Source organism: Oncorhynchus mykiss, chromosome 12 (genome assembly GCF_057628025.1).
Source record: "Oncorhynchus mykiss isolate SJ-2025 chromosome 12, ASM5762802v1, whole genome shotgun sequence".
In the NCBI taxonomy this organism is placed as follows: Eukaryota; Metazoa; Chordata; class Actinopteri; order Salmoniformes; family Salmonidae; genus Oncorhynchus; species Oncorhynchus mykiss.
Genome location: NC_143033.1, coordinates 25,869,425 through 26,012,389, shown reverse-complemented (window position 1 = coordinate 26,012,389; position 142,965 = coordinate 25,869,425). Strand labels below are relative to the sequence as shown.

General features: G+C 44.0%; 7 protein-coding genes and 1 long non-coding RNA gene across 26 annotated transcripts in view; 3 read left to right on the top strand and 5 right to left on the bottom strand.

The window, feature by feature from the left end:
* Positions 1-62,463, bottom strand: part of LOC110537252 (neurofibromin) — a 67,657-nt gene extending 5,194 nt beyond the window's left edge. Inside the window, exons 1-58 of one of the 6 annotated variants that reach the window (XM_021623148.3) lie at positions 62,180-62,463; positions 53,977-54,120; positions 53,795-53,878; positions 52,307-52,497; positions 51,226-51,332; positions 50,997-51,064; positions 50,193-50,268; positions 46,718-46,875; positions 46,464-46,637; positions 46,198-46,326; positions 43,750-43,824; positions 42,809-42,940; positions 36,302-36,436; positions 35,725-35,838; positions 35,543-35,622; positions 35,271-35,394; positions 34,807-35,053; positions 34,552-34,625; positions 34,346-34,429; positions 33,885-34,226; positions 33,639-33,778; positions 33,401-33,523; positions 33,073-33,156; positions 30,697-30,813; positions 30,391-30,572; positions 29,915-30,126; positions 29,505-29,666; positions 27,679-27,782; positions 27,331-27,466; positions 26,970-27,032; positions 25,070-25,228; positions 24,854-24,951; positions 24,582-24,728; positions 24,246-24,392; positions 23,254-23,364; positions 13,440-13,872; positions 12,859-13,199; positions 12,516-12,718; positions 12,249-12,442; positions 11,450-11,590; positions 10,107-10,386; positions 9,680-9,894; positions 7,791-7,852; positions 7,435-7,576; positions 6,924-7,025; positions 6,306-6,446; positions 6,014-6,140; positions 5,791-5,922; positions 5,487-5,622; positions 5,148-5,305; positions 4,791-4,916; positions 3,864-3,985; positions 3,682-3,782; positions 3,438-3,580; positions 3,288-3,334; positions 2,987-3,203; positions 1,473-1,590; positions 1-1,099 (exon numbers count right to left, since the gene is read on the bottom strand). The exon at positions 1-1,099 is cut by the window's left edge and continues 5,194 nt beyond it. In XM_021623148.3, coding sequence (XP_021478823.2) covers positions 940-1,099; positions 1,473-1,590; positions 2,987-3,203; positions 3,288-3,334; positions 3,438-3,580; positions 3,682-3,782; positions 3,864-3,985; positions 4,791-4,916; positions 5,148-5,305; positions 5,487-5,622; positions 5,791-5,922; positions 6,014-6,140; positions 6,306-6,446; positions 6,924-7,025; positions 7,435-7,576; positions 7,791-7,852; positions 9,680-9,894; positions 10,107-10,386; positions 11,450-11,590; positions 12,249-12,442; positions 12,516-12,718; positions 12,859-13,199; positions 13,440-13,872; positions 23,254-23,364; positions 24,246-24,392; positions 24,582-24,728; positions 24,854-24,951; positions 25,070-25,228; positions 26,970-27,032; positions 27,331-27,466; positions 27,679-27,782; positions 29,505-29,666; positions 29,915-30,126; positions 30,391-30,572; positions 30,697-30,813; positions 33,073-33,156; positions 33,401-33,523; positions 33,639-33,778; positions 33,885-34,226; positions 34,346-34,429; positions 34,552-34,625; positions 34,807-35,053; positions 35,271-35,394; positions 35,543-35,622; positions 35,725-35,838; positions 36,302-36,436; positions 42,809-42,940; positions 43,750-43,824; positions 46,198-46,326; positions 46,464-46,637; positions 46,718-46,875; positions 50,193-50,268; positions 50,997-51,064; positions 51,226-51,332; positions 52,307-52,497; positions 53,795-53,878; positions 53,977-54,120; positions 62,180-62,239 — 8,424 coding nt within the window. In that variant the 5' untranslated portion in view covers positions 62,240-62,463 and the 3' untranslated portion in view covers positions 1-939. Of the gene's footprint in view, positions 1,100-1,472; positions 1,591-2,843; positions 3,204-3,287; positions 3,335-3,437; positions 3,581-3,681; positions 3,783-3,863; positions 3,986-4,790; positions 4,917-5,147; positions 5,306-5,486; positions 5,623-5,790; positions 5,923-6,013; positions 6,141-6,305; positions 6,447-6,923; positions 7,026-7,434; positions 7,577-7,790; positions 7,853-9,679; positions 9,895-10,106; positions 10,387-11,449; positions 11,591-12,248; positions 12,443-12,515; positions 12,719-12,858; positions 13,200-13,439; positions 13,873-23,253; positions 23,365-24,245; positions 24,393-24,581; positions 24,729-24,853; positions 24,952-25,069; positions 25,229-26,969; positions 27,033-27,330; positions 27,467-27,678; positions 27,783-29,504; positions 29,667-29,914; positions 30,127-30,390; positions 30,573-30,696; positions 30,814-33,072; positions 33,157-33,400; positions 33,524-33,638; positions 33,779-33,884; positions 34,227-34,345; positions 34,430-34,551; positions 34,626-34,806; positions 35,054-35,270; positions 35,395-35,542; positions 35,623-35,724; positions 35,839-36,301; positions 36,437-42,808; positions 42,941-43,749; positions 43,825-46,197; positions 46,327-46,463; positions 46,638-46,717; positions 46,876-50,192; positions 50,269-50,996; positions 51,065-51,225; positions 51,333-52,306; positions 52,498-53,794; positions 53,879-53,976; positions 54,121-62,179 lie in introns of those variants that run through there. The other 5 variants (XM_021623150.3, XM_021623152.3, XM_021623149.3 and 2 more) reach the window with 5 other exon arrangements.
* Positions 15,017-17,627, top strand: LOC110537254 (uncharacterized). The gene is made up of 2 exons (XM_021623155.3): positions 15,017-15,307; positions 16,060-17,627. The coding sequence occupies exon 2, from the start codon at positions 16,064-16,066 to the stop codon at positions 16,922-16,924; it is 861 nt and encodes a 286-aa protein (XP_021478830.3). The 5' UTR covers positions 15,017-15,307; positions 16,060-16,063; the 3' UTR covers positions 16,925-17,627.
* LOC110537253 (oligodendrocyte-myelin glycoprotein-like) lies at positions 17,771-21,799 on the top strand. The gene is made up of 2 exons (XM_021623154.3): positions 17,771-18,725; positions 19,649-21,799. Exons 1-2 carry the CDS (start codon positions 18,715-18,717, stop codon positions 20,982-20,984), a joined length of 1,347 nt encoding a protein of 448 aa, XP_021478829.3. The 5' UTR covers positions 17,771-18,714; the 3' UTR covers positions 20,985-21,799.
* Positions 22,366-23,203, top strand: LOC110537255 (uncharacterized). Its single transcript, XR_002475593.3, has 2 exons — positions 22,366-22,503; positions 22,770-23,203. It is a non-coding gene; the product is annotated as an uncharacterized LOC110537255 (long non-coding RNA).
* A 3,879-nt stretch (positions 62,464-66,342) lies between the features above and the next one.
* Positions 66,343-75,892, bottom strand: lgals9 (VHSV-induced protein-9). 3 transcript variants are annotated; one of them, NM_001124608.1, is given in 11 exon segments: positions 66,347-66,789; positions 66,975-67,131; positions 67,894-67,982; positions 68,094-68,144; positions 68,334-68,360; positions 68,545-68,622; positions 68,814-68,855; positions 69,487-69,612; positions 74,462-74,669; positions 74,977-75,065; positions 75,785-75,835. In NM_001124608.1, coding segments are annotated over 11 exon segments (1,044 nt in total). In that variant the 5' UTR covers positions 75,815-75,835; the 3' UTR covers positions 66,347-66,642.
* Positions 75,893-76,868: 976 nt separating this feature from the next.
* On the bottom strand, positions 76,869-118,267 carry LOC110537250 (kinase suppressor of Ras 1). 8 transcript variants are annotated; one of them, XM_090192066.1, is made up of 21 exons: positions 117,714-118,267; positions 101,668-101,808; positions 91,604-91,751; positions 90,838-91,333; positions 86,974-87,161; positions 86,023-86,092; positions 85,805-85,888; positions 85,592-85,653; positions 85,382-85,491; positions 85,102-85,264; positions 84,425-84,466; positions 83,982-84,030; positions 83,825-83,882; positions 83,463-83,750; positions 83,157-83,353; positions 82,946-83,042; positions 80,705-80,838; positions 80,482-80,613; positions 80,213-80,348; positions 79,832-79,965; positions 76,869-79,397 (listed from the first exon to the last, which is right to left on the bottom strand). In XM_090192066.1, exons 1-21 carry the CDS (start codon positions 117,921-117,923, stop codon positions 79,391-79,393), a joined length of 2,946 nt encoding a protein of 981 aa, XP_090048192.1. In that variant the 5' UTR covers positions 117,924-118,267; the 3' UTR covers positions 76,869-79,390. The 8 variants fall into 8 exon arrangements, with proteins under 8 accessions (XP_090048192.1, XP_090048190.1, XP_090048193.1 ...); XM_090192064.1 differs by having other exon boundaries at positions 76,869-77,683; XM_090192067.1 differs by lacking the exon at positions 84,425-84,466.
* A 2,908-nt stretch (positions 118,268-121,175) lies between these two features.
* LOC110537249 (CUE domain-containing protein 1) lies at positions 121,176-141,649 on the bottom strand. 4 transcript variants are annotated; one of them, XM_090192062.1, is made up of 12 exons: positions 141,336-141,513; positions 141,022-141,088; positions 129,049-129,761; positions 127,882-128,018; positions 127,137-127,299; positions 126,566-126,812; positions 126,199-126,270; positions 125,710-125,799; positions 125,126-125,219; positions 124,679-124,740; positions 124,444-124,513; positions 121,176-124,339 (listed from the first exon to the last, which is right to left on the bottom strand). In XM_090192062.1, coding segments are annotated over exons 3-12 (1,260 nt in total). In that variant the 5' UTR covers positions 129,373-129,761; positions 141,022-141,088; positions 141,336-141,513; the 3' UTR covers positions 121,176-124,338. The 4 variants fall into 4 exon arrangements, with proteins under 4 accessions (XP_090048188.1, XP_021478816.1, XP_090048189.1 ...); XM_021623141.3 differs by lacking the exon at positions 141,022-141,088 and having other exon boundaries at positions 141,336-141,649; XM_090192063.1 differs by lacking the exon at positions 141,022-141,088 and having other exon boundaries at positions 141,428-141,643.
* A 1,166-nt stretch (positions 141,650-142,815) lies between these two features.
* Positions 142,816-142,965, bottom strand: part of LOC110537248 (vascular endothelial zinc finger 1) — a 16,854-nt gene continuing 16,704 nt past the window's right edge. For both annotated transcript variants that reach the window (XM_021623139.3, XM_021623140.3), the window contains one exon: positions 142,816-142,965. This exon is cut by the window's right edge and continues 2,345 nt beyond it. The gene's annotated coding sequence lies outside the window, so the exon portion shown is untranslated.

Here is a 142,965-nt window from a genome sequence, read left to right as displayed (position 1 = left end):
TCTTGGACAATCAATAACCAATGAAGACACATGGCTTGGGCATCATTGGATTGTGCCTGACAAAGCTCAAAAAGGGCAAATTGATCATCCAGCCCCCACCTCCACAGCACAGTAAACCACTAATGTCTGTTGTTGGCCATGCTTTTCACAGATGTTGCAAATACAGGATGGTTTTAGTGCTTTCAGTGATTTCCTCCAGAACGGTGTGTGTGTGTTTCAGGGTAGTGCTCTCCCTCTGCAGTGATGGTGGGTGAGAGGGATCCCTTTCCTCAACACTGGGTCCCAAGGTCCAATCTCTATTGTCATGTCCATGTCTCAATGAGAGGCATTTGCAGCTCATATTTTGATCTAGTTCAGCCCCATTGTCAAAGCTCTCTCAGCTTCAAGAAACATGTCCTTCTACTAACAACACTTAAAGGCAAAAAACAAACACATGTACATGCATGTTGAATTACAGAATGTTGTGCAAATCACAGAAATGGTTCTCATTATACTTTGTCATTATGATAGAAAATTCAACCAAGAAAAAAGAAGCAAGACAACAAAGTGGCTTCAGATACTATGATCCCTACTGTTTCTGCAGTGTTGTCAATGTCAGTGCTTTCTTTCAACTGATGCTGTTTTAAAAAAAGGATTCCAATGTAGCTCATTATGTGACACAAAAAGACCAAATGAAACAACGGCAGACTCAGACACTGACTGCTTCACAAACAAAACAACGCATCATATTCAGACAGTTCTTCAATATATGTTGATCGTCAAGCAAATATGGCTGACTGGACGGGTTAGGGTCAAAGAAACACGCAAAAAACAACAGAAAGAAACTGAGGAAAATCAAGGCTGAGAGAGAGAGAGAGAGAGAGATATCGATAAGACAGGAGAGTTGGAGTAGAAGTGCAGCATGATGACTGGCATGGGCGGCCCTGGTAGTGGGGGGTCCTAGTGGTGGGCATCTCTCATACGATCTTCTTGATGCTGGGCCGTTTGAAGCTGCCTGCGCTGCGCTGCTTCTGCACCTGGCTGGCAGAACCATGGCGTGTGCGTCCGCTGTTGCTGTGACCCGTGGTCGGAGAGAGCTCCACGTTCTCCTTGTCGATGCCTGCCGGAGGACGGATGGACACACGCCATCAGGTATAATATGTCACACTAATAATTGAGAAACTATTCTATTATATAATTCTACAGAAATTCTATTATATAATTCTACAGAAACGCTTTTGAGACATCCACCTGAAGAGTGTATATAACTACAGAGGTTATCTGTTGTTATATACAAATCCAACAATAGGCGGAGTAGTCAACCCATGGACTGATGTAAGTGCTCCAACTTATCGCAACAGGGTTGCTCTGTGTTTTGAACAAACAGGACATATGGTGTACGGGCATTGAAACATTATGTACAAAGACTTCATCACAAACGCTCCAGTAGTGTTGTTTGGCTTTGTGATGGGCCTCTGCTTCCCCCCACACACCTCTGAGAGGCTGTGCCGTGTGCCTGGGAGTGAGGAGCAGCATGGGGACGAGGGGCTGTAATACCTGGCCGGACGAGGTGTGGGGTGAAAACGGTGGACTTAGAGCAAGGCAGAGAAGCTTCTCAGACACAGAGTGGGAAAGAAACAGGAGGGAGTGACCATGGCAACCCAAAAAGAGGAATGACAGGAAACAAAAGAGCAACATGATTAACAAAAACAAAACATAACAAAGAGTGACAGAAATCAATCATGAGGGGGAAAAAATGATTCATTCAGCATTCTCAGGTGTATCAGACAATATGGTTTAGATTATAAGTATACATACCAAGTCTATCTATCTAATCAAGTCTCTTTAGTTCCAAATAAAATATAGAGCAAGAGGCTCATTCCTTCTTCCAAATAGTGGCATATCATGAATTACTCAAATGTTCTTCAGGACTAAAACAAATGAAACATTTCCAAAAGTATATAGACATCCAGAATAGAATATGTTCTGAACACAAATGTGGATGCTACCATGATTACGGAAAATCAAGAATGAATCGTGAATAATAATGAGGGAGAAAGTTAGAGGCATAGATATCATAACCCACAAAATGCTAACCTCCCCTGTTACTGGTACTGCATCAATTACTTTCTCACATATCATTATCACCATTCATTCATAATTATCTGTAATTCATTCATGATTATCACGATTCAGTCATGGTAGCATCCATAAACTATAAGTGAATTTTTCCAGATACTAATGACACCTTCAAATGGCAGACTAGATGCATGAAGTGCTTTCATTTCTAAACAGTAAAACAGACAGAAAATACCCTCACAGAAAAGGTGACATTCTGTACTGTCGCCTCACAGCAAACATCTGATGGAGTATAGGGCCAAATTAAAAGTTTTAGCTTCTGTCCAAATAAATACATAGGGGAGTGTATATAGTTTCTAGTTGTACCCGTCATTTCGGGGGGGGGGGGGGGGGCACACCACCTTGGTGGTGCTCTAATGAGACTTGTTGGAGATGGTCTATAAAATACACTGCATCAAGCATAACAAATGAGGAAAAGGGGCCACAAACATGAAATGAAATGTGTATGAACACTAAATGATCCATTTTGAGACCATGCATTAATTAAAGAAAGAGAGAATAAGCCTCACACATGGACCAGGTTGGGGAACCACTATGTAATGCTACATATAGTGGATGGAACTTTTCAGATGATGTTGGATTCAGTTGGAAATGGATGGATGGGTAATTTATATTTCTCTCTAATTATGTGTTTGTTAGCGCAAGTTTATTCTTCTGATTGGTAAAATGGAAAGACTAAACAGGCCAGACTATATTAAGATGAAGATAAAATGCAGACAGGTCAATGGATCAAATATTTATTTTGTTTGAGATAAAGGTGACTCTAAAGTATCACAGCTATTCCTAAGAATCAAATCTGCCAAGAGACAGAAGGGCTGGATTTGACTGCATGTGTTCGTGTGTGTGCGTACACTGTATCTGATCAGACCTGGGGAGTGCTGGGAGGTGGCCAGTGAGGTCATGGAGTTGGAGAGGTTGAGGTTGGCTGTGATGCTGAGCTGGCTCTGGCCCGGCGGGGGGTAGGGCGACGTGGGCGTACGCAGACACTCCTCGCTCGTCTCCTCGTCGATCCCTGGCAGATACGTGTCAATCAAAGCATCCAGGAACTTCACTATCAGCTCAGCGTAGTCTGGGAACTGGGTTTGCTGTTGGCACAAGGAATGTAATTTCCTAACACTGACAATAAACCTTCCATACGCTAAAGAGTTAAATGAGTTGTGTCTGCTCACCTTTGAGAAGGGCCCAGCGAATCTCCACAGACCATTAAACCCAAAGCCTGAGAGAGAAACCGAAGAAACATTGATGAGTATTAAATTGGCATTTTCACTCCAGAACCCATGGTTGTAACTGTATGGCGGGAGGAGTGGGTGGAGTCTCACTCTGCAGGTAGGAGGGCTGGTACAGGGGGGGTGACTCCTCGTGGTAAACCATACTCTGCACGATGCCATGGATGGGGTTTAGGAGGTTAGGGTCCTGGCACAGTGATAGGAGGGTGTTGATCTTTGAGTCCAGCAGGTTATGACTGGAGAGAAAACCACAAGATGATATTATTTACGCATGCGTACACATTAAAAGGGGATTGGAAAAAATACAGACTTTATTGGGTTGAAATGAAACACTTACACAACTGGAAAGACTTTAGGGAAGACAACACTAGCTTCAGCTAAAAACTCGTAGAGGATTCTCTGGTCAAACTCATCTGTTGTATTCTTCACCAACGTAGCCTGAAGTAGAGGCAAGCATGTTAGAAATAGGCACAAACTAATACAGAGGAAGTGGGAGAGAAGCGGAGTGAGTGGTCTCACCAGGACAGTGAGCAGCAGAGCCTGGATCTTGGGGTCTGTGAGGACCTCCTCATCCAGCAGCACGTTGGACTCTGACACAGACACCTTCCTCAGGGTATGGTGGGAGATTCTTTGGGTCGATTCTGTGGCATGGAAGGGAGGGGAGGAGAGAGCGAGGGTGTGTGAAAGAGAGCGAGGGTGTGAGAGCGAGCGAGGGTGTGAGAGCGAGCGATAGGGACCTGTGCCAGTTTCAAAGAATCTGCAGTTCCCACAATCATTTTGGACTTAAATGAATTATATGTCCCAAAGATTCTTGAAGAAAGAAAAAAAAGAAAAAAAATATATATACATATATATATATATATATATTTTTTTTTTGTGTGTTTTTTTTTAACCTTTATTTAACTAGGCAAGTCAGTTAAGAACAAATGACGGCCTACCCCCCCAGCCAAACCCTCCACTAACCCGGACGACGCTGGGCCAACTGTGCACCGACCTAGTGGGACTCCCGATGACGGTCGGTTTTGACACAGCCTGGGAACTAACCAGGGTCTGTAGTGAAGCCTCTAGCACAGCAATACAGTGCCTTAGACCGTAGCGCCATTCTGGAGGCCCAATATAACTTAGAAAATGGCTCATGAGCTTAGTTCAATTGTTTGACCCCATCAGGACCCCAAATAAGGTTGTTTTACTCCAAAGTAAATGTAAACAAACGCTTTATAGCCTCAGAACATGGTTAAAATTATAAATTTGATATCATGGATTGTCAGTGGCGGTCTATGAATTTGAGATTGGTTACATTTCTCCAGCCCCATGCCTCAGCTTTTTACCGAAACAGTGGCGGGGAAAACACTTTATTATTGTTTCAACTACAGGTTGCCCCTTTAAAATCAGTGTCAAAAGCCACAAACATTGTGTAAGTGTCTGGTATACAGGAGACAAACTGACCTGGACACTCATAATCGTTCTCCGCCACCCTCCTCATCTTTGGAGGCGTGGTGATTCCAGACTCCATCTCTGGCCTCTTTGGTGCTTTAGTGTCTGATATCAAGTGATCAAAACTCTTCCTAGTGCCTGATGAGCCAGCGTTGAAAAACTCATGTTAAACAATGGGGCATACATACACAGGTCAACTCCCCATACCTAAACTAGTACATACATGCATGGATATTCTATGGATATCCAAGTCATCATGTATGAATGTATATAGTCTAAATACCTCCGATCAGTTGTCGCATGTTAAAACTCCTCTGTTTGGTCAGAGCCCTGGATCTAGCAGCAGAGAATGACTGACAGGTGTCTTACCCAGCAGTTTCTTAGTGTTTGCTTGGGAAGGCTGGCCCATGTCCAGGCTCATGGACTTCCGTGTGCGCGGGCTGATCTGCCCCCCTGTGGGGTAGTGGACCACTAAGTAGCGCTCCGACACCTTGGGGGACGTCCACGGCTGACTCTCCCTAAGAGTTCTGACACAGAGGGAGGGGAGGGAAGAACAAAACATTCTGAAAGGTGAACACATACGGTCCATAAAATTCCTCTTTGACATTGTTCGATACAGCGAGAGACAAATTCTGCTTAGTCAGCTGGTGCTGCAGCTACTCTATCAGCCTCTACATCAACTCAGCAGTCAGCCCTGTAGTCATTCACCGGCAGCTGGGGTCGCTGTGGTGCACAGAGTACGTGTCCATGGGAACATTCTCCATGGTAACGTCTGAGAGGAGCAGGGACTTCCTGTGCTTGAGGCTACAGCGGCTCCGGACCTCCTCCGAGACAGTGAGGAGAGCTACACAGACATTTCACAGGTCAATTCAATACTATATCAGTTTATTTTCTACACAGAAACAGTTGCCATGCGAATAAAGAATATCATTGTTTAAAGACAATATGAACAATCCTACTATGGCTGAAAAATAAAAGTATGTCTTCATTGTGGAGTGCTCCGTTAACTCACCTGCCAGGTAGGCCACACTCTGGGTGTTCACCTCAAACTTGTCACAGTTGAGGTGTTTTCCCACCAGGGCCAGTAGAGTGTGGAGGATCCGGATGGTCCGCGCCACTGTGTTGGGGGAGGGGTGTCTGTACCCTAGACAGAGAGGTGGGTGGTTAGACAAAGAGCAGTCCCCATGAATGCAGTCCCCGGCCGACCCGAGGCTTAGACACCTCCACCTACTTACCTTTCAACAGATGACCCACTAGTGCAAAGTTGAAGTTGGAGTTGAAGTTGAGGCCCACGAAGTGGTCCATCTGTTTACAGTGCCACTCCAGAGGCTTCCTGATCTCCATAAACACCTCTTCTGGACTCTGGACAGGGAGAAACGGGAAGAACACACACAATTCAAGTTAGGGAAAGATAATGAAATCAAAGTGAAACTGTAAAAAGATCTGGCCGAAAATGTGAGCCGAATGTTTGTGGAAGACGAACCTTCTGAATGGGTGTGTGTCTGGTACCGTGTGTATGTTAAGTACCTTGTCATTGAAGACCCTGAGGCTGTCCAGTGTGTGGAGGTTCTGCTCCAGCAGAGCGGTGCCGGCAGAGTAGAGGTTGACCTCGTCCAGCTGGAGCACAGCCACGGCCACCCAGAACAGAGCCTTGTGCATGGGGGAGTCCTGAAGGAAAAACACAGGCTGTTATTTACTCTCACCACCACTACTGTCCAACACACACACAATCACCACACGCGCACACACACACACAATCACCACACGCGCACACACACACAATCACCACACGCGCACACACACACAATCACCACACGCGCACACACACACGGCCTTGTGCATAGGCGAGCCGTGGAGGGCCAACAAACACACTTGCAGTCAGAGCGAGTCTCACATGACCATTTACTGCCAACATCCATTGTCGCTCAGCAGCCAATTCACCACATACAGGCCAGGGCCAAAATAACTTCCCTCCTCTCAGTCAGCCTGCTTCAAACATGTGGGTTATACTCAATAGAATGTGGTTTGCAGGCGGGCACACATACATACACACACGCGCACACAAGAGGAAGTTAGCTCACCAGAACATTTAGCACATCTCTTAAATTAGCCTTTGAGAGTTGCCATCTGTGTGTTTGTGTGTACCTTGTTGAGGAGCGGCTGTAGCTTGGTGAGAGCAATGACTGTGGCTTCTATTAACACCTGGCTGTTGTAGTTATCAGGTCCCTTTAGACAGCTCTCCAGACCCTATGGGACCCAAGACAGCAGGTCAGTTCAGTCTGGGCAGCACAGGTTATACAAACACAGACCCTTTCAACAGACAGGATCAGACACCGTACAACTACTCCCAATACTTGTAGCAGAATCTATTGGAAAGCGTGCGAAGTTACCACTAGGAGTAGTGATGTTCATATGGACTTAGAATGTCACTTAGCAGGTTAAAAAAAAAAGTACAAAAGATGCAAGCGCAGTTACTTGAAGTGATAGAATCTATTTTTTTGTGTGTTTTTACACTGACAAAGACACAGTACAAGATACACTACATATACATTTGACAAGATAGTACAGTATTTCAGGACGTGGTTTCCATGACATGTCCTAATTCTGGGTATAATATGACGTAGCGAGCAGCAGGGCAGAGTGATGGGACACAGACCCGGTCTATGCTGAGCAGGGGGCTGGCCTTGCTGAGGATCCTGATGATCTGTTTGATCTGGCCGTGGGTCACCCTCTTACTGATGCACCCAAACACCACCAGAGCTCTGGGCTGCAGGGACGGGTTGTACTGGAACGCAAACCTGATGGAGGGAAGGGAAGGGAGCGAGGAAGAGATGGAGGGAGAGAAGAGGGAATGATGAATACAATCCATTCACACGCATGCCTTATAAAAGCCAATCAAGTGGTCATCATCAGAAAATATGTAAGCTAAGCATTTAGAGTAGACAGTGTGGTTGGCTCCACTGAGTCAGTGTTAGTTAGAAGAGGGTAAACGGTGGTGTGAGTTTACCATACCTCTGAGCCAGCTCTGTCCACTGGTCCAGCCACTTACAGCTAGGAATGTCCCTCATACAGGCCTTGTGGAGGAGGGGAAACACAATTATGAGCATATACAGTACCAGTTAAAAGTTTGGACACACTCGCTCACTCACGGGTTCTTTATTTGGACTATTTTCTACATTGTCGAATAATAGTGAAGACATCAAAACTATGAAATAGCACATAATGAATTATGTAGTAACCAAAAAAGTGTTAAACAAATCAAAATGTATTTTAGATTCTTCAAAGGAGCCACCCTTTGCCTTGATGACAGCTTTACACACTCTTGACATTCTAACAACCAGCTTCATGAGGAACGCTTTTCCAACAGTCTTGAAGGAGGTCCCACATTTGCTGAGCACTTGTTGGCTACTTATTTTTTTTACCATTATTTAACTAGGCAAGTCAGTTAAGAACAAATTCTTATTTACAATGACAGCCAATTTTCGCAGCCCTATGGGCGGTCCTTCACTCTGCGGTCCAACTCATCCCAAACCATTTTGTGGAGACAATGTCATCTGATGCAGCACTCCATCACTCTCCTTCTTGGTCAAATATACCTTACACAGCCTGGAGGTGTGTTGGGTCATTATCCTGTTGAAAAACAAATGATGGTCCCACTAAGCGCAAACCAGATGGGAATGTGAATCGCTGCAGAATGCTGTTGAAGCCATGCTGGTTAAGTGTGCCTTGAATTCTAAATAAATCACCAAGTGTCACCAGAAAAGCACCCCCACACCTACTCCTCCATGCTTCACAGTGGGAACCACACATGCTGAGATCATCTGTTCACTCACTCTGCATCTCACAAAGACACGGTGGTTGGAACCAAAAATCTCAAATTTGGACTCATCAGACCAAAGGATAGATTTCCACCGGTCTAATGTCAATTGCTCGTGTTTTTGGCCCAAGCAAGTCTCTTCTTCTTATTGGTGTCCTTTAGTAGTGGTTTCTTTGCAGAAATTAAACCATTCACGCAGTCTCCTCTGAACAGTTGATGTTGAGATGGGTCTGTTACTTGAAATCTGAGAAGCATTTATTTGGGCTGCAATCTCAGGTGCAGTTAACTTTAATGAACTTAGCCTTTGCAGCAGAGGTAACTCTGTCTTCCTTTCCTGTGGCGGTCCTCATGAGAGCCAGTTTCATCGTAGCGCTTGATGGTTTTTGCAACTGCACTTGAAGAAACTTTCAAAGTTCTTGAAGTTTTACGGATCGACTGACCTTCATGTCTTAAAGTAATGATGGACTGTCATTTCTCTTTGCTTATTTGAGCTGCTTTTGCCATAACATGGACTTGGACTTTTACCAAATAGAGCCATCTTCTGTATACCACCCCTGCCTTGTCACAACATAACTGATTGGCTCAAACACATTAAGAAGGAAAGAAATTCCACAAATTAACTTTTAACAACACACACCAGTTAATTGAAATGCATTCCAGGTGACTACCTCACAAAGCTGGTTGAGAGAATGCAAAGAGTGTGCAGAGCTGTCATCAAGGCAAAGGGTGGCTACGTTGAAGAATCTCAAATATATTTTGATTTGTTTAACACTTTTTTGGTTACTACATGATTCCATATGTGTTATTTCATAGTTTTGATGTCTTCACTATTATTCTACAATGTAGAAAATAGTACAAATAAAGAAAAACCCTGGAATGAGTAGGTGTGTCCAAACCTTTGACTGGTACTGTATGAAAAACATTTTTTAAAATAACTTTTAAATTCTAGACTGGATTTGTGTGAAGGCAAGTAGAATATTGAATTTGGTTAGTGTTCACCGAACATCTAGACCGGTACAGACAGTAGTGTCATGCTATAGTGATGTAATGATAAGTAATTATGTCAGTGGGGTGATCTCCTGACCTCCATGATCTCCAGCAGGGCCTCAGTGACGGTCTCCAGGGAGGAGAGGGCGAAGGTCTCCCTCTCGTAGGACCCGGGGGAGAAGGAGCGGTCGCGGTAGCTGGAGCGGAAGGCGATGACCGCAGCAGACTTGACCTTACTGATGCCAAACAGCAGGTAGAACTTAGGCAGGGAGAACTCTGTCAGGCTCAGCCTCAGGACCTGCTTGGTCTCCTCTGGATGAGAGAAACACACATGGGAATAGTTATCACTGAGTCTCAGCAAGGCTATACATCAAGAAATACATCAAGAAAAAACTGCTTTCAAAACACTGAATCAACACGACACTGATCAACCCTCTGCCTTTTAGTCATGTTAACGCCTCCCTATTTATGTCTGTCTGTCCTCAGTCTACAGCCAGGGTGCCGTGTGTGTGTGGCTTCCTCACCGCTGAAGTTGAGCTGGGCGCAGGTACAGAGGGAGTGGATTATGTTGATGACCAGGCCGTGTGTGGAGGCTCGTAGGGACAGGGGACCGGTGGCCACCAGTAGTGTGACCACGTGGAACAGGTAGGGCAGGTGAGTGGCCACGTCCAGAGAGTTGTTGAAGGATAGCATGAGCATGTAACGGGCCAGGATGGCGATGTCATCCCACATCAGGTGCTGCTCCAGGGTGGGCGTGGGAGACAGACACGTCTTATCGATGATCTTACACATGCGGATGATCACCTGACAGATACACGGGTCGGGGTTAAGGTTACATCAAAGGGTACGTTACCACATTTTACATCCTATCTACTATCTCTCCCTTCCACCCAAGGGAAAGAACAGAATGACTCAGGACTCTCATGTCACCTAGCATCTCTGGGAAGATCCCTTATCCCTCCTGTTTTGAAAGGTTACAGGCAGAACTGGGAATGCATCGAGTAATGCTTTATATCCCAGTCTGGTGTTGATCCATTGTACAATCACAATATCTAAACGTGTGTTCAGATTTTTGCCTTGACATATGAGAATAGATGGAAGAGAAAAGAGACGTCACCCCGACACAGACTGGCCTGTGTGTTCAGAGGCTTCCTTCCTCTTCCTGGCACTAGATCACATGATCAGCATTGTACAGTTTTTTTTATTATTTCACCTTTATTTAACCAAGTAGGCCAGTTGAGAAGAAGTTCTCATTTCCAACTGCGACCTGGCAAGACTACTTCATTGGGCAATACATTAAACTCCCTCTTTCTTTCTGAGAAATCAGCTCAACAGTCAAAAGGAAATGATACATAATGCAGACCACCAAATGACAGAAATAGTTGTGACACAAACAGCACTGTTGTTGAGAGGTACGGTGGTCATGACAACTGGAAGAGTTGTCAGCGTGCCAGGGTAGGCACATGGAAATACGTCTGCCTGCCTGTGCAGTTTGTGAGATTTAATTCATTCATACTGTAGGAGTACAAATACTAATCGGTAACAATATGTAATGTCATCTATAACATTGGATACTGTATTAGCTACTATTAATTCAGTGACATTACAAGATCACAACTTGCCATAAAGAAGTATAAGGAATGCATAGAACAGACTTTTCATGGCATTTGATAGGAAAACAGACATCCGGAAATCATTTATTCATCTGTAGAGGATCTGTATTGCAGCAGATATTCTTGTAGCAGATATTCTTGTCTAGACTCAAGTCACAGAACCAACCTGTGAAGGGAATAGCCTGTGAAGGGTTCAACCTGTGAAGGGAATAGCCACAGTAGTAATTCCTGAGGTGTATGTGTGTGTTGCTCACCTTGCTGGACACCAACTTGACGTTCCCTGAGGCCAGAGCCACAGCCGTGTCGGCCATCACCTCAGCCTTGATGGATCCCAGGCCTCCTGTAGCGCTGGTCTTGATGAAGCTGTCCAACACCACGTCCAACAGGTCCGTTATCTACAGAACAAGGATAGAACAGGACCTCAGCTCAGAGACTAAATAAATCCCCCTCCATTACTAACTAGCGTATTTGTCTCAAGTCATTTCTATTTCAGAATGCCAGCATCTTTTTCAGTCAGACCACAACTTCCCGCTCTACACTAACACGCAAAGATACGTTTTTCATGATTTTCAGGTGGCTAGCATGATAACTGGTTGCGATCTGAAAAGTACAGGGACGCTGACAAAGATAGTTATTTGTAATACCTACATAAGGGGATAACACACTCTCATAATATCTGATAAGGCCTCTATAACATCCTGAACAGTGAGTCCACTGAATCCTTCAGCCATTTCACAGATCCTAAATCAGCAGTAAAATAAAGCCAACAGCAAACTGGCCTGATGGACGAGTACTGTACGGCCTCAATAACAGTAGACTGGGCTGATGGACGAGTACTGTACGGCCTCAATAACAGCAGACTGGGCTGATGGACGAGTACTGTACGGCCTCAATAACAGCAGACTGGCCTGATGGATGGAGTACTGTACGGCCTCAATAACAGCAGACTGGGCTGATGGATGAGTACTGTACGGCCTCAATAACATCCAATATACTGGTTGGCTGATACATGGGCCAACACCCACACTGAGAGCCGAGAAGAGAGATCCCCACCTGTCCCAGACTACCCCAGATCTTAGCCTGGATAGAGGGGTACATCTGCTTCTCGTTGATGGTCATGGTGATGAGCTTGTCCAGGATGGCAGTGACCCGCTGGCGCTTGGCGTCGTCGTTGTGCTTACAGAACCTCACCAGGTTGAGCAGCCAGGGGGTCATGTACTCCAGACACAGGTGCTTCAGCTCAATACCTACACACATCAGAGAGGATGTTACAACGTTTGCGTGCGTGTGTGTGTGGAGGGCAGGAACAAGGATACTGACTGGATTTGCTGAAGCCAGAAATGCACTCCTCCAGGAACTCCAGGGTGAGGTGGGGTTCGTTGGCGGCCAGCGTCTTGCTGATGGACACTATGAAAAGCGTGTTGTTGGCAGGGATACACAACCCTGAGGTCTCCAGCAACTGGCCTTCTATCTTCAGGTTGAAGGTGCAGGTTAAGGCACACAGCAGGTTGTAGGCTGCAGACCTGCACACAGCAGACAGAGAGAGAGAGGGAAGGAGAATAAAAAGGTATGTATAATTCAAATATCCCTAAGAAGACTGTCAGCTCTCATAGTCCCACCAAAATCTAAACATGTATGACTATTTTCCTCAGCTGTGTCTGACCTGAGGCTGGGGTCAGAGCTGCCCAGGTTGAGCAGGGCGATGTTGAGCAGGGTGCCTGGCACGTCTTTGGGCCTGATCTTGGTGTGCTGGGGGATGGAGTCTGGCTGGGACAGCTCCCAGCGCGTCCTGATGTGGATGATGGAGTGGACGATGGCCTCACACTCCTGGTGCATGAAGGTGAGCGGTGTGCCCTGGTTGGCAATGGTCAGGGTGAACTGGTTCTCGTCCACCAGGCAGATCTCCTCGATCTCCGAGGCGTAGTAGATGTCATTCAGGAAGACCGACTGGCCCAGGACCCGGGTCCGCTCTGCTGACGTCACCTGGACCGCTGTGGAACCCACCTGGGTACAGAAACGGAGACATTGAGAGAGAGTTACTATGCTAGCTGGCACACATTATTTAAAAACGTTGACGCTCCTGACTCCAGACCACATATGCCTCCTGGGGACAATGGTTCAATATGTCTCAGCCATTCCTGTCATTCTTGTCTGTGTCTGACTTACTTTCAATGATGTCCCACAGCCCAAAGAATATGTAGGAAACATTGCATTCTGAATCTACTGACTCCCTCATGTCCTAACCTTGATGGAGACCTTGGTATCCTTGTGAGCCAGTTTGAGGGCGTTGTGGAACACCTTGAGGTCCTCCTCCAGGGCTAGCGTGGCCGCCGGCAGCTTCTGCTGGTCTGGCTCCACGTGCTCCGCTAGCCGTGCTGGGGAGTCAATGAACAGCAGCTTCTTGCTCCCCTTCAGGCCTGTCAGCAACCTCTCATGATACTTGGTGTACTCCCTCACCCACGTGTTGCAGTTGTAGATGTAGATGGCCGCCACATTCTCGTAGGCGAAGCCCGGGAACACCACGAACCACTTGGACAGGAAGTCGGTCTTGAAGCGGTTGCTGGGTCCGGCGTGGGTCAGGTCCACAACGATCTCATAGGGCTTGGCGTAGTAGGGCTTCAGGGTCAGCAGCACGTGGTAGATGAGGAGATCACCGTTGATCTGGCCAGTCTTAAATCTGGGAGGGTGAGGAGGGAGAGGGGGAGGCAGAAAGGGACATCACAGAAGCATTTTTAAGTCCTGCAGGGGACAGGGGACAATAAATGTGTGTGAGTCATGCCAACCTTCCAACCACAATGCAACACTTGACTCGGTTGGAAAATTACACACTGACAGTGTGGGCTAATAAGCAGACAGCCAGCATGTGTTCACTTCCTCTCAACCCCCCACCTGCTGTAGTGTGTTAACCATTGTGCTAACCATAGTACTACTGTTGTAGTGTACCATAGTGCTAACCATAGTACTACTGTACCATAGCGCTAACCATAGTACTACTGTTGTAGTGTACCATAGTGCTAACCATAGTACTACTGTACCAGTGCTAACCATAGTACTACTGTACCATAGTGCTAACCATAGTACTACTGTTGTAGTGTACCATAGTGCTAACCATAGTACTACTGTACCATAGTGCTAACCATAGTACTACTGTACCATAGTGCTAACCATAGTACTACTGTTGTAGTGTACCATAGAGCTAACCATAGTACTACTGTACCATAGTGCTAACCATAGTACTACTGTACCATAGCGCTAACCATAGTACTACTGTTGTAGTGTACCATAGTGCTAACCATAGTACTACTGTACCAGTGCTAACCATAGTACTACTGTACCATAGTGCTAACCATAGTACTACTGTTGTAGTGTACCATAGTGCTAACCATAGTACTACTGTACCATAGTGCTAACCATAGTACTACTGTTGTAGTGTACCATAGAGCTAACCATAGTACTACTGTACCATAGTGCTAACCATAGTACTACTGTACCATAGTGCTAACCATAGTACTACTGTACCATAGTGCTAACCATAGTACTACTGTACCTTAGTGCTAACCATAGTACTACTGTACCATAGTGCTAACCATAGTACTACTGTACCATAGTGCTAACCATAGTACTACTGTACCATAGTGCTAACCATAGTACTACTGTACCATAGTGCTAACCATAGTACTACTGTACCATAGTGCTAACCTAACATAGTAGGCGTAAAAAAGACACTTGAGCGTAGTCCCCACATCTGTTTTTCAGGGGAAACAGAAATTTGGTTGAAAATATTGGATCCCTGAAAAATGGAAACATCCGCTTTCTTCCAAACCCGCGGAGAGTGCCATAGTGCTACCCCTCTGAGTGACCAAGCTAAACATCACACAGGAAATCAAGAAACTAGGAGAAGTGAAGTGAGAAGTGAGAGAAGTGAGAGAGGAAAAGGAAACTGGTCATTACTGAATGAGCATGCTGACGTTGAGGGCGTCTTTCACACCTCTCTTCTCATAGGCATTTCTCATTTCTGAAACTGGTCACACATACGGCTGGGCTTTTTGAATCTCTGCCTGGATTCCCTCGTGTTAGGAAGTACCACATACAGACTGGTCAACTCCATCAAGGTAAGTGATATCAACATATTCAAGAAGTTTGAAAATAGTCTACCTTCACAGGGTGGATGGTACGGTGTTGAACTGAAGGATAAGTATCCCTGAGGGAAGTGTTTTTTGTAGTGTATTATTTTGAGATCAAGGAGATTCAGTCTTGAGATTTTGTACATCATACACATAAATTATAAATTCCAGTTTATATTGACCAGAATCGCTTGATTTAAATTTCTGGGAGATCAAAATTGCACAATGAAATAAAATTGTATTACAACAGGATGTGTAGACCTTACCGAGTCAATGTGCGGTGTACAGGTTAGTCGAGGTCATTTGCACATGAAGGTACGGGTAAAGTGACTATGCATAGATAATAAACAGAAGTAGCAGCAGTGTAAAAACAAAGGGGTGGTCAATGCAAATAGTCCAGGTGGCCAGTTGATTAATTGTTCGGCAAAGGCAGTTAAAAAAAAACTGTACTGGCGCAAATTGGAAGTGAATATTGATCATCAACTCTCAAATGCATTCTGGGCAAAACAAATGAATAAATGGTTTAACAGGCTTTAAATCTCAGATTAATACCAATCATCATTGTCACTCAGATCTCAGACTGCTGATCAAATGACATCAGACAGTATTGAAACTGACACTCACATGAAACCACAAAGGAACTCAATGTGTAAGAAAAAGCAGAACTTGAGATGCTATAATACTTACTGATGGTCACCAGTAAACCTCACTATGATCTCTTTTTCCCCCTTTTCCCATAGAAATATGAATGGCTCCCAGGTCTGCCTCTTGCTGTACTGTGTGGTACTCATGGGAACATCAGTACTTGCTAATGACGGTAAAATAAAAAATGAAACTGAAAAGGGAGCTGGGGCTAACCCTAACGCAACCATGGGACCTCCTGGAACTACACATTTAACACAATTTAACAGTTCAACACATTTTCAGTCAGAATCAACAACACCAGCTACCCTCAACACCAGAGAAACATCTGGAACCAATAGCCCAGTGAACACCAACAACACACCATCCAGAGCGAACACCAAACCTAGTGCCTACCCTCCACTTAAGGCCCAAACCAGCCCCACGTTCAGCCCCTGCCGCAGCTCTGACTTTCTGTTGGATAAGAAGGAGGCCACCATCCTGCTGATTGTGACAGGTGCCCTGGTGGTCCTGTGTGCCATCCTGCTAGTCTCCACAGTTGTGCTGTCATGCCATGTGTGCTGCCTGAAGCGCCAGCCCCACATCAGCAGCCGCCCCACCCGCAGCAACATAGACCTGGTGAGTGGTACTGGGTACTGGGGCACTGGCCAGAGGACCAAGGAGAGGCCTGACTCTGAGCCCGGTGAGACCAGCCTGATGATGGCAGAGCTCAGACAGACCCAGGAGGGGGAGAACGGCAAGACAGACAAGGGGCAAGGGAAAAATAAGATGGTGAAAGATACACCCAAGAAGGAAGAGAAGAAGGAAGCCACGGAAAATGGGGTGGCAGCAGCTGCAAACCCTAGCCAGGGGAGCCCGGTCACTACCACCACCAAACAGCCTGCAGAGCCCTCTGACCCCACAGCCACAGCAGGCTCTCCCCAATCACAAGCCTCTAGCGATGTTGTTGTGGTGGTGGGGTGAGGGCTCTCACATGGTGACCTCCTCCTCTGACCTTGGACCAGAAACAAGCTCAAACCACTGGTCAAACTGTCCTCAGCTGCATACTGATGATGGGAACAGCACAGTTTTATACAACAGCTTCTATTGGCATGCTGTAAAGAGATTTGCTTTTGCACTGAGTGTTTGCTTAGAGTGATTGTGTGGTTTTGTATTTTATGCTCGCATTCTCATTCAAAACTTATGAAATAATTACCATTATGATCATGTCTATACAAATGAATGTACCACAAGAAGTTGAATATCGTGTGAATGTTTAATATTTGTATGAATTTGTATGTGTAACAAAAATAGTTATAAGTTAAAATGTATAGCCATCATCGGTGTCACCGATAAGAGGAAATGACTCCTGTTTGGTCTAGTGGTTGTCTCACAGCTTGCTTGTTACATTTCCCTCACTTCTCCATTTTTAGACATTCTAAATTCAGCAAAATGACAAAACAGAACCAACCAGCACTAAACTGTAGTATCGGCTTAAGTAGACAATTTAAAGGAACTGTTTAAGCCACAAACCTCTTCCAGAAACACTCTCACAATGTTTTCCTACAAGTCAACATCACTTCCTTGGTCTTTTGGATACAGTAAAGAAGAGTTCAAATGTTTCTGCTCTAGCTTTATCTGCCCTTCCGTTTCCAAGCCTTTGAAACAATAAAGAATTAGGACACTTCCTGAGTGTTTCTCTGCTACAGTGTGTCTGAGAGACAGCTAATTGCATGTGAGTGTACATGTGGATGAAATACAGAGAGAGGGAGAGAGAGGCTGGGCATTAGTAAGCAGTGTGTCTGTGAGGCAGTACCACTTGTTTTCACTGACCAGAGAGGGGAACTACAACAAAGCAGCATAATACCACATTCAAAACTGCTGCACCGCCACCGATCCGTTTTATGTTCCCATCCTCTTTCTCAGATATTTATTCATCTACTTATGGCTGACAACATGATGAACGTGTGGATGTATTGCATGTCAAGTCTAAAACGGGTTGTCCGTGAAGAGGGCATAATATTGACTACTAACAATTTCAAACCAAAATCAAATGTTATCCATTACTGCAATACGTACAGGGGAGGGGGTACATAACTATTATAGCAAAATATGAAGAACATCTTTGTGCCAGAAAATAAATTCCCTTCCGTGGTGCATTGAGTCAGTGGATTTTCATTGACAGTCCTAGCTAAATCCAGATACATGGAAAGAGGATGGTGTTGGGGGAGAGAGAGATTGAAGACATTTCTTTGAATGATACTGATTATGAAACATTAGAGTCAACAGCCCCCCCCCCCCCCCCCGCTCCTCGTCATCAGTAGCGAAGGGCCGCTCTGCACTGCATCCCTACTCCTCTCCTACACCCCTCCCACTTTCCCCTCTAACTCCCTCCCTCCCTAACACACACACACACACTCTCCCAGTGTTAATGCAGAGCCTGCAGTGGATGCTGAAGCAGTAGGAGCTTATTCCGTTTAATGCTACCTGCATCACTGGACCTAAAAGGGCAGACTAAGAGACATTTACTCTTAATGGTCCATCCTTCAGAGGAAAACAAAAGGGATCAAGGACAAAACCAGGGTGAACAGAACAGTCTCAGAAGCTAGGAAAGGAAAAGCAAGAGGGCGTTAAAAACAGTGAATGAGCAAAAAAACAACAGAAAATCCCTCTTCAGCAAAGCAGCTGCCACTCCAGTGTTTTAGGAGACAGAGGATAGAAAGCAGCCTTGGGCTGAGGACCATAGAGAGGCGAGAAGTGACTGGAATGCAAAGATGAGGAAAAGGTGAGTGTCTATTCTCTCACACACACACACACACACGACCCCCCCCCCCCCCCCCCCATGGAATCCAAGACAAAACAAAAAAGCAACAATGCACACACACACAAACATACATGACTATGGTGCTACAGTAATTGAATCTTTGCACTGCTCCCTGTGCATCATTTCTCTGACTCCGCTCGCTGCGGGACTGGCCGGTGTCCCAGTCCTCTCCTTAGTCATTAACAAAACCAATCTATTCACCACGTTCTAGTAGGAACAACTCCCTGCTCAATAGCTGACACTCACTGATTGGGATATATATTGAACAGGCTAATTAACATCAGTGAAATGGGACAGCAGGGAAAATCACACCTCTAGTGATGTACAAACATCTTCTAAAAGGTATCCTCTACAGACTAATAGCCCAAGCCAATCAGAACATCCTCTTCAAAACAGACTACAAGCCATTGTAGTCAAAGCATCACACTGTCCACTAGTCTGTTGCTAGGGAGGCTCCCTTCCTCAATAAATAGGACTGACTGTAGGGGTTAATGCCAAACGTTTAAACCCTACTCACATACTCTATTGTATGCATAATCATGCTGGAGAAGGCACATCTGCAGCACTGTGACGAGATGTTAGGGAGCCTCCATGGGGGGAGAAAGAGGGTGAGGGTGGAGCAGAACGGGAGAGAATGAGATCTTAACCGTTGTCTCCAGTGTGTTCAGCACAGCTCACTGCAGTAACACAGCCTCTCCTCCACTACTGGTGCAGAGAGGATAGTCTCAATCTGCATATCATTCACCGTGCTCTTTGTCTACTACCTATGTGGACTATAAGCTTTTACTAATACATGTTACTGCTTTGATATGTAGCCTAGCTAATAGTGGGCTTGCTATCATGTTTGTAACTAATTTATCCAGGCGTTTCCCCTGTGTTTCAAGGCGTGTGCTACTGATGCCCCCCAGCGTCCCTCCCCACTGTGTGGCCGTGCTATGGCTGTTGATGCTGCTGGGTCTCCAGGCCCTGGCTGTCTGCCCCCCAATGTGCACCTGTAACCACAGCCACAGGGAGGTGGACTGTTCCTGGAGGGGCCTGAGGACTCTGCCCCTGGGCCTGCAGCACAACCTGCACTCCCTCAACCTGTCTCACAACCGCATCCACGACCTAGACGGCCAGCTGAGTACCTTTGTCCACCTCCGCACCCTGGACCTGTCCCACAACAGGCTGGTCCGCCTGCCCACCGCTCTGCCCAGAGCCCTGTGGGAGCTCCACATTGCAGCCAACGGCATCAACCTGCTGGACAAGAACGACACAGCCTACCAGTGGAACCTGCGGGTCCTCGACCTGTCCAATAACAAGCTGGAACGGGCCGTGTTCATCAACAACACCCTGACCAGCCTGCGCCTGCTCAACCTCAGCCACAACCGCTTCTGGACCGTGCCTACCAACATGCCTGCCAGCCTGGAGACCGTGGACCTTTCCCACAACTCCCTGGTGCAGATGCTGCCTGGCACTCTGGCACGGCTGTTCAGGCTGACCACCTTCTACCTGCACTCCAACCGCTTCTCCTCTGTGGGTCCCAGGGCCTTCAGCCAGCTGGGCAGCCTGCGGCTCCTCTCCCTGGGGGACAACCCCTGGGCCTGTGAGCACCAGACCAACATCACCCACCTGCTGGCCTGGCTCAAGCACACCTCCACCCGCGTGCTGGGCTGCCCCTGCCACACTCACTCTGTCTGTGGAGAGCATCCCCTGGCCAGGACTGGGGGGTGGCACTTTGCCTCCTACACTCAGCCTCCCCTGGCTGCTGGTACTCAGGTGGAGTGGAGCCACCCTCCTCCTCCAGAGGCCCTCACCAGGTGGCCTTGGTACCTGTCTGAGTCTGCCCTGCTCAACACCCAGCTCCACAGCAGGAAAGCCCCAGGACGCCCCAGTGGATCAGAGAACCACGGCCTCTTCACAGACCAACACCCGTTCACCTCCACCCCTCTAGCCATTTCCACCCTGCCCACTGACAGGTCCCACACAGACAACAGCTTGACAAGCACAGACGACCCCTTCCTAACAGACACTGCATTTACTACTGACAGCTTCTATACCACTGACAACCCCTCTACCATCACAAGGAGAACAGCCACCCTCCGCACCAGGAGTGTCAAGAGGCCTAACCAGGGTGGCTCCCCGGTACGCAACACCAGCCCAGCTCCCAGCCCCAGGTCTACACTCCCACTCCTACTGAACCTGTGGTTCTTCCTGACTCACACCCGGTATGTCCTCTGAATATTGAAGGAAATGTCTGAAGTTGGAGTAATGTCCTTGTCAGACTTTGGACATACAACTGCACAAACACACAAATGAGTATCATTAAACCAACTTTGTTGTTTTCTTCCATTTTGAATACTGTAAGACACTTAAACTCTTCTGCATTACTTTAATCAATAACAATATACTGTATGACATGCACAGGCAGCATCCATGTACACTAACACTACTACCACTATATGGCCAGTATCATTATTGGGATACTGAACAAATACTTTAGTACTCACTATCTGCATAACTCTGTTTTCATCATCAACTTTGAATACTTAAAAGGTCCAAAGCAGCTGTTTTTATCTCAATATCAAATCATTTCTGGATAATAATTAAATACCTTAGAGTGATTGTTTTCAATTCAATTGTTCAAAAATGTCTTCTTAGCAAAGAGCAATTTCTCAAGCAAGAATTTATCTAGGACTGTCTGGGGGTGGTCTGAGTGAGGAGAGAAAAGCTGAAAACTAGCTGTTCTTTCCAGGGGAGAATGACTGCCCCCTCTCATTGAGCCTCGGGAGTTAGAGGCAGACCATGGTACTGCAGGTAATGACTGGAGCGGAATCGGTGGAATGGTATCAAATACATCAAACACATGGTTTCCAGGTGTTTGATGCCATTCCATTTGCTCCTTTCTGGACATTTTTATGAGCCGTCCTCCCCTCAGCAGCCTTCTGCGCTTCAGGCATTGTTAGCAGAAAACAGGATCCCCCATTATAGTGAACAGAAAAATTGTCATCTTCGTGGTCAATCTTTGTGTAAATAAAAAAAGTTTTGAAGACAAACATGGTTCCAGTAATTGCTTCTAATACACCAGATGTAGGTCTTTGAAGCAATTATTTTAAAATCGCACACAGAAGGATAATTTAGTTGCTAATGGCAGCTGGCAGCACCCTGGTGGTCCTTCAATTCAACTTGAGTTAATCAATGAGAGCGCTATTGAGTCTTCACATAGGAATGAATAGTGCCATGTGATCGATGGATTTGTCCATTCATTCATATATACACACACACACACACACACACACACACACACACACACACACACACACACACACACACACACACATTGATTCTTTCACAACAATTTAGAGGCTATGACTATAACTCAGCAGCAGGTGGCACCATACTGTACCTTTATGTTTCCTACTGGCACCACAGCAGGCTACATCACTCAATCACATCCACAAATACTTGTGTGGTGTGTGCGTGCGTGCGTGCGTGTGTGTGTTCACCCGCGTGTGAGAGAGAGTGAGAGAATGTTGATGGGCGGATCTCCGCTAGAGACTTGGAAACAAACGGTTTTGTGATTTTCCATGGGTACAGCTAAACAGAAACACCGGCCACCCCCGTTGTGGTGAGTTGCCAATGCCTACAGTCAACTATAATGATGTCATTAGCCAGGTGCCATAAAATACCTCCTCCCAAACGGTTGGCTCTTCACAAATCATCACCACTGAAGCTGAGAAGGTTTACGTCATAATATCCGGTAAGTGGCAGATCTTTGAATGGTGTTGGTGGTCCCGTTGTTGTTATAATTGGTCAGATGTTTATTGAGATCAATTTGCTGCCATTCATCGATCAAATCAGTTTACTAAGGTTAACTTATTTAGAATACTAGAATACAGCTTTAATATGGAAAACAGCTCATGAGAAATGTACTAGATTTACAAATGAAAGAGTGTAAAAAAATGCTGTTCTACCTGGCATGTTGGTGACTGTGGCATGTTGGTTGTCTTATGTCTACATTGGCAGTTTGACCACAGAAAGAGAATGCATGTTCGTAGTGGTGTGCTGCAAATGGTTGTGATGGCCATTGTCTTCCTGGCTCAACATGGGACTGTGATCGGAGCCAACAGCACCAATTCCACGGGCAGCAGCCCCAACTCCTCTCCCCAACTCTCCTCTCTGTGGGGGATTGGCCTCATGCTCCTGGCTCTGTCCCCCACTCTCCTGCAGCAGATAGCTACTCTCTGATGGCAGCAAGGCAGCTATATTCATCATGCACTCCCTCAATCTGGGATGTCCAACTATTCTTTAACTACATATATTCTCACCCTAAGGAAGACCACGATGACCTGTACTCCTTGGACACTTTCTAAAAAACCTTTTGTTATCTACTAAAATAAAATATAGCACACATGTTAAAACAACTATGTTTCTGAATAAATGCATCATGATAAAGTGAATACAGCGTTCTGTGACTTTCTGTTGAAATGTGACAGTCTGCAGGCCTCACCTGCGTGTGATGTAGTAGAAGACAGGGTTGCCGTTCTTGGAGGTGCCAGCCTGGTAGAAGATGTTGAGGGTCTTCAGGGCTTTGAACTCATCTTTCTCATGTACCTGGTGTCTGAGGGAGCAGGAGCAGGATCAAGACAGGGAAATACTTTAAGAGTACCACTAAAACAACCTCTGCCTCAGATGCTTTCATATCCTGTTTTATGAGACTGCTTTGTGAGATCTACAGGTAACTGCCGAAATAAAGGAAATGCTTGAGTAAATAAGGGATACAAATTACACTGAGTGTACAAAACATTATGAACACCTGTTCTTTCCATGACAGACTGACCAGGTGAATCCAGGTTAAACCTATGATCCCTTATTGATGTCACTTGTTAATTCCTTGTTAGTTCTGAGGGCAAAAGGAGGGGGGAGCAACTCAATATTAGGATGGTGTTATTAATGTTTGTACACTCAGTGTATATTGAAAGCAGGTGCTTCCACACAGGTGTGGATCCTGAGTAAATTAAGCAATTAACATCCAATGCTTAGGGTATAAAAACGCCTACCCATGTATAAAAACGCCCAGATGCCCATTATTTTGGCTACTGTGAGTAGAAGAGATCTCAGTGACTTGGAAAGAGGGGTCTCAAAGGAGCATAGGGAGGTTAAAGTGTGTGTGTGTGTGTGTGTGTGTTTTGGTCCCCACAAGGATAGTAAAACAAATGTGTGTGTCTCAAGTCACCAGATCTCAACCCAATCTTCTCCCAATTATGGGAAATTCTAGAGCGGCGCCTGAGACACATTTTACACCTCCATTAACAAAACAACAAATTAAGGAATTTCTCAAGGAAGAACGGTGCCACATCTCACCAATAGAGTTCCAGACACATGTAGAATCTATGTGCATTGAAGCTGTTCTGGCCCAATTCTCTATTAAGCCACTATGTTGGCGTTTCCTTTATTTGGGCAGTTACCTGTATGTAATTAATAGTAACTTCATGTATGTACCTTGTCATAAACTCCTCGAACTTGGAGCTGGTGAGGTTGAGGCTGGACCAGTGGGTGTCAGCCACAGGTTTGTGCTCTGGGGGCCCCAGGTAGGCCAGGAGGGTGGCCATCTTGTCAAAAGGCCGTCTTCCCACTGCTTTATGATCCCTGATGAAGAACGACAACGTTAGGGATAATCTACTCTTTGATACACATCAGCCACATGCAGAAAGTACAGAGGTCTACAGTAGTATCAAAGACAACCTCCTGTGAGATGGGCCGTTGTTTATTCTAGAGATCTGGGTTACTTATCTCTTATAACATCTAAGCCATACATGTTCCATTCTGCCCACTCACCTGTTGCTAGAGAGGTACTGTCCTATCTTTTCCTGGTTGTTCCACAGCAGCCGGTGCAGGGCCAGAACGTTGCCATCACTGATGAAGGACAGGCTGTGGTTGACTGAGTCACTGGCAGGGCAGTCTGATGCAATGTCCAGGAAAAACCTACAACACATAGGTCAAAGGAACAAGATTTATCTACACCTGTTAGGGTAATTAGTATCAGGTGAAAACATCCAATACATATCAATGTATTCTCAGAGAGGGAAGATATCATTCTGTTATCATACCTTCTAGCTGCATCAAAGTTGCTTTTGACAAAGTCATTAAAAGGCCTCATGTGCTCCTCTTTGGTGAATACAACATGGTTGGCAATGCTCTGCTGGATCTGTAAAAGAACATTAAAACCATATTAACAACAAGGCCAGGTCCTCAAATAGAATATAGCATATTATTAAGACATATCAGCTTTGTATATTTGTGGCCTGGGTGTCCTGTCCTCTTACCTTGGACATGAGCTTAAGGCCCCTCTCAATCCTGGGAGGAGGTTTCTTATCCAGGATGCCTGCCTCATAGGGAGACACTATGGCAGGGTTGATGAAACGGAGGAACATGGCACTGCCCACCGCCCCTATGCTGTTCTGGGGGAAACGCTGGCTGACCACCTGTGTGTAAGGGTGTTGGAGGGATGGTAACAACATTGTTAGAGAGAGGAGGCAAGGACATGGGTTGGAGAAGATAGAAGGGTAGAAAGAGTACAGTGAGGAGAGTGGGGAGGGAGACAAAGTATTCCACAGTCTAGAGGACAAGATGGCCACATCATCACCTCCAAACCACATTCACAACGCTAGGCCCGCTTCAAAACTGAGTTAAGAGATTAAAAGGAAAGCAAGGTACCTGGGAATCTTGAAAAGGGGGAGAGGAGAATCTTAGACCAGTCCTAACTACTAGGGTAGACGTGATACTGTACGCTTCTGAAAAAACACTGGGCGATGTTCAATTAAATCAATGTCCTAAATTGATCAAACGCTCTGCATGTCCGCATACGAAAATGGTATCACTTGTAACACACGTGTGTTTTAAAAGGGATATTGCAGCAGTGGAATTACTAGGCTGTAAGATAATGCAACCTCATGAAGTCTTATTTCATTGCTGCTGGAATAAGACAAGCTGTCATTAAATGGCCTGCAGTATTAGAGTGCTTTGAAAGGTCAGCCAATTACCAGGCCTCCACAGCTTACCCAGCGCCACCAACACAGGATATTTACCGCTAGCAATTTTGACCATCATGCCAATATGACATCATGGATGGATGCACAACAATAGGCTGCAGATTTCAGATACGGTAAATGCAGTATAGATAACTGAAGGCGGTATTTCTGCACTGCGAAACTTAGCTAGTAATGAATTTCAGAGAAAGCCTTAGGACTTCACAAGAGTTACACATTCCATGAGAGCTTTCAAAAAAGTGGAGTGGATCCCAGGATCCTGAGTCGCACAGCACAACTATGTGCCAAAGTGCTCCTTGACCATCTGCAACATGAGCCCGTTATCATCGACCCCCAAACTCCTTTCAACACCACGTTTAGTTCTTTGCCCTAGCACAATAGAGCAGATTCAAAATTATAAAAGCTTGATGATTAGTGGGTTATTTGAATCAGCTGTGTAATGCTAGGGCAAACAACAAAAAGTGTACCCCTTGGGGTTACCAGGACAGAGTTTGGGAAATCCTGGGTTCGGTTAAGGGTTCTGGAAAACAGGATTTTGAATAGGAATACATTTTTGGTTCCCACAAAGAGAGTAAAACAAATGTGTATGTGTCAAGTCACCAGATCTCAACCCAATTGAACACTTCTGGGAGATTCTGCAGCGGTGCCTGAGACATTGTTTTCCACCGACAACAACAAAACACCAAATTATGGAAATGATCATGGAAGAATGGTGTCGCTTCCCTCCAGTAGAGTTCCAGACAGTTGTAGAACCTATGCCAAGGTGCATTGATGCTATTCTGGTGGCTTGTGTTTGCCCAACACCCTTAGTTCCAAATTCCATGAGAGGTTTCAAAAAAGCGTTGTGGATCCCAGGATCCTGAGTCGCACAGCACAACTGACCAGTGCTCCTCGACCATCTGCAACATGAGCCCGTTGTCATCGACCTCCAAACTCCTTTCAACACCAACCAGTAACAGCAGTGCAGTTTCACCAGTGCCAAGAGTTTGTTTGTGGTGAGCGTACATTAAAATCCATTTGAACTTATTTGAAAGTAAAAGTATTAGTAGTGGGATTTCAGGTGAGGATTGTAAGGAGGGCAGGAGTATAAAGTAGTTTAAGGTGATAGAACAGCAAGAGGGTGAATGACCTTCCCTTTCTTTCAACAGTGGCCAGGGAGAACGTTCTCTGAACTTACTGCTTTTTTGCTTTCCTTTTTCTCTTTAACTGTGGCTTTATTCAGTAGAGAGTGGCAAGTTGCCTACAGAACAGAGATGGGCACAAAAAAGGTCACGGCAAACACACACACCACAAACACGCACTGCACAAATACTTCTACATTCATATACAGACACCGCACAAAAGTGCAAACCTTACCTTTTGATGTACATTTACCTAGTTCATAAAAACCACCCTGACATTATGTGAAAACATAATGGTGGCAATTGCAGAAAAAGTTAAAATCTTCAAATAAATGGAACCCTGTATGTTAAGATGGGGGTTTACAGACTGTGGAGTGGGTTGGAGTTGGCAGTTGAGGTGTGCAGTCTAATATGTACCTGGAACAGGCAGTGACAGACACTGCGCAGCTGAGGGGGGAACTCTGTGGAGGAGTTGATGATGGCCAGGAAGAAGCGGTTGGTGATCTGCAGCAGGTTCCTCTGGTTCTCCTCCAGGATCTCACTCTGCTCCAGCCTGCAGCCAGAGACATGGAACCAGCCAGTCAAAACCAGAGACAGCAAGAGAGCATCGGACAATGCAACAGGTCATGTACCGTACAATTCTTCTTCCATGTTGCAAAAATACACCTAAGATGGTAGGGAGGGGGCTGCCTTGGTTTAAATAGTACAGCTGGAAAACAAAGTGGGTGAATGAGTGAATGTGTTGTGTCTGAGGGGTCAGGATACCTGGTGGGGTCCACCTCGAAGCTGATGAGCTGCCACTCTGGGGCGGTGATGACCCCTCTGAGAAGAGGCTCTAGAAGCTTCTGCAGGTATGTGGCTCCATACACCTGAAAACAGCAGAGGGGTGGAAACACAAACTCAAAACTAACATTATAGAAAGCAGGCACCATGCGTATTTGAAAGCCAAAGACCACACACAGTTGAAGTCAGGAAGTTTAAATGAATTTGGCTAAGGTGTATGTAAACTCAGCTTTCCACATTTCCTGACATTTAACACTTGTAAAAATGCCCTGTCTTAGGTCAGTTAGGATCACCACTTTATTTTAAGAAGGTGAAATGTCAGAATAGTAGTAGAGAGAATGATTTCTTTCAGCTTTTATTTCTTTCCTCACATTCCCAGTGGGTCAGAAGTTTAAATACACTCAATTAGAATTTGGTAGCATTGCATTTAAATTGGTTATCTTGGGACAACCATTTTGGGTAGCCTTCCACAAGCTTCCCACAATAAGTTGGGTGAATTTTGGCCCATTCCTCCTGACAGAGCTGGTGTAACTGAGTCAGGTTTGTAGGCCTCCTTGCTCGCACACGCTTTTTCAATTCTGCCCAGAAATGTTCTATGGGATTGAGGTTAGGGCTTTGTGATGGCCACTCCAATACCGTGACTTTGTTGTCCTTAATAAGCCATTTTGCCACAACTTTGGAAGTATGCTTGGGGTCATTGTCCATTTGGAAGACCCATTTGCGACCAAGCTTTAACTGATGTCTTGAGATGTTGCTTCAGTATATCCACATTTTATGTCCTCATAATGTAATCTATTTTGTGAAGTGCACCAGTCCCTCCTGCAGCAAAGCACCCCCACAACATGATGCTGCCACCCCCGTGCTTCACGGTTGGGATGGTGTTCTTCGGCTTGCAAGCCTCCTCCTTTTTCATCCAAACATAAAGATGGTCATTATGGACAAACAGTTCTATTTTTGTTTCATCAGACCAGAGGATATTTCTTCAAAAACTACAATCTTTGTCCCCATGTGCAGTTGCAAACCGTAGTCTGGCTTTCTTATGGCGGTTTTGGAGCTTTTGTACCTGTTTCCTCCAGCATCTTCACAAGGTCCTTTGCTGTTGTTCTAGGATTAAGTTGCACTTTTCGCATCAAAGTACGTTCATCTCTAGGTGACAGAACGCATCTCCTTCCTGAGCGGTATGACGGCCGTGTGGTCCCATGGTGTTTATACTTGCGTACTATTGTTTGTACAGATGAAAGTGGTACCTTCAGGTGTTTGGAAATTACTCCCAAGGATGAACCAGACTTGTGGAGGTCTACAATTTATTTTCTGAGGTCTTGGCAGATTTCTTTAGATATTCCCATGATGTCAAGCAAAGAGGCACTGAGTTTGAAGGTAGGCCTTGAAATACATCCACAGGTACACCACCAATTCACTCAAATTATGTCAATTAGCCTATCAGAAGCTTCTAAAGCCATGACATAATTTTCTGGAATTTTCCAAGCTGTTTAAAGGCACAGTCAACTTTGTGCATGTAAACTTCTGACCCACTGGAATTGTAACGCAGTGAATTATAAGTGAAATAATCTGTCTGCAAACAATTTTTGGAAAAATTACTTGTGTCATTCACAAAGTAAATGTCCTAACCAACTTGCCAAAACTATTGTTTATGAACAAGACATTTGTGGAGAAAACAAGTTAATGACTCTAACCTAAATGTATGTAAACTTCTGAATTCAACTGTAGTGTGTCATATCCTTTGTCAGAGATAGGGGTATTTTGCATCTTAGAAAGGTTTGTCCACATTTTCATGTCATGTTGTGTACCTTAAAGCAAAAGGTCATGATTTTACTGGCCAGACTGTTTCCTCTGAAAAGTGTCTGCATGGAGTCAGCCAGCTCCACCTCCTTGGAGAACATGTTCCACAGCAGCTGGTAGAGGAGGTGGCGTGAGTCAAACAGAGTCACCAGCACCCGCGCCAGCTCATCCTGACAGGAGAAAATTATTGTTACTGACACAGCTCACACTCTGACACCTACAATCTACGCAACACTGGCGCATTCATTCATATTCATACCTCAACAATCTCAGTGTGGTACAGTGGTGTAATATAAGATAAAACAGTGTGAAAACTATTTGCTTTAAATGTTATTCCATTTTCACCCCCAGGTGTAATATAAATGTAAAGATCTCAGGTCCCAGAGAAAGGACAGTGGGCGGTGAATAGCCTACATACCCATTGGGAGCAGGGCACTACGTTGGCCAGAGCCATGGCAATAGGCAGCTCTCCCTGGTCTCCCATCATGGTGACCAGCTCCACCAGCCTCTCAAACCGGTCAGCAAGCACCGTCTCTGCCAGTGTGTCAAACTCTGTCCCCTGCTGCAGGATCTTAGTCAGCACCTCCATGAAGGTGGCCCGCGTCTGCAGGTCCTTATGGTAGCCCAGACCTACACACACAGAAAGAAAGAGACGTGTATTGTAATCTTATCTAAGTGTGAAGGAAAGGAAAGAACATTGACCATGGGCAAGTATTGTTTTAACGACTCTACACTAATGATGAATTAGATGTAATCAACAGAGATCCAATTAAAGCCACATTCACTATTACATCTCATTTCGCATGTTAAGCACTTTAAACATGAAGCAGCCAACCAAAGAGTGAGCCTAAGCCTCATTCCTGATAAGTTGATATGTTAGGTTTCCAGACTGACCAATTGAGTGCATGAGGCCACTGTCCACGTTGGCGTTGAGAAGGTTGGACATGGCCAGTACGGTGCAGTGTCTGAGGGAGGCCAGACGTCGAGACATACCCCTCTTCCTCCCTGCCACCTGCTGCCCATCATCCTCCACCTCGCTGCAGTCATTCAGCAGGTTCATGAACAGGGTAAAGTACCTGGGAGGAGAAGGAGAAAGATATTCTACTCATTATCTTTTAGAACATTTTATGACGTAAGACACATTGCATAAGTAATGAACTTCAATAGTAAGAGTGAGTAAAGAGAGGATAGCTGACGTACTTGAGGAAGAGCTGGGACTTGGCCTCCATCAGTTCCACTCCGTCTCCCTCCTCAGGCTGCAGGGGCAGGCCAGCTAGCAGAGACACCACCGCCTCCATACTGGCCTGGTCCAGGTCCCTGTATATCACACAGCACAAAGCATAGTTCAGGGGTTAGAGGTCAGATCAAATCACATTTTACATTTCAAAGTCTAAACCTGTTGTTTACGAAGTAACAGTGACATGCTTACTTCACAACGACGCAGAATACAATAAAAAATTACAAAGAAAGTAACATGAGGAATAAATACACAATGAGCAATGATAGCTTGGCTATATACATGGGGTAGCAGTACCGAGTCTATGTGCAGGGGTACTAGGAAATTGAGGTAGATATGTACATACTGTATAGGTAGGGGTAAAGTGACTAGGCAACAGGATAGATAATAGACAGTAGCAGCAGCGTGTGTGTGTGTGTGTGTATGCACACACTCTATGCACACACACTGGACACACTACCCACACACTTGCACACTCAATCAGAGATTGATATATATATATATTTGAGTGTGCAAGTGTGTGGGTAGTGTGTCCAGTGTGTGTGCATAGAGTCAAAGGGTCAATGCTGATAGTCCGGGTAGCCATTTGGTTAATTTAGTACAGGTAGCTATTTGGTTAATTTAGTACAGGCAGCTAGTCGGTTAACTTTTGGCTTGGAGTTCAACCACAGTTATGTACTGGGCCGTATGCACTACCCTCCATAGCATCTTGCGGTCAGATGCTCCTTTGTCTTGCCGACATTGAGGGTGAGGTTGTTATCCTGGCACCACACTGCCAGGTCTCTGACCTCCTCCCTATAGGTGGTCTCATCGTCGATCAAGTCCAACATCATCGTGTCATCGGCAAACTTGATGATGGTATTGGAGTCGTGGGCGGCCACGCAGTCATGGGTGAACAGGTGAGTACAGGAGGGGGCTAAGCACGCACCCCTGATGGGACCCAGTGTTGAGGTTCAGTGTAGCGAATGTATTGTTGCCTAACCTGACCACCTGGGGCGGCCCATCAGGAAGTACAGGATCCTGTTGCAGAGGGAGGTGTTCAGTCCCAGGGTCCTTAGCTTAGTGATGAGCTTGAGGGGCACTATGGTGTTGAACTTGAACTGAGTTGTAGTCAATTAACCGCATTCTCAAGTAGGTGTTCCTTTTGTCCAGGTGGGAAAGGGCAGTGTAGAGTGCAATAGAGATTGTGTCATATGTGGATCTGTTTGGGAGGTACGCAAATTGGAGTGGGTCCAGGGTTTCTGGGATGATTGTGTTGATGTGAGCCTTTCAAAGCATTTCATGGCTACAGATGTGAGTGCTACGGGGCGGTAGTAATTTAGACGGGTTACGTTGGCGTTCTTGGACACCGTGACTATGGTGTTCTGCTTGAGACATGTAGGTATTACAGACTGGGTCAGGGAGACGTTGAAAAAGTCAGTGAAGACACTTGCCAGACGGTCAGCCTATGCTCTGACTACGCATCCTGGTAATCTGAAGGAATGTTAATGTGTTTAAAGGTCTTACTCACATCGGTTACAGAGAGTGTGATCACACAGTCGTTCAGAACAGCCGGTGCTCTCATGCATGGTTCAGTGTTGCTTGCCTCGAAGCGAGTATAAAAAGGCATTTAGCTCGTCTGGTAGGCTTGCTTCACTGGACAGCTCTCTGCTGGGTTTCCCTTTGTAAATCCGTGATAGTTTGCAAGCCCTGCCACATCCTGACGAGCGTCAGCGCCGGTGTAGTAGGATTCGATCTTAGTCCTGCATTGACGCTTTGTCTGTTTGATGGTTTGTCGCAGGGCATCTGTAATTCATGGCTTCTTGTTGGGATATGTACGTATGGTCACTGTGAGGAATTAGTTAGGTAACATAGATAATTAAGATGTGTTATATGCATAATATGCTTATTATAAGAATGTATCCCTTCGGACTCTGGTGTTGGCAGTTGCACTTCCTCCCTCAGCTTGGGCTTAGTCACCTGGAGCCCAGAGAGGGGAGAAGTCAGGCTTGTCTTTCACATGTCCCTGGTGCTATGCAGCATATCAGAAAGAGAAGAGGACAGGAGAGAACATTGTCTTCATATGTGAATGTGTCTTTACCTATTCTAAACCATGTGAAGGGATGGCGGGATTAATGGGGAACCACGTACTTGTCTCCACAATGTCTGTGAGCCAGTCACTCCCTCCTTGGGGGAGATAAGGTATGAGAAAATATATGTGGTGTAGTGTCTGGAACCATTGTATGTCATATCTGATGTTGCACCTAACCTGGGGGAGTGTATGACTTAGAGGCTCACTCCCCTCAGTGAGCTTGTCCAGGCATGCAGTCAAGAGGGGGGAGGGGTTAGTAGTACAGTACCTGGTAAGACACTTGACATCATCATCAGCCGCCTGGTTTGAGGTGCCCATAACCCAGTCTGTTAAGTACTCCACCATCTTATTCCTGCCAGGGACAAATGGACATTAATTGACTGTATGTAAATGCAATGTCATGGTCTTTGTATTACTACGTATCAGTTGATATGTTGCAGTAAACTTGGACAGTACAGAACATGTTTGACTAACAGTCTAGACTCCAGGAGGACATTCTCACCTGAACTTTATCTCTTGGCAGAAGGCCAGGTCATCTCGATCTCTCACCTGAACTTTGTCTCTTGGCAGAAGGCCAGGTCGTGTCGATCGCTTACCTGAACTTCATCTCCTGGCAGAAGGACAGGTCGTCTCGTCTCTCCATCATCACCTCCACCAGCTGACACAGCTTGGTCTTCATCTGGATGGCATGGACCATGTTGCCCAGGATACGCACGTACCTGCCAACACAACACAGGGCATGGGGAGAATGAGAGTGGGCAGTGTGCTCACAGCACCAACGGTCTCATAGTCCAGGGTAAGCATGCCATGGAGGAGAGGAGCGAAGGCTTTTACCTGACCAGGTTGAGCATCATGGTCTCTATGCTGGCCTGTCCCAGGTGCTCTGAGCTGCCCTCAGTGTGGTTGTCCAGTAGGTTCTTCATGATGGCGATGGTCTGCTCCACAAACTGGGTGTTAGTGTCATTGATGGGAACCTACACAGATACAAAATAATTATACATTTTACCACACAGGTTAACAGTGTCTTTGGATTTACAGGTACAACCCTTTTCACTGTACATGTGTATGTGTTCCTCTCACCGGCCCCTGTGCGTCAAAAAAGCGGCTGATGCTGTTCTTCAGTTTGTTGAAGAGCATGGGGTAAAGAGCTGGGCTGAGCTCCAGGCCCACCAGATCCTTAACATTGGTCCGGATCTGAACACCCTTTTCATGGCTGCAAACCATGAGGGACAGCAGGCGGTCCAGGAAGCGGCCCAGGGGCGTCTCCGTGTTCCCCTCACAGGAGCCCATGGAGATCATGGAGCCCTTCCTCTCACTGAGAGGCCCCATGGGGGGGCTGTAGGTGGCCAGGCCTGGGGCGCTGCGCTGCTGCAGACACACACCTCCCAGAGCACACAGGAAGCCCGTCATGTTGATCCACTCCTGGACACAGATAGGAGCAACAGAGGGACAACATCAATCCACAACCAATTCATTTGTGAAGTGTATTTTGATGTGCGTAAGGAGAATGCATAAGAACAGGCTAATGGATGTCTGCTTGCCTGGCCATCCTCTAGCTTAGTTTTGGGATGGGTGAGGATTAATTTGGTCGCCTGCTCCCATTTTGCATGCGTGTCTTCCCATGCCTATGGGGAAGATTATAAAACAAAGCAAATGTTGAGTTGATGTGAATATCGTGTTTCACAAACATCACTCCATATTGAAGCATAAGGGTATGAACAGAAGCACAGCAGCAGGCCACTCTCACTTCTGTGTTTCCTGCAGTAGGATGTTCGATCCTCCTCAACAGAGCCATCACTCTCTTCTGCAGGGCTAACCGGCCTGAAAACACACAAACACACCATGACAGGAGCCTTGGCCTCTCAGACAGCCCCGACGTCATCACCTGCTGAGCTCTCATGCTGTGACTGCCCTCTAGAGGTGGTACTCTGTCTATACACCATAAGACATAGCACCGTCAACTCCAGGTTATAGGTCATTAGCGCGTTCATTCACTACTAACCTGTGGACATCATGTTGCTGACGGAGGCAAACTCGATGAAGGTGTTGTAGTTGGGCAGGATGGTCTGGACCGGGACCTCGTCCACTCCACAGCGGACCTCAGCCTCCTCACAGAGGTGTCTGAAGCAGGACATGGCCACCAGAACGGCCTCCATGTCAGGGCTCCACAGGAACATGTAGAGACACACCTCCAGTTTGGTCTGGGCCTGTCTGCAGATGGGGATGCCGCTGCCCACCGTGGCCCGCTCCTGGGGGAGGAAGACAGGACAGAACGGTTAGAACATTGGAGAATAGTGAAACAAAGGTCACATTCAGGAGGGGGTTCTGAATGCTAGAGCTACCTTTTTGCTTTACTCAAAAAGACAAAAATGCCTAAATATAATTCTGAACTTTCTATAACCTTGTGCCCTCCTGGATGAGACCCACAGGTATAAGGACTACAAAACCCACAACACTGTGGCTCACCTTGTTCCTTAGGAGGAACTTGTTCCTGCAGATGAGGATCTCCCTCAGCCACTTAAGGATCTCTGTACTGTTGATCATCTGGTGGCCAACCAGCTTCTTACAGATGAAGAAGAGTACCTGGGAACTGTAGGGTACAACAGTCAATCACAGTCAAACTGGTGACCTCCATCTGTGCTAACCAATCAGCATCAACGAACACTCAATTTTAACTGGCATCTAAGATAAGAGAACATCTATAAAACAATATAGATAAAAAGGAGGGCTGAGGCTACCTGATGTCCCAGAAGGTTTCAATGGGAGCATCTGGGTTCCACAGCTCTATGGCCTCAGGTTGATGCAGGACCAAGAGGGCCTATAAAAAGGAAGAGAACACAAGGAGTATGTTTTAGCTACTGTGGCAAAATGTAACCATAATGGAGAAAAGGAGCGTGAGAGAACGAGAGATGGGGCTCACCTCCATAGCCTCCTGTGAACACTCTCCCATGTTGGCCAGAGGCACCAGCTGCACCAAGCCGGTGATCAGCTCTGCTGTACTGCTCTGGATCTCCTGACCCTGCTTACCCGGGTTCTGACACACACACACACACAAATGTACAAACATGCCAAGAGTGGCTTTCCCGGTCTAGTCTGCCTAAAAGTCTTTGCAAATCCCAAACCAGTTTAAAAGGGTGGCACACATCACACCGAATGTGGATCTCCCGTTCGTCTACCGATTGTTGAGTGTGCTGTTGACGTCTGTCAATTTCGCACAATTCTACATGTAACATCGGTTTGCAAGTACTTTCGGCAGGCAAACGCTATTGGTGTGTTTGAGCCCTAAGACTTTTAACAAGTCTCTAACCTAACACTTGGCTAATTTGTCTAACTCTAACCCTGCAAGTGGAATTAACAACGATAAATCGCTTAATCCAACACAACAAATGTAGAATTAAAGGATAAGTACAACTACTGTGTTACACGGCCATCCTCAAACAGCAAAAGACACATTATTTCTGTCCAGGAGTCCTAAAGTAAACAGAGCAAACACTAACATGTAGCATGAGTTTGGGGTCAGCATGGATGAGCTTGACGAGAGCCAGCAGAAGGTACTTGTGGCTACGCGTGTCCAGGTCTGTGGTCTTCTCCTTGAACTTCAGACTGGTCATCTTCTCCTTGAAGGTCAGACTCTGAAGGAAACGAACAGTAGAGACTAGCCATTAGCAGGAGCATTCTTTTAAGATGAGAGTGATAGAAAAGAGAAAGGTAAACAAGGAAAAATTAAGTAGAGGAGAAGGAGAAACAGATGCAGAGTATCTCTACTGTAATCAGACAAACAAGTTCCCACCCTCCGAGCAACAGTGACCCAGCGCACAGGGATCAGGAGAGCCACCAGGAGAGAAGGAATCAGGGGTCAAACAGGGGGCGCGAGAGAGAGAGAGACACTGTTTCATAAGTGCCCTTCATTGGTGGGCCATGAAACAGGAGGTGGACAAACAGACAGGAGCCATGCCTAAACCATCATGGGCAGGCCCACACACAAACACCAGGACACTGCAAACAGGAATTATGGATGAGGAAATAGCATTCTAGTGGTGTTTGAAGGAAATATTCAACTATGCACCAAAATATTCTATAGGCCTCTCATCCGTTCACAGGTGATAAACACAACCAAGTAGCCATCCATAGAACCTAGTTTGAAGGCATATCAACACTGTGATTATATTAAAATCCTCCATTTAGGAGTTCAAATAAAGGTGATGAACAATCCAAAGTATTAGTGAGTGTGCAAGTAGGACTCAGCCTCAACAGGCTGTAGTGCTGAGCAATTAACCAACAAGTCCGTTGTTTTTCTTTTTAAAACAACTAATTGACCAACATTTGTTCAACTACTGTTCAATTACTTTAACTTCTTACTTTCTGTGAGCTCAATGTGCAGTTTCTCTAGAGATAAATCAGATCAAGCCCGAACTGGGCGATTTAGTAGAGTTTAGTTTCCAACAGGCCAATGTTCCACATGGTTTAGCATAGTAAGAGTGGTAATTAACTACAATGACCATAATCCATTGCGTGCCTATTTGTCCGGTCTGTGTGGGGCAGACACTGAGGGAGAGAAGAGAGAAGAACGTGCGAGACAGAGAGCAGTTGCTTTGTGAGTTATCTACCTGAAAATACATGATCTAAGTGATTGATAATTGGTATTCAGCAATAACAAAAGTATGCCTCATTTACTTTGAAGAACTACTAAAATAGTGATTTTGTGAGACCGTGTAGGCAGCAGATCTATAGAGATGAGATGACTTGGAACTAAATAATAAAGTAATCAAATAAAACAAACTGAAATATTTTATTAAAGTAATGTGAATAAACAATGGTTAATAAGCAGTAATGGTCACAAACATCATTGGCCTTTTATTAATTGTTCTGTTTAGTTACAGCATTCAATCCACATAATGCATAGTGCATTTAATATTGAATTACATCTTAACGAAAACAGTGGGTTTTTTTTAATAACCGAAACGACCTCAAAAAGCACTAAAAATCGCTCAGCACTAACAGACTGAGAAGCATGCTCCTAGCATACAGATGAGATGGAGTGGAGGGAGGAGTCGGACACAGGCTCACTTCAACCAGAGCACAGAGGAGGTGGAGGACGACAGGGGCTCTCTCTTATCTGTGGTAGCCTGAGGGTGGGGTCAGGGGTTAGAGGTCAGCTGCAGAGGAGGAAGGAGGAAGCGTGGGGAGTGGTAGGGGTGGCAGTTATACTTACAGCAACAGACGCCCACTGCCATGCAAAACAGTGACTGTGACAGGTTGGCATCTGAGTGAGTGAGCGGCAGCAGCCAGGTCAAAGAAAATGGAGGAGGAGAAGGAAAGAACGGGGCAATATGAAAAGAGAAAATAAGCAGAAGACAAAGAAGCACCACCGAGTCAATGATGTCAGAGAGTTCCCTCTGCCGTCCTTCACTTCCATGAGATGAGTAGACCAAACACACAGATATGAGCAAGATGACACACACACACACACGACAGGGAAGTGAGTGGTTATCAAAGATGGTTATCAAGAGAGTTATCAGATTTATATACAGTACCAGTGAAATGTTTGGACACACCTACTCATTCAAGGGTTTTTCTATTTTCTACATTGCAGAATAATAGTGATATCAAAACTATGAAATAGCTCATATGGAATCATGTAGTGACCAACATTTTTTTTTAAAGTGTTAAACAAATTAAATATATTTGAGATTTTTCAAAGTAGCCATCCGTTGCCATGATGACAGATTTGCATACTCTTGGCATCACCTGGAATGCTTTTCCAACAGTCTTGAAGGAGTTCCCACATATGCTGAGCACTTGTTGGCTGCTTTTCCTTCACTCTGCGGTCCAACTCATCCCAAACCATCTCAATTGGGTTGAGGTCGGGTGATTGTAGAGGTCAGGTCATCTGATGCAGCACTCCATCACTCTCCTTCTTGGTCAAATAGACTTTACGCAGCCTAAAGGTGTGTTGGGTCATTGTCCTGTTGAAAAACAAATGATAGTCCGACTAAGCGCAAACCAGATGGGATGGAGTATCGCTGAGGAATGCTGTGGTAGCCATGAATTCTAAATAAATCACAGGACGGTGTCACCAGCAAAGTACCATCACACCTTTTCCTCCATGCTTCACGGTGGGAACCACACATGCAGAGATCATCCGTTCACCTACTCTGCGTCTCACAAAGACACGGCGGTTGGAACCAAAAATCTCTAATTTGGACTCATCAGACCAAAGGACAGATTTCCACCGGTCTAATGTGCATTGCTCGTGATTCTTGGCCCAAGCAAGTCTCTTCTTATTGTTGTCCTTTAGTAGTGGTTTCTTTGCAGCAATTTGACCATGAAGGCCTGATTCACACAGTCTCCTCTGAACAGTTGATGTTGAGATGTGTCTGTTACTTGAACTCTGTGAAGCATTTAATTGGGCTGCAATCTGAGGTGCTGTTAACTCTAATGAACTAATCCTCTGCAGCAGAGGTAACTCTGGTTCTTTGTTTCCTGTGGCAGTCCTCATGAGAGCCAGTTTCATCATAGCGCTTGATGGTTTTTGAGACAGCACTTGAAGAAACGTTCAAAGTTCTTGAAATTTTCCAGATTGACTGACCTTCATGTCTTAAAGTAATGATGGACTGTCATTTCTCTTCGATTATTTGAGCTGTTCTTGCCATAATATGGATTTGGTATTTTACCAAATAAGGACTATCGTCTGTATACCACCCCTACCATGTCACAACACAACTGATTGGCTCAAACACACTAAGAAGGAAAGAAATTCCACAAATGGCTTTAACAAGGCACACCTGTTAATTGAAATGCATTCCATAAATAAGAATGGCATGGCTCAAAGGTCTTCTATTTATTTTCTGTAATACCACCTACCCCACCAAAGACATTCTTTAAAAAAGTATACTCAGTAATAAGACTTAACGTGGGCAAATAAAATTCATAGAATAAAAAGGAAAGTCCGAGGGTGGTTTTAACCTTCCAGACATGGTATTGTATGAACTCCCAACACAAGGCTTTTACTTGCGACATATACACTATATGGTCAAAAGTATGTGGACATCCTTTCAAATTAGTGGATTCGGCTATTTCAGCCACACCTGTTGCTGACAGGTGTATAAAATCGAGCACACAGCCATACAATCTCCATAGACAAACATTGGCAGTATAATGGCCCGTACTGAAAAGCTCAGTGACTTTCAACGTGGCACCGTCATACAATGGCACCTTTCCAACAAGTCAGTTCGTCAAATTTCTGGCCTGCTAGAGCTGCCCAAGTCAACTGTAAGTGCTGTTATTGTGAAGGGGAAACGTTTAGGAGCAACAACGGCTCAGCCGCGAAGTGGTAGGCCACACAAATTCAGAACGGGAACACCGAGTGTTGAAGCATGTAACGTTTATAAATCTGTCCTTGGTTGCAACACTCATTACCGAGTTCAAACTGCTTCTGGATGCAACGTCAGCACAATAACTGAAATGGGTTTCCATACCCAAGCAGCAGCACACAAGCCTAAGATCACCATGCGCAATGCCATTCGTCGACTGCAGTGATGAATCACACTTCACCATCTGGCAGTCTAACGGACAACTCTAGGTTTGGTGGATGCCAGGAGAACGCTACCTGCCCCAATGCATAAAGCCAACTGTAAAGTTTGATGGAGGAGGAATAATGGTCTGGGGCTGTTTTTCATGGTTCAGGCTAGGCCCCTTAGTTCTAGTGAAGGGGAATCTTAATGCTACAACATACAGTGACATTCTAGACCAGGAATTCCCAAACTGGGTATGCAGGTACGCGCAATGCTGTCAGGGGTACGCCAACTAAAAATGTATTGACATTTTCAAACAGTCCATTTATATTCAATATGTGGGACAAAATTGAGGCTGATTAAGAAGTTGGACAACACACAGGTTTTTCCATCATTGTATGATTTTTTTGTGTGCAAATGAACTCAAGCTTACGGACAATGTCAAATGTGATATAGCAAAGCACCGAGTGAGTTGGATGTGCAATTACGCAGGTACCTTCCCGAAACTGATGAAACAAACAACTGTATTCGTTATCCCATTCATTCCCTGCTTCCAGTCCACTTACCGCTATATGAACAAGAGAGCCTCATCGAAATTGCAACAAGCGGTTCTGTGAAAATGTAATTTAATCAGAAGCCACTGCCAGATTTCTGGATTGGGCTGCAATCAGAGTTTCTTGCCTTGGCAAATCGCGCTGTTAAGACACTGATGCCCTTTGCAACCACATACCTACAGTATGTGTGGATTCTCTGCCCTCACTAACATGAAAACTAAATACAGGCACAGACTGTGTGTGTAAAATGATTTAAGACTGAGACGCTCTCCAATACAACGCAACATTGCAGAGATATGTGCATCCTTTCAAGCACACCCTTCTCATTAACCTGTAGAGAGTTATTCACAATTAACAAATAAAGTTTTATATGTAAGATGCCTAAATAAAGAGCAAAATGATTGATTATTATATTATTTGTGCCCTGGTCCTATAAGAGCTCTTTGTCACTTCCCACGAGCCGGGTTGTGACAAAAACTCACACTCATTCTTATGTTTAATAAATGTATTGTGTGTGTGTGTGTGTGTGTGTGTGTGTGGGGGGGGCAGGCTTTCAATGATGACAAAAAACTACAATTGAGAGTGCGATGACCCTGGTGCTAGAGGGGGTACGCAGCTGGAGGTTGAATGTTTGAAGGGGTACAGGACTATAAAAAAATGTGGGAACCACTGTTCTAGACGATTCTATGCTTCCAACTTTGTGGCAACAGTTTATGGAAGGCGCTTTCCTGTTTCTGCATAACAATGCCCCCATGGACAAATCGAAGTCTGATCTAAACAAACCATTTCCGTATAATGTGGAAGAACTTGACTGGCCTGCACAGAGCCCTGTCCTCAACCCCATCGAACACCTTTGGGATGAATTGGAATCCCCGCAGCGATGTTCCAACATCTAGTGAGTGGAGGCTGTTATAGCAGCAAAGGGGGGACCAACTCCATATTAATTCCCAGGATTTTGGAATGAGATGTTTGACAAGCAGGTGTTTACATACTTTTGGTCATGTAGTGTATCAAAAAGTTTAGTATATAAATATTTTCGAAACATCAGAGCAACCTTGAATGAATCTTATTTGAGTTATAAAAAAGAAAAAAAACTATTGGAACCAAGATTGGAACCAAATGATGTTATCACAAGTGGAGGGAAAGTTGGCGCAAAAGTAACGAAATTACACTTAACGAAAATGTATGTTTAATCCAGTATAAACTAAATGTTTACAATTTATTATAAAAGAGAGAAAACTCAGTCTACAGCACAACAGCAGAGTCATGTCTTAAGTGTAAAACTACTAGCTTTCTGGGAATACTATGAGGTGCAAAATGTATGGACGGAGCAAGAAAGTTGGCTGTCAGAAGTATTGCAATGTAAACTTTCTTTTAATCTATCTATCCGCATATTTCATGACATTGCATATAGTGGTGTAGTGAGATACCCAATGAGCTGGACGATACATCACTCATCTTGAAAAAAACATATACTAAAAACTTGGAAATCAATCAATCCGCCATCATGTACATAATGGAAAAATTGAATGATATATTATTAAAATAGCATGGGCGACCACGAAAAACAAACTGGTACAATTTAAGGCCAAGTGGCAAACAATATTGCACTAAGGATGCGGGTCTGGGCAGAGGAGATGTAGTCGTTGTTTGAGTGCGTCTGTAACTTGCTGTTTGTATGTATAAGTTTGTATTTGGAGAAAAAAGAAAGAGTGTCTGTGGGGGGGGGGGGGGGGAGATTGCTGCTACCGTTGCTGTGAAGCTCCTGCTCTCCACAGTAAAACCACACACAGACGCTGCAGTCTGGCATTGAATAACATCTCATCCCAACATGGCCCATTAACTTAAAAAAGAATCATGCACACTGCTAATATTTGGGTTTGTTGAGTATGTTTTTGTTTCCAAGAGTGTGTGTTTTGTTGTGTGTGTGTCTTACCGGAGTCATGCGGAGGGGAGCGTGCGTACTGCAGCCCCTCATCACGTGGCCCAGCGTCTCAGAAACCATGATCCTCAGCTCTCCTGAGTAGCAGTACACCGCATCAATCTTAGGCCACCAGTCCAATGGAGACTGCAGCAAAGGAATGGACAGAGGGTTAAACTCAATCCTCTAAACAAATCTACTGTAGGCTTCATTATAAAACATTTGAAACAGAAACGTTATCCTGTAAAGAGACTTGGATAATACAAGGGCCTGTAGGTTAAATAGTAAGTGGGTGTTGAGTCTTATCCCAATCGAAACTCATTCAGAAAATGACATGGGGCCTTCAGCCCAGTAGGATTTGTTAGGGTGGAGAGATGGGACTTCTCCAGTTTGCCTGGAGGGGAGAAAGATGGCAGCTGTACTCTCCTACTCTCTGTTACCCACCCACAAACCCAGACAGACAGAGACACGCAGGAACAAAAGCAGCCTCTGACTTGTGCTCACAGACAGGAAGTGCTTTGCGTGAGGGGGGTGAGAGAGAGACCAGTTATACTCTCACTCCCTCACACACAGTCTCCTAGGCACATGGGGAGCTAATAAAAGGGTCTCTGTATGAAATCTTCCCTCAGGCACTTCCTATTGAAACACACAAACACACACACACACACACAAACCACATGAGTGTCTGCAGCACTTCCTCTCCCTGCATGGCTCATCCAGAGTGAGATGGTAGTCGATCTAATGGCTGGGTAATAGAGCCAGCCCAGTGTATACAGTAGTGACATCATCTACACAAAGTCACCACAGATAAGGTTACCACTGGACATTCTAGACATGCACTGTGAGCACACAGCATTGGTCACTTTATATACTTTGAATAGTGGAACTGGACATTGGCATGTGATGTGTTGATTGATCCCTTAACCCTATGTTGGGCCATGACAACACACACTTACATTGGTGATGATTCTGTGTAGGGAGTTGACCAGGACGAAGTGGAAGGTGGGAGGGGAGGATGACGCCAGGCAGACCTGAAATGGATGAGAAAAATAAAGAGAGAGATTAACCAAGGATCACAGAGTCCTTACTTCAACACCAGTATGTGGTTAAAAAATGTGCATCAACAACCCTTTCTATGAAAGTATACTCCAAAACTCAGCTCCATCATTCATTGAATCAGACGGCTCATTCATCACAAAACCAACTGATATTGCCAATTACTTTAATGATTTTCCATTGGCAAGATTAGCAAACTTAGGCATGGCATGCCAGCAACAAACACGACAACACACATCCAAGTAAAACTGATCAAATTATGAAAATCAAGCATTGTAATTTTGATTTCCGTAAAGTGAGTGTGGAAGAAGTGAAAAAACTATTATTGTCTTTCAACAATAAGCCACCGGGGTCTGACAACTTGGATGGAAAATTACTGAGGATAATAACGGACGATATTGGCCCTCCTCTATTTGCCATAGCTTCAATCTAAGCCTAGAGTGTGCCTGGAGGAAAGCAAAAGTAATTATGTTACCCAAGAATAGCAAAGCCCCCCTTTACTCGCTCAAATAGCCAACCAATCAGCTTGTTACCAACCCTTCGTGAACTTTTGGCCAGATACAATTCTATTTTACTGTAAGCACGCTTATAGGGAAGGACATTCAACAAGCACGGCACTTACACAAATTACTGATAATTGATTGGCTGAGAGAAATTGATGCTAAAAAGATTGTGGGAGCTGTTTTGTTAGACCTCAGTGCGGTTTTTGACATTATCGATCATAGTCTGCTGACGGAAAAACGTATGTGTTATGGCTTTACACCCCCTGTTATATTGTGGATAAAAAGTTACCTGTCCCAATATATATTTTTTTACCCCTTTTTCTCCCCAATTTCATGATATCCAATTGGTAGTTACAGTCTTGTCTCATCGCTGCAACTCCCATACGGACTTGGGCGAGGCGATGGTCGAGAGCCATGCGTCCTCTGAAACACGACCCAACCAAGCCACACTGCTTCTTGAAACAATGCCCGCTTAACCAGGAAGCCAGCCACACCAATGTGTCGGAGAAAACACCGTACAGCTGGCGACCGTGTCAGCGTGCATGCGCCAGGCCCGCCACAGGAGTCGCTAGAGCGTGATGGGACAAGGACATCTCTGCCGGCCAAACCCTCCCCTAACCCGGACAACGCTGGGCCAATTGTGCGCCGCCTCATGGGTCTCCCGGTTACGACAGAGCCTGGAAAGAGTTACCCATCTAACAGAACACAGAGGGTGTTCTTTAATGGAAGCCTCTCCAACATAATCCGGGTAAAATCAGGAATTCCCCTGGGCAGCTGTCTAGGCCCCTTACTTATTTCAATCTTTACTCATGACATGCCATTGAGTAAAGCTATGTATGCGGAGGACTCAACACTATACACATCATTTCTACAGCGAGTGAAATCACTGTTTAACAAAGAGCTGCAGTCAGTTTCAGAATGGGTGGCAAGGAATAAGCTAGTCCTAAATATTTCAAAAACTAAAAGCATTGTAATTTGTGACAAATCATTCACTAAACCCTAAACCTCAACTGAATATTGTAATGAATAATGTGGACATTGAGGTGACTAAATTGCTTGGAGTAACCCTGGATTGTAAACTGTCATGGTCAAAACATGTTGATACAACAGTAGCTAAGATGGGGGAGAAGTCCATCCATAATAAAGCACTGCTGTCTTTTTAACAACACTATCAACAAGGCAGGTCCTAAAGGCTCTCGTGTGGTCAGGTGCCACAAAGAGGAACCTTGGAAAATGTTAATTGGCTCAGAAAAGGGCAGCACGGCTGGCCCTTAAATGTACACGGAGAGCTAATATTAATAATATGCATGTCAATCTCTCATGGCTCAAAGTGGAGGAGAGATTGACATAATCACTACTTGTTTTTCAAAGAAGTTTTGACATGCTGAATGCATTGAGCTGTCTGTTCAAACTACTAGCACACAGCTTGGACACCCATGCATACCCCACAAGACATGCCACCAAAGGTCTCTTCACAGTCCCCAAGCCAAGAACAGACTATGGAAAGAGCACAGTATGACACAGAGCCATGACTACATGGAACTATATTTCACATCAGGTAACTGATGCAAGCAGATAAAAATACACCGCATGGAACAGCAGGGATTGTGAAGAAACACACACACAGGCACAGACACACATGATAAGACATGCACATACACATGGATGTTGTATTGTAAATATGTGATAGTGGAGTAGCGGCCTGAAGGAACACACTACATTTTTGGGTAAGTGTTATGAAATGTAATGTCATGCAATATTTTAAACTGTATATATAACTGACTTAATGTTGCTGGACCCCAGGAAGAGTAGCAGCAGGGATCCTTAATAAACACGAATAAATACCTTAAAATGCTGGTTGTTGTGGGGATTGATGCGGAAACAAGAGACAAAGCAGTCGATCATGAGGTCCACGTCTGCGTTCTGGCTTCCCGCCCCTCTGGAGAAAGGCTTGGTTGGGTTGAAGAGCAGGGCCTGACAGGAGAAGGGAGAAACAAAGTCCATAGCATCAGCTGTGACTGGTTACCACTGGTGACTAATACTGGATACTATGTTTATAATACCTTCCCATAACACTGATGATCAGAGGACCATCTGTGGCTGATGCTCACCTTAAGGTCCACTACGATGGACTGCACCAGGAGGAAGATGACAGAGTGGTCCTCCCAGTTGATGTAGGTGGAGGCCTTGCAGAGTTTGACACAGGCGATGGCAGCACTCTCAGTCAGCTGTTTACTGCCCCCGTGGCCGGCCAGGGCCTTCCTCAGGTTCTCCAGGAACAGTTTCTGTTAAGGACAGAGAAGAGTAGTGTACTGATTAGAACCATAGTGTGTGTGCCCTGCCCCGTGGGTGGGTTGTTTCTGACCTTGTTGACCTTGGTGTCCTCTACAGTCTCTCTGGAGATGTCCTGTGTGATGTCGGGACAGAGGATGAGGAGGATGATCTGCAGTGGCCACACGGCTGCCTTCCTCTTGGCACTCTCAGCAAAACTGTCCACCAGGTCAAACAACTTCTCTGCACAGTCTGGGAGAGACCCGGCCAGGCAACAACACAGTCAGGGAGAGACACAACCAAGCAACAAAACAGTCAATAACACACAGTCTGGTAGAGACACAACCAAGCAACAGCAGTCAATAACAGACATACAGTACCAGTCAAAAGTTTGGACACACTTACGGGTTTTAAGGGTTTTTCTTCATTTTCACTATTTTAAACATTGTAGAATAATAGTGAAGACATCAAAACTATGAAATAACACATTTGGAATCATGTATTAACCAAAAAGTGTTATGTCAAAATAGATTTTATATTTGAGATTCTTCAAAGTAGCCATCCTTTGCTTTGATGACAGCTTTGCACACTCTTTGCATTCTCTACAACCAGCTTCATGAGGTAGTCACCTGGAATGCATTATAATTAACAGTTATGCCTTGTTAAAAGTGAATTTGAGGAATTTCTTTCCTTCTTAATGCGTTTGAGACAATCAGTTGTGTTGTGACAAGGTAGGGGTGGTATACAAAAAATAGCCCTATTTGGTAAAATACCAAATCCATATTATGGATAGAACCATCAAGCGCTTTGATGAAACTGTCTCTCATGAGGACCACAACAGGAAGACCCCGAGTTACCTCTGCTGCAGAGGATAAGTTCATTAGAGTTAATCAGCCTCAGAAATTGCAGCCAAAAAAGAAATGTTTCACAGAGTTCAAGTAACAGACACATCTCAACATCAACTGTTTAGAGGAGACTGCGTCAATCAGGCATTCATGGTCGAATTTCTGCAAAGGAACCACTTACTAAAGGACACCAATAAGAAGACTAGCTTGGGCCAAGAAACACCAGCAAGGGACATTAGACTGGTGGAAATCTGTCCTTTGGTCTGATGAGTCCAAATTGGAGATTTTTGGTTCCAACCGCCGTGTCTTTTTGAGACGCAGAGTAGGTGAATGGATGATCTCCGCATGTGTGGTTCCCACCATGAAGCATGGAGGAAAAGGTGTGATGGTACTTTGCTGGTGACACTGTTGTGATTTACTTAGAATTCAATGCACACTTAACCAGCATGGCTACCACAGCATTCTGCAGCGATGCGCCATCCAATCTGGTTTGCGCTTAGTGGGACTATCATTTGTTTTTCAACAGGACATTGACCCAACACACCTCCAGGCTGTGTAAGGGCTATTTGACCAAGAAGGAGAGTGATGGAGTGCTGCATCAGATGACCTGGCCTCCACAATCACCCTACCTCAACCCATTTGAGATGGTTTGGGTCAAGTTGGACAGCAGAGTGAAGGAAAAGCAGTCAACAAGTGCTCAGCATATGTGGGAACTCCTTCAAGACTGTTGGAAAAGCATTCCAAGTGAAGTTGGTTGAGAGAATAAGAGTGTGCAAAGCGGTCAAAATATATTTAGATTTGTTTAACACTTTTTTTGATATTTCATAGTTTTGATCTCTTAACTATTATTCTACAATGTAGAAAATAGAGGTCGACCGATTAATCAGAATGGCCGATTAATTAGGGCCGATCTCAAGTTTTCATAACAATCGGAAATCAGTAATTTTGGACGACAATTTTGCCAATTTGTATTTGTATTTTTTTTAAACCTTTATTTAATCTTTATTTAACTAGTTAAGTCAGTTAAGAACACGTTCTTATTTTCAATGACGGCCTAGGAACGGTGGATTAACTGCCTTGTTCAGGGGCAGAACGACAGATTTTTACCTTGTCAGCTCAGGGATTCAATCTTGCAACCTTACGGTTAACTAGTCCAACGCTCTAACCACCTGCCTCACGAGGAGCACGCCTGTTACGCGAATGCAGTAAGAAGCCAAGGTAAGTTGCTAGCTAGCATTAAACTTAATCAATCATAATCACTAGTTATAACTTGGTAACACATGGTTGATGATATTACTAGTTTATCTAGCGTGTCCTGCGTTGCATATAATCGATGCAGTGCGCATTCGCGAAAAAGGATTGTCGTTGCTCCAACGTATACCTAACCATAAACACCAATGCCTTTCTTAAAATCAATACACAGAAGTATATATTTTTAAACCTGCATATTTAGCGAAAAGAAATCCAGGTTAGCAGGCAATATTAACCAGGTGAAATTGTGTCACTTCTCTTGCATTCACTGCACGCAGAGTCAGGGTATATGCAACAGTTTGGGCCGCCTGGCTCATTGCGAACTAATTTGCCAGAATTTTACGTAATTATGACATAACATTGAAGGTTGTGCAATGTAACAGGAATATTTAGACTGATGGATGCCACCCATTAGATAAAATACGGAACGGTTCCGTATTTCACTGAAAGAATAAACGTCTTGTTTTCGAGATGATAGTTTCCGGATTCGACCATATTAATGACCTAAGGCTCGCATTTCTGTGTGTTATGATGTTATAATTAAGTCTATGATTTGATAGAGTAGTCTGACTGAGCGATGGAAGGCACCAGCAGGCTCATAAACATTCATTCAAACAGCACTTTGTGCGTTTTGCCAGCAGCTCTGCTGTTTATGACTTCAAGCCTATCAACTCCCGAGATTAGGCTGGTGTAACGATGTGATGTGAAATGGCTAGCTAGTTAGCAGGGTGCGTGCTAATAGCGTTTCAAACGTCTCTTGCTCTGAGACTTGGAGTAGTTGTTCCCCTTGCTCTGCATGGGTAACACTGCTTCGGGGGTGGTTGTTGTCGTTGTGTTCCTGGTTCGAGCCCAGGGAGGAGCGAGGAGTGGGACGGAAGCTATACTGTTACACTGGCAATACTAAACTGCCTATAAGAACATCCAATAGTCAAAGGTATATGAAATACAAATGGTAGAGAGAAAAATAGTCCTATAATTCCTATAATAACTACAACCTAAACTTCTTACCTGGGAATATTGAAGACTCATGTTAAAAGGAACCACCAGCTTTCATATGTTCTCATGTTCTGAGCAAGGAACTTAAACGTTAGCTTTCTTACATGGCACATATTGCACTTTTACTTTCTTCTCCAACACTTTGTTTTTGCATTATTTAAACTAAATTGAACATGTTTCATTATTTATTTGAGGCTAAATTGATTTTATTGATGTATTAAATTAAGTTAAAATAAGTGTTCATTCAGCATTGTTGTAATTGTCATTATAACAAATACATTTTAAAAATCGGCCGATTAATCGGCATCGGCTTTTTTTGTCCTCCAATAATCGGTATCGATGTTGAAAAATCATAATCGGTCGACCTCTAGTAGAAAATAGGAAAAGAATAAAGAAAAACCCTTGAATAAGTAGGTGTCCAAACTTTTGACAGGTACTGTAAGATTCATCACATTAGAACTGCAACTGCATCCTCACCAGCCATGTCTGTCTGTGGTCTCTGGTACAGCATGGTGAACTCATCAGGGTAGTTCTCCACCCAGTTCCAGAAGGCCTGAGGGGGAGAAAAGGGGGTCACACCACCTGCCTGGGAAGCACTGTACCCATCTTCTACTCGCAAAGAAGACTATCAACAACACACCAACTTGCAACAATATTTCCCGTCCTGATTGTATTGTCAAGCTTCAAGACCGGGGCTTCTGGCGAGCCACAGACGGTTAGTGTAACTGAAGTGTATCCAGATGCCTGAGCAGCTCCACAGAAAGTCAACAGACACTGCACTAGAGCAGGAGGAGCAGGGCAACAGAAAGTCAAGACACTGCACTAGAGCAGGAGGAGCAGCTCCACAGAAAGTCAACAGACACTGCACTAGAGCAGGAGGAGCAGGGCAACAGAAAGTCAACAGACACTGCACTAGAGCAGGAGGAGCAGCTCCACAGAAAGTCAACAGACACTGCACTAGAGCAGGAGGAGCAACTCCACAGAAAGTCAACAGACACTGCACTAGAGCAGGAGGAGCAGGGCAACAGAAAGTCAACAGACACTGCACTAGAGCAGGAGGAGCAGCTCCACATAAAGTCAACAGACACTGCACTAGAGCAGGAGGAGCAGGGCAACAGAAAGTCAACAGACACTGCACTAGATCAGGAGGAGCAGGGCAACAGGAGATGAGGACCAGAGACCACTAGGTGGAGAAAGTGAGTCTGTAGATAGATGCGTGAGAGAGAAACAGAGAGAGAGGCAGAGTGGCAGACAGAGAGGCCAACAGAGAGAGATACTCACCTTCTCTAAGCTGTTGATGACACTTAGCTGGGCAGGCTTCTTGAGGGCTTTGAATTTAAACACCGTCTCTGCAGGAGATGACAACCAATAGTGAGTCCACACTGAACATCAACAACGGTGCACAACTCAAAAGAAACAGAACATCTTCGGCTCTATCAAACGGATAACTTCAAATGGGACGGCTGTAGGTCAAAATAAAGCAATGAGACTGATAAGAATATGCAAATACCTTGTAGCAGTTTCTTTAGCTTGGCACAGTCCACATTAATGTACTGGATGAGCTCGATGTCATGGACATCCACTGTGTCCTCCGAACACAAAGTGAGCTCCTGCAACCTGAGGGGAAACACCGCAAAGAGGGATATTTAATAAAGATGGTTATTTTAATCTCCTCGAATATTCATATTCAATAGAATCACATCATCATTACAAAATTGTAGAGAAGTAGCAGTAGAGCATCATAATAGATACAGTAATCAAATGGTAAGTCTAGGTCTCATTTGACTACCGGTAATAACAGGACATCAAATAGGCTAGTCTGGATGAATGGGCAATGCTTTCAAGGTAAAAGCTGAGGACAAAAAGAGAGAGCGAGAGGCGACACTGGGGAGTGGCTGAGGTCAACTCTCTCTCCCTGTTTTAACATCACATAACATAACCAACTCCTCAGTCCTCATGATTTAATAACCAGCCACTTCATCAGTCTGGGCCTGCCAGTCATGGACCAATAAAACCACAACACAGCTCGGTTAACAAGTGCAGACTGCAACTGACAGACGAGTGGAGCAGCACTCTTCTCTTCTGCCTCAGAACCAACTAGTACACCAGTGCAAGGAGAAGGAAGACAAAATATGTGCTTTCTGAGCTTCAACAAATAATTAATATACCCGAGTGGTTAATATTTACAGATGTTTTCTCCCCACTCCAAACCACTCAGCTCTGACACACACAGGTACACACACACACACACACACATGTGAGTATGCCTCCATGTCTTGTGCAGGTCCTTCTGGGGGTTGGTTTCACAGTGGAACATTACTCCACAAGACACAGACAAAGAGACTCTTTATGAAGGCTGCTGACAGACTCCCTTTCTCCCTCTATTTATTTCTTTATCTATCGGGGGTAGATGATAGCTCCAGCTTCTTTTTTCCTCCTTGCTCTCACTGAAGACCACAGGCCTGAACTGGTGTACACTTAAAGGTAACCCTTCCTCTACGTACAGCCTGAGGTCTACTACTGTGGCCTGTCGCTTCTCAGAGCAGCTTGGGCTGAGGGTTAGAGTTCTGGGTGTTTATGATCAATGTCACCTGGTGGAGATGCGGCTGAACACGGCATTGAAGTTGTTGCAGCTGAGGGAGAAGAGGACCCCGGAGGCGGAGCTACGTAGCTCGGCGGCATGCTGGTGGCCCTCACGGTACGTGTGGATGAAATGACAGATCTCTGGCAGCAGCTGTTTCACCAGCATAGTCTCATCCAGACGCATGCAGTCCTTCGGTTGCTGAGGGATGGAGGGAAGGAAGGAGAGACCAGGAAGGGAGGGATTAGAGGAAAGGTTAGAGGTCAAACATGAGAAAAACCTTTCAATGTCCTCACTGCCCGATTAGCCCAGAGAGGAGAATAGGCCAGAATAAAACCCTGCTACACAGAGAGAACGGTCAGTCAGGCTCCCGTCACAAGGCGTGCATCCCTGAAGACACACATTCCCTCTCATTCATCAAGATATAAAACATACTTGGTCTAAAACATCCTTACCAATAGGGAAGATATCACAATCGGTAGGCTACAACTTCACATCACATATTTTAGATACAGTGCATTCTGATGTCTCTCACAGCCTTGAAACAATGCTGTAAATCTAGCTGAGATAATGGCTCTGGACAGAGCTATCCAGACTAATGATTCTACCTGCTGGATTTGGACCTGCTGCACTGCAGGCCTGGGACCTGTCATTACTTCTGTTCACTGCGGAGGGACTGGGGACAGAGAGCGCTCTACTGCAGGCCTGGGACCTGTCATTACACCAGCACACTGTTGGGGGAGTTGGGAAAGAGAGGGCTCTACTTGGGGACAGTGGTGGATCATTAAGTGAAATATTTAATTGAGAAGGATTTTCTGATTACTAGTACGGGTGTAATATGTCAATTTTAAATGAACTTGCAGGGACATGGGCTACTGAAAGAGGACATCAACGAGAAAAAAATAGTTAGAAAAAATGATTCAGATGTCAAGAAAAAGGATGACTTGAAGAACCTAACAGCTGTCCTTCATCCGCAAGCTCGTAGTAAAAAAATGAATACAAATGTCCGGAAACTCGGGGCAATCCCATCGGAGGCTCAGAATGCAAAGTCAAGATGAGCAAGCACCTGGAAAAGCAATCTTCAGTGAGCACATCTTTACTAAGGAGAGGAGAAAAGGGAGCTAGGGGACTACTGGCTACTAACAGAGTTCCCCAAGACTGAAAGAAAGAGACAGGACTCAAACACACAGTTCATGTGTGGGGAGGGGAAAGGGCTCAGATCCAGTCCAGAGCAAAGGCCACTGTCCCCACTGAGACAAAACATCTTGACCACAGACAGCCCACCACATCCTATTGTGTTATGCTGATATCTAATGGAGATCTGCTGATAAAAACCAGAACGCTGCATTAGGAGAGCTTGCAGGGAGAAAAGGAAACAAACCAGGGAAAAAACAGAGGGAGGAAAGGAGAACGAAGGAGAGTGAGCGAGGAAGAGAGTCAAAGATATAAAAGCGACATGCATCCATCATTTCCGTTTTTGATGGGGAATGATCCTCACCCCAGCAAGGCACTTCTCCAGTGTGTCCAGGATGATGAGCTGAGAGAGATACAGGTTCTTCTCCGCAGCCTCCCCAAATATTCGCTAGGGGAGAGAGAGACATGGTTGAGACATCTCCAACACTGTACCGGGCTCCTTAGGCTTCAACTGACATTGTTTGCACATACAGCACACACACTCACCATGTTGTTCACATTCTTCAGGATGTTCGTGAGGCCACTGATGACCAGTGAGAACTTGTACTTGGAGATGTGTATCAGACAGTCCTTGTTGTGCTCTGTGCTGACTTTGGTGTGAGTGTTCTGTTGGCCCACTTTGACTGGAAGCTATAGAGGGGAAAAAGGGACAGAGTAAGGCTGTTGGTGTTGTTACATGAATCTAAGTTGGTAACTTGGCTTCGTGTCCAATACAAATAACCCTAACATACTGTCAGGAGCATTGAGTACAGGAATAGCCTTCTGTATACATTTCCTGTCAATAAGTCCATCACTATGTTTTCAAGGAGATAGCCTATTCTAGGTCTGCATGACTAAATAACAATACATTTGGTTAGCAGCGCTCCTTGAGCAGTGATCTCACAGTCTCTTTCTCTAGAGACCAACATGTCTGCCTCTAGTGAAGCCTCCTCTGCATCCTGAGCAGGGGATGTACTGTATAGTAGGCTACACTACATTCAGTGGATGTGTCTGAGAGAGCCTGGCTGGCTGGGCTCTCCTCTGCCTCCGACTCCAGCTCAGACAGGATGACAGTGCATCAGCTGGTCTGAGGCCCCAGGCTGACCCAGCCTTGCCTAGGCTCCGCTCCATCTAGCCTAATAACAGCAAATCACAGCTCCATGTGACACCCAAACACCATTAAAAAACACAAACACTCAAAGCAACCCGACTATCCCACTTCTTGGAAGAATTTTCCCATTTGGTGAGGGACAGCAGTACAGAGGCATGGGCTATTATAGAGCTAGCAGGACAAGACGCTCCCCTCCCTCATCAGACCGGACAGCAGAAGATTTGTTGGATAGAGAGGAGTGTAGAGCACTGGGGAAGCCTGGAGGGTGGCCCCTCCCTGAGAATATAGTCCTACACACACAGGGGGTGGATGTGCTGAGCTGGGCTCACAGACACACGCTATGGACTATACTCCATGCATTACTCTCCGTCTCTACCTTTTGGGCTACAGTTGTACGCACCTGCGCATGCACGACCAGACACACACACAGACACACAAGTTTACAAGTAGGACAACTAATTCAAACAAATTTACTTAGTCTGCAAAGTGCAGAGGAAGTCCAACTTGACAATTTTGTATAGCCTATGGCTTCTTATAAGCTAAACAAATAAAGGTTTGGCGATCTTTGAGGTTGACACACTCTCAGTCCCAACCATCCGACAGCAGGAAGATGACCTAACACCCTGACCCCCAACACAGGCCAGGGAGGGGCTGCTCCTCTCCTGGATTAGAGACATGCGTATGTGTGAGGGGACAAAAATGAGAGTCCTGAGACTTGAGCATCTTCCCTGCAAACACACACAGAGAAACCCGCATGCAGATACGCTGGTTGACATCCATATTCAGACCAGGCAAACAGACACAGGGCAACTTTGTTTCACTGGCACGGTCTTCAATTCCTCTAAGGTCAATCCCTTTCCTTAGGAGTGCTTTGGCACTAGCCAACAGGGCACTGCACATAAAGAGGGGAGAGAGGAGTACACTTTTCTTGTTGACGTACCGCCAGAAGACACACAAACGCCTAAGTAATTCAGTTTTTGCTGAGTGCCAACATAAAAACAACATTAAGGCGAGCACAGAAAAAAAAAAATGGAGGTTGGGATTGTTGTGAATCATGGAGATATTTATGACCTAACATCCAAGATTCCATCTAAAAGAAGCATGGCTCTTCTTCACGTGGCTGAGGTTCTCTCTCAGGGCTTGTAAGCAGCATCAGGGATCAACATCACATTATCAATGAAAAGGTAAAAGGTTTCACAAGCTCAAGCACAATACATTCAAGCACTAGTTTAAGACACTGTTAGAATAAATTATAGGGTTTAATGTTTACACAAATGGGGGAAATAAATGGAATCCTATTCAAGTCCTATTCAAAAACACACTACAATATCCTTGGATGTGGCACGGCGGAAGTTTCCACCTTTCATTGGATTTTGAAAAGGATAGTCTGAATGAACTCTAGTGAGGGTTAGATTATTTGTAGGGTAATAATCTCTAATGCTCTGCTTTGACTTCAATGGGTCAAGCTCGAGGAAAGGGGATATAGCCGAACCTATAATATCAGAGGTTGAGCTGCTAATCTCAAAGCTGATTCTGACTAAAAGCAGTCCCAATCACACCAGAAGCCAACATACACAATCCTTTTTAATGAGTAAGTTTCAGTGGCACTATCAATAGGCTTAACAGTCAAAAGTGGATTTAAATTAGGCCTAAATCTCCATGAAAACTTCATCAAAGTGCAATGAGCCACACCCAGCCACTTGGCCTGCCAAGCCAGAACAGATAGCTAACGGATAAGGGGGCACAACTTCACAATCTCTGCTACAAGGGACAGGCAGGCCTATCGGCTTGGAATAGTCTGAACCCTTGAAGATGGAGAAAGGTTACTGGGGAGCCGGGACATTTGACTATTAATCACTATGTTACCACTGAAACTTTCAAAACTATAATAGCGGATCACAGAAACTAAGTGTTGTGATACAGTCTCAGTAACCTAGACATCTGGCCTGTTGCATACGGTCTAGCCTCCTCATGTTATGTACTATATGAATACGTCCCTGATGTGGTTACCAACACCTTAGATGGAACTGATAAGATGAACCGGGTCCTGCCCCGCCCCCCTCTCCAAATACTACTGCTGCACCATCGAGAGATTGTCCTGACCGGTTGCATCACAGCCTGGTACGGGAATTGCTCCGTCCACAACCGCAAGGCCTTCTAGGTGGTGGTGAATACAGCCCAGTACATCACTGAGACCACACTCCCACCCATCCAGGAGATCTACTCAAAACAGTGCCTGAAGAAGGCACACAGCACCAAAGACCCCACACACAAGCTGTTCTCTCCCTTACGGTCGGGCAGGCGGTATCGGAGCATGAGGTCTGATACAGTTTCAAATCTACAAGCCATAAGATTAATGAACACATGAACCACCTGCTCTCATTCTCCTCACATCAGCAAACATGCAGTCCCTCACACACACACACTGAATCTACAAAACATTAAGAAACCCATCCCCTCTTTTGCCCTCAGAACAGCCTCAATTAGTCGGGGCTGGACTCTACAAGGTGTCAAAAGCATTCCACCTTTTACCTTTTGCTAAATTACTCAAATGTAAAATGTAAGTAGGGCCTAACCCAGGGCTCTCCAACCCTGTTCCTGGAGAGCTACTTTCCTGTAGGTTTTCACTCCAACCCTAATCTAATGCACCTGATTCTAATAATTAGCTGGTTGATAAGCTGAGGTTGGAGCGAAAACCGACATGAGAGTAGTTCCCCAGGAATAGGGTTGGTGAGCCCTGGCCTAACCGCCTACCCAAAACAAGCCACAATAGTCTAAACATCCACAATTACTAATCTCCACTGAGCTATTGAGGAAAAATGTTATTTTTTTTTTTAATGGGCTTGCTTAACACTTAAGAGATATTTGATAGAAAATGCACATGTAAACAAATGTTAACAGTGTATGGCAATATGCCCACAAGTCATCTTTCCTCTTGCAACAATGAACAGACCCCAAAGTGTATTAATTTGATAGGATTCATTAGCCTTTATTTATTTTTACATATAAAACATGGCATTTCCCATTCCATAGGTTGATCATGTAGGCATAACATCTAGGCCTATACTGCAACATACTACAAACGTTACCGATCATAATCATACAGACTGGGCCTGTAAATTTGATTACATCAATTGTATGAAAAAAGCAACACATGCAAGGGTGACACAATGACATCACTGCTTTGCATATAAGTAAGCCTACTACAGTACAACCATAGCCCATACTGATACTGCATCAGGTAGGCTAGGGGCAATTCCAAGGTAACAGAATTACACTTGACTCCGCTTTTTCACTTCAAAATGTATGCCAAACAAAAAACATTTATTTCAAAGTTTAACAAAACATACAAATCTATGCAAAAGGACTACTTTGAACAATTTATACTGAAAAATGTACAAAAACAAATTAAAGTGGAAGATCTGTGCAGATGCACATTTTGGTAATGGAATTGTGGTAAAATCTCCCTCAGGTTTTTATGCGACCACGTTTACCAAAAATTCTTAAATGTCTACTCCGAATTAAGATTCAAAAGGTGTCTGCAGAAAGAATGGGGTGTCAAGCTATGAGATGGCACCTTGAGTTTGGAAATAAATCTGTTTTGGTTATTGAACTAGTCCACATTAAGTGGACAAGTAACGGTGCAGTAGAGTTCAGTACAGTAAAGTAGAGTATAGTTCAGCACAATTTACTGTAATACACTTTTCTTTACTGTAATGTGCTATCCAAACTTGTGGAAGATAGGTTCAGATTTGGTGCAGTCCATTATGTCTGTGAACATTAAAGGAATATAAACAAAATGTCTACTTCATGTTCATCGTCTCCAGCACCACCTCAACACGTGAAAATGGTGCGTTTCTATGTTTCCTAGTAAAACGATGGAGGAAGATAAGTGTATCCAATGATATCGGTGAGCATTGTGTGATTTTAAACAATTATGAGTAGGCATTGTTTACTAATTGGTTGCTGATGTCATTGGATGATGTCATCATCCCTTCAATATCAAGGCCAGGGTGGACTGACCAAACTACTTTTCAACGTCGCTGGATGTCCGGTGTCAGTGGGTTCTCAGTGGGTGAGGATGCTGGTTACAGAAAATGAAAAGACAGGGAGGGGGCTCATGGTGTAGGTGTTAGTGGGTTCTCAGTGGGTGAGGATGCTGGTTACAGAAAATGAAAAGACAGGGGGCTCATGGTGTAGGTGTCAGTGGGTGCTCAGCCAGTGAGGATGCTGGTTACAGAAAATGAAAAGACAGGGGGCTCATGGTGTAGGTGTCAGTGGGTGAGGATGCTGGTTACAGAAAATGAAAAGACAGGGGGCTCATGGTGTAGGTGTCAGTGGGTGAGGATGCTGGTTACAGAAAATGAAAAGACAGGTGGCTCATGGTGTAGGTGTCAGTGGGTGAGGATGCTGGTTACAGAAAATGAAAAGACAGGGGGCTCATGGTGTAGGTGTCAGTGGGTGAGGATGCTGGTTACAGAAAATGAAAAGACAGGTGGCTCATGGTGTAGGTGTCAGTGGGTGAGGATGCTGGTTACAGAAAATGAAAAGACAGGGGGCTCATGGTGTAGGTGTCAGTGGGTGAGGATGCTGGTTACAGAAAATGAAAAGACAGGGGGCTCATGGTGTAGGTGTCAGTGGGTGAGGATGCTGGTTACAGAAAATGAAAAGACAGGGGGCTCATGGTGTAGGTGTCAGTGGGTGCTCAGCCGGTGAGGATGCTGGTTACAGAAAATGAAAAGACAGGGGGCTCATGGTGTAGGTGTCAGTGGGTGAGGATGCTGGTTACAGAAAATGAAAAGACAGGGGGCTCATGGTGTAGGTGTCAGTGGGTGAGGATGCTGGTTACAGAAAATGAAAAGACAGGGGGCTCATGGTGTAGGTGTCAGTGGGTGAGGATGCTGGTTACAGAAAATGAAAAGACAGGGGGCTCATGGTGTAGGTGTCAGTGGGTGAGGATGCTGGTTACAGAAAATGAAAAGACAGGTGGCTCATGGTGTAGGTGTCAGTGGGTGAGGATGCTGGTTACAGAAAATGAAAAGACAGGGGGCTCATGGTGTAGGTGTCAGTGGGTGAGGATGCTGGTTACAGAAAATGAAAAGACAGGTGGCTCATGGTGTAGGTGTCAGTGGGTGAGGATGCTGGTTACAGAAAATGAAAAGACAGGTGGCTCATGGTGTAGGTGTCAGTGGGTGAGGATGCTGGTTACAGAAAATGAAAAGACAGGGGGCTCATGGTGTAGGTGTCAGTAACAGCTGGGAGAGGTGACATTAACTGGAGAGAGACAGACAGAGGGAGGGGTCATCCAAACTGTTTGAACACTCTTAACACTCTTGGTTTGACCAACAGAAAGACAAAGAAAACAGTTATGAGCTCAACATAACAGTATGGCAGTGGAAGGGAGGACAGTAGCAGGTGACCCAACTGTGGGTTGAGACTATTATGATTTCCCATTGTAGCCAATTCGGTTGCAGTAATTCCGTTACTGATTTTTTTTTTTTACATTTCTAATAACTTAATTCATAAACAAAATTGATATCAGTAAAAATCACTATAACTAATTGCTAGGTCTACCATTACTTGTTACTTCTGTGGACTTTCATTATCCTCCCTCCTTATAAGGGAGAGACATTATAACATATCATAAAGATGTGGGGTTTTGGTAATGGAATTACAAGGCACAGGGCAATATTTATTAAACTTCCAGAAGGTAAACAATTTCTCCAAAGCTATATAAAGCTTAAGTGTTGATATTGGTTGGCAGGGGTCTTTATGTCAACATTGTGTTTTGATGCATTTCTGATGCCTTTTAAGACTTTTTTCTGGTCAATATTTTCTAAGCCTTTAATAATGCCTAATTATGGGAAATGGTTGATGGTATCTATGCCTTCATTTCCCAAAAATACAAACTCGTAGCTTTCATTTGACACCCAATGTTATATGCTCCTACGAACTTCACATGCTGGTGCTCATGATGGGTCCTTTTCAATGGAAATGCCCCTAGCCCTGCTTTGAGGTACAACAAGGATGAAGACATTTGTGAAATTGTGCTTGTCAATGACATCAGTGAGGGGATTACAGCAGGTCTATAAAATATTCTATCTCCCATGTTTTCCAATGCAACGAATGGATGGGACCTGATTGTCAATCTGCATAGATAAATCCACACATACTGTAAACAAACTGGACGCAGCTCAAATAACACCGTATATGACTAGCTACACTGAACAAAAATATAAACGTAACATGTGAAGTTTTGGTCCCATGTTTCATGATCTGAAAAAAAAACTGAAATGTTCCATACACAAAAAGTGTATTTCTCTCAAATGTTCTCCACAAATGTTCACGTCTCTGTTAGTGCGCATTCCTCCAATACCGAGGTAATCCATCCACCTGGCAGGTGTGGCATATCAACAAACTGGTTAAACAGCATGATCATTACACAGGTGCACCTTGCGCTGGGGACAATAAAAGGCCACTTTAAAATATGCTGTATTGTCACACAACACCACTGAGGTCTCAAATTCTGAGGAAGCTCGTAATTGACATGCTGACTGCAGAAATGTCCACCAGAGCTGTTACCAGAGAATTGAATGTTCATTTCTCTACCATACACTGCCTCCAATGTCATTTTAGAGAATTTGGCAGTATGTCCATCCAGCTTCACAACCGCAGACCATGTGTAACCACGCCAGCCCAGGACATCCACATCCGGCTTCCTCACCTGTGGGATTGTCTGAGGGGGTTGCTGATTATTATTTGTGTCTGTAATAAAGCCCTTTTGTAGGAAGAAACTAATTCTGATTGGCTGGGCTTAGCTTCCCAGTGGGTGGGCCTGGTTGTCAAGTAGGTGGGCCCACCCATGGCTGCACCCCTGCTTAGTCATGCGAAATCCATAGATTAGGGCCTAATACAGTTCTCAATTGACTGATATCCTTATACGAACTGAAACTCAGTAAAATCTTTGAAATTGTTGCGTCTATATTTTTGTTTAGTAATAGTTAGCAGCTAGCTACTGTAGTGGCTAAGTGGCTATAAAGAAACAGTGCTTTGTAGTTCAAGGTGAGGCTACTAGTTAATGGAAATGACATGAACACACTAATTACTGGACACTTGCTTCGAGTTGACAAGCTGGCTAGCGACAAGGCTCGCAGTGGCGAGCTAGGTAGCACAGTGTTATTGGCAGAAGCTGAATGCATTACAGTAATAACCACGCAAGCTAGCAGCTCGCTGCCCAATTCAACATTTAGTTAGTTCCTCCTTCTTGACAGTAAGAGGCGTGTTCTGTCGATTCCTTTGTTTATATATTGAGGCTACATCCTCGTGGTTTCATTCAAAGGGATTTTAAATGCTATTTCAAATGTTAGGGACAGAATTGGTCCATGTGTTATTTCGTCCTCTCTCTCTCTGTCGCTGTCACTTGCTCCTGTGTGATGATGCGGCTCTGCAGGAGAACTATAAATTCTAGATCGGCTCAAAACATACCACTCATGACAGTGCAGCTTTCTTTAAATGATCTCGTCGCTAAACCCACGACCTCTATGATGTTACTGGGGAAAAAGCAGAGGCACAATTTCTGATACGATGTGTTATTCTTACCTGCTCGTCGAATCTACTAATTACGGCCTGAACCCATTCCACGGGTTTATGCGCCGCCATGGCCGGCCGGGTGCGAGCCGCGATGGGCCACTTGAATTATCCGTATAAATAATGATTCCTTTGCTATTTTCAACCAGTTAATCCTCAAATTCCGATGTTGATGGGGTTATTTTTTCTTTCTTTTATCAGACACACCACAATATCCCCATGACAGAACCGGAAGTTTGAATCCTCCTTCTCAATGAACAGTCGTCATTAGTTACCACAGTCACAAGGTCATAATTATGGATAAACCCCGCCTATTTCTACAATTTATTTTCTTTAAATCTGTTTTTTTAACGTAAGCCTAACCTTAACCATACTGATAACCGTATGCTGAACCGTAACCTTACTTTAAGACCAAAAAGCGAATTTTTGTTTTCATGAATTGTTACGATAGAGCCACTTTGAATTTGTAGCTGTGGTAACTAGGGACAACCTCAATGAAGCAGGCACTGATGCTGTTTTGAGGAGCAGCTACTGCGCGTGCGTTGCAAGAATCTTTACAGCGTCCAGTGTGAATACAAAAAACGGGACATTGGACCAATGCCGTGTGTTTTCATCAATGACAGGTTTTAGATAACAAACTGGTGAGGTCACACTGCCTTAGGATTTTAGATACAGAAGAAACAGAGACATAAATATTTTGCAGTTAAAACAAAATGCATAATAACAGTAGCTAAACTCTGTAGCTAACCTTTTTCAGGACCCTGTCTTTCAAAGATAATTTGTAAAAATCCAAATAACTAAAGGGTTTAAACACTGTTTCCCATGCTTGTTCAATGAACCATAAACAATTAATGAACATGCACCTGTGGAGCGGTCGTTAAGACTACTAACAGCTTACAGACAGACGGTAGGCAATTAAGGTCACAGTTATATAAACTTAGGACACTGAAGAGGCCTTTTTACTGACTCTGAAAAATACCAAAAGGAAGATGCCCAGGTTCCCTGCTCATCTGCGTGAATGTGCCTTAGGCATGCTGCAAGGAGGCATGAGGACTGCAGATGTGGCCAGGGCAATAAATGGCAATGTCTGTACTGTGAGACGCCTAAAACAGAGCTACAGGGAGACAGGACAGATCATCCTCGCAGTGGCAGACTACGTGTAACATCACCTGCACAGGATCGGTACATCCGAACATCACACCTGCGGGACAGGTACAGGATGGCAACAACAACTGCCCGAGTTACACCAGGAACGCACAATCCCTCCATCAGTGCTCAGACTGTCCGCAAAGATTGAGAGAGTCTGGACTGAGGGCTTGTAGGCCTGTTGTAAGGCAGGTCCTCACCAGACATCACTGGCAACAGCGTCGCCTATGGGCACAAACCCACCGTCGCTGGACCAGACAGGACTGGCAAAAAGTGCTTTTCACTGATGAGTCACAGTTTTGTCTCACCAGGGGTGATGGTCGGATTTGCGTTTATCGTCAAATGAATGAACATTACACCGAGGCCTATACTCTGGAGCGGCATCGATTTGGGTCCGTCATGGTCTGGGGCGGTGTGTCAAAGCATCATCAGACTGCGCTTGTTGTCACTGCAGGCAATCTCAACACTGTGCGTTACAGAGAACACATCCTCCTCTCTCATGTGGTATCCTTCCTGCAGGCTCATCCTGACATGACACTCCAGCATGACAATGCCACCAGCCATATTGCTCGTTCTGTGCGTGATTTCCTGCAAGACAGGAATGTCAGTGTTGGCCAGCGAAAGAGCCCGGATCTCAATCTCATTGAGCACATCTGGGACCTGTTGGATCAGAGGGTGAGGGCTAGGGCCATTCCCCCCCAGAAATGTCTGAGAACTTGCAGGTGCCTTGGTGAAGAGTGGGGTAACATCTCACAGCAAGAACTGGCCAACCTGGTTCAGTCCTTGAGGAGGAGATGCACTGCAGTACTTAATGCAACTGGTGGCCACACCAGATACTGATTGTTACTTTTGACTTAACCCCCCCCCCCCCTTTGTTCAGGGACACATTATTCAATTTATGTTAGTCACATGTCTGTGGAACCTGTTCAGTTTATGTCTCAGTTGTAGAATCTTGTTATGTTCATACAAATATTGACACGTTAAGTTTGCTGAAAATTAACACAGTTGACAGTGAGAGGACGTTTCTTTTTTTTGCTGAGTTTAGATAAGTTAGCAATCCCTTATAGTGTAGGCCTACATCAGTTGAAACTTGTACAATATGATAGGACTCCAGTCCTTCATCTGGCAATATGTGCTGGTATTCTAAACTGTTATGTAACAATTTATTATTGTCCTTCCCTTCCCTTTTCTCTCAGGCAAGAATTCAGTGTTAATAGTTAAGTAAGCCTATATAAACGGCTTACCTATAAATTATCTCTTAGCAGATAGTCCCTTTGAAAAATATTTTTCTGGAGGGCCAAATAAAATCCTGGTGGAACCCTGGTGTATAAGATATCAGTCCTAATGTACTTAAATTTGCCATTCAAATGTGTTGACATGTCAAGTTGCCCTGCTTTGACTCTGTGCCACCTCAGAAAGAATTGCTGCAAAATGAACTAATTTCAATTACTAAAGAATGTTGAACAGTTATCTTTTTTTTGCATAGAAAGAAAGTCGAGCTTGTGCAGCACTGGTCTACATCATTTTGGTACAATCATGTAGTCATGGACGGCACCAGGGAGAGGCAAAACGGTGCTGTAGCCCCCTCAAGAATAGGCCTAACACTCCCATTAGCACCAATAAATACGTTTTGCGTATATGCAATCATGTACACTGTAGATTGCAAGCACCCCTACACAACGACCAAGCTACCCCAGTGAAAAATGCTTGGTGCTGCCACTGCAGGCAGTGAAGATGGCAAGGACAGTAAGTGGAGGCCTACATGTGAAAGCGGTTGCCAAGAGGCAGTCTTAGTGAGAAAAAATATATATCCAAAAGCCTAACTGATGGCTTCAGATTGCTTGTAGCAGTAAGTGAGGTGAATCTGTACTGCTTGCTTGTAGCACCAAGTGAGGTGAATATGTACAGCCTTCTTGTAGCAGCAAGTGAGGTGAATCTGTACTGCCTTCTTGTAGCAGCAAGTGAGGTTAATCTGTACCGCTTGCTTGTAGCATCAAGTGAGGTGAATCTGTACCGCTTGCTTGTAGCAGCAAGTGAGGTGAATCTGTACCGCTTGCTTGTAGCATCAAGTGAGGTGAATCTGTACCGCTTGCTTGTAGCAGCAAGTGAGGTGAATCTGTACCGCTTGCTTGTAGCAGCAAGTGAGGTGAATCTGTACCGCCTTCTTGTAGCAGCAAGTGAGGTGAATCTGTACCGCCTTCTTGTAGCAGCAAGTGAGGTGAATCTGTACTGCTTGCTTGTAGCACCAAGTGAGGTGAATCTGTACCCCTTGCTTGTAGCACCAAGTGAGGTGAATCTGTACAGCCTTCTTGTAGCAGCAAGTGAGGTGAATCTGTACCGCCTTCTTGTAGCAGCAAGTGAGGTTAATCTGTACCACCTTCTTGTAGCACCAAGTGAGGTGAATCTGTACCGCTTGCTTGTAGCACCAAGTGAGGTGAATCTGTACAGCCTTCTTGTAGCAGCAAGTGAGGTGAATCTGTACCGCCTTCTTGTAGCAGCAAGTGAGGTGAATCTGTACCGCCTTCTTGTAGCAGCAAGTGAGGTGAATCTGTACTGCTTGCTTGTAGCACCAAGTGAGGTGAATCTGTACCCCTTGCTTGTAGCACCAAGTGAGTTGAATCTGTACAGCCTTCTTGTAGCAGCAAGTGAGGTGAATCTGTACCGCCTTCTTGTAGCAGCAAATGAGGTGAATCTGTACCGCCTTCTTGTAGCAGCAAGTGAGGTGAATCTGTAGGTGCGTATCAGTCCATACATCCCGAGACCCAGTCAAAGCATTGTCAACCGGTCTACAAGCCTACTTCTAACCACCTGGAACTCCCTGAGTGCACAGTCATTCGAATGCATTTCATATAATTATAATGATCCACAACACCATTCATGTCATCAGTATTTACTTGGTGAAAATCCTTAGAATTTTTTAATATAAAATCTGAACCTTCCCACTACAATCTAAAACAGGGCCAAGTTATTAATTTTACCAGAACCTCTCTGCCCCCTAGCGGTGATGTAGAATTATGACAACATCTTAGTTCCAATATATTGCTGTTTATTTGCTGTGGAAACATTGTTGTGACAGAGAGCACAGACATACAGTAGGCATCATGTGGGCTGTTTGGAATATGATCAATAGAAGACAATATTTCCTATAATTGTTTATGGAAGAGAGAAATTTAAAACATCTCGCCATCAGCAACACAGTAAAATGCCACAGTTTTTCAATACAGAAAATGGCCACACATAAGACATGATTCCTCACACATAATGAAAGATAATGCACTGACTGATCAGACCCTACTATCGCTGAACTTTGACCTCAATGTGTTGGTAACTCAGACCAGCACAGCGGACAGGCTCACGTCCCCCTCCACCTCCAGAATATCAATCTGCTGGAAAAGGAAGTGGCGGTGGTTGTAGCTGAACATCAGGGCTCCATTCACCATCACCCTGTAGCATTGGGTATCACACATGATGATCACCTGAAACACAGGGCCTGACATGAGTGCTGAGCTCATCCAAGGGAAAGCATACGATATCATTGAACTAAAACACATTCAGATGCATTTCAGCTGAAATTGTTGTCAATGCACAACGCAAATATCTGTTAAAATATATTTACTTGTTCCATCCTACAGTATGCAGTTAGCTATAATGGAGTTTATACCGTAAAAGGTTGGCCTCTGTAGAAGGGCATGCCACCTGTCCTTTCCTCTGGACCCCACTGTTCCTTCAGGAGACTGTTACGAACTACAACGTTCTCATTGAACCTGGGGTTGAAGTGGAACGCCACCCCCGAGTTGAAACGCAGGTTGATACAGAACCTGCAAACCATAATCATGGTTATAAGACTTGACCAGGAATGTCAGGTTAGATTACACATTAAACTAATGCTCTGTGGTAGATGGTGGAAAAGGTGTACAGAGGTAACCAGTTTATAATATCAATAAGGCACCTCTGGGTTTGTGGTATACGGCTAATATACCACGGCTAAGGGCTGTGTCCAGGCACTCCATGTTGCGTCGTGCATAAGAACAGCCCTATATTGGCCATATACCACACCTACTTGGGTCTTGCTTAAATATACCACGGCTAAGGGCTGTTCTTATGCACGATACGAAGCAGAGTGCCTGGATACAGCCCTTAGCCATGGTATATTGGCCATATACCACAAACCCGAGGTGCCTTATTACTATTATAAACTGGGTACTAACATAAGCTAGAACAGTAAACAAGTATTTTTGCCTCAAACCTGTGGTATATTGTCTGATATAAACAAGGCTGAAATGCATTTTTTGCCAATCAGCATCCAGGACCCAAACAACCTGGCTCATAATACTGTATAGCTCTGTAATGTACTGCTTGCAGAGAGGGAGAACTTTTCTGGACTCTGCTGGTGAGTGTTACACAATCGTGAAATAAATTATTTGGAGTGTGAAAGGCTAATCAAACGAGGACCTTTTCCTTACTATTAATTTGTATTGTCTGTAATGTACAGGTATACAATTCATAGTACCAACTCTGACCCATAGCAGGTGAAGCAAATGCATTATGTAAGATGTGCTCAAATTGAGTAAGTTGCTTACTTATCAGCGTTGTGGTTGACCACACCCTGGATGGTGATGTTTCTGCCTGGGTAAAGTCCACCCGCCATTATGTTTTTATACGGCACAACCTGAGGACAAAGGATTAATCACCATGTCAACCCAATAATCTGTTTCGATACAGAAATTAATGTAATTATGCAGTCTGCAATTAGTCTGTAGTTTAAAGAAGGGGTGCTTACAAAGGATGGCTTGGGGGTGTATGTAGGCTGGGCAGTGTATGGAGGGGGTGCCTATAAAATAAACATTATGCATCACCACAGTCTCTACAAAAAAAAACACTTTAAGCTTGTCAGAACTTAATTTTCTTAACATTCATTTATATAGATAAAGATGTATCAAACTTCAATGCAATTCCTAATATTGGCCTCTATCTACACATTTTAAACCTTGAAAAGTTGATTCATTGGAATGCAACTGACCTGAAGAAATCCTGCAGCTGAGAAAGCCTACAAAACAGACAAACAGTTGTCAAATATATATCAATCTTAACAAGGAAAGCAAGCTAAATCTACCCTCAAAGCTAACGTTGATTGAATGGAATGAAATGCAGTCACCTTACTGAAACAACCACCACCAGAAAAATAGTTAAATACATTAAATGAGCTGTCAACCCAGCATGGTAGAATCTACCTGTGTGGCATTACACCATTGAGGAGGAGTTTTGGGGCCAGTTTTGCTTTGACGAGATCTATTTCGGTTTCGTTGACCCTGTAAATAAATTGTCCATCTTGGATTATGGCCTATGCTACTGTTTTGTGAAGCCAGATATGTAGTACTGGGTTTATTACTAATTATAAGTGTTTCCAGACCTTATTCTTGAAATAACTCCAAATATAATATGTTTTTAACTTGTATAACTAAGAATCCTGTTCATGAGTCTGTCATATAAGAATACTCACACTGTGTGGATGGCCAGGATATCCTGGTTGGGGAGGAGGTGACTGGAGAAAAGACAGGACATAACATTTCATTTCTATGTATAGGATATGAACAGACTCTCTTAGTCAGCACATGCAAGTCTGAATATTGATAATAACTTAATCTGTATAGCACGTTTCAATACAGGTACCAAAGTGCTTCACATCATAAAATAAAAGTACTAACAAAGAAATAAAGACTGGAGGAACGACAATGAAAAAAAGATAGCTAATTAAAATCAAACATTAAAAGATCTTTATATAAGTGTGTCTTCAACATGGATTTAAATAGAGGCACTGAATCTGCAAGCCTGATCTCCTCTAGCAGACCATCCAAAGTCTACATGGGCTTTATTTTTATTTTTTAAATTCATTATAAAATTATGAAAAATATGAATAGCATTCCACCCATGAGGCCACTAGGTCATTTGACTGCAGGAAAGGGAACTGGGGGAACTCCGTTTTTCTGGACGCCAAAAATATGTCTAAAACATCCTTTTACAATCATTACACCACCTGACCATGACCACTGCAACCACATTCCAGACAACTGATTAAGATGAGCAAATCTGTCCAGTTGCTTGCTCAAAGCTGATCCAACTGAACACGAAAATGAACTATATTCTCCCATGAGGAGGACCTGTCAGATACTCACGGTGACTGCAGGGTTGGAGAAGGCAATAGACTGGACTTCCACTCCCCCATCCACAGAGATGGTGTCCACTCTGGAGAACGAGAGCCGGTGCAGGTACTCCATGAAGAGGGCACCATTCACAATAATCTGGGATAAAACAGGATTTAGGAGAGACAAAAAATGATATATAATATATGCCATTTAGCAGACGCTTTTATCCAAAGCGACTTACAGTTGTGCATGCATACAGTACATTTTACGTACAGTATGGGTGGCTCCAGTGGGAAACCAATGACACATGGAGGAAAAATAATAAATAAGTGAATAGTTATGATACTTTATGCTCTAGAGAAATGTAATAAATCCACAGTCAAAAAAACTGCTCTAGAGAAAATGTTCAATTCAATAGGAACGCTACGATTCCAACTGATGACTCCATGTCATATACCCTTATAAAAGATTGTATCATGAAGGAGAGGCAATGCATGTTCGAATTTCACCAAGTAGAAAGGGAAGAGGTAGAATGGATGCTGTTGTCTCTTTCGGATAAGTCACCAAGGTACAGATAATCTTGACACCAAATTGCTTACTTACAGCTAACCAAATATCTACCCCAATCTCTCATATTTTTATTAAGTGCTTGATGTATGGGGTGTGTCCAGAAGTCTGGAAAGAGTCTGGAAAGGTTATTCCACTACCTAAGGATAAAAAAATCTGGTCCTAATAGTCGTTCTATAAGCTTGCTGCCTGTGTTAAGTAAATTATTGCAAATGGTATCTGTACAAATCAAGGATTATTTCTCATGTAATGGTCTGATAACGGTTTTCCAGCATGCATACAAAGAAGGGCATTCTTTGTAGCCGTCTATTTACCACCACAATGCAAAGCTAGCACTAAGACCGCTCTCAACCAATTCTATAAGGTCATAAGCAAAGGAGAAAATGCTAACCCAGAAGCGGCTCTCCTAGTGGCCCCTTTCCTGCATTCAGACTTGAATGCAGGCAAACCTAAATCCGTTTTACCAAATTTTTACCAGCACGTCACATGTGCAACCAGGGGGGAAAAAATCCTAGACCACCTTTACTCCACACACAGAGATGCATACAAAGCTCTCCCCCGCCCTCAATTTGGCAAATCTGACCACGATTATATCCTCCTGATTCCCGCTTACAAGGAAAAACTAAAGCAGGTAGTACCAGTGACTCGCGCAATACAGAACTGGTCAGATGACGCGGATGCTACACTACAGGACTGTTTTGCTAGCACAGACTGGAATATGTTCTGGGATTCATCCAATGGCATTGAGGAATACACCACCTCAGTCATCAGCTTCATCAATAAGTCAATCGATGATGTCGTCCCCACAGCGACTGTACGTACATATCCCAACCAGAAGCCATGGATTACAAGCAACATCTGCATTGAGCTAAAGGCTAGAGCTGCCGCTTTCAAGGAGCGGGAGACTAATCCAGACGCTTATAAGAAATCCTCAGATGCTTTAAAGCATCAATACAGGATTAAGATTGAATCCTACTACACCGGCTCTGACGCTCAAGCTGGGCAAAACTGATTAGCAGGACGTGTACTCAAAGCATGCGCGGACCAACTGTCAAGTGTCTTCACTGACATTTTCAACCTCTCCCTGACCGAGTCTGTAATACCTACAGTCGTGGCCAAAAGTTTTGAGAATGACACAAATAATAATTTTCACAAAGTCTGCTGCCTCAGTTTGTATGATGGCAATTTGCATATACTCCAGAATGTTATGAAGAGTGATCAGATGATTTGCATTTAATTGCAAAGTCCCTCTTCGTCATGCAAGTGAACTGAATCCCCCCCAAAAAATCCACTGTATTTCAGCCCTGCCACAAAAGGACCAGCTGACATGATGTCAGTGATTCTCTCATTAACACAGGTTTTGATGAGGACAAGGCTGGAGATCACTCTGTCATGCTGATTGAGTTTGAATAACAGACTGGAAGCTTCAAAAGGAGGGTGGTGCTTGGAATCATTGTTCTTCTTCTGTCAAACTTGGTTAACTGCCAAGAAACACGTGCCGTCATCATTGCTTTAAACAAAAAGGGCTTCACCGGCAAGGATATTGCTGCCAGTAAGATTGCACCTAAATCAACCATTTATCGGATTATCAAGAAATTCAAGGAGAGCAGTTCAATTGTTGTGAAGAAAGCTTCAGGGCGGCCAAGAAAGTCCAGCAAGCTCCAGGACCGTCTCCTAAAGTTGATTCAGCTGCGGGATCGGGGCACCACCAGTACAGAGCTTGCTCAGGAATGGCAGCAGGCAGGTGTGAGTGCATCTGCACGCACAGTGAGGGGAAGACTTTTGGAGGATGGCCTGGTGTCCAGAAGGGCAGGAAGGAAGCCACTTCTCTCCAGGAAAAACATCAGGGACAGACTGATATTCTGCAAAAGGTACAGGGATTGGACTGCTGAGGACTGGGGTAAAGTCATTTTCTCTGATGAATCCCCTTTCCGATTGTTTGGGGCATCCGGAAAAAAGCTTGTCTGGAGAAGACGATGTGAGCGCTACCATCAGTCCTGTGTCATGCCAACAGTAAAGCATCCTGACATCATTCATGTGTGGGGTTGCTTCTCAGTCAAGGGAGTGGGCTCACTCACAATTTTGCCTAAGAACACTGCCATGAATAAAGAATGGTACCAATACATCCTCCCAACCATCTAGGAACAGTTTGGTGACCAACAATGCCTTTTCCAGCATGATGGAGCACCTTGCCATAAGGCAAAAGTGATAACTAAGTGGCTCGGGATCAAAAAACATCGACATTTTGAGTCCATGGCCAGGTAAATCCCCAGACCTTAATCCCATTGAGAACTTGTTGTCAATCCTCAAGACAAGGGTGGACAAACAAAAACCCACAAATTCTGACAAACTCCAAGCATTGATTATGCAAGAATGGGCTGCCATCAGTCGGGATGTGGCCCGGAAGTTAATTGACAGCATGCCAGGGCGGATTGCAGAGGTCTTGAAAAAGACTGCAAATATTGACTCTTTGCATCAACTTCATGTAATTGTCAAGAAAAGCCTTTGAAACATGAAACCTATATAATAGGCGGTGTCAGAGGAAAGCCCATAAAATTGTCAGAGACTCCAGTCACCCAAGTTATAGACTGTTTTCTCTGCTACCGCACGGCAAGTGGTACGGGAGCGCCAAGTCTAGGAACAAAAGGCTCCTCAACAGCTTCTACCCCCAAACCATAAGACGGCTGAACAATTCTTAAAAATCACCACTGGACAATTTACATTGACCCCCCCTGTACACTGCTGCTACTCACTGCTTGTTTGTTACCTATGCATAGTCACTTTGCCCCCACCTACATGTACAGATTACCTCAACTAGCCCCTGTACCCCTGCAAACTGACTCGGTAACGGTTCCCCCTGTATATAGCCTCGTTATTCTTGTTGTGCTACATTCTATTATTACTTTTTATTTTAGCCTACTTGGTAAATATTTTTCTTCTTCTTGAACTGCACTGTTGGTTAAGGGCTTGTAGTAAGCATTTCACGGTAAAGTCTACACTTGCTGTATTTGGTGCATGTGGCAAATAAAGTTTCATTTTATTTCATTCTACGGGTACGGCCTTAGCAAAAATGACAGATGATTGGTTAAAGAATATGGATGACAGGAAGTTAGTTGGTGCAGTGTTGCTAGATTTCAGTGCTGCTTTTGCTGTAATTGATCATGAACTGTTACTAGCTAAACACAAATGTTATGGTTTTAAGTTTGCAGCTCTATCGTAGATGGAAAGATATCTATCCATGAGATGGCAAAAAGTGTTATTTAATGGTAGCCTTTCAAACACTAAAGATAAACACTGTGGTGTTCCTCAAGGACGCTGTCTAGGCCCCCTTATCTACTCTATCTTTACTAATGATTTATCTTCGGTGATGAACAAAGCAAGAGTGGTAATGTATGCTGATGACTCTACAATGTATAGCACAGCATCAGAATGTAATGAGCTAACAGATGTACTGAGTTCTGAACTAAGAATGGGTTGATATGTACAAATTGGTGTTGAATGTTTCTAAAACTAAGTGTATTGTATTTGTTTCAAGATATATGCTTGCTGATGATCCCCAATTGAATTTGTCGATGAATAGAACGCAAGTGAGAAAAAAAAAACTACAGGCATGACGTCTGTAGTTTTTTTTTTCTCACTTGCGTTCTATTCATCGACAAATTCAATTGGGGATCATCAGCAAGCATATATCTTGAAACAAATACAATACACTTAGTTTTAGAAACATTCAACACATTCAACACCAACTCATGTTGGACGCAGGTTTATCATGGTCAGAACACATAGATTATATTGTTATTACGGGTAGGGGAATTGCTGTTACTAGAACATGTTCAGAGTATGTAACATCTAGCACTCTGAATCAGGTCAATCCCTGGTCCTATCACACTTAGAGTACTGTCCAGTTATATGGGCAATCCCTGGTCCTAACACACAATACCTGGTCCTATCACACGCAAAGAAAGATATAAAAAAAAGCTCAAAATGGCTCAAAACAGGGCTGCCAGATTAGCTCTTCATTGCTCTATCAGTATGAATATTATTGAAACGCATCAGAATCTGTGATAGACCATATGACTGGACAGGAAATAGAAAGCATCACCTGAATGTTTAATGTGTTTCCTGTCAGATATTTTAATTGTCTGTATTGTCTACTTGTTAAATGTTTGTAAAGTCTTAATTTGTCATTGTTTGTAATGTCTTATTAATTGGTGTTGGACCCCAGGGAGATTAGCTAACATTACGGCGTTAGGTAATGGGGATCCAAATAAAAATGTACAATTTCACAAATAAGTCCACAGTCAAAAGACTTCTCTAGAGATTAGGTTCATTCAATAAGTCAAGAGTAAAAAAAACTGTTCTAGAGATAAGGTTAATTCAATAAGTCCACATTCAAAAAATGTTGTAGCCTAAGCATCAGCAATAAAAATCTCCTGACCGAATATGAATCTTTGTTGACCAGGAACATGAGGGTAAAGTTGGCCCCCCGGGTCATGGGTGCAAAGTATTCACGCTCCTCTGAACCCCACTTGGAGTGCTGCATGGTGTTGCAGATCACAACGTCTAGGAAGCTGTCATATCGGGGGTTGAAGTGGAGGGCTATGTCAGGATTTCCTCTTGAGCCACATTGCAAATTCACATGAAACCTATACGGACAAAAGGAAGGGGCATATTATATTTTGATGTACAATTATGGCCTACACAATCATGTTCTGTCCTGTGTGGCTCAGTTGGTAGTACATGCAACACCAGGGTAGTGGGTTCGATTCCCATGGGGGACTAGTATGAAAAAAATATGAAGATGTATGCACTCACTACTGTAAGTTGCTCTGGATAAGAGAGTCTGCTAAAATGTAAACGTTGCATTCAATGATTAGGTTAAACAAGATCCCTTCTGTGCTTATAGTGAGTGACAAGACTGTGCTAAAGTAGTGTGTCTCTAGGTAGCTCTACCTCTGGGCTCCTGGCAGGACTCTCCCTGTCACAGTGATGGTCTTCCCCTCATGCAGAGCTCCCTGGATACAGCCAGTGAACGGCACTCTCTAGGGACACAGAGCACAAAACAACATGTGACCAGGGCTGGGTAGCTAGTCTTGTTCACCATCTGTTAAGAGCCAGGCAAGCTAGGGACATGGCAAATAGAGACTTTGAAACGTTAAGCACTCACACTGGCCACATCAAGCATTTTCTAATAACAATCTAAAAGGTTATGGTTTCCTTTCTTCTTTTCTTTCCTAGTTAAAAAATCCTTTAGGATTAATTTCCAATAGAATCCTATCGGATTTTGTGACACCTCTATCAGAATCCTATCTGAATCCTATTGGACTATTTTTTCCTATTGGAAACGTCGAAAATAATCCTATTGGATCATATAAAACTCTCGCAACCCTATAGGATTTTGTGTTATCTCTATCAGAATCCTATTGGACAACTGTTTTTCCTACAGGAAACTCTAGCAGGATTTTGTCACCACAATAATTTGTTGTAATTTGTTCCAGTACAATACAACAACATTAATTACAACATTTTGGTTGATTGGAAACAACAGTTCTCTATATTCATTTCGGTTTTAATCACCACAATATGGGAGTGATTCAAAGCTGAAAGTTCATTTGCAGTATGACCACCATACAATACACTTTTTTCAAAAGAAAATGGAAAAATTACACCAAAAATATGTAACAAAATGACACCAGAACATCACATATAACGGGGCCTGATGAAATAAATGATGTGAATAATATCAAAGTAGAATTCTTACCGGATTGAAGAAGGGTTGCTGAAAAGTCATGCTTCAATGTTGCTCTGATCTGTCTGTTCAAAGCAGCACGTAGACGTGATGTGGTTCTCTTCAGTAAAGCTGCAATGTCACCTTTTGGGCGACCCCACCAAATTCACATAGAAATGTAATTTATAGATCTGTCTCTCTAATTGAAAGCAAGTCTAAGAAGCGGTAGATCTGTTATAGTTATATGCTTCCTGTTTTTGTGTATTTTACCAGCTTCAAACTGCTGAAAATACAATATTTTTGGCTACAGAAAATATATTTCACAGGGATGGTACAATGATTCTCTACACTAGCCTTGCCTTCTTTGTCAATAAACTGGAATTAGGCAAACTATTAGAATAGCAAATAGGAAATGGCGGAGCGATTTCTCCACAGTGCACCGTAAGTTTCGTTTCTCATAAATGCCTCCCTCCACACACAATCTGTGACTCTTAGATAAGAGAGCAACGAAAATGTAGCACACATTTTACACCAAGTGGCCTATGACTTCGCTGACTGATCACCATTAACCTACCATGTTTAAATGGTTTAGTTTTCTTGTGTCCATTAATTTATTACTTTCACTAAGTCACTAGCATCAGCGGTATTTTGTAGTGAATAGTAAAGGAAATTAAACAGCATACATGGCTATCCAAGTGCCTCTCACTGGGTGTTACCTCATCATACCGATTACATTTAGATCTAATTTTGCATGTGCCCTCAAACATACAGTATATCTATGGTGTCTGTTATTTATAATAATAATAATGTATTCTCTATACTATTTAAACATAAACAATGAGAGCCTTGATGAATTGGGAAGTGGCTACATAAACTAAACCACGAATACACACCAAATAAAAAGTCATTTGAATGAAACATACTACACTAGTGTGCAGATAAGTGAATCAGTAGATATGAGTTTTTATGGCCTAATGTCCTTACTCCATCATATCTTGTGTTAATGATTACCATATCACACCAAGGGCACAGATCAAGTTACCAGTGATACCACAGAGAAAGGGAGTAGTTCTAAATATATTTGGTGAAAACTAACCGTAAATATAACTGTCCATAGCATAACTAAAATACTTTATTAAATTCAGCTCAAACATACATTTTCACATGACAAGCTTCATTTTATTTTCTTTCAATGATGAAAACAGAAACTGTGTTTACAGAATGGTAGCCACATGCAATACAAAAATATGAATTTTTACATGACATAAAAAACATTCAAAAAAAATGTACAGTATTTTTACAGTATTTTGTACATGAAAAAATATAAAGATATATACATCTGTAATAGGGGGGGCAGTACCTATTTAAAAATGCAATGATGTATAGTACATATAAAATGTTTGTACAAATATTACAATAATTGTGTTAATTAGCTGTACATTAAATAATGTATATACATGTCTATCTTAGATAGCACTGATATCGTCAATAACATTTACTGCAGTCTTTCACTAAATCAACCCTGCATGTTCCAATACAATACACTCACTCGCACATACACTCACAAACAAACACAAATACAGGCACACCAACTGAGGCAAGCAATCACAAACATAATACACACAAGCACGCACAAAAGGTCATGTTTAAGGAGTAAATTATCGGATACTTTTGCGCCAGGCAAAACTTGTTCTATTATTTTTGCACTGTAAATGACTCTACTAAACTACTTGAATGGTCTACCTCTACACCACTCACAGGCTGATAGAAGGCATCTCTTTCTTCTCCGTGGCGCCCTCTTATGCCTTTTAATAATCAGGGCACTCACTTCATCATCACATACCTTCAGTCATAAATAACCAACATAATTCCATTTCCATTGGGTAGTGAGATGATGAGAGGAAGGTCCCATTGCATGCTGACACCTGTGAACTGTCAACATATTCATTCGTCATTCATGCACTGAGCCGTTTTCAAATGTATGGTTTCATCAGATTCTACTCAAACAAGCAACATGGAGACAAGAGTCAATTAAATCATGCTCTCCCAACTCCTGAGACCTTTGTGCTTTCAAATTTCATGGAACAAAATAAGAAACACTACACAAATGATTACTTTAAATAGGAACCAACAACCAAAGGTGATAGTTTGTTTCTTATAGTTTTTTCTCCTGTTGAAATAATGTGTACAGGTAGCGAGCGAGTGACCAGAAGGCAGACATGGGCCAGCACAATGACAGTGTCACAGCGTATGCCATCAAATAACTGCAGAGAGCTGAGGGGTAAGAATCAAGAGGCAGTTGGATTACATCACTCAAGCAGCCTGAAGCATCAAGACCACAATGAGAAAAGAGGAGGGAGTGAATGCAGAGGTACATTTGTGATAGGAGTTAAAACCATTGTTTTGGCCCACGGAGTGTTTCTGGGCCGCGTCGTCTGGGAGCCCCCAGCAGGAAGAACCACATCACAGCAGCACAGAGAGGAGAGAGAGCAGGGCAGGCTGCAGACGGAGCAGAACACAGCAGAGCAGCCGTCAGCCACAGGCCACAGCACACCAGTCAGTCTTATCACAGACACCATAAACCAGTTAGTCACAAGTCTCAGATAGTCCAAAAAGCAAAAAATAAATAAAATAAAAATGAAGGCAAGAAGTTTTGAGATGAAGGAAGGAAAGTTGAGGGGAGGTAGCGAAGCACTACCTCAGTCCAGCACCCTTCACTCCCATACAAACAAACACTACAGTTTAATAGACATGGAAGATCAGGCTGTGGGTTAGTGGAAGCAGTGTCTCTATCAGGCAGAGTCAATGTTTTGATCAATCCTAAGAGTCAAGGATTTCAGGAGCATGCAAGGCAGACCCAGGCTTTGTTTGTTTTGCATTGCTTATATTTCATAGTGACGGCTACAACCTATATTAGGAAGACAGAAAACACAAAGAGAGAGAGAGAACAAAGGAAAACATGGGAGGTTAGAGACTGTTGGTGAAACTATGCTAACAGGTGTAACATTAAGAGAGAATAAGACCGGTGCAGTAGAGTAGACAGGTAAATACTTCAACATGAAACAAGGGTCCAGATTTCTGTATCGCAGAAAACTCAGATGAGCTTTCTCACAGAAAGCTTTTTCTGGATTCACAAGCCCATGCAAAGTGTCCCAACAGACCATGGCAAACACCATGCAAGCTGGTAAGTGCTTCTCTTCCCATTCAAGCTCTGGCATGCTATGCAGGCAGACTTTGTTGGGGCATCTGTGGTATCATTCCTGATAGTGTTAGAAGAGGCCAGCGTGTGTTTGAATACAAACAGAAGACCAGTAGCCAAGTCAGTTCCACTAGCAGAGAGTTGTTGAACTGATGGTGGCTGTTACTGGACAACAGGTTCATGTGAGAGAAGACTCCACCCATGGGCCTTTGAGTGACAGACATGCAGTATGTAGTGAATGAGGAAGTTACAGAGAACGAGCAGGAGAGAGATGGTAGGAGAGGTGGAGAGAAATCTGGACCAGGTACTGTATATCAAACATATGAGAAGAGGAGAGGGGTGTGGGGATGTAGGGGTACAGAGCAGGTCAGGCAATAAATAGTCCAGAAAAAGGTGGGACAAAACAATGCTTTAAACACAAAAGTGCATTCAACTCACAGTCACATCCTGGGGGAGATAGAGTTTGGAAAGCAGAAGATAAAACAAAGAACATTCCCTTAGCATCACATATGGTTCATTTCTAAATGATAAACGATTCACCATTAGAAATCACCGTCACTCATATTAAAGGGGTCAATGTATTTGCAGTGGACCATCAGATGCTAATGTGACTCATGAATATTATGAACATAAACTACTACCAAGAGTCTACTCAGGCATACCCTGCCTGGTACCCATTAGTTTTACATCAGTGGGCCTAATACCTCACAGCAATCTGGGGGTCATCCTTTACAAGCCTTCAGTTGAACATAAGTCTTTTTATACATAAGTCCATTCCAGACGAGTCAGAGCCAAGTCAGGGGTCAGAGTGCATCTCAGGGCAGGCAGGACATATACTCCTCCCATGCTTCTACCTCTACCTCCACCTCTAGGATACGTACTCTGCAGACTTCCAGAAGTGTCCAGGGTGGGACAGTCTCCGGTTGAGTTTGGGCAGCTTCTCCAGCATGTCAGCCAGCTGGGTGAAGGTGGGCCGCTCCCTCAGGTCATAGGCCCAGCAGGCAGACAGGATCTCCTGCACACACATACACAGGAGCTATTAATGTCTTTAGTTTGTGCCAACACAATGCAGAGATTTATCCTGTACTCAGCTTTAATGTCTCCTCTATTCTAACAAGGTCATCCCGTAAAAACATAGCATTCGCCTAGAAAATATCTTCACCTGCACCACGAGGATACATTTTTTTTAATGTGCATAGATCTCTGCATGATTCCACCACAATGTGATCTGGCACACAGAGGTGCTTCACCCCTCCACTCACCGTGACCTCCTTTCCCAGGCTGATCTCTGCCAGGACCTTCTTGATGCCCTCACCACTCCCCACCTGCCAGATGGTAGCCTCCACAGGCTGGTTGGTGATAGGCCAGTCCCTGGCTTGGAGCTCGTACCAAATGGTGCTAAAAGGGGGCAACCAGCAATATGGTCATTCCCCAGAGCCAGTTAACTGTAAACTCATGCAGTCTCAGAGAGAAAAAACATTGTGCTACCAATGATAAAGAAAAGGTACTTCAGAATGTGCTAAGATCGTACCCAAAGGCGTAGACGTCTGCAGCGTTGGAGAAGGGCAGGCGGTCCTCATTGTTTCCAGGGCTCATCCTGCGTACGATTTCTGGCGCCAGGTAACAGATCCAGCCATGTGGAAGCTTCAGCTCATTGTCTCGCCTGTGAAGCATGACACACACACACACAGTCACCCACTGAGCATCTACCAGCTGAGACGATAGCTGTAGGAACCAATATGCAGAGTCCTTACCTCCCCTCCTGAACCACTCCAGAGATTCCAAACAGACCAAAGTCTGTAATAATCACTTTATTGGTGTCATGAAAGACGTTCTTCGACTTCAAGTCCTTGTGGACAATGCCTTTGGCATGCAGATAGCCCATTCCCTGTGTAGATTGAAGGATGTAAATAAGGACATAGAGTAAATATACATTACATATTTATACTGAACAAAAATATAAACGCAACATGTAAAGTGTTGGTTAAATGTTTCATGAGCTGAAATAAAAGATCCCAGGAATGTTCCATACACACAAAAATATTAGTTCTCTCAAATGTTGTGCACAAATGAGTTTACATCCCTGTTAGTGAGCATTTCTCCCTTGCCAAGATAATCCATCCACCTGACAGGTGTGGCATATCAAGAAGATGATTAAACAGCATGATCATTACACAGGTGCTGGGGACAACAAAAGGCCACTAAAATGTGCAGTTTTGTCATTACAAAATGCCACAGATGTCTCAAGTTTTGAGGGAGCACGCAATTGGCATACTGATTGCAGGAATGTACACCAGAGCTGTTGCCAGAGACTTGAATGTTAATTTCTCTACCATAAGCCGCCTCCAACGTCGTTTTAGAAAATTTGGCAGTAGGTCCAACCGGCTTCACAACCACAAACCATGTGTAACCATGCCAGCCCAGGACCTCCACATTCGGCTTCTTCACCTGCTGGATCGTCTGAGACCAGCCACCTGGACAGCTGATGAAACTGTGGGTTTGTACAACCAACAAATTTCGGCACAAACTGTCAGAAATCGTCTCAGGGAAGCTCCACTGCGTGCTCGTCGTCCTCACCAGGGTCTTGACCTGACTGCAGTTCGCCATCGTAAACGACTTCAGTGGGAAAATGCTCACCTTTGATGGCCACTGGCATGCTGGAGAAGTGTACTCTTCACAGATGAATCCCTGTTTCAACTTGTTGGAATCGGCTAAACTTTGAACATTGAGATATTAAACGAATGAAAGGAAATGAAAGAGACTGGGTTATGTTAGAAGTTAATGGTTCCCAGAAGAAAGAAGAAGTCTTTGGAATGTGTTTGATGGAGGAGAGGAGAGCGATGTGTTGATACAGGGGAGACAGATGGACATCTGTGTATTAGATGAAAGAGGGTCTGAGGTCAGGAGGTGAGGACAGATTCTCTTAAGAGAGTAATAAATGTTTGGAATCCTGTTACCCTCTTTATTAACTTCCCGTAGAGCCATAAAATGTAAGGATTGGTAGGATTGGTAGTCTTAAGTAGGATGCATATAAACTGTGAAGTCTGAAATCTTTTGCTGTCTGATTTCAGCTGTACAGAACCTTTGGGGAAGATTAAACTTGGTTAAAGCTTCTCTAGTGTCTGTGAGTTATTTACTCTGAAAAATAAGAACCTAACAAACTGTACCAGCAGATGGCAGACAGCGTGTATGGCGTAGTGTTGGTTTGCTTATGTCAATGTTGTAAACAGAGTGCCCCATGGTGGGCAGACATTAGCTATGGACAACATACACAATTGCATTTTATCGATGGCAATTTGAATGCACAGAGATACCGTGACGAGATCCTGAGGCCCATTGTCGTGCCATTCATCCACCGCCATCACCTCATGTTTCAGCATGATAATGCACGGCCCCATATCGCAAGGATCTGTACACAATTCCTGGAAGCTGAAAATGTCCCAGTTCTTTCATGGCCTGCATACTCACCAGACATGTCACCCATTGAGCACGTGTGGGATGCTCTGGATCGACTTTACGACAGCGTGTTTCAGTTCCCGCAAATATCCAGCAACCTCGCACAGCCATTGAAAAGGAGTGGACAACATTCTACAGGCCACAATCAACAGCCTGATCAACTCTATGCGAAGGACATGTCGCGTTGCATGAAGCAAATGGTGGTCACACCAGATACTGACAGGTTTTCTGATCCACACCCCTACTTTTTTTTAAAGATATCTGTGACCAACAGATGCATATCTGTATTATCAGTCATGTGAAATCCATAGATTAGGGCCTAATTAATTTATTTCAATAGACTGATTTCCTTAAATGAACTGTAACTCATTGAAATTGTTGCATGTTGCATTTCTTTTGTTGGTTAGTGTGTGTGTGTATATATAAATAACACACACACACACACACACACACACACACACACACACACACACACACACACACACACACACACACACACACACACACACATGAAAGTATTGAACAAGGAAAGAAGTTACCTTTACAATTTCTTGAGCAATTTGCCTCGTCTTGTTTATATCCAGTGTGTTTTTGGTGTCTCGAACGACAGAGTATAATGTCCTCCCTTTACAGAAACTAGAGAAACACTTGAATTAACAAATGGAACTAAACAAATAAACAACAGCTGTGGTTGACTGAATATAACAAAGGGATAAGTTATTATTCTAGATGCGATTTAGCCCCTCCTACCTGGTGATGATGGCGAGGTGGGGCGGGGCCATGCAGGCCCCCATAAAGAGGACCACATTCTCATGACGGGTCTGTCTGTAGTTCATCACTTCCTTCTTAAACAGCTTCAGGTGGTCCTGGTTGTTCCCATCTATCTCCAGCAGCCTGATGGCCACCTCTCCATGCCAACGGCCCTTATGCACCTTGCCCCAACGGCCCTGGAGTGAGTGATTTAATGACAGTTTGAGAAACACACTTTAAATGGGTTTAAAACTGAAAACACTGATAGTTTGATGCAAATATAGCTCATTCTATATTTTAGATCACCTTCCCAATGAGCTCTCCCAGGTCCAGCTGTTCGAAGGGGATGTCCCACTCCTGCAAGTAGACACTGGTCTGGCTGGCCTTACGGGAGATGGGGCCTTTCCAGCGACCTCCCCTTGAGTTGGGCAGGTCATCCAACTCATCACCATCACACTCACCATCCGAACCCCCATTCATCTCACTCCCACCCCCATCTTCATCTTCCTCATCATCATCTTCCTCCTCCTCATCTTCCTCCTCCACTACTGGGTCTGGGTCGATCTCAGGTTCAACCACCTCCTCCTCTTCCTCCTGTAGGACATTCATGCATGTTGGGTTTTGGGCATGTGTCTCAGTTACTTCGCACGCACATACTCAGTTTTTACCTCTCCGTCCTCATCCTCGGCCAGTTCAAAGTGTATGTCATCTGCTGGTTCAGTCTCCCTGTTGGGACAGGGTAAACCACAGTCACAATGTCAGAGTATGCCGAGTATTGTACCATTAAAACACTATTGATAAATGAAATAGACAGGAAAGCCTTACACTGTGTCATGGAGGGCTTCAGAGTGCAACGTAGAAGAACTGGACACATCTGTCAGAAAAAATACAAATGTTCAGTATGTAATAAAAATAATGTGGCTTTTTGCTTGTAAAGACAAAATTGCGTCCCTCATGTAGTTTCTTTGCCCACTTATATTGTCACTTTGCCATAGCAATGTGTTGACAACATCCACCATAACGAGACATGCAATTCCCAAACTCCCCAGCAGGTGGCAGACAGACCCATCTCCACATGAAACAATGCCGTTTAAATATCACACAACACATTACTCTAAAACATTCACAAATGCACAACTTTGTCATGTAATTCACTAAGCCTGTGAGTACATGCAGGAGATAGAGAGAATTGACAAGGCTGGGGCTGGGGACGTGGGCAGGTGTGAGCACAGCACAACAGTCTGTCTGGGACCGTACTGTAAACTCACCAGGGAAGATAAACTGCTGTCTATGCTGAAAGTAGCAGGCAGCTTAGGGAAAAGACAGGGAAGAACCAACAAGCATGGAGTGGAGAGAGAGACTCTGGGTTAGAGTAGCCGTTAAAATAACCCCAGTCACTCCCACCCCCCTGAGGAGTGGTATTAATGCAGAGAGGGAGAGAGAGGGAGGACGACCACTCCTGCCCGGCCATTCCATTCCACGTTTAACGTTCAACATTCGCTAAACAGGAAATGTGACTCAGGGAGACCTTCTGTGTAATCAAGAACACAATGCAAGCATGCGCTTTGATAGTGGGAGTATGCTGGCTTATTTTTGTGCAGTGGACATGCTTGTGTGGTTAAGTGTATATCAATTTGTGTGTTTGCATGTGTGTATATTCATTTGTGTTTGCATGTGAGAGAGTGTGAGAGAGAGAAAGGGAGGCACTCCAGGTGATTGTGTGTATTTGTTGAGGTGATTGTGTGTATTTGTTGAGGTGATTGTGTGTATATTTTGAGGTGATTGTGTGTATATGTTGAGGTGATTGTGTGTATTTGTTGAGGTGATTGTGTGTATATGTTGAGGTGATTGTGTGTATATGTTGAGGTGATTGTGTGTATATGTTGAGGTGATTGTGTGTGTTTCTGTATTTGCATAGGCGTGTGAGTGACGGTCAGGGACCTACCTGGGAAGTGGAAGCGGTTGTCCCGGTGGACCTTGGGCGAGGAGTTGGGGGGCGGGGTGGCACTGGGAGGGTTCTGGAAAGGGGCAGGGGAGGAGGGTGTGGAGGAGGTGGTGGAGGATGGGTTACTACTGGAGTCCAACTGGTTCAGCGCAGGGGGGTGATCCTGACCGAAGGAGAAGAAGAAATACACACTGATCAGAGTCAATAACACACTTGTCTGTCCTAACAGCACCATGCAAATCATTATCATCAAAGGTGTGATGTAATATCCAATATCTACCTTTTTGGTGATGGCCTTTGGCAGTGTGCCAAACTGTGGTGTCTCTAATGGCCGGTCCACAGGGTTGTTGATGTCAGACGGCACAGACTCAGTCCTCCGTATTTTGGTGACTGGAAAGAAGAGATTGGGACCATTACACTAATGCTTGTTGAATAAAAATGGGTAAACTATGAATCCATGGATGAACATGAGAAGAAAGAAAGGGCTTACTTGGCAGGAAAGAGATTCTGCAGGAGGGAGCTTCTTTAGTACATTTGTTATGGCACTTTAACCTGCAGACAGGAAACCACCAATCAGAGAACAGTAGAGAACAACTGATCACCAAAAGAAGATGAAGTTGTATTTTTTTTGCATCGTAGAGACACCAGAACAATCCAACACCAGAACATCTCAGAGACTCCTCCCTCTCCTTACTCCACTCACCTGCAGTGTTTACACTTCACACCAAACATCATGTTCTTCTGACAGACCTGACATGTCTGGGACAGCCACGACTTGGTGGAAAATCTTCACACAGAATCCTCAATTACTTAAACCATCAATCCTTTTTTGCTCTATATACTGTGGATTTAAAGTATATTTTACATTTGTATCATGGTAGTCTCTGGCCTAAAGGTGTATGACATGAGGTAGTTGCCAACCTGTGAGTGACGGCCAGGCCTATGTCTCTCCTCACTGCCTGTGGGGAGCCACGGTGCAACCCCATGTTATCTGGAGAGAGAGAGAGATGTCAAATGAACCTAGACAGAGGAGGATTTGCCTAAAAAGGAAGTATTAGCACAAATAGGGCAATTTATTTATGAAGTTTTGTGGCTACTATCAAAATGAAATCACTGGTGTTTAGGGAATTGCCAAATGTTTTTACTTTTCCCAAAATTCCCAGGATTTCCAGAAATAACCCGCTGGAAGACTCCTGGAAATTCCCAGAACTTTGCAACCCAAGTGTTGAGGTTGCTTACAACTTGCCACACTATGTGCCAGTCCAATGAAAAATATTTACTGTTCATTTTACAAGTTAAAGCAAATTTGTGTGAGACCTAATGACGTTGGTTTGGTAGGTGAATCTCCTACACATGAATCATTATGGACGAATACACTATGTGCCAAACCAATGAAAAACATTTACTGATCATTTTACAAGTGAAAACGAATTTGAGTGAGACCTAATGACGTTGGTTTGGTAGGTGACGCTCCTACACATGAATCATTACAGACACGAAACGGCACGCATGCAACTGCACGCACACGACTTTGTGGGAGTGTTAGATTTCTCTCTAAGCTGTCGAATGAATTGGAAGAGTAATGTAATTTCTCTAGAAGCGATGGAACAGAAAACGCTCCCTCCCCCACATCACAGCACTCAGATGGAACAATCCCAGCAATCTACTGACAGAAACTCTTGAGCCAGACTGGGACGGCTACTGTGACCCTACAGCCAGCTACTGGGAAATACATTCGGCTCTTTACAAAGAGCACACATACAAACGGTCTATTTCATCTGAGTAATTCACCATGCATTTACCAATCTATTTCAGTGAAGATTCCTTACATATAGCCTAAATTGGGGTAAGTCTAAATGTATTTGTACTCACTCTTGAGGTGGGATGAATGCTCCTCCATCAGGGTAGGGGTACCAGGTAGGGTGTAGGGGGTGGGGGCAGGGGCGGGGGTGGAAACCCCAGGGGTGCGGGCAGACCGGTGGGGGGAACGGGAGGGTGAGTCCTCACAGCCATTCCCATTGATCTGAACGTTGAGGAACAACTTATTCTTCTTTGCACACCTGAGGGGAACAAAGAACGCTGGGACGTCAGTACAGTGGCCCACTGCTGCCCTCACACCCTCATCTCAACACACAGTCAACACTGGATTACTCAATGACAATCCAAAATGGGCCTCCATACAGATCATCTTTCACCAGAGATAATTATTTAATGGCCATACTGTATGAACAATGTTATGTAAGTGTCAGAGAGGCAGGCAGGCAGGGTGGGAAGGGAGGCAGTAGCAGCATGCCTTGGCAGAGAGGAGATTCAGCAACACATATATTGAACATTTGAGTAATTTAGCAGACGTTCTTATCCAGAGTAAATTTTAGAGTTAAGTGCCTTGCTCAAGGACACAGACATCTTTTCACCTTGTTGACTCAGGATTTGAACAAGCAACCTTTCAGTTACTGGCCCACTGCTCTAACCACTAGGCTACCTGCTGCCATTTGGAGGACAATACAATTAAATAAAAAAGGCACACAGGGAAGACTGAGCCACACCCTCCACCACAGGGGAGTAGAGCTTAGCAGAGCACAGGCCAAAGGGCTTAGCATCCTCTTCCTGGTCAGGAATAAAGAGGGCTGATCCAGAAGCACACAGCCCCACTGCCTGCCCGCCTGCTTTCTCTGGGCTCCACACAGTGGAGAAGGCCACGTCTGTCTGTAACTCCCTATTCCGCAGCTCAAACTCATCAGTGTCCTCACATGCTAGGTCTGGGGTCATAGGGTATACTTCTATATACATGTACATAATGTATGTATCGTTAAGCTGTAGTATCAGTCCTGTTAAAGTACTTCTGTCTAGTCAGGTTTCATTATGGCTGAGCTTTCCATCACTAATGCAACATCATTACAAACAGGATATTACTGATATGCGTTAGTAAACTCAGAAAAAAAAGAAACAGACCTTTTTCAGGACCCTGTCTTTCAAAGATAATTTGTAAAAATCCAAAGATCTTCATTGTAAAGGGTTTAAACACTGTTTCCCATGCTTGTTCAATGAACCATAAACAATTAATGAACATGCACCTGTGGAGCGGTCGTTAAGACACTTAACAGCTTACAGACGGTAGGCAATTAAGGTCACAGTTATGAAAACTTAGGACACTAAAGAGGCCTTTCTTCTGACTCTGAAAAACACCAAAAGGAAGATGCCCAGGGTCCCTGCACATATGCGTGAATGTGCCTAAGGCATGCTGCAAGGAGGCATGAGGACTGCAGATGTGGCCAGGGCAATAAATTGCAATGTCCGTACTGTGAGATGCCTAAGACAGCCCTACAGGGAGACAGAATGGACAGCTGATCGTCCTCACAGTGGCAGACCACGTGTAACAACACCTGCACAGGATTGGTACATCCGAACGTCACACCTGCGAGATAGGTACAGGATGGCAACAACAACTGCCCGAGTTACAACAGGAATGCACAATCCCTCCATCAGTGCTCAGACTGTCCGCAATAGGCTGAGAGAGGCTGGACTGAGGGCTTGTAGGCAGGTCCTCACCAGACATCACCGGCAACAACGTCGCCTATGGGCACAAACCCACCGTCGCTGGACCAGACAGGACTTCACTGACGAGTCGCAGTTTTGTCTCACCAGGGGTGATCGTCGGATTTGCGTTTATTGTCGAAGGAATGGGGGATACACCGAGGCCTGTACTCTGGAGCGGGATCAATTTGGAGGTGGACGGTCCGTCATGATCTGGGGCGGTGTGTCACATCAGCGGACTGAGTTTGTTGTCATTGCAGGCAATCTCAACGCTGTGCGTTACAGGGAACACATCCTGCTCCCTCATGTGGTACCCTTCCTGCAGACTCATCCTGACATGACAATGCCACCAGCCATACTGCTCGTTCTGTGCGTGATTTCCTGCAAGACAGGAATGTCAGTGTTCTGCCATGGCCAGCGAAGAGCCCGGATCTCAATCCCATCGAGCACGTCTGGGACCTGTTGGATCGGAGGGTGAGGGCTAGGGCCATTCCCCCCAGAAATGTCCGGGAACTTGCAGGTGCCTTGGTGGAAGAGTGGGGTAACATCTCACAGCAAAAACAGGCAAATCTGGTGCAGTCCATGAGGAGGAGATGCACTGCAGTAATGAATGCAGCTGGTGGCCACACCAGATACTGACTGTTACTTTTGATTTTGACCCACCCTTTGTTCAGGGACATATTTTCAATTTCTGTTAGTCACATGTCTTGTTCAGTTTATGTCCCAGTTGTTGTATCTTATGTTCATACAAATATTTACACATGTTAAGTTTGCTGACAATAAACGCAGTTGATAGTGAGGATGTTTATTTTTTTTCTGAGTTTATGTGTGTTTATTAGGTACACTCATCTAGTACCCCCTTTACTTCCAGAACAGCCTGAATTACTTCGGGACATTCGGAAATGTCGGGAATGTTTCAGTTACTGCAGATTGGACGGCGGTACATTCAATCTGCCAACAGCCCGTTCCATCTCATCCCAAAGAGGCTGGGGACTGCGCAGGCTACTCAAGTAAACTGAACTTGCTGTCATTTTTTTTAAATTTTTTTTATTTCACCTTTATTTAACCAGGTGGGCTAGTTGAGAACAAGTTCTCATTTGCAACTGCGACCTGGCCAAGATAAGGCATAGCAGTGTGAACAGACAACACAGAGTTACACATGGAGTAAACAATTAACAAGTCAATAACACAGTAGAAAAAAGGTCATGTTTCAGGCAATGTTTTTACACTCCTCAATTGTCCAGTGTTGGTGATCGCGTGCCCTCTGGAGTCACTTCTTGTTTTGAGCTGATAGGAGTGTAACCCGGTGTGGTCATCTGCTGCAATATCCCATCCGTGACAAGGATTGACAAGTTGTGAGTTCCGAGACGCTGTTCTGTACACCACTGTTGTACTGCGCCATTTTTTGTCTTTTTGTGGCCCACCTATTAGCTTGCTTCCAGAACAGCACAAATCTTTCCTTTCTCCTTCGACCTCACACATCAACAAGCTGTTTTGGGCAACAGGACTGCCGCTGACTGGATGTTTTTTGTTTGTCCCCCATTCTCGTTGAACACTAGACACTGTCGTGCATGAAAAGCCCAGGAGGGTGGCTGTTTCTGAGATGCTGGATCCGGCGTGCCTGGCATTGACGATCATATCACGCTCAAAGTCGCTTAAGTCACTCGTTTTGCCCATTCTAATGTTCAATTGAACATTAACTGAATGTCTCGATGCCTGTCTGCCTGCTTTATATAGCAAGCTACGGCCACGCTTCCGTGAAGGGGGTGGTGTACTTAATAAACTGTATGTGTGTGTCTTGCCCTGCTTTGAGAATCAGGCCATAGAAAAAGCTTCCTGTTTTGGCATTACTCATTATCTCTGGGAATCTGTGGGGATTAGCTCTGGCCGTATACACATTAAGGCAGCAGCAGGCAGGATGTGGTGTGTGTGTGTGAGTACAAGTGTGTGTGAAAAGCCCTGCCCTTAAATGTCCAGTTGTAACATCATAATAGGGTGGAGGCGTGTCCTATATTCAACCCTGTTCCAAGATTTTGAGCAGTGTGGAAAACTGCCCAAACACTGGTCACGATGACCTCACACACGCAAGCAAAATTATTTTTTAGAAATGTCTCGACAAGGGGCCGACCATGATTACTCTAGGTAATAAAGGACTGGAAGTCACACACAAAGCCTAGGGCACGGGAACAGGAAGTTACCTACTTGTTGGTTGGCGGCTCCTCGATGCGGTTCCCCAGCTGGGACTCGTGGCTCTTGCTGCGGGTCAGGGTGATGTTGGGCAGAAGGTGCAGCACCTTGCGGGAGGGTGGCGGCGGGGTGCAGGGGGGCTTCAGCCTGTGGCGTCTCTTGGAGGGCGGGGTGAGGGGCGGGGTGGAGGTGTGCCCGTGGAGTCGCCCCTGTCGGGCGGCAGAGAGGGGGAAGGGGTCTGTGAAGGGGGTGTCAGCGTAAACGTATGCCCCGTGGGCCTCGGGACCAGGCATTGTAGACACGGAGAAGGACCGGGGATGGGCACAGGCGGTGCAGGGGGTGGAGGGAGTGGATGGGGTGGTGGGGGGCCGAGCTAGAGGAGAGGGGCTGTGGGGGCGCATTGGACCCCCCATCCCTCCCAACAGCTGGTCTGGAGGCAGCAGCAGAGAGCCACTTTCTCGACGGGTGGGCTCAGAGAACCAGGGCCCCCCATCCTCTCTTAGCTCTCCATCTATAGGGGAGACACAGAAAAGGGTTACAGACCTGTTAGTCATACTAGCACATTCCACCCCACAATCCCTTAACCTAGTGTCTTTTGTCCTACAACATAACCTTACCCTGGGTGGCAGCCTGCTGCTGCTGGCAGGGCTAATAGAGCAGAACCAGCCTGGCGCTGAGACTAATACTCAGTAAAACTCCACAGAGACAGGTCAGATCAGGCAGATTCTCCAAGGGACGGACAGACAGAGACAGCCTGCCTGCCAGCCAGACAGACACCCACCTGATTCAGTGGCGCTCTTCAGGCAGGAGAGGGCAGCGCTGAGCCTGGAACACTCCTCTAAACTGGAGCCCAGTCTCCTCATGGTCTCCCGCACATGAGAACCTGGCATCTGCAGCAAGGCATCCAAAGACAGCTTCACCGGCACCGCCTGGCGAGAAGAGCAGAGAGAGACAAGGTCAGGAGGAGATGAGTGATCAGTACCACCACACACTATCCAGTCGGACCTCTCCATACAGTACAACGTGATAGAGCACGGATAAATACAACATAACCACGGATAATTTTTTAAATAAAATAAAACATGTATACCCCTTTTTCTCCCCAATTTCGTGGTATCCAATTGGTAGTTACAGTCTTGTCTCAACCCAGAATCTCTGCAAGTCCAGTACGGACTCGGGAGAGGCCAAGATCAGGAGAGGCGAAGCCGAACTGCTTCTTGACACAGTGCCCACTTAACCCGAAAGCCAGCCGCACCAATGTGTCAGAGGAAACAACGTACACCTGGCGACCGTGTCAGTGTGCAATGCACCCGGCCCACCACAGGAGTCACTAGTGCGCGATGGGACAAGGACATCCCTGCCGCTGGGCCAATTGTGTGCCGCCCCATGGGTCTTCCAGTCTCGGCCGGCTGCGACAGAGCCTGGACTAGAACCCAGAAACTCTAGTGGCACAGCTAGCACTACGATGCAGTGCCTTAGATCACTGCGCCACTCGGGAGGCAGACGTATACATCTTACACTAGTATGCTAGTATCCAACTCGCCTATGCTAGACACAAAAGGTGATCGTTGTTCATTCTCATCAACCAAAGCCAGCCAGCACAGACAGATATCTATCTCCAGATATATCCACAGAGCAGGACAGGACAGGCCAGAACAAGAGCAGAGACCAGCAAGTACAGACTGACTGACTGACTGGCCAAAGCCCACTGGGTCCTTCCACCTAGAGGAGAGCAAAGAAACTCTGTCTTTGAACAAACGCTCCAACTTCTGGCTAGAAATAGACAGAGAGATTTGATTCCATTAGTTGGTGGTGGCACAGCAGAGTGACTGTGTTTGTGTCACAAACAGTACACACCATCCCTTCCCAGTAGTTTCTCTGTGCATCACTCACAGTCTACTTGTGCGCACTCCAATCCCCCACACAAATGAGAAATGAATGCAAAATGGTGAGAAAATGTATTCCATGGTCAATAGAACATAACTATTGTGGCAATAGTTTCGGAATTGAAATTATTCACAAGCCTGTGAGTTGTAGCCTGTATTGGTTTAGGACTTTCAGTCACCTTCTTGAAGTGTGTCATTCTAAAAGTGTGTACCTGGATATACATTACGCTGTCTAACATGAGTTGTTATGCCCGTACTTCAGACATACCTTTGTCCCTTCATCTATGGGTTGTCTACCCTCTATATGACAGCCTATTTTACCAGCCCCTGCCGACTCCCCGAACCACCCTATGTCTCAAAGGTGAGCTGTAACCAATAACTATGTCCTCAGGACAAGCCGTGAGCATGTGCACAAACACAACCAACACAGGTGCAACCAGGAGACATGACAATGAGAAGAGATTCACTAAAACAGCCGGGTCTAGTGCTTCAGGATCACCACTGGCACAAACCATCAGGAAACCTTCATCTAAACAAACAAACCCAACACTCTGCAGGCTGCCCAACACAGTCCTGTGTGAAATGACAATGTCCAATGAGCAAAAGATAGTGGCACACTGCTGAAAATTGGATGCTCTAACAGCAGGAAAAGCCATGTTATTTCTGTACCATTTTAGTTTAAAAAAAATTCTGCCTCCAGAAAAGAAATAAAATTACAACCGGATAAAACACGTTTGATTTTAAATATACTTACTGAATTATTGAGCTGTAGCTTTGTTTACATACTATGGGGAAGAGTTAACAAACTGTAGATGAAGAGATCTACTCATTCCAGCGAGAGGAATCCACTACTTCCACAACCCTCAAGTCACACACCACGAATAACCCCACTATCCAGGCATCTCTCCCTCCCTCTTAGCCAAGCCATTCTCTCCCTCCCTCTTAGCCAAGCCATTCTCTCCCTCCCTCTTAGCCAAGCCATTCTCTCCCTCCCTCTTAGCCAAGCCGTCCTTCCCTGCCCCTCCCTCCGTTCCTCCTCTCCCTCCCCCTCTCCTTGCCTCCTCTAGTACAGGTATAGCTACACAGCTCAGTCAGTCTGTGAGGTAGCCAGAGACACAGAGAGAAGAGGTGATACTGAGGACCTGGCTGGGTTGGGGTAAGTGTGTGGGTGTGACTACAGCGGGCTACAGTCCGCCTTCTCCCCATAAAGTGCTGATGTCAGCCTGGCTACTCCAGGGTCTGTGACTCACTGGCCAGGTCTAACCCTCAAGTTCAACACAGGTGTGTTCACAGAGTCAGGAGGAGCCCCTGCTGGCCTGAAGCACATTGTGTGGATGGGAATGAACCCTGTAACCTTACAGAGCTAAAACCATTGTGTAACCAGCCTCAACAAGCTAAGAAGATATTTCTGGAAATTCTGTATCTGAGACAAGAAAAGACTCCTTTTCCATGTAACAAAAACCATTTGCAATTCTCGGATATGTTGGGTCTGGGTTACATTGACGTGTAGAAGCAGGCTCACCCAGTTGGATGGCTTCCAGGAGCGCTGTCACAATGAGGCTTTTGGCATTACTTTCAATTAAGACCATAAGATACACACAGACCTGCAAGAGACTTGATATCCACCGATTGGCTGGTTATGTAACATGATGTAAAGCCTTGCTTGTTAGGCTAGTGGCCAATCTTCAAAAAGGGCTTTAGCTTTTGAGATACTCCAACCTGTTGTATAACAAGTGCAACCATGCTTTTCCAGATCTCCAGATCTCTTCCAAAGATAAATGGATGATCGTATAAAAATATTTTACTGCAAAAGTGGTTAAATTTGGGAGGAGGCACACAATAATTTGGAATAAGAGAAGTCATTTGTCTGCACTACCTACACAAACAAACAGCTTTAGAATATCTTACATTTTAGACATTTAGACCTGTAAACACACAGATACAATAGGCAGAAATATCAACTGCTAATTTTTATGACTCATGTAAATGTACATTTTTGGTAGTTGTTCAATAGATCACTTTTCAAGTCAAATTTGCTCTCATTCAGTGCTGTATGGTCTAGCCTGACAAAAATGCATACTGTTACACATGTTTTTGATGTAGTGGCTGTAGAGCCTCACAGTGGAGGTGTCATAATACCCATAAAACCTAGTGTTCAAACAGGGAAATGGTTCCAATCGTTTATACACCATTCATTTTTCCCATACGGAATTTTAGAAACACTTAAGTAAAGATTTATTACCCTGGCGTGAAGTTTTGATAACCATAAAAACCTCTCTCGCACAAGGTGAACATTGGATTGTTCCGGGGCACTTTTATCCTGTTCGGATTGAGCTGGCACATTGCTTCTTCCAGACAATCATGTCCACCATCCTGCTTGTCTGCCCAGTGGTTTCTGTATATTTTGACTGGGTGATAGTTATGGTGTAAGGGTGAATGCAACCACACAAGTGCATGAGGCAGGAGTTCATTATAATGAACCAACACAACCTGACACTCATTGACAAGAAATGCTATCAACTTATAGGGAGGGTCTTCACATGTCATAGGAATTGCACCTCTCCAATGTCAATGCCACCCTGAATCTTCCAGAACTGTCCTTGATAGGCCCACTCCACCATCAGTCATCCCCTCAGGCAATTACTAGAGACAAAGACACCACGGAACTGGACTGTCACGTCAGGAGGCCATTCAACATATGCCGTCTGGAAATTGATGGTGTGCATTGTCCTCATATGTACCCATTTGGCTACCAACCATGGCTGGCCAGCCCATGTGACACCTGAACTGGACTTATGTGAAGAATGAGCTCTCATGCTGAGGTGACTCATGCATTGGTCTGGGAAACTGCAGCAATCACAACATCCATATAAGTACATTTATGGCAAACAAGAGGCACCTTAGGATGGTAAAACTTGCTGTATGTGATCATTTATGCTGGCCGGGGATTGACTGTGAGATACAGTAGTGGTCTTTGTGCACCATGCTCGATCAGCTCCACCTCCTCTGCAACCCTTTAACTGCCCATCAAAGCCCAGGGATCATCTTCAGATGTACAGTTGAAGTCGGAAATGTACACACACCTTAGCCAAATACATTAAAACTCAGTTTTTCACTATTTTTTACATTTAATTCAAGTAAAAATTCCCTGTCTAAAGTCAGTTAGGATCACCACTTTATTTTAAGAAGGTGAAATGTCAGAATAATAGTAGAGAGAATTATTTATTTCAGCTTTTATTTCTTTCATTACATTCCCAGTGGGTCAGAAGTTTACATACACTCAACTAGTATTTTGTAGCATTGCCTTAAAATTGTTTAACTTGGGTCAAACATTTTGGGTAGTCTTCCACAAGCTTCCCAATGTTGGCCCATTCCTCCTGACAGAGCTGGTGTAACTGAGTCAGGTTTGTAGGCCTCCTTGCTCGCACATGCTTTTTCAGTACTCCTCACATATTTTCTATTGGATTGAGGTCAGGGCTTTGTGATGGCCACTCCAATACCTTGACTTTGTTCTTCTTAAGCCATTTTGCCAAAACTTTGGAAGTATGCTTGGGGTCATTGTCCATTTGGAACACCCATTTGCGACCAACTTCCTGACTGATGTCTTGAGATTTCAATATATCCACATCATTTTCCTCCTCATGATGCCATCTATTTTGTGAAGTGCACCTGTCCCTCCTGCATCAAAGCACCCCCACAACATGATGCTGCCACCCTGTGCTTCACGGTTGGGATCGTGTTCTTTGGCTTGCAAGACTCCCCCTTTTTCCTCCAAACATAACGATGGTCATTATGGCCAAACAGTTCTATTTTTGTTTCATCAGACCAGAGGATATTTATTCAAAAACTACAATCTTTTCCCCAAAAAGTATGATCTTTGTCCCCATGTGCAGTTGCAAACCGTAGTCTGGCTTTTTTATGGTGGTTTTGGAGCAGTGGCTTCTTCCTTGCTGAGCGGCCTTTCAGGTTACGTTGATACGGGACTCGTTTTACTGTGGATATAGATACTTTTGTACATCTTCACAAGCATCACCAGCATCTTCACAAGGTCCTTTGCTGTTGTTCTGGGATTGATTTGCACTTTTTGCACCAAGGTACATTCATCTCTAGGAGACAGAACACATCTCCTTCCTGAGCAGTATGACGGCTGCGTGGTCCCATGGTGTTTATACTTGTATACTATTGTTTGTACAGATGAATGTGGTACATTCAGGCATTTGGAAATTGCTCCCAAGGATGAACCAGACTTGTGGAGGTCTACAATTATTTTTCTGAGGTCTTGGCTGATTTCTTTTGATTTTCCCATGATGTCAAGCAAAGAGGCACTGAGTTTGAAGGTAGGCCTTGAAATACATCCACAGGTACAGCTCCAATTGACTCAAATTTTGTCAATTAGTCTATCAGAAGCTTCTAAAGCCATGACATCATTTTCTGGAATTTTCCAAGCTTTTTAAAGGCACAGTCAATTTAGTGTATGTAAACTTCTGACCCACTGGAATTGTGATACAGTGAATTATAAGTGAAATAATCAGTCTGTAAACAATTGTTGGAAAAATTACTTGTGTCATGCACAAAGTAGATGTCCTAACCGACTTGCCAAAACTATAGTTTGTTAACAAGACATTTGGGGAGTGGTTGAAAAACAAGTTTTATTGACTCCAACCTAAGTGTATGTAAACTTCAGACTTCAACTGTATATGTGTGGAGCTGTGCTTCATCCCTCACAGCCAACGCTTCTTAGTCATAGCCTATGACCTAGCTACATTCTAACTAACATCTCAGTAACCCGAGGTCACCCTCACAGGTTCTGTCACTCTCCACATCTCCTGCTGGGCCTGCCCCAGTCCGTAATCAATGCCAACCAACCACGGCCAAATGTATTACGCTTGCTTTCCTGTAACTTGGTTACGCTATTGTGTCCTTGTGTCGTGAACAGTAGTGTAAAGTACTTCAGTAAAAATACTTTGAAGCAATACTTAAGTAGTTTTTTTCAGTATATCTACTTTACTATATATATTTGACAACTTTTGCTTTACTATATTCCTAAAGAAAATAATGTACTTTTTACTTCATATATTTTCCCTGACACCCAAAAGTACTAGTTACATTTTGAATGCTTAGCAGGATGTTAAAATGGTCCAATTCATGCACATATCAAGAGAACAAAGCTGGTCATCCCTACTGTCTCTGATCTGGCGGACTCACTAAACACAAATGCTTTGTTTGTAAATGATATCGGAGTGTTGGAGTGTGCCCCTGGCCACCCGTAAAGAAATAAAAAACACAAAACATTGTGCTGTTTGGTTTGTTAAATATAAGGAATATGCAATGATTTATGCTTTTACTTTTTAAGTATATTTAAAACCAAATACTTTTCCTCAAGTAATATTTAAGTAAAGAAATAAAACAGTAAAAAGATTTTCAAATGTCTTTTTACTGTTGTTTTATTTCTTTACGTACCTACACACACACACACACACCTTTTTTCTTCTTTCCGTACCATTGGTTAGAGCCTGTAAGTAAGCATTTCACTGTAAGGTGTTGAATTCGGTGCACATGACAAATCAACTTTGATTTTAAGTAATATTTTACTGGGTGACTTTCACTTTTACCTGAGTCATTTTCTATCAAGGCCTATTTACCTTTACTCAAGTATAACAATTGACTACTTTTTCCACCACTGGTCGTGAATGGCTTGTTATTATATTTTGTGGAATTTCCCATTGTTGATATGCTGTAAGTGTGTGAATGAGATTAAAACATGAAAACACACATTGAAAAATGAGTTGGCATTCGGCTATTCAAACACAACAGAGGTATGGCAGTGCCACTCATAGTCCTAGATATATCAAAGGCCTTATGAACCATTTTAATGACAGAATAACACAATCAAAATTAACAAGGGCTACTTATACACAGATGAATGTGTTTGAGTGTAATCATGTTGGCCTTATTGGATTCAGAATAAAATTTATTCACACCAACAGTCTTTATAGGCATGAGTGTTGTACACAATTCTGAAAAAATGCCTCAGTTGCAAAATTCTTATTGACAGGTGATTTAACCTCCATCAAATGTTATTATGGCAGCAAAATTTGATTTTGGACACCATATTGGATTTGAGGCTAAATATCATGATAATCTGTGATTGCCCCTTTGACTTAATTGCAAAACTAACGGCTAAAGATACAAAATCCTTTAAGGAACCTTGGACCCCCCAAAAAGTAATGTTGATGTCTAAGCCAAATTGTTTTCCTTCGAGCAGATTACAAAAGCTACAACATCAAAAACATGTTACTGTATGCATTTCTGTCAGGCAGGACCATACAGCACAGAATGAGAGCAAATTTGACATGGAAAGTTGTCTATTGAACAGCTTCCAAAAAGTGAAGTTTGGAATACAAACTTCATATGCTGTGTGTTTACAGGTCTATATTTCCTAAATTGATTCACAGGGCACAGCCAGATCACTCACTGGCTAATGAGTAAAAATAGAGCAATGATGAGAGCTGGGGGGAGTGCAGTGCGAGTGCGATGGATTAGGGGTGGTGCCGTATCTGGGGTCCATCCAGAGTGTGTGGAATGTGACGGGAGCCTCTCAGCCAAAACAACACTAGTAAGTAGACAACAGAGCACCACTCTCCCCTGACCTGTCCCTTCCAGTCCTGGCCATTGCTAGGCTACAGCCTAGCCTAGCTAGTAGCTCGTATCCAGCCTGGCTGGCTGGGACAGCACATGCCTGAGGGACCTAATGAGAGCTGAGGACATGCAGACACAGAGCAGCAGCCAACAGGGGTCTAGCCTCTCTGTATGGGCTCCTTGCAGTGGATTTCAGACTGTTGTATTGGAATGTAAAATGGTGTGTCTAGGTCACACACAGTAGCAGCCTGTTCTCTGAAATGTGTTAAACATTCTTGGTTTGTGGCTTCAAAACGGAGACAAAAAATGCATCATCTGCCATTTGAAATTGCTCTTGGTTAAAACAGTATAATTTCTTAGGACACTAAATTGCATGATTTAAGATCTATGAGGCTGCAAACCCATGAGACTTGGATGGCTATATTCTACATTTGCTATCCTTACAAACAATCCTTTCACATGAAGAGTCACATTTAGGCATGTACAGTGGGCAAAAAAGTATTTAGTCAGCCACCAATTGTGCAAGTTCTCCCACTTAAAAAAATGAGAGAGGCCTGTAATTTTCATCATAGGTACACTTCAACTATGACAGACAAAATGAGAAAAAAAATCCAGAAAATCACATTGTAGGATTTTTAATGAATTTTTTTGCAAATTATGGTGGAAAATAAGTATTTGGTCACCTACAAACAAGCAAGATTTCTGGCTCTCACAGACCTGTAACTTCTTCTTTAAGAGGCTCCTCTGTCCTCCACTCATTACCTGTATTAATGGCACCTGTTTGAACTTATTATCAGTATAAAAGACACCTGTCCACAACCTCAAACAGTCACACTCCAAACTCCACTATGGCCAAGACCAAAGAGCTGTCAAAGGACACCAGAAACAAAATTGTAGACCTGCACCAGGCTGGGAAGACTGAATCTGCAATAGATAAGCAGCTTGGTTTGAAGAAATCAACTGTGGGAGCAATTATTAGGAAATGGAAGACATACAAGACCACTGATAATCTTCCTCGATCTGGGGCTCTACGCAAGATCTCACACCGTGGGGTCAAAATGATCACAAGAACGGTGAGCAAAAATCCCAGAACCACACGGGGGGCCTAGTGAATGACCTGCAGAGAGCTGGGACCAAAGTAACAAAGCCTATCATCAGTAACACACTACGCCGCCAGGGACTCAAATCCTGCAGTGCCAGACGTGTCCCCCTGCCGAAGCCAGTACATGTCCAGGCCCGTCTGAAGTTTGCTAGAGAGCATTTGGATGATCCAGAAGAAGATTGGGAGAATGTCATCTGGTCAGATGAAACCAAACTGGAACTTTTTGGTAAAAACTAAACTCGTCGTGTTTGGAGGACAAAGAATGCTGAGTTGCATCCAAAGAACACCATACCTACTGTGAAGCATGGGGGTGGAAACATCATGCTTTGGGGCTGTTTTTCTGCAAAGGGACCAGGACGACTGATCCGTGTAAAGGAAAGAATGAATGGGGCCATGTATCGTGAGATTTTGAGTGTAAACCTCCTTCCATCAGCAAGGGCATTGAAGATGAAACGTGGCCAAACACACCGCCCGGGCAACGAAGGAGTGGCTTCGTAAGAAGCATTTCAAGGTCCTGGAGTGGCCTAGCCAGTCTCCAGATCTCAACCCCATAGAAAATCTTTGGAGGGAGTTGAAAGTCCATGTTGCCCAGCAACAGCCCCAAAACATCACTGCTCTAGAGGATATCTGCATGGAGGAATGGGCCAAAATACCAGCAACAGTGTGTGAAAACCTTGTGAAGACTTACAGAAAACGTTTGACCTCTGTCATTGCCAACAAAGGGTATGTAACAAAGTATTGAGATAAACTTTTGTTATTGACCAAACTCTTATTTTCCACCATCATTTGCAAAGAAATTCATTAAAAATCCTACAATGTGATTTTCTGGATTTTTGTTCTTCTCATTTTGTCTGTCATAGTTGAAGTGTAACTATGATGAAAATTACAGGCCTCTCTCATCTTTTTCAGTGGGAGAACTTGCACAATTGGTGGCTGACTAAATAATTTTGCCCCACTGTATATAATAGGTGGTGTCAGAAGAAAGCCCCACTGTAATTCCCCATACAGCATTCAACCAGCACATTTTATTGCAAAATACTGCTAGAATTGATCAGACCTAAACATTAGTGAAAAGAAAGGAATGGGTTTATGAGTCTGTCATTACAAAATAAGCCCTGTACACATTCTTACATTTGCACCAACATGCAGACAGACAGACAGTGGCACACACACACACACACACACACACACACACACACACACACTTCTAGAACCTACCTCTATGAGCTCAGGTCTCAGGTTGACGGTGCGCAGCCAGTCCCCCAGCCGTGGGTAGCTGTCCAAGGCCTGAGGCCTCTCTGTCTCCGGCACTTTCTGCTTACACTGCAGCTGCTTACAAATGTACTTCATCAGCTTCACCTGCAGGGGGCAACAGAAACGAGCACCAACAGAGAAAGGAGGGGCAGGTTAGTGTGATGATTTAGAGCACCCGTTCTAGCCTGCAGGATACCTGCTACTCTTCACTGTGTTGTCGAGTGTGTAGCTTAGTGTGACAGGGAAATATAGGTGAATTGAAAAAAGCCATGAGCCCATTGGACATAACTACACAAATGATGGTATGCAAAATGTGAATGCACAATCGTTCTTTGCAGAAATAGTACATAGTAAACATTAAATACCAGGGATACATTAATTGAAATGTTAATCATTCCTTTTGCTCTGATTAAATGATGCCAAATTATTCTTTGTGCGTCATACTTCCATAACTATTCCTTGCATATTCAAATCATTGAATAATCATTGAATAACTAAACAGAAGACCTACCAGACAGTGTACATATTAACTGGTTAATGAAAGCCAGAATAAGAGGGCCACTGACAATGTCAAGTCATGTTTATAGCATGGGCTCTATGCTGGAGATTTAGCAGATGCAAAGCCCCTTGTCAAATATTGGACAAGGACAAAAAAATGAATCTTATAAAACAAACATGGCTGCCCCAGAGACAACGGGGGAGCGTGCCGTTCTCTTTTATGTGTGGACTGTGGTAGAACACTGGGGAGATGAACCAGCACCAGACACACACAGACACACACCATCCTTCTGGAGCTTTCTCCCAGGACATGAGGAGAGGCCAATCTGATACAAATTACTCCGATCACGCAGACACATTTATTCATTCCACAACGTGGCGTTTCTCCACCATCCATGTTCCCACACAGGCAGTCAGAAAAGCAGGGCTGTCAAATAGATATAAATAGCTGTTATTATATGGAAGGGAACAGCGAGCTGGCCTTCTCATGAGGGTGTCTGCACCGCTGGCATGGCAACCAAGTGTCATTTGAACATTGCAGCGGCTGAAAGCAGGAGAACAGTGACATCACAGTCCTGGGAGACACAAAGTTCACAGTGAGGCTAGCAGACAGCCTCTCAGCCCTCACATAGAGAAATTCACCCCCCCCCCCCCCCGCCCCGTGGGCTTTGGTTTTTCTAGGTGCTAACGCAGGTATCACATTGTTCTTTCATCTGTCTGTCAGGACCGCGGGGTCCATGTTTTATATTGAAATACATAATAGGCTGTTCACATAATAAGCAAAAACAGGGAGGACGCTTACATTGCAGAATGTGTGAAAGCACTCCACCATGATCCTGTACAAACAAACAGAGCACTGGCTACCATGATTCATTTTCCAGCTCTGCAGAGAGGAAGCTGCAGAGCGGCAGACTGGACACTGAGAGACCGGCAGTTAGGGGTGAGGATCTGCCCCTCACAACCCCCTCCAACTTGCTTATCTCTCGGTCTTTCTACGTCTCTTGTCCCCTTCTCTTTGTCTTTCCTCCTCTCGTTCTCTCTCCTTCGCTCCCTCTCCTTTTCCCTCCCTCTCTGAGAACAGGTTGTGGCAGCACTGTGTTGTGGTGGCTGGTGATGACACAGGGAGCAGTGCAGTCTGAGGGGAGAGGAGAAAGGATGAGGCCTGTGCTGCTGACATTAGGGAGGAGGGCTCACCCGCTGAGATGGCCCTTTCACCAGTGCCCAGGGGAGCGGCTCGCTGACGCACAGCACGCCCTGTTACCATGCAGCTGCTGACCATAAAGCCAGTCACCCTTTTCACTCACTCACTCTCACACACACACACCCCAACCTTGCCGCCACCCCCCCAGCCCTCCGCCACCTGTGTCTGCTAATCAGCACTTTAATGACTGAAGCCTTAGTCACTGATATGCCAAGCCCCCCCCACCCTCACCAAGTGACATGTCCCCTCACCTGATATCGGATGTACTGATATACATCACTGCTGTGTACCCTCCAAAGAGCACACCTGACACTGCTGCCCTGGTGGTGATTGTGCAAATGAACACTGGGATATCAAGTCTTTGTATGGGACATGACAGTGGAAAAAGAAAAGAGATGAGGGACCTGTTAAGTTAATGACAACAGTCTGAACATACAGTGGTGTGTGATTTAGAACGTGTGCAGAGAATTCTAAACTACAGCATTACCACAACATTAATATAGGCTCCACCCCCTGCCCCAGCCTTCCCAGGCCACTACCAGATACAGTGGTCCTATGAGTAAATCTCACAGCACTATGGTATTAGTTTGCACTGGCCTTCTCAATTGAGCGTATACAGTCTCCTTATCTCCCTTTCCATCTGAGTGTCCATTACAGCAGGCTGCAAGCAGTACCACGCCGTATGGCACCACCAGGTATCACTCCACTCTACACACCAGTCACATCTCAAGAGCCGGAGCAACAATGAGCCTTTCCTTTTTTTTTAGCTCATTCACTCACACACACACACTCTTGTAGTACACACCGCTCAGAAACATGCTCAGCCACACTATTCGGCAAGAGAAAATGTGGCCTTGGGATGTAAGAGGCAGCTTGGCTCGGCGGCAGCGGTTAACAAAAGCCTCTCCACTGCAGGCGAGAGGAGACAGTAGGAGAGAGATAGAGAGAGAGAGAGCGAGACAGAGAGAGAGAGAGAGAGCGCAGAGGGAGAGAGACAGAGAGAGAGAGAGAGAGAGAGAGAGAGAGAGAGAGAGAGAGACAGAGAGACAGAGAGAGAGAGACAGAGAGACAGAGAGAGAGAGAGACAGAGAGAGAGAGAGAGAGAGAGACAGAGAGAGAGTGAGAGAGAGAGAGACAGAGAGAGAGAGCGCAGAGGGAGAGAGACAGAGAGAGAGAGAGAGAGAGAGCGCAGAGGGAGAGAGACAGAGAGAGAGAGAGAGACAGAGAGAGAGCGCAGTGGGAGAGAGAGAGAGAGCATAGAGGAAGAGAGAGAGCAGAGGGAGAGAGAGCATAGAGGAAGAGAGAGAGCATAGAGGAAGAGAGAGAGCATAGAGGAAGAGAGAGAGCATAGCGGGAGAGAGAGAGCATAGAGGAAGAGAGAGAGCATATAGGAAGAGAGAGAGAGCATAGAGGAAGAGAGAGAGAGCGCAGAGGGAGAGAGACAGAGAGAGAGAGAGAGCCAGAGAGAGAGTGCAGTGGGAGAGAGAGAGAGAGCATAGAGGAAGAGAGAGAGCAGAGGGAGAGAGAGCATAGAGGAAGAGAGAGAGAGCATAGCGGGAGAGAGAGAGCATAGAGGAAGAGAGAGAGCATATAGGAAGAGAGAGCAGAGGGAGAGAGAGCATAGCGGGAGAGAGAGAGCATAGAGGAAGAGAGAGAGCATAGAGGAAGAGAGAGAGCAGAGGGAGAGAGAGCATAGAGGAAGAGAGAGAGAGAGCATAGCGGGAGAGAGAGAGCATAGAGGAAGAGAGAGAGCATATAGGAAGAGAGAGAGCATAGAGGAAGAGAGAGTATAGCGGGAGAGAGAGAGAGCATTGAGGGCATAGAGGAAGAGAGAGTATAGCGGGAGAGAGAGAGAGCATAGCGGAAGAGAGAGAGCATAGAGGGAGAGAGAGAGCATAGAGGAAGAGAGAGAGCATATAGGAAGAGAGAGAGAGCATAGAGGAAGAGAGAGTATAGCGGGAGAGAGAGAGAGCATTGAGGGCATAGAGGAAGAGAGAGTATAGCGGGAGAGAGAGAGAGCATAGCGGAAGAGAGAGAGCATAGAGGGAGAGAGAGAGCATAGAGGAAGAGAGAGAGAGCATAGAGGAAGAGAGAGTATAGCGGGAGAGAGAGAGAGCATTGAGGGCATAGAGGAAGAGAGAGTATAGTGGGAGAGAGAGAGAGCATAGCGGAAGAGAGAGAGCATAGAGGGAGAGAGAGAGCATAGAGGAAGAGAGAGAGCATATAGGAAGAGAGAGAGAGCATAGAGGAAGAGAGAGTATAGCGGGAGAGAGAGAGAGCATAGCGGAAGAGAGAGAGCATAGAGGGAGAGAGAGAGCATAGAGGAAGAGAGAGAGAGAGCATAGAGGAAGAGAGAGTATAGCGGGAGAGAGACAGAGAGAGCATAGAGGAAGAGAGAAAAGGAGAGAGGGCTTCTGGATGATGACCTAAGGAGGGGTCAGATCAGGTGTTGGTGAGGACGGGGCACATATTAACACCTCACCCCGGGCCAAGGGGCTCTCCATAGACCACTCCAGCTCATCGGCTGCCAATTGCCAAGCTCTAAATTGTTATGAGTGCAAAGATTGCCCTTCTCAATAAGCTCAATTTCCATTCTTGCCCTGGTCGTGTGACTGGGAGAAAGAAACCCGGCCTATTTGGTATTTCAATGAACTGAAAAAGTGTGGTTGTCACGTTCTGACAGTAGTTCTTTTGTTATGTCTTTGTTTTTGGTTGGTCAGGGCGTGAGTTGGGGTGGGTAGTCTAATTTCTTTTTTCTATTTTGTGGTTTTGTGTTTGGCCTGGTATGGTTCTCAATCAGAGGCAGCTGTCTATCGTTGTCTCTAATTGAGAATCATACTTAGGTAGCCTTTTCCCACCTGTGTTTTGTGGGTGATTATTTTCTGTTTAGTGTTTTTCGTCACCTTACAGAACTGTTTCGGTTTTGGTTCATTCTCTTTGTTATTTTGTGTTCTGAGTTTAAATAAATATCATCATGAACACGTACCACGCTGCGCTTTGGTCCTCACCTTCTTCCACCAACAGCCGTTACAGTGGTAAGGGGAGTTGACTTGAAGAGAACTTGATATGATCTTTAGAAGCAACCAACTCAGGGACCGCAAAGGGAAAAGAGACAGAAGGCCATATATGAATGGGAAGCAGGATATTCTTTGTGACTAGACTCATTGAAGCCTCAATAGTACCATGACCACTGAAGGTAATAGTATTTTACTGAATCACTTCAAATATAGACTGTCTGACAGGACTGGTTAAAGGGAACCCTATTCTACTCATATATGTTACTATGCCCATTCAACTTTGTATACTGAACCAATGTATCTGGACTGTGACCATTGTTCTAGGTGCAAGCATTTGACCTTCGAGGTTATCCAATTAGAAGAGCTCATGCTGTGGGTTGACAAGAGAGCCAGTAAGCTTCTTCTTCCCGACAACTAGCTCTCTTTATTGTATCTGTGGGTCTTCCTTTCGTTTTTAAGCTCAATATGACTTTTCCACAGAGCAGGAATGAGACTGCATTATTAAGTAGACTTCTGTCAGCACTTCTCTCAGTATAGCTTGAACGGTCATGAAACACGAGGTACAACAGTAGTACAGGAGTGAGTAGGGCGCAGGTAGCCTAGCAGTTAAAGTGTTGGGCCAGTAACCAAAAAGTCGCCGGTTCGAATACCCGAGTCATATATTTTATTAACGGATTCCCTTCTTATCGTTCAACTGTGAGTTGCAGAGACAGCAGGCTCATTGTGGAACATGACGTTGTGTAGTTGGGCACCAGAGACACCTGTCACGAGCACCACACATTCACCCACACACAGGTAGATGGGGATCACGCAGGCAGCACAGTGAACAATACACTGGTGCAAGAGTGACGTCATGTCACCTAGCAACCTCACTCCAGAGTCGTCAGCAGCATTTTGTAGAGTGGGATTTTCCCATAGACATGAAACACAGAGGGTCAGACAGTACACATCGACGTGCAATATCCATTAAAATTACACCTCAGACTAGAGACAACTGCAGTTTCATGCGATTCGATTTTTCGGTAACATCTGAATGACAGCTCAATTCCTATAGAAAGACAAAAAGCTGGAGTAGCGCTGCACCATTCTACAGACCTACAGTGCCTTGCAAAAGTATTCGGCCCCCTTGAACTTTGTGACCTTTTGGCACATTTCAGGCTTCAAACATAAAGATATAAAACTGTATTTTTTTTTGTGAAGAATCAACAACAAGTGGGACACAATCATGAAGTGGAACGACATTTATTGGATATTTCAAACTTTTTTAACAAATCAAAAACTGAAAAATTGGGCGTGCAAAATGATTCAGCCCCTTTACTTTCAGTGCAGCAAACTCTCTCCAGAAGTTCAGTGAGGATCTCTGAATGATCCAATGTTGACCTAAATGACTAATGATGATAAATACAATCCACCTGTGTGTAATCAAGTCTCCGTATAAATGCACCTGCACTGTGATAGTCTCAGAGGTCCGTTAAAAGCGCAGAGAGCATCATGAAGAACAAGGAACACACCAGGCAGGTCTGAGATACTGTTGTGAAGAAGTTTAAAGCCGGATTTGGATACAAAAAGATTTCCCAAGCTTTAAACATCCCAAGGAGCACTGTGCAAGCGATAATATTGAAATGGAAGGAGTATCAGACCACTGCAAATCTACCAAGACCTGGCCGTCCCTCTAAACTTTCAGCTCATACAAGGAGAAGACTGATCAGAGATGCAGCCAAGAGGCCCATGATCACTCTGGATGAACTGCAGAGATCTACAGCTGAGATGGGAGACTCTGTCCATAGGACAACAATCAGTCGTATATTGCACAAATCTGGCCTTTATGGAAGAGTGGCAAGAAGAAAGCCATTTCTTAAAGATATCCATAAAAAGTGTTGTTTAAAGTTTGCCACAAGCCACCTGGGAGACACACCAAACATGTGGAAGAAGGTGCTCTGGTCAGATGAAACCAAAATTGAACTTTTTGGCAACAATGCAAAACGTTATGTTTGGCGTAAAAGCAACACAGCTGAACACACCATCCCCACTGTCAAACATGGTGGTGGCAGCATCATGGTTTGGGCCTGCTTTTCTTCAGCAGAGACAGGGAAGATGGTTAAAATTGATGGGAAGATGGATGGAGCCAAATACAGGACCATTCTGGAAGAAAACCTGATGGAGTCTGCAAAAGTCCTGAGACTGGGACGGAGATTTGTCTTCCAACAAGACAATGATCCAAAACATAAAGCAAAATCTACAATGGAATGGTTCAAAAATAAACATATCCAGGTGTTAGAATGGCCAAGTCAAAGTCCAGACCTGAATCCAATCGAGAATCTGTGGAAAGAACTGAAAACTGCTGTTCACAAATGCTCTCCATCCAACCTCACTGAGCTCGAGCTGTTTTGCAAGGAGGAATGGGAAAAAATGTCAGTCTCTCGATGTGCAAAACTGATAGAGACATACCCCAAGCGACTTACAGCTGTAATCGCAGCAAAAGGTGGCGCTACAAAGTATTAACTTAAGGGGGCTGAATAATTTTGCACGCCCAATTTTTCAGTTTTTGATTTGTTAAAAAAGTTAGAAATATCCAATAAATGTCGTTCCACTTCATGATTGTGTCCCACTTGTTGTTGATTCTTCACAAAAAAATACAGTTTTATATCTTTATGTTTGAAGTCTGAAATGTGGCAAAAGGTCGCAAAGTTCAAGGGGGCCGAATACTTTCGCAAGGCACTGTATGTTCAAATAGGGTTGTATTACTGAGTAACTTATTGGGATTCAAAATGTACCAGTTAGATTTAGAGTCAGTCTTGTGATCAGTCAAGGAGGATGGAACTCATGGACTCTGGTGGGGGATGAGGTGGTCTGACTAGCCCCAGATCCCACCTGTTAGTCTGAAAATGGAGATAAACAACACCATGGAAATGCTTTAGTGCCTTGAGGAGATGAGTGAGAGCCAATATGAACCAAATCACCAGAGAGCAGCCAGAAAGACACCAGAACACCGGTCTGACTACAGGGGACATAGTCCTACTGTTCCACTTGTTTCCTCCAAATTCAGCTAAACCGTCTTGTACTCGAATAAACGTTGGATGACAGCCTTACATCGATGTCTTTGCCAATGACATCAATGCCTCTCTGCAGGAGAATTGTGCAATATTTATTTCCCCCCGGGAAACAGAACTTAGACTATTGAGAAGGTAACAACATTTCTCAGAGCTAAAACATTTGGAGTCATCGGTGGTAAAAGAAGACTTCTACGACTCTTAGCAGTTTCTATTGTCACCTGTATTACGTATCATTATCCTTTGGTTCCCTCAGAACTGTACAGCAGTTAAGGCATCTACCATCTGTGGTCAGTGTTCAGAATCTTCCCCCCCAGAAGCCACACATTTTAAAGATGCAAAATAAATGTGTACGTGTTTAATTGTGTCTCTACCAACAATTTTTTTGTTGTATCTGTCTTTATAACTGAAGGAGGCACAAGAACACATCAGGACACAATAGTATCACCATCAAGCACACAGGACCATGTGAAAGCTTTGTTGTGGATTGTCCTTACGCTTATAGCCTCATCTGTCCTTATCTGCTGGCCCCATGCTGTCCATGGTAGTGTTAATAAAATGTGGGCGCCCAGTCAGTGTCACCGTGTGCACTGGGCTCAGGGTAGATGCAGCACTGATCAGGGAGATAATGATCATGGAACATTAAGGCCTTTGTATTGGGCCTTAAGTGTTAACTAACAGCTGTAACGTGTTGCCGCATATTAAGCAGCCCCCAGGTAATAAAATGAAGGTGCCACAAATCACCCACGTTCACCACCATGGTGACACGATGGACAGAGGCACAGTTCTGGGTGGTGCAGGGAGGGAGGTCACATGACACGAGGGCTATGTGACAGGGCTGAGCGCCCATCGCCCTGGGTGACTATCAGAGACAATGGCCCGCTGCGCTGACCCCTCCTCTGTCATCACTGGGGCTGACTGACCCCACAGGGAGGGGAAGGGGCTGGGGGACTGGCTGCTGCCACTAATCCTCTGTCCTTATGTTGTAGGTCAGTCCCTGGCCTGCTCCAGCCACCGCCCCAGCTCCCCTACAACACAACCCTGGCCAACGCATGGACTACACACACACACACACACACACACACGTGCATTGCAAACGTCATGTACACGTACAGTATAGAGAAAGACACAATATCATTAAAAGTGATGTACTGTAAGTGCAGGTATCTCGAACTGCAGTATGATAACCTACACCAGTCAGTGGCACACAGCTCTATTCTGGGAGCCATTTCTTAAATGCCTGATACTAGAGTGCCGGAGAGGTTTTTGCATGTTATCTCCTGGCATAGGCTACATGTAGGCGTCTCAGGAAATACAACACAATAGCACAACCTAGGGATTGCATTTGCATCAAGCCCCTGAATCAATTGTAGCCTCATCACATCAATTAGAAGATCATTGTGCAGTGTTATGGGCTACACATTGACATGAGTGAGTTAGAACAGCACGGGGGCGGGCTAATGACTGTCTTCTCCTGAGTTACACTTGAAACCAAACATGCATTATTATCTAACCAGGCAATTCCCATAGAACTTAGAGTCAGAGTTTGAGTTGGTGTTGTATCATTCTCTAAATCAGGCCTCCTAATTCTCTTTTGTGCTGCACAGAATTTTGGAATTGAGATTAAACTGAATTCAATTGAGAAACATATATAAAACCCTTCTCACAAGAACAAGGAATAGGGACTGTTCCTTAGTGCACGTGAGTAATAATAACATCTCTAAAGGCTGTTAGTAAGCAATTACAACGCAACTACAGTGTTATTACACAGGTATAGGAGCAACTGCTCTCCAAATATAATACATGCGATCTGGAAATAATGAATGCTCTCACCAAATCTAATAATGTCATATTAGGTTCCCACTTCAAGGAAGGAAGGATAAAAGAAAGGAATGAAGCTTGTTTGAATAGGGCAAAGAAACCCCTTGCAGCCTACTTTTAAAAAAAAATATTCAACCTTTATTTAACTAGGCAAGTCAGTTAAGAACAAAGTCTTATTTTACAATGACGGCCAAACCCAGGTCAAACCCTCCCCTAACCCGTACAATGCTGGGCTAATTGCAGCGCCCTATGGGACTCCCAATCATGCCCGGTTGTGATACAGCCTGGGATCGAACCAGGGTCTGTAGTGACGCCTCTAGCACTGAGATGCAGTGCCTTAGACTGCTGCCACACTCGGGAGCCCATACAGCCCTCCATACATTGAGGAGCCATTTCATGCAAATCCTCCTTTCCTATTACCCAAATACTGCAGACCTCAGAATTAGCAGACAAAGAGCAACGCTGCATCCTCAATATGTTTAAGAATAGCTCAAAGGCTGCCTGCTGGGCTAAAACCACCACGATTTCCACACCATGCAAGCTGACTGCTGGATTACACAGTTTGCTTTACCAATAGTAAAATAGGAAACAGAAATAGGGTGGTTATTGCTGCAATCATTTGCTTGTGTGTCTTCTGTGGTGAAAGCCATATTCTCTCCGGTCGTCTCCTAGGCCTCTGACAGACACAGCGGTTGCCAGGTCAAACGAAGCAGCCAAGCTGATTTGTATTCTCTCCGGTCGTCTCCTAGGCCTCTGACAGACACAGCGGTTGCCAGGTAAAACGAAGCAGCCCAGCTGATTTGTATTCTCCCTGGTCGTCTCCAAGGCCTCTGACAGACACAGCGGTTGCCAGGTCAAACGAAGCAGCCAAGCTGATTTGTATTCTCCCTGGTCGTCTCCTAGGCCTCTGACAGACACAGCGGTTGCCAGGTCAAACGAAGCAGCCCAGCTGATTTGTATTCTCCCCGGTCGTCTCCTTGGCCTCTGACAGACACAGCGGTTGCCAGGTCAAACGAAGCAGCCCAGCTGATTTGTATTCTCCCTGGTCGTCTCCTAGGCCTCTGACAGACACAGCGGTTGCCAGGTCAAACGAAGCAGCCCAGCTGATTTGCTTTGATCTCCCCCCTTTCCTCCCTGCTCTCCCCTCCCAGCACGCCATTTGATTTTTCTTACTTAACAACCAACACTGAAAATGCGTAGGAAGAATGCTGCCTAAATATAGAAACAGCCACAATAGCTTACACCACAAGCCGCAGAGCAAAACTCTTTCCAGCATCATGAGAAGACAAAACAGATAATGATGCATGTCTAGCTGCTGATCGGTAGGTAGGCTCAGGGATGGATTATCTGCACATAACATGGAGATGCATTCATCCAAAAGAGTAATTGATGAAAATTGATATCTAGAGACATTAATAAGCTACAGCCGGTAAGATATCAACTCTGTTCAAGCTCTTTAAGAGTAACGTTTCATGTACATACAGTGTCTTCAGAAAGTATTCACACCCCCTGACGTTTTCACATTTCTGTTGTACAGCCTGAATATAAAATTGATTAAATTCAGATTTGGTGTCACTGGCCTACACATAATAATGTCATAATGTCAAAGTGGAATTATGTTTTTAGAAAATTTAGCCAATTAATTCAAAAGTAAAAGCTGAAATAATAAGCATTCCTTTGTTATGGCAAGGCTAAATAAGTTCAGGAGAAAAATGTTTGCTTAATAAGTCACATAATAAGTTGCAGGGACTCAATAATAGTGCAATAATAGTGTTTAACATGATTTTGAATAACTACCTCATCTCTGTACCCCACACATATGATTATCTGTAAGGTCCCTCAGTCGAGCAGTGAATTTCAAACACAGATTCAACCAATGCCTCGGTTTTCCAAATTCTCCCAAAGAAGAGCACCTATGGGTAAAAATAAAAAAGCAGACATTGAATATCCCTTTGAGCATGGTGAAGTTATTAATTACACTTTGAATGGTGTATCAATACACCCAGTCATTACAAAGATACAGGTGTCCTTCCTAACTCAGTTGTCGAAGAGGAAGAAAACCGCTCAGGGATTTCATCATGAGGCCAATGGCTACTTTAAAACAGAGCTTAATGGCTGTGATAGTCAAAAACTGAGGATGGATGAACAACATTGTAGTTACTTCACAATACTAACCTAAATGACAGAGTGAATAGAAAGGAGTGAATAGAAAATCTATTGAAAATGGCTATCTAGCAATGATCAACAACTAACTTGACAGACCTTGAACATTTTTAAAAAGGATTATGTGCAAATATTATACAATTCAGGTGTGCAAAGATCTTAGAGACTTACCCAGAAAGACTCACAGCTGTAATCGCTGCCCAAGGTGATTCTAACATGTACATGTACTCAGGGGTGTGAATACTTATGTAATCAAGATATATTATTTTTATTTTTCATACATTTTCTATAAATGTTAGAATTTTTCTTCCACTTTGACATGAGTATTTTGTGTAGATTGTTGACAAAAAAAAGACAACTCCGTTTTAATCCCACCTTGTAACACAGCAAAATGTAGAAACGTGTGAATACTTTTCTGTCACTTGAGGCTGTTTGGTAGAAGATTATTGGGAGCGGAAATCCTCTCCTGTCATTTACTGCTTAAGTGTAACAGTCAGACAAACTGCTTCAGAGCCACAGAGAGACAATGACAGGGAGACATGGCAAAGGATAGGCCAACATGGAGACAGAGACAAATGGGTCAGGTGTGTGAGAGGATATCATGCTTCAGACAGGGATTAGTGTGTGAAAACTGAAGCACCACCTTGCGGTACTCCACTTGGAGAGCAAAGCACCATTATCTTTTCACCGGCAAGGCACACTGCAAAAAAACAGCCATGGTTGGAGTGCCATAATAAAGCTCTTTCAGTAAGAATCTAATGTGAGTTCGAGCCTCTTGATTGCGCTCAAGTGCGGGTCTCTGGGAGAGACACCCCTGTTTAGCACCACAAGTGTGACAGCCACTTTCACCCGTTGCTATTCACTTCTCTCATTCATCACACAAATTAACTGAGCCGTTAGGCCATTTAGCTGTATTGACAATTTATATTTTCCACTCTGCTGTCGTACACGGTACTCATGGGAACACTTGATGATCCGTTTTGGGAGTGTCAAGCTGAGACAGGCTTGTCAGATTTCTTCCAGTTAGGATTTCATGGTCAAGTCCAAGACAGATCCGGGGGACTTGTGGTTAACAGCCCCTCTCTCTGTTCCAATTGTCACTACAATCTTCTCATACAAACAGATGGATGTGATTCAACCAGATGGTTATGGCTTTTGTACCTGTGAAATACTGTGACTAAAACTAGCACGTAGGTTTGGTGCTGTAATACTACCCAGATTCTTCCAGCACCCCCACATTTGATTGGTTCAGGGTGTGTGAAGATGGGATCAGGGCATGTACAGCCTGGAGGAACGTGGCTTCTGAATGACCATTTCCGGTTTTAAAGTCCTTTTTCTTCAGCGATAATGAGCCCTTACCAGTGTGGCCCAATATACTGGGGAGACGGACATCCTGAATGAACAGGAAGCCTGGCCCAGAGTGAAGGAAGAAATGAAAGTGGCAGTTTGAGTGGTGCAGTGATAAGCCTACTGTAGAAAGCATATATTACCCACTCATTGCTTTCTATTTATAACACTTACTGGAGGTCTTTCTTTGTCCTGAAACAGGTTAATGAGAACTAGTTATTCAGTCCAATAACCACTCAAACAGACCCAGCCTTTTAACAACTCAGATGTTGAAGAAGTACGAAAAGTAAATGCACTATTCAAAAACATCTGGGGCGGCAGGTAGCTTAGCAGTTAGAGATGCGAGCCAGAAAGGAAAAATCTTCCAGGAAGTGAGCTGGCAACCAGAGATTTGCTGGTATCAAATCCTAGATGCCGATGGCTGCCGTTGTGCCCATGTGCAAGGCACACAACCTCCCATGACAACAGCTCCCCAGGTGCCAAGTGTGACAGCCCCAATTCTCCAAAAACCTGTATATGTCCAGCACCATTCCAGGGTTTCTCTTTATTTTTACTATTTTCTACATTGTAAAATAATAGTGAAGACATCAAAACTATGAAATAACACATTTGGAATCATGTAGTAACCAAAAAAGTGATAAACAAATCAAAACAGATTTTAGATTCTTCTAAGTAGTCACCCTTTGCCTTGATGACAGCTTTGCACACTCTTGGAATTCTCTTAACCAGCTTCACCTGCATTGCTTTTCCAACAGTCTTGAAAGAGTTCCCACATATGCTGAGCACTTGTTGGCTTGTTTCCTTCACTCTGCGGTACAACTCATCCCAAACCATCTCAATTGGGTTGAGGTCGGATGATTGTGGAAGCCAGGTCATTTGATGCAGCACTCCATCACCCTCCTTCTTGGTCAAATAGTCCTTACACAACCTCAAGGTGTGTTGAGTCATTGTCCTGTTGAAAAACAAATGATATCCCATCTGGTTTGGGCTTAGTGGGACTATCGCATTGAAATATTGCCCAATTGGTAAAGGGACCTAACATGTGTAAGGAAAACATTCCCCATACCATTACACCACCACCACTAGTTCGTACCGTTGACAACAGGTAGGATGGGGCCATGGACTCAGGCATGATGCCACAGGAACCGGGATTCGTTGGACCAGGCCATGTTTTCCACTCCTCAATTGTCCAGTGTTTGTGATCACGTGCCCACCGGAGCTTCTTCTTGTTTTTAGCTGATAGGAGTGGTAAAATGTGTGGTCGTCTGCTGCAATAGCCCATCCGTGACAAGGATCGACGAGTTGTGCGTTCCAAGATATCGTCGTGCACACCACTGTTTTACTGCGCCGGTATTTGCCTGTTTGTGGGCCGCCTGTTAGTTGCCCGATTCATGCCATTCTCCTTCGAACTCTCATCAACAAGCTGTTTTGGTCCACAGGACTGCCGCTGACTGGATGTTTGTTTGTTTGTCCACCATTCTCGGTGAACCCTAGACACTGTCGTGCATGAAAAGCCCAGGAGGCCGGCCGTTTCTAAGATACTGGAACTGCCACGCCTGGCACTGACGATCATACCTCGCTCAAAGTCGCTTAGGTCACTTGTTTTGCCCATTCTAACATTCAATTGAACAGTAACTGAATGCCTCGATGCCAGTCTGCCTGCTTTATATAAAAAGCCAGGGCCACGTGATTCACTGTCTGTAGGAGCGAACAGGTGGTGTACCTAATAAACCGTCTTTCGGATGGGTTGGGTTAAAAGTGGAAGTCAAATTTGATTTGGACCTTTTGTGCAATTGACCAATTAAGTGATCTCAATCTGGAGTGGAAGAGTAGTAGCATGTGCTTCCCTCAAATTCAAACACCAACCTGAACATCATATTCAGATGTTTAGATTATGCATATGTCACTGATATCAGTATTTTATTTAATTTGCATGCAGGGTATGGCTAGATTTATACAGTATATATGTGTGTGTGTTGGTGACTGAATGCAGGCCGGACCAATGTCATGACAGTATTCTCACCTATCTAAACCCACAAGCATGATATTGCTGTATAATACAATTTCCCTATTCTATTATTCATACGATAATATTTTCCAAGTGCATACTACAGTAAACTAGTGCACACTACCATATAATAGGCCTAAAGACCGGAGCCTATACGTAGGCCATCACCCTATGCACAATTTAATCCCTGGTTGGTTCATCAGAATTGTTTACACATGCTAACCAAGTCATCCCCGACACGACTGAAATACATTTGGATCCACAGACAGGTGCAGGGAACGCATTAGGCAGTGAACACTGTCAATATCGACACCTTGGTCTTAATTGGCTCAGAGTTATGGTCGGGGAATTGATCAGGATTATTGGCATGAGGGGTGTTTACCATTGCCGAGAAATGCTCTGCCATTTAATTCTGCATTTTGTCTTGTACCCAAACTTGGCTTGTCTGATGCAGAAATGCGGAATAGTGACCAATAATATAATGAAAATAAAAAGAGGAAGACAATGACATCATGAGATTGATGTGAAGAATTTGGCCCGTTTGATTTCAAATGCACCATTAGCTAACGTTATATTGCTGCAAAATATCCGGGGTTCCAGTCAAATATTTCACTTACAGAAAGAGGTCACAATAATAACCAGATAAACGTCAGTGACAAGTCTATTTACAGCATATAAATAGCCTATGTGGGAAGTCAGTGTATACACTATGTGTAAACATAGGACTATTCTTTAAATAATCATGCATCGCATCGCGCAATACAGCTGCAGTGTATTGTGCAAAATAGAAGGAAACTGATGGGGCGCCTCGCATACAGACACCAAAGAGCTGCAGCCCAGAACTGAGCTGGACATGACTCCGCAGTTTGGACCGCAGTATTTCTCCGTTTTCAGAAGTTAATTACCTCTAAAGTACGTATCTCTTGCTGTGTGAGATCGTTGGACGCGGCGCATTTCGTCCGGAGCCCCTGTAAACTGGATATGGAGATTTCAATCATGTTCTGGATGAGTTCGCATTGGTGTAGAGCTGCCATCGCTGCGCCACCGCCACTTTCCCTCTCCGACTGCTCATCACTCTCGACCATCTTTCCACCTTTCTCAGACACACTATCCATTCCTCGGCATTGGGCACGGGTTTAGGGGGTAGATGCAAACTGTAAATGTTCAAATGCACATGCACCAACGACGTAATATTATTGAATTTAACAAATGTCTCAATTCGGACAGAGCAATAAAAATTGCTCGATATCAATATCCTGGTTCGAAGCAATCCAAAGTCCAACAGTGATCGGGTTGTGTATTCTGCCCGTTCCGCGGAGAGACTCCGATCTCTCCCTCCCTGACAGCTCTCGCCCAGGCTTTCACCGTCTGTCAGCTGTTGGAAACATCATGGGACGCGTTGCAGTTTGGGAAACGAAGTCCTTCACTATGGCTGGGCACCGCACTCTCTCTCTCTCTCTCTCACACACACACACACACACACGATCAACTTGAGTTGAAATATGTCGCTCCAGAGAATAAGAAGAGATGATGCCGAAATCCACTGCAATTCCCCGACCTAGTCATATTCGAACAATATCACAATACTCCACAACTTGTGAACTTATAAACTGCAGAATTAGAACAAAGCACATTGTGGAGAGAATCAGTGTGGATCGTTGTTCACTCTGGATCTGTAAGTACATGTGATGTGTCCCTGGAGTCCTCCCTCCTCTCCTGGCTCTGACGCAGCACTATGAGCAAGGCCTTGCTTTCCTCACATGTTCTGCCTGCATCCCATCTCAGGGTGCAGGGTTTACTCCGTAATGTTCACATCCTCTCTAGGCTACCTGTTCACAGGGCCGGAAGAGAGATGGTCTCATCAGCACTCAGACCACGAGGAGCCGAGAGAGATAATGACAGATGGAGGGGATACAAGGCTAAGGATCAGAGAAGTTTGAGCTTCTAGTCTGGTGCATGTAAGCCCTTCTGAGTGAGCCCTGTCCTGCAAAGCACCTGCAGGAGCATGCTTCACTCCACACTCAGTACATCAAGAGAGATCGCACAAAATATTATATTTTGCCATACAACTAACTAATTAGTAGGCAGACATTCTGATCCTCATCTTTTTAAAGTAATATCTTAAAATGCAGATAACAAGGTCCCACTCTCACCTTTGAGGTATGTGACTGCCCTCCTCTTGCTCAGTGCCACCCAAATTCAGCAAGGCCTAATTTACAGGAACGCTTACAACAATTTAGTCTGAGAGCAATCGAGTGGGGGAGAGAAGAAGGCACTTGTCAGCTTGTTGACATGGCTTGCTAAGCTGAGGATAGACACACACATCCTTTACCATGCCACCCGGCCCAGCGGACTCTTAAGCTGTTTGTACTGCAGCCTCATTGGGCGGCCAGGCTGCTGCATTTTAGTGTAGACCTTAGGGGCAAGTCTCCCAGGAAGCGGTGCATCAGATCAAATTGGATTGTGGACAATCTAAAGTCGTGTCCTTTCATGCCAGGGAATCTCCTGAGCCAACCCTGCAGGTCTGAGGAGGGAGGATGAGACCAGGGAGGGTCATGTTAGACAGTGCTACTCCCTAAAAACACAAGAGGTTGGCATTTATTGTCATGAATATCTAGCACAGCCACAAAGTTTTAAATTAGATTTTAACCCAAACCAAACCACACTGCTAACCCTAATCTTAAATTAAGACCAAAAGTACATTTTTGTTTTCATACATTTTTTACAATATAGACAACTTTGACTTAACAGCTGGCCCATCTAGTGGAAATCACTCAGTTCTGGCTCCAGGACAAAATTAATGACAATAAACGTCAATCTGCTAAAAACAGCCTGCCTGGAAGGACTGCTGCACTGAAACTGCATTCATAATGTACATCCACTGTCTGCATTGTCCTTACAGGGCCTTTATATTGCATTGATGATATTCAAACGAGTACACTATACATTGTTAGTTAGATTGTCAAGTCTTGAGTGTGATGTTCACATGTCTAGTTCAGACATAACAGTCTATGTAAAACGGGGCATTAAACATCCCAATCCTTGGACAGGGAGGGGGAGACCAGATCCAGGCATGATCTGAGGAGCAGGGTAGTCAGCCAGACTTTGAGCTTTAATCTATCTACAGTCGCCATGCAATTAGCAGGTTAAAGGCATGCCAGGTTTATTCCTCCCAACGCGCATGTCATGCAGCCACAACCATCCCTGCCTGCCACTACAACACATACAGGCTGGGGCCCCCTTCAGGATAGGGGTGGCAATGACTACAGAGGGAGGCCATGCAGAAACAGAGAAAGACTGACAGCAAGGGAGGAATAAAGGACTGAACTACAAAACAGAGGAGGCAAGCAAAGATAATCAAGATACTATGGTAGAGATGATCAGGACAACAAACAAGAGAAAACACTAATGTGTCATACTATCTGAAAGAGAGGCAATGAGAGGAAAAAAACATGGAATGCAGACCCAATAAAGTGGAATACATTTGTGAAGAACACCATCTAGTGGACAAAGTGGGTTTGCAGTTAGGACCCGGTCCAAACTTTTCTCTTGATCAAAAAAGTTCAGGCATTGATATTGAATCATTTCACTGAGCAGCATTGATTACTATCACATATAGTCCTAGTCAAGTCATGAAATGCATAGGACAAGAGAAACTGAATGAAATTGCAACCGTTAACATTCCATAGGCATATTTTGAAAGAACACACCACTTTAATTTCTGTTTTGTCATGTCTGATATACCATATCTAAGATAGGAGTAAGTAAACATGTTCTAAAATTAAGTGATGTGAAATTACATCAGCGGCAGTGCTCAGTCAGTGGGTTGATGTCACTTCCTGGGAACTCTTTAAAATGTAGGCACATGGGAGCACACACACTGGCACAAACAAACATATTAAATAGAGTAATTAGTAGGACATGCTATATGTGGAGTTAAACTCTGGCACACAATAAAGACCATGAACACAGAGTACAACAACTGTATTATTCAAGCAGCAAAAAAATGCAGTACAAGAAAATATTTGCTTTAAGAAGTTATCCTGAAAGTGATTTTTTTTTTATAGCTATTTTTGGATTGGGTTGAGTAGTAAGATACTACATGTATACTAGATTACATCATTTCTCAAGATCTATACCAACATTTCTCTTACAGATAGAAATACATTGTACAAGTCATAAAAAAGCATTAGCATTTCTTATTTCTTTAACCTGCATTTGATAACATGAGTTGTAATGTAATTTGATGATAGGTTTCTAGCATATGCTTTTTCAAATAGAGGAATAGAGTATGAGACTTTCACAAAGATAAATTCTGTCTTTTGATTGGGTGATGGTGAGTCATTCAAATAACAAGTCCAAAGAGGTGCACTGTAAATGGTTGTTTTAATCAACATTGGCTCTATACTGTACATTCATGTAACACAAAATCCTTTGGAGGGAGCTAAGATAACATGGAAGACAATATAATTATACAAAGTCTCAGGTGCCCCCTGACCAACACACAGGACAACAGAATAATTCATCCATCACACAAACCCAGATAAAAAAAAATGCTCAGACTGAAATGAAATGCTTACGCACCTAAGAACAAGTCACCCTCTAGTTTTGTTTTTTTGGTCCATATCCTATTTCAGTGTAAAACAATCTATAATCTTAAAGGTTCATTTACAGGTTCACTTTCTTAAAAGTGGAGGTAAACTACAACTAGACAGGGTGACAGATTAAGTTTGTGGTCTGATGATAAGCAAGTGTAATCTAAAACTGCATTTGCTAAACAGTATTTTCTACAGGATTGGACTGACATTGAAAATTCTTGCCATTTGTACTTAATCGATGTATTTCACAAAGGCCAACAGAGTGCTATCTTCTCTCTCTAGTGTAGCCAGAGAATGCAGTACCAAACCAATTATAAATGGTCCAAAAATCCACCCACAAGGATTATAGCATAGTAGGCCATGGAACACTGCAGAATATAAATATCAGAAACATTTCAGCTGTGTTTAATCAGTTGGTGGGGAAATGGCGGAGAAGAGGGTCGAACACGACAAGAAAATGGCGTTTGAGTAAGATTCCCTGAGCATTGATTATTTTCTTGCTAACTACAGTATGTATATCTACATAGTTTATGGCAATGATTTCCCCAAGATCATAAATCATTCAAACCATTTAAATGTATACACATCTAGCTAAATACATAGCTAAGTGATGCAGATACATATAGTCTAAACCAGCGTGAGTATTATCAGGAAGTACTGGTATTCTCAATTTCTTTAAATGATGGTGCTCAAAATAAAAACACTTCTATCAACTCTTTTTGGTCTCATTTACAGCAGGATCACATAAAGCCAGTGAATCATTGTGATACAGTCAGGAGATTCCTTTCCTAAGCATCTACAAACAAGACAATAGTTAACTATTATCTTCAAATAAAATGTAAATCATTTACTCTCTACATAACAAAAAAATATGACTTGAGTAAAACTGAGCTGCAATGGGGGTGTAGTGTTCTCAGAGGCATGGAAGAGACAGTCACCGGCAAGAACACATGGTCAAATATGAAAATAGCAAGCCGAATGAAATTCGGGAATAAATCCTCAATTTAAGGTCAAACTTTCTCTTCTGTAAGCAACAAAGATGTAGAAGCCACAAACAGAAGAAGACAATTCATAGTGTATCAAATACTGTACTATAAAGTGGTATGAGAAACAGTACATAAATGATTTAGAGTAAATCGGTATATATGCATGCTAAAGGAGGAAACCCTAGCCACATGGCTACTGTTACACTGATGGTCCCCATTCTGATTCAAACCAGTGCTCTCTTGTTACACTGGAACATTGGTCATCTCTGGGAAGATACCATAGTCCAACGGGAAGAATGAGCCTATCTGGACCTTCAAAATTAGACCTCAAGGCAGACTATTATGACGAGATTATAAAATCAGATTGAGAATATGGTTGCATTGTGGTAAGAATAAAATATAACAATATTTTGTTCCACACACACACAAACTCCCATGTGGTCAGAAATTGACTGTTGAATGGTACCGAGCTACACTGAACAAAAATATAAACGCAACATGTAAAGTGTTGGTCCCATGTTTCATGAGCTGAAATAAAAGATCCCAGACATATTCCACAAGCACAAAAAGCTTATTTCTCTAAAATGTTGTACACAAATTTGTTTACATCCCTGTTAGTGAGCATTTTGCCAATATAAGGTGTGGCATATCAAGAAGCTGATTAAACAGCATGATCATTACACCTTGTGCTGGGGACAATAAAAGGCCACTTTAAAATGTGCAGTTTTGTCAAGCAACACAATGCCACAGCTGTCTCCCAAGTTTTGAGGGAGCATGTAATTGGCATGCTGACTGCAAGAATGTACAACAGAGTTGTTGCCAGAGAATGTTCATTTCTCTACCATAAGCATCCGTCCAATGTTGTTTTAGAGAATTTGTCAGTACGCCCAACCGGCCTCACAACCACAGACCACGTGTAACCAGGCCAACCCAGGACCTCCACATCCAGCTTCTTCACCTGCAGGATCGTCTGAGGGGATGTGTGGGGAGATGCTGAGGAGTATTTCTGTCTGTAATAAAGCCCTTGTGTGGGGAACAACTCATTCTCCCCAGTGGGTGGGCCTGGGTACTCAGTGGGTGGGCCTATGCCCTCCAAGGCCCACTCATGGCTGCACCCCTGCCCATGTGAAATCCATAGATTTGGGCCTAATTTATTTACTTCAACTGACTGATTTCCTGATATGAACTGTAACTCAGACAAATCTCTGAAATTGTTGCGTTTATATTTTTGTTCAGTATAAATATGTTCAAATCCATTCATATGCAAGTAAAATGCACTAGACTCCTGAGTCGTATCGGAATTACAACTCCAGCTTTCACTGTATCACCCAGAAATTATCAGGAATAATTCAAAATGAGTAATACATTAAAATAAAATCATAACATTATTAATATTCACCATCAATAACAATATATATTTTATATTAAAATGTCATTTAAATCATACAAAAAAGCATCTAATTAGCTAGTTTGTTGATTTCTGAAACAAGAAATCAAAAGACTGCCTTCAAATGCTACTCGGAATTGGGAAATACAGTGTTTCGACTGGGAAATAAGCACTTGAACGACCCTCCCAATTTGGAATTCGTAGAGGGAAAGTCGGAGATGGAGATGATACTCAATTTAAGAGTTGTGACGTTTCATCACTGACCTTTCACCTTTGATGCCGTCAAACTTATCAATGTGGATAATAGCTAAGAAAGCTAGCTAACTTTATCATTAGCAATATTAGCTAGCTCATTTTGCTAGCTAAAATGTCATTAGTTGAAGAATTGCTCTGACTTCCAAATCAGTCATGTTGGACTTACAACTTAAAATTTCCCAGTCCTGAAGAGCATCTAAAGGCAACAATATTCCATGGGACTTCGGACGGTCTGGTTCAGGTCCAGAAGTGTAGTGTGAACCATGTTGTTCTTCCATTGTCACAGGAGAAACAATATGAGAAATCTGTCAGAGAAATAGGTAAAATAACTGTTAGTTGAGGAAATCCAAAAAATACAAATGTACAGTTTAAGGCATGTTTTTTGTGGGTGGAGTTACTGCTCTCTCACCATGACAACACTTCCTGCTGGGGCACCTCCTCTTCCTGAGGGCCTGGTCTCTTAAGTTGGTTGTCCTTCTCTGTACAGACACATGAGTTGGTTCATACAAATAAGCATGTGGTCCACATTCATCTCCCCTCTTACAATTGGACTAGGCCTAAATGAAACAATCGACCAATCAATGTCTCATAGCATTCAATTACGTTTCTTCACTAGAATGATATTAAAACATCGATAAACGTACCACTCAGGTGTCCGGCATCTTCGTCATCCAAGAGGTTGGCAGTGGAGGCAGCATTACCCAGTCTGATAGAGAATGTTAAGAGGACTGGCAGTGATTTAAACATAATACTAAGCCTGCTGGACCAGAGTCAAGGCCATGAGAGGACCTCCTAATTCAGCACACCCCTAATAAAGCCAAAATGGATACTAAATGGGACATTCCCTGGAATTCAAACCCACTAACATCAGAAACAAAGGCAGATATTACAGCCACTCATCAACATGCAGGGATGTCTCTCAGGGATAGTTAATTACATCTTTACAATGCAAGCGCATCTGTTCAGTTCAATTGAAGCTCAAGGTCACTTCTGGCAAGGACAAAATAACCATTGGGCAATGGAGGCCTGTCAGGGAGAGGAGGGGGAGGTGATGGGTGGGGTAGGGGACCACTGGTGAAGTGGAAGGATACGAATGGTGTTTCAAGAGGGCTCTCCTTTTCGTTTTTCTTCTTCTGGTCTTTTCAGAGAAAGCTCTAGCGACTTCAAAAAGCTTCTTCCGTGTAGCTGTGGAGGATTACAGGAAAGTGGAGAGAAAACAGAATTGGTTAATTGAATAAAAATGTTAACAGTTTGGGCTGAGTTTGTTTTAATTAATATGACTGATTGGATTTGAGAAAGCATATGTCCATCAATACATAATTATATATTTCAGAAAACATCTTATTCTTAATATCTTATTTTCCGTTTGAAAGAGCAGGAACGGTGGATACTTTGACTACTGTATACCTTTCAGGAGCACCAACTTTAAGAGGGTAATGTCCTACAAATGTATGTTGATTTCTAATAATGACCTTGCTGTATATAGACACCATCCCTCATTTCCAGGTCCATGCACTGCTAGAACCTCCTAGAACCATTTCATGCTAACTGGACATTCCCAACGTGGAAAGTTCTGATAACATTTGGAATTTGGGAGCGACAGAGAGACACATACATTGAAAAAAATATTTAGTTATGCCCCAGAGATAAAGCCAGAGATTGGGAGTGTTCTTACATTTGCCCATGTGCTTGAGTTTGTCACGGAACAAGGCATCGTCTGTAACATTGGTGCAGGCCTCCCCAGAGCCTGAGGCACAATTATCTCCTAGAACACAAACAAGCAGCGTGAAATAGACCCCACAGAGATGCGCAAGAACAGAGAAAGACACACACAGGCCTTATCAAAGCATGATAAGACGCACACAGAGACGTGCTTCTACATCTGCATTGCTTGCTGTTTGGGGTTTTAGGCTGGGTTTCTGTACAGCACCTTGTGACATTGGCTGAAGTAAAAAATAAAAAATAAAGTCTATAAATACATTTGATTGATTGAGTGATTGATTGACAAACAACGACTGAGATGCACACAGAGTCACACTTCCTCTGTGTGCCTTTAAAATAAAGCATATCACTGCAGGAGCCTACATGAAACCTGGACCTTTTCAGAGCGAGAGAATACTAGGTTGTAGCTGAATGCTATGGAGCGCAGATGAATGATATCTACCTGGAGTGGACATCCCCATGAAAGCTGTTGAATGATGGGACTTGGATGTCTTTGACTCATACTGCAGCCGATCTAAAACAGAGAGAGCCGATGTCTCAGCATCAATATGGTTATGGGCATAGAGGCACGTAGCAGGACAATCTGCAAGCCTTCCTTCATGCATTACTAGTACAGAAGTGGTGAAAATTAAGAGGAAAGCACTGCCATGACATAGAGACCCTTCTAATGACTCTTCATACCTGGATTGGGATGAATGCATAGTGATATCATCACTTAGTACTGTGGAAGACATTTGGAAACGTTGCAGAAAATAATCAGTGTGAGGATGTATTACTGAGTGTGTGCTTGGACGAGTGTGTGTGCACACCTCTCTCAAGGGCGATGAGGAACTCGCGGTTGCGCTGCAGCTCCCTCATAAACTCCTCGTTCTGCAGGAAGAGTGCGATGCGCTCATCTCCCAAGTACTGCTTCAGCTTCCTCTCCTGCTCAGTCTCCATGCCAACCTGGCCTGCCCTGGCCCCCGCCCCCGGCTGAACCTGCTGCGTCATGGACGACAGGGATGAAGAGGACGAGGGCTGGGTCAGACTACTCTGCATTAGGCTGGTGTATGAGCACTGCAGGGAGGAGGGAACAGAGAGAACATTGTTAGACATGTCAAAGTCCTATGTGGAAATACTTGAGTTTTTTATCAAATTGCACCATGAATTGAAAATAATATCTTGTTTTTTGGGTGGCGTCTTCATTTTTGGAAGACTACCAGGGAACTGATTATGTATAAATAGCTGAACTGTATTTTCCTTAGCGTGCAGCCCGTTGCAGAGGCTGGTAATTATCCAGCCAGTTGGTCATCAGAGCAGAGTGCCAGGCAGCCAGCAGTCTGTAAGTAATGGCAGTGTGGGTTAATGGTCCATTAGGTGCTGACCCATAAATCTACCTACTGGCAGACTATCCAGCTGCTGAGGCAGGATCCGCAGGAAGTCATCAGGGAGGTTGCCTAGCAACGGTGGGTTCCAGTTCCTGTAACTGCCAACCTGCCATTGACTGGCAGGGGGGGGTGGACAAGGAGGGGGCTGGCAGGGAGGAGTTTGACTGGCATCAAAGCTGGCAGAGAGATGGCAAAGGATATTGTTAGTTCCATTGATGCTACGTTCTGTAACAGTAAATATCAATAATTTTGTGTTGGTCATCTTCAAAGGATCCATCTAACATAAACATGACTGTTTCTCTTTCTTCTGAAATGTTCTCTCCTTGGCACACATATACAACATTGTGTTCATATAACAAAACTATCACTAGTATTAGGTCTACAGATCTACCCAAGTTAGAGCACAGTTAAGAACATGTACCTCGCATGGATTTCATAGCTTCTGCAGTAGCATTCATTAGACAGCAGGTGGAGCATTGAATGCATTATGAACCTCTTAGCATTCAAAGCACTCACAGCATGAATCGCTGACGAGCCATATCATGTATTAGATATAGAGAAAGCACCAAAGAAGAATATACATCTAAACACTGATGTAAATGATGGTTTCAGAGAAAATTTATTAATTAATTCACATTATCCCAACCATCTATTATTCTCCTTTAAGTGAAATGAGGTCAGAGCCAGCCAGGTGGCCCTGAGACCTCCCCCTTCCTTCCCTCCCTTCTCTTCTCTTCTCTTCACTTCACTTCACTTGCCTGGGAGGTGGTGAGGCTGTGGGCAGGACCTCGTCTGGGTACTTCCTGTCGTAGATATGCATGTCATAGGAGGGCGGGGAGTAGACCGGCAGGGGCTCCTCGTCAGAGCTGTCCGGCTCCAACGTCCTCTCCAGGATCTACAAGGTCAGAGGTTAGAGGTCAGGGGAGACATTGAGAATGTTCTAAAGGACATGACAACCCCTTCAGATGGCACATATGAACACTTCAAATAGCAGATGAAATGAATAATGAATCTGTATTATAACCGCTCATTGGAAATGCAGCTTGGCCTTTATGCCCTTAATAAGAGGCAATGTGAGGGCTTTCATTGGGCTGTTTTACTAACGTCAAGCTGCAGGTTTTCATCCTGTATTTAATCAATGTAAATTAACTTCACTTTCCAAATAACAGCCTAGCATGCGAGGTAGAACACGCTCCACTATAAGTATTAAGTTCAGCTCTTCATAATTTATTAAGATAAACATTTCCTCCTCTCTCTCTGGTCATTCAGAGTGATAGAGGGAAATAAACTAAACAAAGTTAAATAATATCCTGTGTGGAGCATGGTGTCATTGGTGAAATACTGCCAGAGTGGACTGAGGCTAATAAAAACACAAAATATGGCTGGAATTGAGACCTGCAGTAATTGAATCAAATACAAAACGAACAGCTTGGCAGTCCAATAAGGCACGTGATACAGCCTTGTTACTACTCAGAAAGAGTTTATGCATCAGTACAAAGGGAGTTCATGAATGTCCAAAGGAATGTCTTGTCTTGGCTGTTCACAGCAGTCAACACACAGCTAGAGAGCATAACCTACCCCTGGGTATTGGCAAGCTTTTGAAGACCGCTTTAGACAGCCTATCAAAGCTCCACAATAGCAGTGTATAATCACAGTGACCTCCAGAGAAATGCATGTCATCCACTACAACCGCATATTAAAAGCAACATCAAATACTTTTCCCTCCCCAGGAGCAACCATCTGGTTTGAAGAGGCAAAAAAATTAATACAATGAAATAAGGTGTATGAATGAATATGGTGTGAAAAAGTAGCTTACAACTTTGACATGCATTTCATGATAAGCTATAGTCTCAGACTTAGGTTGTGTTCACTTAGTTTAATCTGGGCTACCCACTAGTTCCTATACCAGTAGCCCCCAGACGTACCTCAGAAGGAAGGCTGTCTTCTGAGTCAGAGCTGTCGTTAGAGCCGTGTCCGTCTAGGCTCATCTGGAGCAACTGGTCGATGGTGGAGTCCACGGCTCCGTGATTGGCCCGCAGAACACACTCTATCACCTCCTGTTCCATGCTGGGGAACATGGTCCTGAAGTCCTCCATGGCCTGGTTGAACTCCAGACGCCGCACCGTGCGCCCACCCCCACCGGGACGACTGTTGTTGAGTTCGCCTGGAGCAGGGCTTTCCTCGTGCGGTGTCACATCACCATGGTTACCACTGCTGTTGCTGTGGCGGCGGAACAGGCTGGTCATCATCCAGAGAGCCTCCAACCTCCGTATGGCGCCCCTCCTCCGCGCCGGCAACACCACCCGAGAAATGGTGGCTCCTAGTCCTTGGACGGTGGGCGCCCACCGCCTGCCTCCCCTCCCCTGGCTTAACCCTGGCCTGCTGCTTCAACTGTGCCAGTCCACCTCAGGGCCCTCAGCGCTCGGCCCCGTTATCCCTTCATCATCACAACACCACAGACAGCCGGTCACGCTTCTTCCTCTGTTTTTGAGCCAGCTGCATCCAATGCTGTGAGGATGTGGTGGCTGGTCTCCCCAGGCAGGCAGGCAGTGTGTTGAGGACACAGTGCTGCGTTTTCTCTAATCAGAGGTGGGCTAGCAGTGCCCTAGGACGTCCAGCCCACACATCCCTTCAGCACCTGCAGTGTTGGGAACAGGAAGAATGTCAGGAACAGCAGCCATGTTGTGGAGAAGCAGACAGACATCGTGACTGAGCATCACAATGAGCAGCTGTGGAAATTAACATGTTCCTCTCGAGCAATAGCCGAGGTGTGTCCTAGGAGGCTATAGAAAGATAAGGCTATAGATTTCTGGGACACACACACACACAAAAAGTGTGGTAACAATTCAGCTTGGGGGCCATCTCAATCAGAGTCGCTGACTGATAACATTACTTCCCCAACAACGACACCCTGCACCAGCCCAGTCACCCTAGGTGTCCTCATTCCCACAGCAACGCTTATGTCCCCAGGCACCAGAAAAGCGTCAGCCAGTGCCAGCAGAGGAAAATGGTCCTCTATCCATCGTTTTTGATGCTCCCGGACTGTGTAGCTTTCATTTGGGTGATTATTAGCTAGCTGGACACAGTCAAGATATTGTATGAATGTAGGAGAGGCCATTAGAAAACATAATTGAGCACACAGGATGAAATGGGGAAGTGTGACGTGAACCTGTGAATCACAGTGCCGCACCAAGGACACAGTGCTCTGCCCTGTCCTATGGTCTGGCTGCTAAGAGTTTCTACAATTTTTATTTATTTATATATTTTCTAGATGTCATGGCACACCATATGATCTGACACAAACATACAATGCATTCGGAAAATATTCAGATCTCTTGATCTGTGATCTCTTCCACCTGTGGTAAATTAATTTAATTGGACATGATTTGGAAAAGGCACACACCTGTCTATAAGGTCCCACAGTTGGCAGTGCATGTCAGAGCAAAAACCAAGCCACGAGGTCAAAGGAATTGTTTGTAGAGCTCAGAGACAGGATTGTGTCGAGGCACAGATCTGGGGAATTGTACCAAAATATTTCTGCAGCATTGAAGGTCCCCAAGAACACAGTGGCCTCCATCATTCTTAAATGGAAGAAGTCTGGAACCACCAAGACTCTTCCTAGAGCTGTCCGCCTGGCCAAACGGAGCAATCGGGGGAGAAGGGCCTTGGTCTGGTAGGTGACCAAGAACCCGATTGTCTCTGGTCTGATGAAACAAAGATTTAACTCTTTGGCCTGAATGCCAAGCATCGCATCTGGAGGAGACCTGGCACCTTCCCTATGGTGAAGCATCATGTTGTGGGGATATTTGTCAGCGGCATGGACTGGAAGACTAGTCAGGATTGAAGGAAAGATGAACGGAGCAGAGATCCTTGATGAAAACCTGCTCCCGAGCGCACAGGACCTCAGACTGGGGCAGACGTTCACCTTCCAACAGGACAACGGCCCTAAGCACACAGGCAAGACAATGCAGGAGTGGCTTCGGGACTACTCTCTGAATGTCCTTGAGTGAGCCTGGACCACTCAAAAATAGCTGTGCAGCGACGCTCCCCATCCAACCTGACAGAGCTTGAAAGGATCTGCAGAGAAGAATGGGAGAAACTCCCCAAATAAAGGTGTGCCAAGCTTGAAGCGTCATACCCCAAAAAACTCAAGGCTGCAATCGCTGCCAAAGGGTGCTTCAACAAAGTACTGAGTTAAGTGTCTGAATACTTATGTAAATGGCATTTCTGTTTTTTATACATTTAAAAAAAAAAATGAAAATAACTTTTTGCTTTTCCATTATGCGGTGTGTAGATTGAGGATTTCTTTTTTAATCCATTTTAGAATAAAGCTGTTAACGTAGCAAAATGTGGAAAAAGTCAAGGGGTCTGAATACAGATTAGCAGAAACCAGAGACTGAACAGTCTGAACATACAAAAGACATAGCCTATCTTTACATTAACACTTACTCCTTAGCATAATAGATTATATGCTAAACTGACTGAAAGAGAGGATTGACTTACAGCAACCAATCCACAAAGTAGAATCACTCGTCATGCTCTTCTTCCAGATACCTCTCTAGGAGAGGATAGGTCTTATCAAACATCCTGCAGGCAGACATCAATTGAAGCCAGTGAGCTGTCTGGGGGAGAGCCCACGTTGTCAAATCAATCATTGCCGAGCTGGCTGAATGATATTCCCCACACACTGATCCCTCACTTTTCACTATTCAACACTAATCTGTACCTAGCACCCAGCTATATTTAGCACCACAATCCACCACAGCTCTTTGTCCTCGTGTAGGCTGCATAGCTGGAGCTGCTTACCAATACGAGAGCCATGGGAGGACTGCTTTGCCCTTGTGAATTACATAGAGCATAGGGCTTGCTTACGTCACTCATAACTAATGCCTGCTGGTCAGGCCCTGAGCTGATTACAGATACCAGGGGTAGGCAAAGGACAGTTTCATAATTCTCTGTGATGAAAGAGACAATGCACAACATATGGTGCTAGATACACACAAATATTATCATCTTTGGCGAGCTAGGCCTAGATGTTTTGGATTTCACCAATCAATATGAAAAGAGGTGATCTCTTCCAGGAACCTCAATTCTCCTGACTAGGCTAAGGTACCATTGTAGGCAGCGATGTTATCATATCATAAGAAAATGACAACCTGGTATCACTATGTATGAAGTTATTTGCAGTATGGCATCCTCTTCTGCAGTGAAAAGCTCGATAGAAATATGACACTCCCCTACCATTCTAATCATTGCCAACACAATTCAAATTCTGTCAGACCCCAGTTCCATGGCAATGAAAACTGAAACAAACCTCCTGCCTGGTGCCGTAGGCAATGTCAATCTGATTTAGTAGTCAGAGACAAATTCAAGACGCAGAACAGCTGTGAACATGCTTGATGAAAACAACGGTCTTACCTTCATGCAAAGCAAAAAGGCAAATGCTATATACAGTGCATTCGGGAGTGTTCAGACGCCTTGACTTTTCCATGTGTTGTTATGTTACAACCTTATTCTGAAATTGACCAAATTGTTTTTTTCTCTCCTCATCAATCTATACACAATACCCCATAATGACAAAGCAAAAACAGGTTTTCAGCAAATGTATTAAAAAAAATAACTTAAAAAATACATTTACATACAGTACCAGTCAAAAGTTGACACACCTACTCATTCCACTGTTCTTTATTTTTATATTATTATACATTGTAGAATAATAGTGAAGTGCAATAACACACTCTCAACCAGCTTCTTGAGGTAATCACCTTGAATTCATTTCAATTAGAAGGTGTGCCTTGTTAAAGCCATTTGTGGAATTTCTTTCCTTCTTAATGCGTTTGAGCCAACCATTTGTGTTGTGACATGGTAGGGGTGGAATACAGAAGATAGCCCTTATTTGGTAAAAGACCAAATCCATATTATGGCAAGAACAGCTCAAATAAGCAAAGAGAAATGACAGTCCATCATTTCTTTGAAGGTCAGTCAATGAAGGTCAACCAATCCAGAAAATGTCAAAAACTTTATAAAGTTTCTTCAAGTGCAGTCGCAAAAACCATCAAGCGTATGATGAAACTGGCTCTCATGAGGACCGCCACAGGAAAGAAAGACCCAGAGTTACCTCGGCTGCAGAGGATAAGTTCATTAGAGTAAACTGCACCTCAGATTGCAGCCCAAATAAATGCTTCACAGAGTTCAAGTAACAGACACATCTCAACATGAACCGTTCAGAGGAGACTGTGTGAATCAGGCGTTCATGGTCAAATTGCTGCAAAGAAACCACTACTAAAGGACAACAAAAATAAGAAGAGACTTGGGCCAAGAGACACGAGCAATGGACATTAGACCGGTGGAAATCTGTCCTTTGGTCTGATGAGTCCAAATTTGCGATTTTTGGTTCCAACCGCCGTGTCTTTGTGAGACATAGAGTAGGTGAACGGATGATCTCAGCATGTGTGGTTCCCACCGTGAAGCATGGAGGAGGAGGTGTAATGGTGCTTTGCTGGTGACACTGTCTGTGATTAATTTAGAATTCAAGGTACACTTAACCAGCATGGCTACCACAGCATTTTGCAGTGATACGCTACCCCTGGTTTGCGCTTAGTGGGACTATCATTTGTTTTTCAACAGGACAATGACTAGTCTCCCAGTCCCTGCCTCTGAAAAATATCCCTACAGCCTGATGCTTCCACCACCATGTTTCACCATAGGGATGGTGCCAGGTTTCCTCCAGATGAGGCACTTGGCATTCAGGCCAAAAAGCTCAATCTTGGTTTCATCAGACCAGATGATCTTGTTTCTCATAGGTCTGAGAGTCCTTTAGGTGCCGTTTGGCAAACTCAAAGCTAGCTGTCTGGTGCATTTTACTGAGGAGTGTCTTCCGTCTAGTCAATCTACCAAAAATGCCTGATTGGTGGAGTGCTTCAGAGATGGTTGTCCTTCTAGAAGTTTATCCCATCTCCACAGAGGAACTCTGTCTGAGTTACTATTGGGTTCTTAGTCACCTCCCTGACCAAGTCCCTTCTCCCCCGATTGCTCAGTTTGGCCAGGCGGCCAGCTCTAGGAAGAGTCTTGGTTCCAACCGTCTTCCATTTAAGAACAATGGAGGCCACTGTGTTCTTCGGGACCTTCAAGGCTGCAGCCATGGTGCAGAAATATTTTGGTACCCTTCCCCAGATCTGTGCCTCGACACAATCCTGTCTCAGAGCTCTACGGACAATACCTTCAACCTCATGTCTTGGTTTTTGCTCTGACATGCACTAAAATAAATAGATAGGTGTGTGTCTTTCCAAATCATGCCCAATCAATTTAATTTATCACAGGTGGACTCCAATCAAGTTGTCGAAACATCCATTTTAGAATAAGGCTGTAACTGAACAATGTGGAAAAAGTCAAGGGATCTGAATATTTTCCGAATGCATTGGATGATCAATGGAAACAGGCTGCACCTGAGCTCAAATTCGAGTCTCACAGCAAAGGGTCGGAGTACTTACTTAAGTAAGGTATTTCTGTTTTCAATTTTTTTATACATTTGCAAAAAAATATATAATAATAATGTTTTTGCTTTGGCATTATGGCATATTGTTCTTAGATTGATGAGGAACAAAATAATTTTATCTATTTTAGAATAAGGCTGTAACGTAACAAAATGTGGAAAAAGTCAAAGGGTCTGAATACTTTCCAAATGCACCGTATCAGGGATCATGAACTACATTCAGCTGCGGGCCAATTTTTCTTGAGCGGAGGCTCGGGGGGCCGGAACATAAACTACAAATAATTGTAGACAGCAAATTGACCACAAGAAGCCCAAACAGATATATTTCACTAAAACATAACAATTTCAAATCCCGCTTACATTTGTATTCGATCACATACATCTCTCTATTATGCTTTGGAACAAAAAAATTGCATTTATTATTATATTATAGTTGAATGGACAGATACTGTTGATGCTGTTGCCCTAAGCAGGTGCAGATAGCTTTGATGCTGCTTCCCTTGGGGTAGCTACTGTAGCATAAGGGGCATATAAGACTTCCTCGTCTTACACTCACAACTATGATGAAATAATATTAATCTGCAAAAAAAATGTCATGCCCAAATATTACAAAAGCCAATTATGATGAATTCATGAGTTAAAAGCTGATCATATTATTTTTCAGATTCAAATTTTCCAGGCTGACAACTTCCCATCATACCTCAGAGACTTTTGGAACCTGATTACGTGGAGAGCAGCGAAATCCCGGTCAGAGAAATACAGTGTGTAAAGCAACAGAACAATGGCCTAATAGCAGTGGATTGCCTAAGCCAAGCTAACATGGGACCAGGCTACTGCCCTCTTCATACAAAAGTGCTAGCCTGCAGCACCAGCACCATCACTGGCCAAAATCACTGTGGTGTTCAGGTGAAACGGACATTCTGCTGGAGAAATAAGAATCTCTCCATCCCCTGGAGCATTCTGAAAGTAAGCCAATTTGAGCAGCTTATAGAGAGCTGCACTGGTCCTTGATATGAGTAGCGGACTAGCGGTCATAAGTTCTCTTAGAATGATCATGATGTCCGCCTACACAAAGGACTGCATGTCTGTTTTCAGTTAACACAATACTGTAACCCTGCGTAAACACACAGTCTAACACTGAGGTGCTACTAGGCTAGAGCTCAGTCCTGGACCAAAATGTGATTACCCTGATACTAAATATGTCCCTTACTTTTGTATTTTTCCTCTAACTTAGGCCTAGAGACAGGAACGAAAGCAACTCTGGCTCCAATAGGTTAATTAACGAAAATATGTCCTAACTCCAAAGACCTTGCATCAGTCTGTGGTGCCAGTGAGTGATAAAAGCACTTTACTTCCAATAAGATCTTATGATGAAAAATACCAATATTCATGATAGGTCCATATATTCTGGGCCTTCTGCCAAATGAAATAGAGAGCAGAAGTTTACTTCTCTCCCTGGAGAGGTTTAAAAAACACACACAGGAAATTCTTAGCTCTCCCATACTCAGGAAAACAGTGGGGACAGCATTCTTGCCCCTGTAGTCACACTTTCCACAACAACAATCCTAAAGCTCTCCCCAGGGCGCTTCTTAGTCGGGTCCCCAGCCTCTCTGGCAGCCAAGCACAGGGAGGAGACTTACTTCACTCTACAGTCCTACCAGAGCCATTAGTGTCCTCTGTAATTTTTGGGACAGTGACACATTTTTTGTTGTTCTGGCTTTGTACTCCAGCAATGATACAATGACTATGAGATTAAAGTACAGATTGTCAACTTTAATTTGAGGGTATTTCATCCATATCGGGTGAAACATTTAGAAATTACAGCAGTTTATGTACATAGTCCCCCCATTTTAGGGGACCAAAGGTATTGGGACAAATTCACTTGTGTGTATTGAAGTAGTCAAAAGTTTAGTATATCAAAAATCCCATATTCGTGGCACGCAATGATTACATCAAGCTTGTGACTCTACAAACGGGTTGAATACATTTGCTGTTTGTTTTGGTTGCATTTTATAATATTTTGGATAATTTTGGAGTCACTTTTATTGTAGAATAAGAATAGAATATGTTTCTAAACACTTGTACATCAATGTGGATGATACCATGACTACATATAGTCCTGAAAGAATAGTGAATAACAATGAGAGAGAAATGTACAGATATACACATATCATACCCACAAGAAATGCTAACCTCTCACCATTACAATAACTGGGGAGGTTAAAATGTTTGGCGGGATATATTTGTGTGTCTAACTTTCTCACTCATCAATAAAAACATGTTGTTGTTTTTTACAGTCAGCAAGCAAGAGCTAGCTGAAGTAGTAAATACAATGCACAAAATACCTGTACAACATGCTGGGACTCCAAGAGCGAAATATGAATTATTAGGAATAATACTGCAGTGAATAAATAACCTATAAGCCTACACAATGAATTTACACACACACACCCGTTCAAACGTTTGGGGTCACTTAGAAATGTACTTGTTTTTGAAAGAAAAGCAATTTTTTTGGCCATTAAAATAACATCAAATTGATCAGAAATACCGTGTAGACATTTTTTATGTTGTAAGTGAAGAGGCGACTCCGGGATGCTGGCCTTCTAGGCAGAGTTGCAAAGAAAAAGCCATATCACAGACTGGCCAAAAAAATAAAAGATTAAGATGGGTAAAAGAACACAGACATTGGACAAAGGAACACTGCCTAGAAGGCCAGCATCCTGGAGTCTGGTTAGAGACAGTTTGTGCTGTTCTGTGAAGGGAGTAGTACACAGCATTGTACGAGCTCTTCGGTTTCTTGGCAACTTCCCGCATGGAATAGCCTTCATTTCTCAGAACAAGAATAGACTGACAAGTTACAGAAAAAAGGTATTTGTTTCTGCCCATTTTAAGCCTGTAATCGAACCCACAAATGCTGATGCTCCAGATACTCAACTAGTCTATAGCAGGCCAGTTGTATTGCGTCTTTAAATCGGAACAACAGTTTTCAGCTGTGCTAACATGATTGCAAAAGGGTTTTATAATGATTTTAGCTTTTTAAAATGATAAACTTGGATTAGCTAACAACTTGCCATTGGAACACAGGAGTGATGGTTGATGATAATGGGCCTCTGTACACCTACGTAGATATTCTATTACATTTTTTTATTTTTTTTATCAGCCATTTCCAGCTACAATAGTCATTTACAACATTAACAATGTCTACAATGTATTTCTGATCAATTTGATGCTATTTAAAAAAGGACAAAAAAATAAGGACATTTCGAAGTGCCCCAAACTTTTGAACGGTAGTGTATATATAAAAAAGATAAATATGAAATGACAGGCAGCCAAGGATAAGCCAAGGATAAACATATTGCTTCAAAAAGGAGAACAACTCGTAGCATACAGATAGCCGAGCCATCCACATGGACCGTTGTCTTCCCCATTCAGTAGCAGCTCCTGCAACAACCAATTTCATCCATTCACTTTGTCCACATTGAAGAACCATCTCCTTTCGACTCCAAAATTCCATTGAACTTTTCTACTCTCTTCAGCGTACAGAGATTGTAAAGAAACGCTTACATTATCGTGAAAACTTTTTTCATGAGTTACAGTCTGTGTAATTCTGCAATGCCATGCTTGTTGGTGGTTTTAAGACAACTGGGAAAAGAGGTCAAGTGATCTTCAGGTCGGAAAAGTCTGAGCTCTAGAAAGATGCCAGAGCTTCCGACTTTGAATTACTAGTTACTGTTCAAAATGATTTTCCCAGTTGGCCCCAATTTTTTTATTTTACCTTTATTTAACTAGGTAAGTCAGTTAACAACAAATACTTATTTTCAATGACAGCCTAGGAACAGTGGGTTAACTGCCTGTTCAGGGGCAGAACAGATTTGTACCTTGTCAGCTCAGGGATTTGAACTTGCAACCTTCCGGTTACTAGTCCAACGCTCTAACCACTAGGCTACCCTGCCTCCCCAAATGTTATTCTGAGTTCTTAGTTATCTTGAACCCACTGAAGTCGAAGATTTCCGAGTTCCCAGTTGTTTTGAACACTTACTTCATCACTACAAGCACTGTTTGATTCACAAGATATTCGTCACTACATGCACTGTTTGATTCACAAGATATTCGTCACTACATGCACTGTTTGATTCACAAGATATTCGTCACTACAAGCACTGTTTTGATTCTCATACTTGTTCTGGATACGCCAAGCACAAAGACTGATCAAACAGCCAATGGATAGGAAAAGTGAAATGCCCACCAGAAGGGTTGTACACCAAAGTTACAGTCTAATTCAATACGTAAATTACAAAATGCTAACAAACACTGACATTTAATCCTTTACAAATAACACGACCTCCCCTGGACAATTTTTTTTTAATACTAAACCCTCCCTCTGAATGAAATTGAAAAAGCCTGAACCTCCCCCATTTTACCCCGGGTAACAATTGCAAAATTTCGACCGCTTGTCATGCCCTGACCTTAGTTATCTTTGTTTTCTTTATTATTTTGGTTAGGTCAGGGTGTGACAAGGGTGGTTTGTTTAGTTTGGGTATTGTCTAGGTTTTTTTTGTATGTTTAGGGTTTTTTGTATGTCTAGGGGTTTATATGTTTATATGTCCATGATTGCCTCAATCAGAGGCAGCTGTTTATCGTCGTCTCTGATTGGGGACCATATTTAGGTAGCCATATTCATTGGGTATTTTGTGGGTTATTGTCTATGTATTGTTGCTTGTGTCAGCACTCAATGTTTATAGCGTCACGTTCGTTTTGTTGTTTTGTATAGTTTGTTAAGTGTTCTTCGTTCATTAAGAGAAGAATGTATTCTAATCACGCTGCGCTTTGGTCTCCTCTTGACACCGCTCCCTTACATCATCAATATTTCAAGAATAAAATTCTATACGAGTGCTAAAATGGCAGCCGTTCTAAAAACCTGGCCTAACTCTCTCTATATACAGTGCATTCGGCAAGTGTTCAGACCCCTTGACTTTTTCCACATTGTTATGTTACAGCCTCATTCTAAAAATGATTACATTGCTTTCGCCCATCAATCTACACACAACACCCCATAATGACAAAGCAAACAGGTTGAGAAATGCTACAAGCTTGGCACACCTGTTTTGGGGGAGTTTCTCACATTCTTCTCTGCAGATCCTCTCAACCCTTCAGGTTGGATGGGGAGCATTGCTGCACAGCTAGTTTCAGGTCTCTCCAGAGATGTTCGAACGGGTTCAAGTCCGGGCTCTGGCTGGGCCACTCAAGGACATTCAGAGACTTGTCCGGAAGCCACTCATACATCATCTTGCCTGTGTGCTTAGGGTCATTGTCCTGTTGGAAGATGAACTCTCGCCCCAGACTGAGGTCCTAAGCGCTCGGGAGCAGGTTCTCTTTACTTTTCTCTGTTCATGTTTACCTCAATCCTGACCAGTCCCTGCCACTGAAAAACATCCCCACAGCATGATGCTGCCACCACCATGCTTCACCGTAGGGATGGTCCCAGGTTTCCTCCAGACGTGACGCTTAGCATTCAGGCCAAATAGCTCAATCTTGGTTTCATCTGACCAGATAATCTTGTTTCTCTTTGTCTGAGAGTCCTTTAGGTGCCTTTTGCCAAACTCCAAGCGGGCTGTCATGTGCCTTTTACTGAGGAGTGGCTTCCGTCTTGCTGGAGTGCTGCAGAGATGGTTTTCCTTCTGGAAGGTTCTCCCATCTCCACAGAGGAACTCTAGAGCTCTGTCAGAGTGACCATAGGATTTTTGGTCACCAAGGGGCCCTTCTCCCCCAATTGCTCAGTTTGGCTGGGCGGCCAGCTCTAGGAAGAGTCTTGGGGGTTTCAAACTTCTTCCATTTAGGAATGATGGCTACCACTGTGTTCTTGATGATCTTCAATGCTGCAGAAATGGTTTGGTACCCTTCCCCAGATCTGTACCTCGACACAATCCTGTCTGAATAGATTTCCCGAAGGCACTGTACGAGTGAGTCCTACTATTCTCCACACATATGCCAACACAGTACACTACGTTTAAATTATGCCCTGATCTTGTGCACTAACAAGGTACAGCCAGAACCGTACTGTAATATAGCCCCGGAGAATTTATAATTTGTCATTTGTAATCAATTCTATAATGCACATCATATGATTTTTATAGTATTTTTCTGAAACACAAAAATGCTTTAAGATAATGCAATACAATTATAGGGAAAAAAATAAATGACAAAAATCCGCTGACCAGAAATAACATGATAGGTGATGGTATGCACCTGACATTGAAATAGAATTGACCCCAGCTATGGACATCTGAGCCAGGAGACCCTTGGGGCCTGGTGGGCAAGGCAGCAGCACAAGATAAATTGCACTGTGATTGCTCGTGCCCGTGGTACACCCAGCTGCGTGGCTAGTGAAGCACGCGACACCACTCACCAAAAGGTCGCCAACTTCATCTCATAACACTCTTCAGGTGACAGTTAGCTGGTTGGTTACCTGCTAGCTAACTAAGACGCGTTAATAAACAGAAATTGCAAGCAGAAACATGCAAACCTGTAAAACAAAAATTCTACAGGACAGTTAACATGGAATAACTTCTGTATTTAAAACAAAAAAAACGACATTTGAAATGGTGTATGGTACTTGCGCCATTGAAATGTAGCTAACGTTAGTGAGCTAGCTTTAGCAAGCTACGTTAGCTTTGCTAGCTAGCATTTTTGATGTGTGAAATGTAAACTCCCAACCCTTACCAGGCAAAGAGCGGACGCCAACATCTGCAGCTAGAAAAGGAGGTAGCTACCCCATTCCTACTATCGAAATTCAAAAACGATGATTTGTTTACCAAGGGGCGATGGTAAACGTTGACGGAAAGTGTTTTCTCTGGGCGCAAGTTGCAGTTGCGACGGAATACTGTGCTGTCTGTCATCCAATGATGCTCTTTCTCCCACTTCTCCACGACGATCAAGCTATTGCACGCAAATTCAGTCGAGCATGGACAGCCTTGCTTGACGGTGGAGTTGGATAGCCTGACCGCAGTCCTTCACTGTAGTTCGGAGTCACGCGCGGCGCAGACACATGGACACAGAGAGCCGCCTAGTGGAGAAATATGGGAATCACAGAGGCCAAGGGGCAACAATGATACTTCAGGTTTTTGTAAATAAGGATATTTTGATCAACGAAAACAGCAATTATGTAGCCTACATGCTATCATATACTTTTGTATTCCCCAAATGCTTTATTTTTCATAAGCAAAATTGCAATAGCTGAATAACTTCTGTACTAAAGTTAATACATTTCTGCAAAATAATTGTATTCATTCATGAAAACAAGAGGCAACTCATGTGTGACAGTGGCCTCTGACTTAATCCTCTTTGAGAGGAGGGGGGACAAAAGGCTCCAAACAAAAAACACCTGCTTCTTACTAGCTTGCTTTTCCCTTGGGGTACTCACAATTCAGATCTAAACTGAGCCTCTAAGAATGGTCGTCACGCTTGACTTAAATTGTTTTTTCAGTTGGATCTCATAAATAATGTTGGCAGCAATAAAACACTGATTTCATCCTCTCATTTGGTCAGATGAGATAGCCTAATACAACAACACTGGAGAATGTTGGCCAACATTTAGTTACTGAATTATTCGAATTAATATAGATTTTTTCTTAATGAAAACACGTAATATCTAAAATTCATCTCCTTTATCTCTTCATAGATTTTACAATTTTAAATAGGGTGCATCATCCAGCCACCTTGAACTGTGTACACAGCAGAGTATCAGTTGAAAAGGAGGGGGAAATTGACATTTGACCTGAATAAACAGCACATCAATTGTAATTTATTCTGCAGCAGGCCATACAGACTGGAAAGGTCATTTCCGTGACATCAGTAAATCAATAGAGCATCTATGGGTTGGTTTCACAGACACTGATTAAGCCTAGTCTTGGAGTAGGTAGTGGTTTCCATCGTGAATCTCTGTTGACAAATATTTCTTTGTCTAGGACGAGGCTTAATCTGTGTCTGGGAAACCGGCCCTTGGTGTCTCTATCGCTGAAAAAAGGAAAGATTTTTGTTGTTGCCTAAAATCCCAAATGGCACAAAGCAATCTGACAAAAGATTAAACACTATTGCTGTCAATTAAGCTGTGGGGTGAGAGTAAAAGCTCTCTAATGAGTGGAATAGTTAGCATCCCACTGCTGGCTGACTAATCAGGAAATGGCACACAGCCACCCAACCATCATGTTTTAGTCATTTTATTTAGACATCCCAAATAGAAGGCAAATAAAACATTGCGCATGTTTACGTAATTTGACAAACATACATTTAAAAAAATGTAGGAATGTTTTACCTTTCTGCTAATCAGAAAGTCTTCATATATACAAAATTA

Bases quoted from the DNA above. Each gene is read 5' to 3' on its own strand.
- LOC110537254 (XM_021623155.3), top strand. From the start codon at position 16,064: ATGAATGGCTCCCAGGTCTGCCTCTTGCTGTACTGTGTGGTACTCATG.
- lgals9 (XM_021622417.3), bottom strand. From the start codon at position 75,814: ATGACTTTTCAGCAACCCTTCTTCAATCCG. The intron at 67,983-68,093 runs GTAAGCACCCCT...CTTTGTCCTCAG, and splicing joins ACACCCCCAAGCCATCCTTT to GTTGTGCCGTATAAAAACAT. The intron at 67,132-67,893 runs GTAAGCAACTTA...TATGGTTTGCAG, and splicing joins GTCAACCACAACGCTGATAA to GTTCTGTATCAACCTGCGTT.
- LOC110537250 (XM_090192064.1), bottom strand. From the start codon at position 117,923: ATGGATAGTGTGTCTGAGAAAGGTGGAAAGATGGTCGAGAGTGATGAG. The intron at 87,162-90,837 runs GTAGGTAACTTC...TGTTCCCCTCAG, and splicing joins GAGGAGCCGCCAACCAACAA to GTGTGCAAAGAAGAATAAGT. The intron at 77,684-79,831 runs GTACGTATCCTA...ATATGTTGACAG, and splicing joins CACTTCTGGAAGTCTGCAGA to TTCACAGGTGTCAGCATGCA.
- LOC110537249 (XM_021623141.3), bottom strand. From the start codon at position 129,372: ATGATGACCAGCCTGTTCCGCCGCCACAGCAACAGCAGTGGTAACCAT. The intron at 125,800-126,198 runs GTAGATATCATT...TTTGTGTTCTAG, and splicing joins CATGGGGATGTCCACTCCAG to GAGATAATTGTGCCTCAGGC. The intron at 124,741-125,125 runs GTATCCTTCCAC...ATTCTCTATCAG, and splicing joins GCCCTCTTGAAACACCATTC to ACTGGGTAATGCTGCCTCCA.